Raw genomic sequence first — 144,179 nt, 5'->3', positions numbered from 1 at the left:
ACTTTTCATGAAATAAATAAATCATTTTTATTGATCATGTCAGTTTTACTTAGGTTTAAAATACTAAATGTTGATAGTGAAATTAGTTTCATGAAACCATATGTGAACGATACGCAAAGTATACATAATACTGAAACATATTAAAGTGTCATCCGCAGGACAGTGTGTTTATTCTTATTCAACCGACCTTCACCTCAGAAAAATTGCCAACAATGTTGAAGTATGATATCACTATATACCGACGACAGATTCTCATGAAATGGCGGCTTCGTGGATATGGGTGCCCACGACTTTGCGAGGGAACCTTTGTCCATAAATGTATGATGTAAGTAATCGGAAACATTCTGACTATCGGCGTATGGTTATTTGTTTCATTGTTTTACTTGAAAAAGTCAGAAATACAGATAATTGCCTATGTCGTTCTCCATGATTTTGCGTCTTGCATGGCGTCACGCTGCACAGAACTTTCTTATGAATATATCAAATTTCAGTATTGTATCTGTTTTTAATTTTCTAGGTCTTATAACTCATTCCGTGCATATTCTAAAAGTATTGAGCTCATGCATGCTACGAATAGACAAACTGATGTCCCAAAACTTGAGAAAATGCTGCCCAGTATAAAATCTGATTTTCGCTTTGTTTACTGTTCTAGCAAGCGCTGTGTTATGAGCACAACGCTCTCCGTTTTCCCACCCAATATGTTTCGTTTTTTTCTAGACACTTGGTTTTAGTGACAAAGACCATTTGTAAGTTGATTCTAAAATGTATGAGGAATTCAGCGATGCATTTGTCACAACTGAATATGAAATATACGTGATGTAATAGGCGTCATATGACCTAGCTAAGATACATCTAATAGCGTTCACTGACATGAACGCTGTTCATATCAGTGAACGTTATGTATCTTAGCTACATATGACCGTCCTTAGCGAAACTTGATTTTGTAAACACTATCCAATATGGCGGAAAGCTCACTTTAATTCGGCGTTCGTGTTCGTGTAGTTTCCAAAACATCCCAACCGATTCTAGATTTATCGGCGACCTTTTTAGAATTATTTAGACGTGTTTCTTCACAACAGACGAAATATTTGTTTTTGTTCCGAGGTTCCGCCGTGTTTACGTCGCGGAATTGTGGGAAAAATTTAGGGGAATCCCCGGATTTAATGAAAATATTTACATTAGAACGTCATTAGATAATGATACGCTAATAAGTGTTTGATACAACCGTTTTAAACGTTGCCATTAACTAATGATGCATTAAGGATTTAATGTATCATTAGGGTTTAATGTTGACAAAAGTTAATGAAGCAATGATACAACAAGATCCAGTTAGTAAAAGAGTTGAGTCTAACGCTAAACTTGTCTCCTTCATTCACCTTGTCAGGTCCCACACACCTCCATTGTGTCAAAGAAATAGTTCCGTCCAGTTCAAATGTTCGACGCAGAAATGACACTAGTAGCTACGTCTCGATGTTGGTCTTTCGTGTGTGTGTTTGTGTGTGCGTGCGTGCGTGCGTGTGTGTGCTTTTCTTCCGACCTTCCCCGGCTCGGTGTTTCTCGTACGCGGCGATGTGTTTAATTGCCGTTTCAAGTTCTAAAGTTAGGTTGTTCTGTTCATACTATAATACTGTGTCTGTATCTAATTAATTAACCGCGGTCTCATTCAAATACTTTTACCTACGTCTCGTTGCCGGACTTCTGTGTCGGAGTTTCCCGGGACAGGTGTTTGTTTGCCATTCGCGGCGATGTGTTTCACCAGTGCTTGGTTGTCTGTGTAGCTTCCCGGGGCTGGTGTTTTTCCTACGAGGCGATGTGTTTAACTAGTGGGCGGTTACCGACATCCTCGGGCGATTTCAACACATAGACATTAAATTCAGTGCCAGGATGCGGAAGGAAAACTTTGGTAGTGGATATATAAGATAACCCAACATTTTGAAGCATACTTTTCACTACATTTAAAAGATCAAATTGAATACCCAAACAAGTCGACACATTAGCCATTATATTATGCACTATATGAGGTAACTTATGTATTGATGTAATGACTTTATACCAGTAACTTATTATTCTTGTTTTAATCATTACTTCAATAGGATATCTACCGAGTTTCACATAAACCATAACATTTGGAGTAGATTGTCTTACCTTAAGTATATACTTACAAAATTTCAGATGCGTTCTTTCTAAAATAGTTGCATTTTCATACCCCCAAACTTCTGATCCATATAATAAAATTGGTAAAATGCATTGATCAAAACGTTTCAGCTGACAGTCAATTGGGATTTCAAGTTCCCTAATAGTTTTGAAAACAGAAAACATTGCACTTGTTGCTTGTTCTGCAAGTCTCTTAATTGGTTTAGCAAACTTACCATTGCCGTTAAATAGAATTCCCAGGAATAGATATTCTCGGACAACTTCAATTTCCTCATCAAAAAGTTTAAACCTATATTTGTTCTTTACATAGCCTTTTGAAAGGATTACAATTTTGGTTTTATCTAAGTTTACTTTAAGTTTCCACAATGTGCAATATGTTGAGAAATTATCAAAGCTTAATTGTAATTCTTCAGCACTTTCCGATAACAATAGTCCTAATAATTTTATATACATGTCAAGCTGTTCCTCAATAAAGCAATTTACAGTACAAAGTCCATTTACATTGTGTTCACATAAAATGGTTTCACGGTCATTAAGGTAGAGAGCAAATAACAAAGGAGATAAATTTTCACCCTGTCCAACGCCAATATTACAGTGGCAGAGTGGTGAAGCAGAATCACCATGTTTTACACAGGATTTAATTTGTTGATACATATTGTAAATTATCTTAAAACATTTACTGCTTATATTACTTTTAATCATTTTAATCCATAGACACTTTCTCCAAACAGTGTCAAAGGCCTGACTAAAATCTATGAAAGCACAATATATTTTTTTATTAAGACCTTTATATATAACGGTAAGAGATTTCAGTAAATAAACATGATCTATTGTAGAAAAAGCTTTACGGAAGCCGGCTTGTGCTTTATTTATAAGTTCAATGGAATCTGAAAAGTTTTGTAATCTCTCCGATAGTATAGAAGTGAAAACTTTGACCAAGCAGCTTACAATTGTTATACCTCTGTAACTATTAGGATTTGATGGACATCCTTTAGTCTTATAGATTGGTCTGATGTAACCGAGTGGCCAAGATTCAGGTAGACCTCCATAATCAAACACACAATTAAACAATCTAACATATACATGCATGAGAGTATCAAGCGTTGCTTTTATATAGTCATTGTGTACACCCAAAACCCCTACATCCCATAACCCCTACAGCCTAGTACCCCTACAATTAGTTAAAACAACACACGGCATTTACCTGTCAGGGATAATGAACTGACCCGAAGGTGTCCTCCCATTTGTGAGAACTCCCAGTTGTGAGACACATTAATTGATGGTTCAGTGCACATAGGTGGTGTTTCCACATCCCTACAATGAAAGTGGGATCAGCCGGGTTGTTGAAGAGTACCCACAGGAGTCATTGATGAGTAGATTAATGAAATAGATTATCAAAGATTCTATTTACACAGAAGAAATAGACTATTATGAAGTTTGAAAGTCATTTTGGTTTAAACATATTTTATTATTATTTATGAAAATGAATTGGGATTGGTGAGCAAGCATAACTGCTTATGTTAACACCGCTCCCACGCAACAAAAATACAAAATGAAATGGAGGATTTGACGTCATCGATATTGACTATTGCATAAATATATTTTAAGTATACATCAAATATAACTATTCTCTAAGTAGTCATAATTAGAGAGTTACAGTTGTGTGTGTCTAACAAGCTATTGTAGGAATATAATATAATATGAATAAATCATGAGAGTTAATTTAAGTATCTTCCTGAGAAAATTTAAAGCGTTGTGTCTTGATGATAATATAATCGTGGACAGATTCAACTATTTTCTGGTTTACACAAGGAGTACATTCTTTGTTTCCGTTCAAAATGGTATGCAGGTTATAACGGGTAGTGCCGGGTAAAAAGGATTTGGCATAAGAGGCAGTTCGACTGTAATTTAAACTTGTATTTCAGAGTTATTTCTTAAACTATATCTTGTAGTTTCGGAGACGGGTGTAAATCTGAGTAGGTAACTTAATTTCTCTTTCAAATGATCACGAAGTTACCTACACAAAGTGTATGTTAATCAAATTATCTTATAAAGTTTCATTAAGACTTCCACAAGATTCAGTTACATAGCAAATCAGTAATTAGCTAGGGTTAATCCATTCTATCAGACAGGGGAGTATGGTGTGTTTTCTTTGTTAATTACCTACTCCAATGTCTCATAACTGGGAGTCTCACAATTGGGAGTTCACACAAATGGGAGTAGACCGACCCGAAGGAGAGATTACAGGGTGGAGTATACAGTGTGAGCTCCATAGAGTATACAGATGTATACAGATGAGAAGATATTGAGATTGTGCTGTTGTTATTAGGGTTTAATAATTCATTTTGAATAATTGAGATGAATTAGATGTTGAACTAGTTGTTTTAGCTTCCTGATGTACATAGTGAATAGACAGACTTTGCAAATCGTAATAATATCAGTTGTAGTAGTGTTGAGATAGTAAACTGAGATAAATGATATGAGATGATTTTGGGTGGTATATACGACGGGCGTTCCAAAAGTAGTCAGCCTAACTATATTTGCGATGTCCAAGGTTTCAAAAGCTTCCATTTTATTTTGAAGAAATTATTAGCAAAGCCATACCCAAAACTGTCACATATCACAACACACTGGGGTATAGTTTTTCTTTAAAGAATTGCAAAAAATGACAAACGATCTGTCATTTGGTACCTCTTGGATAAAAACATGCCCTCAGATAATGGCATATAAAATATGTTCAATATAGTATTGGATGACAACCCGTCATAATCAACATTCAAAGATTTGAATTTTTGGATTTACATTTAGACGGGGACTGTTTTTCAAGGACACACATATTCTAATCTTTCAAAAACTGTGTCCAGATATTCAAGCTGGTATTGTTTATAATATATTGAGAGCTGACACTTGTCTGGTCATTCAGTATTTTGTTTGAATAGAGATGCACAATATAACCGGTTTACCGGAAATCTTGATGATTTTAGCAATTGTTGTAATGGTGGCGGGAATCATCGTGGTGAAAATTACATTTAACTGGATTGTTAAGTTCGGTTTGAAGTTGTTTTCTTAATTTTTGTTCAAGTGTTTCGCAATGTTTTGGTCTGAATGTTTACTCAATTATTACCAGTGATCTCTGACACGTCCTGACCAGGTCAATTTGCTGTCTAAAATCTCAGGGCTCTTTTTGAGAGTGGAGGAACTAGTTAAAACTAGTGTTGATATTAAATTGTTCTTTTCATTGTTTCATTTGTGCCAAATATTATTTACATTTTTACTTGTCACTGTACTTTTGTTGGAGCATTATATACCGTCACAGTGTCACTGCCATAACTTGCAGGTTTATTTACATGACAGGGTCATCCATAAGTAAATCTTTTGCCTATTACATATTCTTTAAACATTCTGAAATATCTGAGTGACAAATTTCATTAAATTTTCATTTAAAGTAAACATACAAAACTGGCTTTTATTAAAAATGTCACTACTGTTATTGTGTCACTACCATAACAATTAATGCAATGTTATATTGTAAAACTACATATTTAAATATACACGTACACAGTGTGCAAAATAGTTTCTAAATTTTGCTAGCCAATTCGGCTAGCTATGCCTGAAAGTTACTAGCCCACAAAATAATTCATTAGCCCGAAATTTGAATGAAGACACTGGTTTCATCATTATGCTGCTAATATGATGAACATTCTTTCAGGCCATAATCGTGCATGGTTTCAAAAGTGTATTTTAACTTAGCAAATCGGAGAGAGTTCGCAGATGATGCAGCAATTGTCAGCAAACTGACCGACACTGATTCTGAAGAACTGTATAAAGAGGACATTAACCATTTCACGACTTGGTGTGCAGAAAACCACTTACCCTTAAATGTCACAAAAACAAAGGAACTGATAATTGACTTTCGGATTAAGCCCACAGAAATGCTTCCAGTGATAATCAACGGTGAATGTGTTGAAACAGTGTCGGAGTATAAGTAAGTATCTGGGAACCTTCATTGACTCTGAGCTGAGCTGGAACGCTGAAGCCCTATACAAAAAGTGTCAACAACGTCTTCATCTCATGCGTAAACTGAGATCTTTAAATGTTAACCCATCTGTGATGTCATCTTTTTATGCAGCATTTGTTCAGAGTATTTTAACATTTTCCTTCAATTGTTGGTACGGGTCACTCTCAGTTCATCTCAAATCTAAAATAGACAAAATTGTTAACACTGCAAGTAAAATCGCTGGAGTCAGATGTGAATGTTTATCGTCAATATATGAGCGGCAAATCGTGAATCAAGCAGTCAAAATTATATCTGACCGTACTCACAACTTAAATTCAGAATACAACCTCCTCCCTTCAGGCCGCCGCTACAAAGTGCCAATTGTGAAAACTAAGAGACTAACATGCTATATTCCAAGTACCATATCTCTCTTAAACAAATGTGAAGATGAAGAATAATGACAATTATTATTAATATTCAACTTCTTTTATTCTGTGGAGGCGACGTTTCGACATAGGTGCTAATGTCGTTGTCAAGCAAGTGATACATGAGTAACAAATTGAAGCCAGGAAGCCAGTAGGGTGACATAAAAGGACTGAATTAGAGCTTAATCAACTGATAGGAAGCCAGGTGGATGTTTATACAATGGATGGGGTTGATGTACATAGTTGGAATGAAACAGGTAATGTACACAAGAAATATATTGATTACTTTATCAAGTGATGGTAGGCATTGGGAATGTAGTATCCTTCATCTCTGTTGAGGGCGGGTCCTATCTTCTTGATGTGTACTGCTTCCAAAAGTTTACGAATTTTGTAGTCTGACTGGGTTTTTTAACAATGGTTTTGGTCTTGTCCCATTTGATGGTGTGGTTAGGAAGGGCTTTGATGTGGTCGGAAATGGCTGATTTAGAATAATTTTACCTAACTGAAGCCTGGTGTTCCTTGATCCTGAGGGTGAGTGGCCTTGATGTTTCTCCAACACAGGAGTCACCGCAGTGACCCCTCAGGTGTGGTTTACCACACAGAATGTGACTGCGGTGACTCCTGTGTTGGAGAAACATCAAGGCCACTCACCCTCAGGATCAAATTCCTCAAAAGGCATTAAAGTATTATTCCATTCTATTCTATTTACAAAATGACAACATGAAGACTGTGGAGTGACTGTGGAGATTTAATGGCCCGACTGGACTTTAACTAGTCACGGGCTGGCGGGCCAGTGGCTATTTTGCAAACTGCATGTACATTAAATATACGTTAAGCCTGCATAATTTATGTTTTTGTATATTCAGAATACTATGAACGTAATCAACAACATTTCAAGGTAAAACAAGAAAACAAATTTTACAATTTTTGCCGACTTCAAATATGCACGAATTTATATTATATATATTTCAGATTTTTTAACTAACTGCTCTCTTCTCTACTAAAATATCTACACTGCTAAGTCAGGTGATATATCATTATTTGTTGTTTCAGTTTAGCACACTTCCTGGGCTATCATATTACCTAAAAGGGGTGATGAGGAGCTGTTGTTTTAGCAATGTGTGGTAGTATTGGGATGTGGACGTTCTGGGATGTGGAAGTTTTGGGATATAACCTTTAGGGAGGATACACCCTGCAAACCGACCAGTTTGTTTTCACACCCATCCAAAGGTCGACTTACGGGACCTCACCCTAACCAGGGTGCATACCCGCTTCGCCTACATTTCCTGCTAAATGTTTCCCATATGGCCCCAGGAGCAGACATATCAGAACGTCTGCTATCTATAACCACTGAACCGTGGAGTCCCACTGGTAGAGGCTAAGTTCCCAAGTGGGGGTGTCCCTTTTCCCAGCACTCCATTAATTCTTAGAACAACATACATTAAGCTAAAGAAGTTAAGTAGCTTTATGTGACTTTAAGATGAATTTAGAGCAGGATAATGTGGAAATATATAAGTACACAGTAGGGCTGGATATTGCCCTGATTCTAATGTTGCGATATATTACAATAATTCAAGAGATATTGCAATACATATTGTAATATATTGACTGGAAGGTTTCTGTCCAAGTGTGTACAACATAAATTCATAATAGCTCTCTGTGTGCGACATCATCATCCTAGTTGCTGTTACGCCATATGTCCGGGCTTCCTGTCCCCATTGTGTATGGGTGTATGCCAGTGGTGTACAGATAAATGATATAGAGCCTTAATGTGGAATGTGAAATGGTCACTCAGAGCCAGTAGCTCTACTTACAAGTCCAAATAAAAGATTGGTCAAGTTTTGAAGGGCATTTAGAAGTGGAATGCATAAGAAAAGCAAGATTTATGGATGTCAACTTTTTTATTGTGAATATTCATGACCTGATGGTGTGAGCAAGCATACACTGCTAAACGTTGTGTTATTCGCAACAATAAGTTCACATAAAAAAATCTTGCTTTTCGTAAAAGATAGGTCCATTTGAGGCCACTTAATTCCTACAAAACGTTACATATGAAACCATTCAAACCCCAAAACTTAAAGCATTTGGTAGAATATATATTTGGCACTTTTGCAGCCAACTATAAAGACACTTCCACTTGTAAAATGTTGCATGAAACAGAAAAGAGACAAAAGCATATCTGGCACTCTTAGAGCTCATTTGTTGCTATGGAAATCCAGGGCAGATAATTCAAAGGGAGCTAACTCTGGATGACCCAATATATTGCAGAATCTGAACTATATCGCGATAATCGTATCGCGAGATACTTCATCGGTATATACCGGTTTACCGGTAATATTGCACACCCCTATTCATGTGACCCCATTTATACATTTATACCTCTAAGTAACACTTTTAATGGACAGTTCATAGCGGGAGAGATCATCGCTAAAATCATGGAGAGCTTCTTAGACAATTGGAGGAAAGAAATATCAAGGCAAACAAGCACATCCAGTAATGGTGGCAATAAACTGCGTTTTATCGTACTTTTAAATAGTCTTTTACCGAAGAAACTTTCGTAATAGACAAATTACCCAGGAGTGATAGAAAAGCTATCGGAAGTTGCGATGTGGAGTTGCCACACTACGGATTGAAACAGGAAGATATACCAACACACCTATCACTGAGAGGACATGCTTTAACTGCACAGTTGAAGATGAAAGTAACGTTTTATTACACTGCCCTTTATATACATCTTATCGGTTAGACCTTTTAGACATTGTAATCATGTGTGCAATACTTTTAGCAATTTTATGGATGTACAGAAACTGGTTTTTATTATGTCAAGTCCCAATATTGTTAATTTTACTGCCAAAACGTGCAAACTGTTGCTTAAAAAAACATAATCTTTTATTGTTTAACAAATTTTCTCCCCATTAAATATCTACCTTTTATCATATTGTGCCTTTATTGTCTTTGCTATTTTTATATATTATGTATTTCAGGGTGTATATTTATGTTTGTTCTCAAAAGTTTACGATAGTCTCTCATAACCCTAAACAGGTGGCTCACTTTTATTTTGTATTATAGCTTGTTTATGTCCTGTATTTTACATGTGTAGTGAGACTTAATGAATAATCTGTCTGTCTGTCTGTGACTTTCTCAGTAACTGATGTTTATACTTTGGAAAATGTACGGAGAACATCCTGTATTCTGTATCTGTACTAGCATTCATTGCTGTTTGTACTTCGGATCATGATCACACGTATCAGATAAAGTGCTACCAAAACCTCATACAAAAACTGTCCAACATGCCACACCATGGCTACTATCCCTCACATACTGCTGGACTGTCAACGGTTTGAAACACCCAGACAGACAGTCCAAGATGAAACTGGGCTAGGTACACCCGAGCTCCAATATGCCCATACGAAATTGACAAGAATTTTCACTGGCCAAACCAGCCAGTCGGCAACGGGAGACAAATCCACCCAAGCCCTCAACTAATACTCATGACAAACTTGCTAAGATGGCTTGCAACAGACCACAGCCAGATATTCAATCAATTAAGCCCATTCCAAGAGATTCCTGGTTTGTCATTTCATCTTCAATAACTGCATCTTGGCAAAATAAATGGGACAATGAAACTACAGGTAGACACATATACTCTACTTGTCCTGTAGTAAACAAACATTTTACAATTCGTCGGCGTTGTCGCAGAGATGAAGTTGTTTTAACTCGGCTCAGGCTAGGACATTGTGGATTAAAGGCATATAGAAGTATACGCTCCCAAAAAAGAAACGCATCATGAAAATAGCAATTTCATGTAGCAATGAATTAAAACGTGATTCATTTTACAAAAGGTTTTGCTCTGTTTATGAGCCCTATGGTGTTTATGTTTTGAAACATCACAACAAAACGCACCATCCGTAAAATACCCGTATTTAACAGCATGATTTTCAATTTCGGCGTGTAGTGTCACAGAATACACAATTCAAATGTAATGCACGTGAAAGTTGGGGATCAGATAGTCTCAATGATGGGTATAAAAGGTTGATCGCTGTCTGTCGATTATTCACTGTATTTGGAAGATTGTTGACGAACGCAAAATGCCACGTCTAAGTGAAGCCAACCGTCATATCACCATTGGTTTGCTTGAAGCTGACCAGTCTTAACGCATGAATGTTCACCAAAGCACCATTTCACGGCTCTGGGAGAGATATCGCCGGCAGAATGCGGTAGCAGATGCCCCTCGTAGTGGGCGACCTCGAGCGACCACTGCAGCGCACGATCGCTACATCCGGGTACATCACCTGCGTCATCGAACAGCTACGGGGACTAGTACCGCTCGACAAATACCCGGATTGAGGAAGCTTTCTGCACAGACCGTCAGGAACAGATTTAGAGAGGCTGGCTTACGTGCCAGAAGACCTTATTTTGGCCCTGTGCCTCGACAACAACATCGTCGACATCGAGTTCAATGGTGCACAAACGTTCAGGCCTGGAACCTACCGAATTGGCGTAGAATCTGGTTCAGTGATGAATCACGATTTCTATTGGAACGACGCGATGGCAGAATGCGGGTACAGACGTCGACGTGAACGTTTCGCCAACGCTTGCGTTCTCCAGGTGGACAGATTCGGCCGGGGCAGTGTTATGATGTGGGGAGCGATCACCTGCCGTAGGAGAAGTGATTTGGTGATGATCCAGGGCAACCTGACAGCTCAACGGTACTGTGACGAAATCCTACGCCCACACCTCCTTCCTATCATTGATCGCAAGAGGGAGTTAATTCAACAGGACAATGCCAGGCCCCACACAGCACGTCACACTAGAGACCTCATCCAGAACCACAACATCAATGTGCTCCCCTGGCCCTCAAGATCACCGGACTTAAACCCGATCGAACATCTGTGGGATGCCCTGGACAGACGTGTGCGACGCCGAAACCCTCAGCCCCAGACACTTCAGCAACTCGCACAGGCACTACAGGTGGGCTGCGATTGGGCAACACGAGATTCTGAGACTTATTCGTCCGATGCCCATGCGATGCCGTGCAGTTCTGGATGCCCACGGTGGTCACACGACGTATTGACTTCAGCGCCACCACACGTCTCCATGTGACACTCAAACTGACTTTACTCGAATTGGTGACAAAGACGGATAAGTCTGCATTCCCAGTGTGCAATTTATATATATTTCATTGACTCATAAAGCCTACAAGATGTTTCAAAATAACCATAAAAATACAGTTAAAATTCTTATATGCGTTTCTTTTTTGGGAGAGTATATTTTAGAGAAAGACCTATCTCCTCTGTGTGAAAGCTGTAACTTACACTGCCCAGAAACACTTCAGCACTACCTCACTGAATGACCAGCCAATGAAAACCCACGTAAGGCAAACAACCGGCGAAGGCGACCTAAACAATCACTCAGTCGTGAATACAAGGCCAGTCGGATATATTGAGTTACTTATTATTTCAACTCACATAGATGTAGACAGCCGTCGTCATACAGTCAGGCGACTTTCTCAGTACATATGATTTTAGATGTAAGGATTTACTTCAGTCGTCGATTTTGGCAGAGAGCATTTTACGGAGGTATGTAGCTATACATGCCCATGTATATCACTCTCTGCTTGTGCGTGTTCACTGTGAGAAGGAGCGTGTATCTTAAAAGAGTCAGTCCTTCCAATCTTAGAAACACAGTACTGTGCGAAACACTCCATGCCTCCCAGAATATTACATGGTCGGTCTCCTGAAGGTAAAAAGCGGTGACAGTTATGTGGTGTCAAATACATATAGTGATGACACCAGGTGTAAAAAAGACCAAATGACAGGTAGAACCAACAGCAACTTACACAATTTGCACTGAAAACTTCTGAAGTGTACTACATGTATATTTGTTTGTTATTTCAGAAGAATCATGGGAACAAACAAAGGGTATAGCATTGTTATAGTCTCAACACTCATGGTCTGGACTGTAATGGAATACGTGGCTTCAAACTATTATACTCAATTGGACACGAATGATTTCATTGTACCAGCAAAAAACCAAGTAGACTTTAGCGAGTCAGCTGAGAGTCGTCGATGCCCGGATGTGACTACAGGCATGATGAAAGGGAGGTGGATGCCTCAGACTCTGACTGTACAGGAGAAAGTAACCATTGACACATTTCTGAAGTCAGCTCGAACTGAACAAGGTCTACCGAGGTCAATGCAGAGAAACGATGGAAAGTGTGGGAGTTTCTCTTATCCAAATCTGTTCTACTTTCGTGCACTGTGTAACCCGGAAGGTGCGACGCCATGTTGCTATGGCGATAGGTGTACAAATAAGATCCCGGATGACTGTAAATGTCCGAAGTGTTACGACCTTCGGAACGAGATTCATGCAGAGTATTCAACGTGGGAGCCTCAAGATTCCCGATGTCAGGTGAAGAACTTCACGGCTCAGCAGGCATGTGATCTTCTACAGGGTGTGACAATAGCTTTCGTTGGAGATTCATTAATGCGCCACCTGTACACAGCCATGTTGCTGGTGCTGTCCAACAATAGCTTTGATGGTGCCCTTAAAGCCGATACCCCGAAAGGTATGTATATGCTTGATAAACTGAACAGCATGGTTGTGCCGGCAGGCTATTGGCTTGAAGCTGCCTTCCTGCTCGTTGGTTTTCTAGATGCTACTTAAAGAATTTGGTTCGAATACCACATTCGTTTTCAACATGTCAGCACCGTAGCGACGCTAGTTTATTTTAAATGTCCAACCCTGATTATTTACCGATACAGTAAACTGATACAGTGATGCCAAACTCAAGATCATTGAAATATCCATGAATAGCTGAAGTAATCGTACACGTTATATATATACTGAGTCAAAAAAGAAACTTCACATTCTTTCTTCAGGGCACTATAAAAGAACAAGAGATGGTAAGATGGGTTAATTGTTATTATTTCATTGCTGAGATCTGTGTGATGTACTCGATACACTGACAGTGCCATAATCAGTTCCATTAGGCTACACCGCCGTTCCAAAACATGGGTATACAGAATGTCAAATCACAAGAATAAAAATTCGAAATTTCTCAGTTCAATATCGTGTATTGCCGCTCCGCGCATTCACCACTGCCAAACACCGTCTCCTCATCGACTGCCTGATGCTTGTGAACACGTGGTTGGGGATTCTGCGCCATTGCTCTTGCAAGGCAGCGCCAAGTTCCTGCAAATTCTGAGGTTGGTTCCTAAGACCACGAAGCCTTCTCCCAAGTGCATCCCAAACGTGCTCTATTGGATTAAGGTCAGGGGACCTCGATGGCCAGTCCATGACGTTGATTCCAGCGTTTTGAAGGAAATTTCTTGTCAACATCGCGGTATGCGGCCGAGCATTATCATGCTGGAACTGTAGACCTGGGCCATGAGTTCGAGTTCAGGGGTGAGCACCTGGTCGCGGTAAGCAGCAGCTGTGAGGTTTCCACGGATGACCAGAAGTCGGGAACGGTTGTTCCCACAGAAAGCACCCACACCATGCAACTTCCGCCCCCGAATCTGTCGACTTCCTGTACACAACATTGGGCATACCGTTCACGACGTCGTCTCCAGACTCTATGCCTGCCGTCCGCGAATCTGAGGGTAAACCTGGATTCATCGCTAAAGACGACTCGATTCCAGTCTCTCTGGGTCCATCGGAGGTGACGTTGGGCCCACAGCAGACGTTGACGTTGATGAAACGGCGTCAATATTGGCCCACGATATGGACGTCGAGAATGGAGATTGGCAGCCCGCAACCGATTTCGAATGTTGTGTGAGGACAGTCGACCTCTAAACATCTCAGCCCTGGTTCGTGTAGCCGGCAGAAATCTGTCACGTAGGTGACGTAGGACGATTTGACGGTCTTCTGCTCGTGACGTCACACGTGGACGACCCGACCTTGGGCGATCAGAAGTGGTGCCAGTTTGTTGTAGACGACCTCGCAAGTCATACACAGTAAGACGGCTGCATCCCATCTCATTGCGACGTCAATAACTGATCTTCCCGCTTGCAACATGCCAACGGCACGTTCACGTTGCACATTTGAAAATCGTGGCATTTCAAGTACCGTTAGAACTGTGGTTTAAAAGTGTTTTTTCAATTCTGGAGGCCAATGCAAACACGTGCATATGAAGAAAACTTCGATGCAAAGATCACGTGATCGACTGCACGTGCAAAACCTGATTTGGCACTAACGTTATTTGCACGACGAATGGATGGGTTTGAGTGGGTTTTGCTAACGTTTTTCTAGAGTCGAAAGATAGGGATCCCATTTCGGATACATAGATGTATCATCAGAGAAAAATTATTCATTATTTTTCACATTACAATTTCTGAAGTTTCTCTTTTGACTCAGTATATATAATTATATATATGGGATTCATTAAGAAGCACCCGTATTTTCTCAGACTGAGCAATTTAATGAACCGATGCATAAACTGTGTTTTTGTCCTTTTGAAAAGAAAGGGTCGAGGAGAAACATAGCCGAGATTACCATGACGTGATCTGATTTATTTGAAGAGTTGGAAATTACTGTATATTTCATGCGAAAACATTACGAATTTCACATTTCTTGCACAGACTTAACTGTCCGTACCATGAACACATCTTGTTCGCGGAATTGAACAATACTGTCGCACGTCCAAATACTGACTTTCCACCAGTATATTGTGTTACCTTCCTGTACAGGAACAATTGATTCCCATTTGTTGGGTCAATCTCCAGATTTGATACTGAGGAATCCTGTTCCATTCCTCACGCAAAGCTGCAGTCAATTCATTGAGAGTCGAAGGTAGGTCTTTCTGTCCAACACGGCGGCCTAAAATGGCCTTATGGGAATGAGATCTGGACTCATGGCTGACCATGGGATGGCCCCAAGATCATTCTGTAGCAAGAACTGTGTGACAGCACGTGCTCTGTGAGGGCTGGCATTGTCATCAATAAAGATGAGTGTTGAGGCTAGAGGATAGTTATGTGGGACAACAAGGGCCACTATTGTTACTGTTTGTCAGTGATTCATTCAGATTCAACTCCAATATAAACATGTGTTGACATGAACTGTTGTAAAATGAAACAAAACATGATTTAGGTGAACTACTTGAGCTTAAAATCTCATGTGACCTCCAATAACTAAGATTCTTCACTAGAATGTCATTATACAGTCCTGCAAATATATAAGACTTTGGCCTTTATCATAAATTGATAACATATGTCACATTATGAAACCGACCCCCAAAAAATATATATACACACCCCACCCCCCACCCCCAATAACAAAACAAACAAAAACCCAAACAAATATCTTATAAGTTGGTCATTTTTTGAAGGGCATTTAGAAGTGGAATGCATAAGAAAAGGAAGATTTATGGATGTCAACCTTTTTATTGTGAATATTCATGACCTGATGATGGGAGCAAGCATACACTACGAAACGTTGTGTTATTCACAACAATAAGTTCAAATCAATAAATCTTGCTTTTCGTAAAAGATTGGTCCATTTGAGGCCACTTAATTCCTCCAAGACGTCACATATGAAACCATTCAAACCCCAAGACTTAAAGCGTTTGGTAGAATATATATTTGGCACTTTTGCAGCCATCTATAAAGACACTTCCACTTGTAAAATGTTAAATGTAACAGAAAAGAGACAAAAGTATATCTGGCACTCTTAGAGCTCATTTTGTTGCTATGGAAATCAAGGGCAGATAATTCAAAGGGAGCTAAATCTGGATGACCCAATATATTGCAGAATCTGAACTATATCGCGATAATCGTATCGCGAGATACCTTACCGGTATATACCGATCTACCGGTAATATTGCACGGTCCTAGGGACAACGGCCGGCCCCTCAAGGATCTCCTGTTGATACCGAGGCCCACTAAGGTTACCGTGAATAGTAATAAGGTCCATCTTGCAACCCAAGGGAATGCATCCATATACTATGACTGACCCTCCCCTAGATGGAACCGACCTACGGGGAACCATAGTCTGTACTCCTTAGTCTCCAGACATGTGTACATCCACCATGTGCAATAAGAGACGACTCTCATAAGAAAAGCGAACCCACCGCCATGATGCAATGTTCCAGCGAACGATTTGATTACACCAGGCAAGTCGTGCTGCTTTGTGAGCCGGAGACAGTTTCACATGCTTGATGAGTCTTCTGGTCCCGTGTCCTGTTCCTTCCAGTAAATAACCCTCCCTGGTAACCATTGTTGACTTAACGATGTGCTTGAGCCCAATATATGGCGCCAAGTCTCAACAATGTTCCATCCTCTTATTGTTGGATAGGTCTTGGTAGATCTTTAACATCATTGGTAGTCATGCGTTTGTTCAAAAGTCTTGAAATGATGTCCAATTTGTCTGAGGGACGTTCCTGAATTTCCCATAAAAGTAATTTGCCACCTTGAAGCCGTGTCATAATAATGGTATTGAATATTCAGTCCAAATTGAAAGGAGGGGATACATGTTATCAGTAAACTTGGTTTCAACAATTTTGGGGTTAACATTTCACGTCCATTGAATAGCTCCACAAAAATATCATGCTGCACAAAATTGATAGACCATTTTGAAAAATGCTCTGTTACTTATTTCAAAGAGTTATAGGTCTATGAGTTCGCAGATGTTGGGTAATTGAGACAATTTTCCTTCCTAATGGATAAAGTGAGTGAGTGAGTATGGTTTTACACCGCTTTTAGCAATATCCACCAACATCACGGCGGGGGACACCAGAAATGGGCTTCACACATTGTACCCATGTGGGGAATCGAACGCGGGTCTTTAGCGTGACGAGCGGACGCTTTAACCACAAGGCTACCCCACCGCCCCTTTAGGTTTATGAATTCGGTGTTGCTTAAAGGTCAAATGCAACCAAAAATCAAACATAATTAAAACACAATCACTTATTCATGACATATAATATACATTGCTGATTATGAAAAAAACATATAAACAAAATTATAAGCGTACAATCTCAAATCAAAAGTGCAATAGTTTGTACTTGGGTTTCATAAATGAAGGTCAGACTGAAATATTCCCAGAGATATGAAATATATGCCCAATGTTAAAGATTAAAGTTGATTAGATACATTCAGATATAATATTATTGTTTTGAAACTCGATTTATAATTACATTTCGTGTAATTAACTCATGGGGGCGCACGTACAATCACCACAACAAGCCCGCAAGATCGTCAGATACACTCAGTTGGACCAGTGAGAGACGTTATGTCAACAAACGCACGTGCGTGTTTTTGAATCTCTCACCGTCAATCGCATGTTTCTTATGAAAACATTTCATAACATTTCATAAGTTTCCCATTAGACAGCACAATTCTGTTAGCTACGTTCTTAGTACTTTCAATCTGACGATATATAGTTTTCATGATTTTTTAAACAATAACATATAATGCCGATTTAATTACTCAGGATTATTTTTATCAAAGCGCCGCACCCATTACTCGCGTTCTGATTGGTTTGTCGTATTTTCGTACATAACAAGCATCGATAGTGGGACGAGTCTTCTTGGGGGTTACGGAAAGGGGCGAGTGGTGACGAATACTTCGTGTTGAAATTGTGCAGCAAAGGGACATCTGAGAGGCATCATTCCTCTAGGCAATGACCTTGTACTGAGCTGACCTTGGGATAAACAACTTTTCCCAGAGGTATTTTTGGATCAGGTGCATAGCAACCGAAAGAGAATGACATCATGGCATACCGATAGATCAACTGGTTTAATCCGGTTTGGGAATGAAAATATGTAAACCCCTTCATTTCGGATCATGCATCACTTCATCCCTGACTACACAGACGACATCCAGCTATACAACTCTCTCTTTCTCTCTGTTGGCTGTTTATCTTGAAGATGGAAGCCGTTCACCGTGATATTCTGAGGAAGAATCACTCCGGCCTAGTGCAAGCTATAAAGCACGTAGAAGAGGTGGTGGACAAACTGATGCAGTTTAAAGTCCTTACCATCTTCATGAAGGCACAGATTATCGAAAAACCACAAACCTCCTTTGACCGTGTCAGAGCTTTATTAGATACCCTTCCCCGGCGCGGACCCTAAGCTTATACCCTCTTCCGTAAAGCTTTGGAGGAATGCGGAGAGATACAAGCCATGACATTGCTGGGACTAGAGACAGACAAGACAGAGTATCCTCATGGTCATGATGATCTAGGTGGGTACTTATGTATGGACAGTATCCCTCTCAGACCTAGAACACAGTTCCAAGAACGGCTGAATTCCTTTCAGTCTTGGCCTGTGCAGATGAAACAGAGTCCTAGTCAAATGGCCCAGGCAGGATTTGTGTACTTAATCAGAGGGGACGCTTGCAAGTGTGTTCAATGTGGTGTTGTTCTCAAGAACTGGGACGTAGAGGATGATCCTTGGGTCGAACATGAAAAATGGTCTCCAAACTGTCCGTATTTGGCCCTGGTAGGAGTACCTCAGAAAGAGGTGGTCCGCTGGGGTAGCCATGTGGATTTACATGTGTAAGAGTGTGATGTTCATTGTACAATACTGTGTGTATTTGTGACTATTTGAGAATAAATCAATATTGGTTGTCATTGGTTGATGTGGTGTATAAAAGTCCTAACAAAAGGTAGGTGAAGGGAGAGCAGAGTGGCACAGTAGAAGCGCACTGGGCTCGTAACCCAGAGGACCGTGGATCGAAACCACTCTCTGCTAACAACATGTTTTTAGGAGTTAGAATTAGGGCTAGCAGACATCTATATAAAGGACAGAAACGGTGATTTAGCTTCATTTAGCCGTGGACCCGTGATAGTGACACTTCATCTGAAACCTCTGTGTGAGAGTCAGTATTCAACTGGAACAAGAAAATGAACAGGAGATACTGGAGACCCTAAGAAATGGACCAAATATTACTATTTGCAGGCTAAAGGCTATCCCAATCCCTTTACTAACCTGGATGATTATGTGATCTATTACGAGAAGCAAAGGGTCAAGATGGACCTACCCCCTTCTACAGACACGTTTGCACTCACTTCTCCAACCCAACAAGTCGTTCAACAGGCCAAAGCACGTATTCAGATGCAGGGGAACGAACTGAAGCCAAAATAATGACTTCCTCCCAGAGTCGCACAAAGAAACGGAAGACGACTTTTTAGATAAAAGCAGCTAGTAGACAGGTTCGCTGCCATTTAGACTCGCACCACCATGCAGTCAGCAACGTGTCCCGTGTGCTATCAGACTTTTTCCACAAAGGATGCCATGCTTAGACATTTCAGGAATCAACACAGACGAGCAACTGTTTTGACTCAACTTGTTGGTTGATCTAAAACCACAAACACCTCCCCATTTGCGACTTTGTCCCAATTCATTCAGATTAAAAGGAGACCTCCAAGCTAGGACCATTCAGTCCTAGTTACACTTTCGGCGTGAGCAGACGTGTGAAGAAGACCTCCCAACCATGCCATCTTGTGATGACTGTGGACTCATGTTTCAAGACGTGCATGATTTGCAAAAACACAGAAGAAACTGGTGTCCTGCAAGTTAAAGTTAAAAGGAAGTCCAAGGAATCCCCCAAGTTAAAAGGAAGTTGCAGGAAGACGACAACTTCTCTCCTGTGAAGGCACCACGTACACTGTCAGATTGTGACTATTGTGGTCAAGTGTTTAGCAATAACCACAACTTACAAAGACATTTACACGATAAACAATGTCCTGAAATGGAAAATGATGATGATGATGATGATGAATCATTAAACGATGTCACACAAAACAACAGGGAAAAAAAGATGGCTGATTGCGAAGAGCAAGGTATAAGACAAATGTATTCACGTACACGTGAGCTGAATAAAGACGTTTTGGATGAGAAACGACTGCTGTACATGAAAAGAGGTTTAAACGAAGACATGATTCAAGCCAAACTGAACAAATTCATCTGGAGCACGTTTAAAGAGACGTATGCCCGATTTATTACTTATCTGTAGCATATGGAGTGTGGTCCAAAGACACAAGGAATACTGAAACAAGTAGGAGACACAAATAATCTGTATCATGACGTGTTTTCCAATATGTACCAATATAAGTCTTGGGTCGAAGGCTTGAATGAAGATGATTATGCAGACATAACATCTGATGAAGAGAGTGAAGGACAGGACGATGGGGAGGGGCAATAAGACTATCCACAACAGATGTAAAGTAGACTTCTGAGAGTGCTCCTATCACGCAGTTCTACTCGTTTGAAACGGAGCTAATAAAAATATGAAATCAGTTTATCTTGTTTTTTTGTCATGTATACCTCTTTAGGATAGGAAAACCACATTAACTTGGTGCGCATAGTGGCAGCAAGATGAACCCCGGGGAGTTGAGAATGGTAATATGACTGAGATTGACATCCAAGGGAAAATTTACCAGCGCTTTGAGCATGCGAGATGGACTATAGCGTTATATACTAGCCACATAAAGAAACTGTGCATTGTCAAAATATTATCCCAGTTGATAATTACGATAACAATGTCAAAGGTACATATAAACTTTAATGGAGGGATCATGAGACCATAACAAGTCGGGAGAATTTCAATTGAAAAGTCAATCACATTGACGTCACGAGTCCACAAGCGGGACAGGGGTCAAACGACCATGTCACAAGCTCAATAACGGGTATGTCCACCATCGGCATTGAGAACAGCAGTGCATCGACGGCGCATAGAGCCTATTAAACGTGCAAGGAAGGCTTGTGGGATGTCACGCCAGATTCTCTCAAGTTCTGTTGCAAGGTCAAGGACGTTATCTGGCGGATGAGGAAGACGGCGTAGACGTCGATCCATCTCGTCCCAAACATGCTCTATCGGGGAGAGATCCGGTGAATTTGCAAGTCAACGTTGTGGTGTTGTAAGAAATCCATAGCAACCCTTGCCGTATGAGGGCGGGCATTGCCCTGTTGGAATGTTAACCCAGGGCCATGACGTTGCAGAAAAGGAATTGCCACAGGTCGAAGAATCTGATCCCTGTAGCCCACACCAGTTAAGTTGCCCTGAACAATCACCAAAGGAGTTCTTTGGCGTGCTGTTATTCCACCCCAACTCATCACGGAACCACCACCAAAGCGATTCCTCTCCAAGACACAGGCCTGTGCATAATGTTCTCCCACGCGTCTAAAGGCACGTTGACGTCCATCACTAAGGGAAATGTTAAACCTGGACTCATCTGTAAATACAACATTTCTCCACCAAAACAAGGGTCTGCGGACATGATTCGGCGAGCTTGTCGATGACGTTGTGTCAGGATAGGCCGTATGGCGGGACGCCGTTGTCTGATCCCGTGATGACGTAAACGTTGTCGAACTGTGTTGGGGTGGATACGGTGAGGTCCTGGGATGATTCGGGCAGTCATCACTGCAGTCTGAAACCTGTGGCGATGATGGGTCACACTTATCCATCTGTCCTGTCTTGGCGTTGTTACACGTGGATGTCCAGAACGTGGCCGATCGATGACGTCATTTGTGTTCTGGTAACGTCTCACCAGTGCAGAAATGGTGTTCCGGTGGCAGTGGAAATGTGCAGCCACTTGTCGTTGAGACATTCCCCCACGGACCATCCCAATGGCCTCATGACGTTGTGCAGACGTGAGCCTTAGCATGCTATGCGTTTCAATAGCCGTTTAATGTTTTGAACGATCGCAAGGGCAGGGGTTGAGCTTTCCAAAGTGTGGCATTGTGTGGCATTCATTTGCTCTGTTTCTCTTTCCCGGAATGCGCGTGCAACAACGTATTGCACGTCTCAAGGACGAACCCACTGACGTCACGGAACGTGGCACGTGCATGCACGTTGGATACATGTCACTAATCTCTGAGTTAAATCCTTATGTGTCTACACAGGTTTGATAAATTTAGATTTTAAATTTTTGTATGCACAGTTTCTTTATGTTCCTAGTATATAAGTACCCATATAATAATAATAAACACCTATGCGTTGTCATTCATACATTTATGATTACTCTTTCATGCTAACACCATACAATTACACCCCATTCTTGATGGAATGTTAGATGAATTCCATGAAAGTTGCATTTCTAAATAGATTGGGAAGCGCACGTCCTATCTCCATGACGAGAACGCAAATTTCTACAGTCAAAGCTGACACGCCCTAGCTAGTGTTCATTCTAACGAGCATGTAGCGTTTTATTTATGGATAATTTTGGTTTTAAAATACACCAAGTATTGACATATCGTGATGCATTCATTCAATACAAAATCATACTATTTAGTTTGAGAGTAGGGAGTAATTCATGGGCTGATCATCACATTAACATAGGTTGTTTACACTTGCGAGAAATCTCCAGACTAACTGGCGACAGAAACTTGACACGCCCTCCCCCTGCCCCCGCCACAGCATAGGCCCACACACGCACATGTGGATCACCAGATCGCGTCTCTGCTTGCACTGTAAGAGAGCGCTTTGCACGACACAATCCCAAATATAATATATGTTATATTTACATGGAAATTACGGAAGCCTATTAGGGCCACTGATATTTTTTTATTATCTTGAAAATTCAAGATATTAAGTTGAAAATTCAAGATGCTATCTTGAAAATTCAAGATATTAAGTTGAAAATTCAAGAAATTAAGTTGAAAATTCAAGATACTATCTTGAAAATTCAAGATACTATCTTGAAAATTCAAGATATTTAGTTGAAAATTCAAGATACTATCTTGAAAATTCAAGATATTAAGTTGAAAATTCAAGATATTAAGTTGAAAATTCAAGATACTATCTTGAAAATTCAAGATATGAACTATAAACTTCAACTATAGCTGTTCAGTATTACAGTTCAAGCGATCGGAGGGAAACAGAAGGTATGGAGCGGGAGAGATATATTTCCATATATTTCTCACTTGGATTATCAAACAAGGAAATTCCTTACCTACTTGCTCAAGACCACGGGATTGTCTTTAGTATTTGGACGCTTAAACGCATAACATCTAAGCTGAAATTATATAGAGTGAGTGAGTGAGTTTAGTTTTACGCCGCTTTTAGCAATATTCCAGCAATATCACGGCGGGGACACCAGAAATGGGCTTAACACATTGTACCCATGTGGGGAATCGAACCCGGGTCTTCGACGTGACGAGCGAACGCTTTAACCACTAGGCTACCCCACCGCCCGAAATTATATAGAAGGAAAGAACATTCAGATATACTCGATGTTGCTCTCTTTCTGTTGAGAGCGAGCGAAACCTCCACTGGAAAGGGACAAGGTTACAGATGGTTTCACAGAAAGTGTCAAGAAGAAGGTTTAGTTGTATCAAAGGAGACAGTAAGAATAATATTGTGTTTGATTGACCCTGAGGGTGTGAAGCGGCGTAGCAGATGTCGACTCAAGCGCCGTGTCTACAATTCTGCTGGCCCCAATGCGGTGTGGCACATGGATGGATATGACAAGCTTAAACCCTTTGGAATTTGTATCCATGGATGCATAGATGGATTTTCAAGAAACATTTTGTGGCTGGAAGCATGGAACACAAACAATGATCCAAAGGTAATCGCAGGGTTTTTTGTGGAGACTGTAAAGAGATTGCACGGATGTCCAGAACGGATACGCTCTGATGCTGGAACAGAAAACAGATCGGTAGAACAGATGCAATATCTGCTACGGGATGAACATATCGACAGATACTCTGGAAAACATAGCTTCTTGTACGGATCTAGTGTAACCAATCAACGCATTGAGTCGTGGTGGGGGATTCTCAGGAAACAGTGGATACAACATTGGATGGATCTGTTTAACCATTTGAAAGAGGACGGCTACTACACAGGAGACTTCGTTGACAAGAATCTAGTTCAGTTTTGCTTCCTAGAAGTAATACAGGCAAGTATTTTGACACTTTACAATTCAGTTACATAAATAATCTAAACAACTGAATGCATATGGTAATGAAAGGTTAAGATTGTACACAGTTTGTTTGATTTGTTGCTTTATAAGTTCATACAAAAAGAATTCCGAGCAAGAATGCTACACTTTTGAAAATGTTTAAACTTTGATGTCAAACATGCTCAAATTTTCAAGCATGATTAGTAAATTTGTAATTGTTTTTCTATCCTCCAGAATGAAATAAACAGAGTGGCACAAACATGGAATTTTCACAGTATCCGGGCAAGTAAGACCAATCCAGGTCCCAATGGAAAACCAACTGTGATGTTCTCACTCCCCCGTTTATATGGCGCCGAAGATCACCTGAAATCTGTCAATGGAGAGGCCCTCACACACTGTGAAGGAGAGTGTTCTATGCGAGGTGAACAATGCTGTGATCCTACTGTACATGACATATGCACCCTTATCATGGAGGAAATGCAGTGCCCGTTTCCAGAGGAGAGGGAAGATCTAAGTGATCTGTATCTGGCACTGAGGAGAGAAATTAGAAGCGAACTATTTTAGCTTTTACTGTTCATGTGATTATAAACAGAAAATAAATCCTCAATTTTCAAAAAAATTTACTTGTTCTGTTTTGTTGTGAAATGCAAGTAGTATGAAAATTACAGGCATATCTGATGCAGTGACTGATCCCCTCATTTTAACAAGACTTCTGCTGTATAATCACCTATGTATGTTTAGCATGTCATCTTGATTTCCTCAGATATGAAACACTTTTTCATCAATACTGAAATAGGTCATCTTGCCGAAATAACTAACATTACATATTTATATCTTTATATACTGTGATAAGATGATGAGCAGTTACTTAATCCCACTGGCCTCATGTACCCACTGGATATTTTGCTTGTAAATCACATTCTGTCAATCACCTGATGAAGAGGCAGGAAGTAGCCCAGAAACGCTGTGTTGTAAACATTAAAGATGTTGTAAATCCACACCATATGTTGTGTTACCTTTCAACTTCTTAATGCTCATCAATTAACATTACCAATTTTCATTGAAAAATGACAGTAGAATTTATACTTACCTTTTCAGACTTTAACATCTCAAGGGAAGCATCAGGAACCCCCCTATTCCGCAGAAACTCCTCCATGTTTACTCAGAATCAGTGTCTGTGAGAGTGAGCTTGCGGTGAAGTGTCGAATTTTCAAGATGTCATCTTGAATTTTCAAGATATCATCTTCAATTTTCAAGATAGTATCTTGAATTTTCAACTTAGTATCTTGAAATTTCAACTTAATATCTTGAATTTTCAACTTAATATCTTGAATTTTCAAGATAGTATCTTGAATTTTCAAGATAGTATCTTGAATTTTCAACTTAATATCTTGAATTTTCAACTTAGTATCTTGAATTTTCAACTTAATATCTTGAATTTTCAACTTAATATCTTGAATTTTCAACTTAATATCTTGAATTTTCAACTTAGTTTCTTGAATTTTTCAACTTAATATCTTGATGACGTCATTTGGGACTATACCCGCTCTGTTCTCCAAGGTCATTGTCCCCTGTGAAATGAGGTCAGCCAGGTGTTCGATGAGGTCATTTTCTTTTATAACCCCCACCCCCCAACCCCTTACAACAATCCACGAGAAAGCATTAAATGCCTTGCACTAGAGTACATGCTATGTGAAAGAAATCTTGACTCATACCTGGACATATGATGGACAATATGTATATATGTTTGTCAAGATCTGAATTAACATATACTCTCCAAAAAAAGAAACGCATCATGAAAATAGCAATTTCATGCAGCAATGAATTAAAACGTGATTCATTTTACAAAAGGTTTTGCTCTGTTTACGAGTCCTATGGTGTTTATGTTTTGCCCATTTCTGGTGTCCCCCGCCGTGATGTTGCTGGAATATTGTTAAAAGCGGCGTAAAATCAAAACTCAGTCAGTCACCATCCGTAAAATACCCGTATTTAACAGCATGATTTTCAATTTCGGCGTGTAGTGTCACAGAATACACAATTCACATGCAATGCACGTGAAAGTTGGGGATCAGATAGTCTCAATGATGGGTATAAAAGGTTGATCGCTGTCTGTCGATTATTCACTGTACTTGGAAGATTGTTGACGAATGCAAAATGCCACGTCTAAGTGAAGCCAACCGTCATATCGCCATTGGTTTGCTTGAAGCTGGCCAGTCTCAATGTGCAGTTGCCCGACGCATGAATGTTCACCAAAGCACCATTTCACGGCTCTGGGAGAGATATCGCCGGCAGAATGCGGTAGCAGATGCCCCTCGTAGTGGGCGACCTCGAGCGACCACTGCGGCGCACGATCGCTACATCCGGGTACATCACCTGCGTCATCGAACAGCTACGGTGACCAGTACCGCTCGACAAATACCCGGATTGAGGAGGCTTTCTCCACAGACCGTCAGGAACAGGTTGAGAGAGGCTGGTTTACGTGCCAGAAGACCTTATTTTGGCCCTGTGAGCTTGGACAACAACATCGTCGACATCGAGTTCAATGGTGCACCAACGTTCAGCCTGGAACCTACCGAATTGGCGTAGAATCTGGTTCAGTGATGAATCACGATATCTATTTGAACGACGCGATGGAAGAATGCGGGTACAGACGTCGACGTGAAGGTTTCGCCAACGCTTGCGTTCCCCAGGTGGACAGATTCAAAAAGTGTTATGATGTGGGGAGCGATCACCTGCCGTAGGAGAAGTGATTTGGTGATGATCCAGGGCAACCTGACAGCTCAACGGTACTGTGACGAAATCCTACGCCCACACCTCCTTCCAATCATTGATCGCCAGAGGGAGTTGTTTTAACAGGACAATGCCAGGCCCCACACAGCACGTCACACTAGAGACTTCCTCCTGAACCACAACATCAATGTGCTCCCCTGGACCTCAAGATCACCGGACTTAAACCCGATCGAACATCTGTGGGATGCCCTGGACAGACGGGTGCGACGCCGTAACCGTCAGCCCAAGACACTTCAGCAACTCGCACAGGCACTACTGGCAGAGTGGGCTACGATTGGGCAACACGAGATTCTGAAACTTATTCGTTCGATGCCCAGGCGATGCCGTGCAGTTCTGGATGCCCACGGTGGTCACACGAGGTATTGACTTCAGCGCCACCACACGTCTCCATGTGACACTCAAACTGACTTTCCTCGAGTTGGTGCCAAAGACGGATAAGTCTGCATTCCCAGTGTGCAATTTCGCTATATTTCATTGACTCATAAATCCTACAAGATGTTTCAAAATAAACATAAAAATACAGTTGAAATGCCTATATGCGTTTCTTTTTTAGGAGAGTATATTTGTGAATGCAAATAAATATGGAATCTTCATATTTGTTTTGTCAATTATAAGCAACAGTGATCATCCACTGATCAATAATGATCACTGAGCAGTGATTCTCTATCTATACCAAGTACCGGTAGTCACCTACTCACAACCAACACCTCACCTAACGCGTTAATTAATAGTAGCAGTTAATCCAGTTACAGGGGAGTGAGTACAGCTAACAGAACAGCCAGGCGAGGGGATAGAGGAACTAGTTAGTATCTTGTAACAATAGGGTCTAGAGGGGTGGAGTCATCTGAGACTTCAAGTACCAACCACAACTCACCAGATCTCCTTCCTCCACTGTCCAGCTTCTCTCAAACAAGTGAGATGGAGATCAGGAATCTTATTTCACAGTGTCCAAACAAAAGCTGCAGTCTGCACCCGTTACCTACGGGGCTGCTTAAGGACTGCATGGACGAGCTGGTCCCTGTGATCACCCATTTAGTTAATCCTTAATCAATCCTCTCTTCAATCAACTGTTCCTGGAGCATTCAAAAAGGCCCTTGTCTAGCCTTTATTGACAAAAGCACTACTTGATGCTGAGTATCTTTAAAACTATAGTTTGGCATCAAATGCATGTGGACCCGGTTTTTTGTAAATATCTCTTCATCCAATGATCCAATCGATCTCAAACTGTGCAAGTGGATGTTTTGTCAGACAACCTAATCACATTGTAAATCACCGATTTTATGCATTTGTATTAAAGAATCTGTCTATGCAACTGTCAACAAAACAAACAGCAGAACGCAGACGGCTTGCAGAGGGAGGGAGCCAATGACCTGTAACAGCGGCAGTGTTGGGTCATAAAGGTAAATGCACGTGCAGTTCATGATAGTTACCTGTGCACTGCACAGTGATAGACCGTTTGGATAATTCACATTGACTACTTCTAGCTGTCATCATGAAAGCTTATTCAGATGATGCTAAATGTTTAATTAGAAATGTGTTGAATTTTTTGGAAAAAGAGAGCAAACGTAGCAAACCGTGTTTGGATGAAGAGATATTTACAAAAAACAGGGTCCACATGCATTTCATGCCAAACTATATAGACCTGTCTCTAACCTGTCGTTTGTTTCGAAAGTCCTTGAGCGTGTAGTTGCTTCACAACTGAACCAGCATTTGATCAGGTCAGGCAACGCTGAAGTTCACCAGTCAGCCTACAGGAAAGGCAATAGTACTGAGACTGCCCTTGTTCGCGTTCAGAACGATATCCTACAGGCAGTCGACAAGGATGGTGCAGCAGTGTTGGTACTCCTGGATTTAAGCGCTGCTTAGGACCAATACGTTTTACAATTTACACCTCCCCACTTGGTGATGTTGCCCATTCACACCATTTCACCTTCCATCTATATGCTGACGAAACATAGTTATACCTGTCCTTCAAGCCCACCGACAATGACTCAACCAATGGTGCATTTTCAAGAATGATTGCCGGTATCGAAGATATCAAATCTTGGATGACAAGAAACTTTATAAAACTGAATGAGGAAAAAACCGAATTGCTGGTAATAACTTCAAAATTCAACAGACCTAAACTGTCACTTCCTGAGTTCAAAGTGTCAACCAGTATCATCGACCCTAGCCAGGAAGCCAGGAATCTCGATATCATATTCGACTCGACACTCAGCGCCGAGTCTCATGTCAGCAAAGTCTGTCAGCGAGCCTATATGAACATCAGGAACATCATTCGCATCCGTCAGTTCATCAACTTCCAAACTTCCTCCATGATTGTGCAAGCCTGTGTTATGTCTCATCATGACTACTGCAATTCACTTCTTTATGGCCTCCCAAATCGTCTCATCAACAAACTCCAAAAAGTCCATAATTCCGCTGCACGATTAATCAAGATAACTAGAATATCAGACCACATCACCCCTGTAGTGAAGAATCCACATTGGCTTAAGATTGTAGACAGAATCAAGTTCAAAACACTGACTCTATCTTTCCGTGGATACCACTCTGAGGCACCTCCCTATCTCAGCGAACTTATTCACAAATATAAACCTGTAAGATCCTTTGCGATCCGATAGCCAACTCCTACTGACAGTTCCCTCCGCCCGAACATCATTTGGAAATAGAAGCTTCCAAATTGTAGCTCCACAAGTCTGGAATTCTCTCCCTTTTGAATGACGATCTTCTCAGAACATAGAAACATTCAAATCACACCTGAAAACCTACGTCTTCACCTCATGTTACGCCTGAACTGCAATCTCCCCGTGTACATAAACTCACTGTTGTACATCTTCCCCAGGACAATTCATAACCCAAAAGCGTTTTTGAGCAGTTTAACCTAACTGGAAATAAGCGCTATATAAATATATATTTATTATTACTTACCACCATATTGGGATGCTGGTAACGTGATTGTGTGTAACATTTCAATGATTTGACTTAAATAGTCTTCCGGAGACTCTGTCCCCATTACACATTCGTCACCACTCGCCCCTTTCCGTAACCTCCAAGAAGACTCGTCGTCACCACTCGCCCCTTTCCGTAATTCGGCTTGTCCCGGAATAACACGAGTTGGTCACGAATGTATCGATGCGTGTTATGTGCGAAAATACGACCAACCAGTCAGAACGCGCGTAATGGCTGCGGTTCTTTGATTAAAATAATCCCGATTACTTAAATCGTATATGGCATTATGTTATTGTTTAAAAAATCATGAAAAAGATATATCGTCATATTGAAAATACTAAGAACGTAGCTAACAGAATTGTGCTGTCTAATGTGAAGTTTTTTATAAGAATCATGCGATTGGCGGTGAGAGATTCAAATACACGCACATGCATTTGTTGACATAACGGCTGTCACTGGTCCAACTGAGTGTATTTCTGACGATCTTGCGGGCTTGTTGTGGTGATTGTACGTGCGCTTCCAACAGTTAGGAAATGAAATTATATATCGCTACGCGTTTCAAAACAATAATATTATATCTGTAGGTATCTAATCAACTTTAATCTTTAACATCGGGCATATATTTCAGATCTCTGGGAGTATTTGAGTCTGACCTTTTTTTGTCATTCATATATTTTTCAGCGAATTCATTTAAAATTCCACTTGGGGTATGACAGCAAGGTTACACGTATGTTCAGTTTGAGAAATATTTTAAAGGCATTTTTTGAGTTTCTGTTTTGGGATTTAATGTAGCTGGGTTTTTTTATAAATTTTATTTGCATTTTCAATAAACCAAATCCTATTTATGATTATTAAACCCTTTTCAGAAATATAATTGGAAATATAATGTGAACATCTGGTATTAGTTACGTCAGAATATGTCCTTAAACGTCTGTTTTACCTTCTTTTAGTTGTATCATGGAGGTTTAATTCTTTAAAATAAATAAGCAAAAACAAAAACAGCAATACAATGTATGAGTACTTCGGTGATATTAAGTACCATTGGAATCAAACAGGAATAGAGTTATCGTTCCTGTTTGAAGTAGTTGATGTTCCCACGCCAATATGAAATCCTTCCAGAGGGGCACGAGTCGCTATTCGGCTTGTCCCGGAATAACACGAGTTGTTCACAAATGCCCATTGCAAAGCAGGACGGACGAACACCGTTCCTCTATCCCCCGGTATATGGGTGTATTTTCTGACAGTGCTTAATCATTTAAAAATTGCATTTTTTTAACATCCAGTTTGTAAATGTATGAGTTCTCTTGCTTTCGGAGTCAAGAATTATGTTTTCCAAGCTCTTTCCGTTTGAATCGGTTGAATTGTGGGTTTTTTTTACATCTAAACATTTATACATTTTCCACTCAAAAGGTTTCTGTAGTGACGCTAATTAATACAGTGAAAAATTACTTGTAAAGTTGATTTTTATTGACGTAATAACAAACTTTCAATCGTCCGTAAGAACTTATGAGCACGAATGTGTCAGACAAATATTGATTATCTTAAATAAGGCAGACGAAAATAATAATCCTTACAGCTGTATATTGTACAACTTGTGGAAATTTAATCTTTTTGTCATTTCACGTCGGCTCCAATTCATACATTTGCGTCGATACCTAAATTTCTCCGGATATTTCTTAGAGTTGAGACGAAATCGCTTGGGAAATTATTATTATTATACGCCATGTGACGCGACCCTACACCCAAAGATAGCCCTCTTTAACTTCTTGGTAAAATTGACTCAAGCTTGATCATCTTTCAATGTCGTATATGTGAGTTAGAACTGGTCATCTGCAACCCAAGCTTGTCGTAAGATAGGACTAACGGGATCGGGTGGGCAGGCTCGCTGACTTAGTTGACATATGTCATCGGTTCCCAATAATGAAAATGTTGAATTCCTTGTATTTCTGAAAAAAAACTACTGGCAAACAGAATAACAAACTTATGAATACCATTCCAAATATGCTTCGAAAACACTTCTTGAACGTACAGACAAGGATTGACAAATCCCAGTAACCCCAATGGTATGGCTTGGTTGTTGTTTAACGCCGCACTCAGCAATATTCCGGTCTGTAAATAATCGAGTCTGGACCAGTGATCAACAGCCAAGCCTCACCACCCGATCCCGTTAGCCGCCTCTTAAGACAGGCTTGGGATGCTGAAGACCAATTCTAACCCGGATCTTCACGAGTAGTAACCCCAAAGGCATGCGAATACGGGATGTCCATCGGCATACGCCAAGCGAATCTTGTTGCGTCACATGTGGCATTGTCAGCGCTTCTAAGAGCTTTGATTCCTAATTTATTGTTGCTCTCAACGTGTAGCGATAACAATCTCATGGTAAAATATAAATGGTGCAAGTTTATGTGTAGTTTTGCATATCTTTGTTACAATATGAAACATTGAGAAATATGATACGTTGATTACGCCGTCGGATTTTGTTGTCAGGGACACACTCCGTTAATGCCCAAACTAACGGGATCGGCGAAGACTCTCTTATTTGGTTGACACATGTCATTCATCGACCCAGTTTCGTAGAGATCGATGATCATGTCAATCACTGGATTGTCTGGTCCAGACTCGATTAGTTACAGACCGCCCTCGTGTACCGGGAATATTGCTGACAACGGCGTTAAACAACAAATAAACAATTAAGTAACCTGACTTGAACAGTTCCGTTAAATAATTTATTCTGATTGTATTGCAGACATCCATGACCAGTGCACGGGTATGTTCACGTTCACGGAAAAGGCATGCAGAGCAAACATCAAGAGACAAGCATCATTCTGCGACGGAAGAGTGACTGTGAAAATATTGGAGCACTATCGTCTTGCTTCTGCGGCAGACTTTCATAAGGATTGTCGTTTGTTTCTTAACAAAAGTAAAACGATTGTCCTAGTTGGCATTGGAGTCCACGATTCTTTTAATGCCGAAAGAGTGTTTACTGAGTACATATATCCCGTTATAGACATGATAAAAAAGAACAATGCGTCATGGCCAAAGTTGATCTGGTCTTCCAATCACAAATTTGGTATCCTGAAATCTCCAAGGGATCCAAAACAAGACAACAGCCAAGTAGCAGCCTTCAACAAACGCATGTCTGCGGCGTTAGGGAAATATCATATACCCATATTTGACACTTTTAATTTAACTTCCGGTGTGATGAGCACGGACGGGGCTCATTTTGGAATTGGTGTAAATTCGATGAAAGTACAGATGCTTCTAAACTATTTGTTGGAACTGAAATCAAAACTATATTGGTAAAGCCACTCTGTAGTAGTTTTATGTATTCCAACGTAAAAAGTACGTGTGTTTCATATAATGTGGTTTGATGATCACTTCATTAAAAATAACAACAATCTTTAGCATTCGTCTGATCTGTGTTCTATGATAGTACAGTCATTGACAAAACCAATACCTTGTAACAGGAGACGGGGATACAAGATGATGAAATAATCTGAACATTATTGGTCACAGAATACGCCAGCGAGATCCTCCAGTACAAACTCTTGATGCACTGGAACAAGTTCTCCATCAAGAATGGAACGCTATATCGCAACGTGAAAATCAAAGTCCAGTACAGTGAATGAAGGGGAGGGTCTGGGATGTTATTGCAGTTGGCGAAGGTTACACTAGATATTGACATTGTGCTAGGTTATTGAGACTTATGTGAATGTCTTGAGGATTGTACGCCATTATCTTGAAACTGACCTCACTTGTTAACGTTATAAATACTACAAAATGACATATTTTGTTTTGCCATTTTCACCCTTCTGAATAAACTACAGCTGTTCGTTCTTTTTGCCACCTGTGACGCAACAAGATTCGCTTGGCATATGCTGATATAGACCGTTTATCCTCTGAACTGAACTGAACATTTTTCACTTAGGCTGCAGACTGCAGCATAAGAAGTACATAAATAATATTTACATTTATATACAGCATAAAAAGTATATACAAACGGTATGATAGGTGCAAAGTACATCGAGCTAGTTACATATTAAGTTATTGAAATTATTTCATAAATAAAGCCATAATTATTTTAATTTAATTTTAAATATTCCTTGAGGGTAAGTTTATGGAGATAGTAAGTAGAATTGAGGTGTGGAGTTTCTTTACTATGGTTAAAGGAAACATATTGACACTATGAAAATATAGGGGTGTTACATTTTTTCCACGTACATACTAGTATCTACATATAGGAACTAATTCCACTCTGTTATTCCCCCCCGAGTAAACAGCGCCTTGTATGTGGGAATGTGAGAATAATCATAATCAGTGTTACAAGTGTCAACATGCCTGCCGACTGCCAGTTGTAAGTATTCTCGATTTGAGCAATGTAACATGCAACCTTCAAGGGAATCTGGGGCGGTTGAGTTTCCCAGTAATTAAAGCGTTTGCTCGTTTCCCTCATGGGTACAATGTACCAATAGTGAGTGAGTGAGAATAACAAACTTATGAATACGATTCCAAATATGCTTCGAAAACACTTCTTGAACGTACAGACAAGGATTGACAAATCCCAGTAACCCCAATGGTATGGCTTGGTTGTTGTTTAACGCCGCACTCAGCAATATTCCGATCTGTAAATAATCGAGTCTGGACCAGCAGTGAACAACAGCCAAGCCTGGCCACCCGATCCCGTTAGCCGCCTCTTAAGACAGGCTTGGGTTGCCGAAGATCTTCACGGGTAGTAACCCCAAAGGCATGCGAATACGGGATGTCTATTTGGGGTCTCCTCACTGTGCAGGCACCTTTTGTTCACAATTCCTGAAGCACCCAGGCGTATTAAACGACCAAACAAAGGGATTACTGGGGGACCGTATCAGTATTTTCTGTCTGGCAGAAAAATAACATACAGGCAATAGTGATACAAAGTTAAATAAGACTTTAATTCTTTAACACAGTAACACACTCAACAGTGGAACAGAATTGAGTCAAACTTTTACTTTTAACACAGTAAACACTTAAACAGGGTAACAGGTCAACAATGGAAGAAATAAGCACTAGATTACGAATAGCACTGCATGGACAACCTTTCATGATAGTGCTGAATTACAATTAAAGTCCAACTAAAAGTGACATGCAATCGGCAAATTCCATTGGAGTTTTCGCACCATTTCCGAGTATAATTTTCTGCCGCACCGGGGCCGTAGCACCGTGTAGGATCTGAAGCATTGTTGTCTCAGTGTGGCTCTGCTCTCTTCGGATAAGGTCAATGAATCTATGTATGTTGGGTGATTCTGGCCAAGTTTGCTTAGTCTTGCATGCCATCCTTCGACATGATTTGTGGTCCTGGCACCCACATAGTGGAAGTGGTTACACACCTGTCTACCAGGACCCTCAATCCACAGCAGCGTCACATAGTCCGCAAACTGGTTTACACTTGGGTCATTCAGATAATTCACAGTGTTCACAGCACTGAGCCACACATAAACCTCATCTGCAAGCCACATTCCTTAACATTTCTCCAGATAGCCTGCCTGAAGTGGAATAAACAGCCTTTCAGCTGACATCGAAACACGTTTTGGATGGCGGGTCAAAGTCTGTAAAAACAAATGCAGGGTGAAGATGTATATTCACCTCTGATGACTTCTCCTTAATAATGCTGAAGAATCTATGGTAGGTGGCCTGTTTCTTGTCTGGAAAGTCCATAAATCAGAGGGAACATCTTGTGTTGACCATGGCATGGATCGTGTAGAGCTGATGGTACATACTTGGGCTTACACTGAAGGTGCCGTCGTAATAGAAGGTGTTGGCTCTGGAAAGGTGTTGGAGGTTGGAGGTTGTGGTGAAGATGGTCATCTTGTCGTCAGCATGAAGGATGAAGTTTTCACCGGACAAGGTCTGAGTGTAGTTGTCGGGAATGTTGACGTCTGATCGCCGTCTGGGAAGAGGTGGCAGTTCTTTGGCTCGTGATCTGTAGAGGCTGGCCTGGGCGCTGTAGAATGTCTGACCAACAGCAGCAACATCTGGTTTCTCAGAAATGAGACCTAAAATTAGATATCAAAGCATAGTTATAAACTTGTCTTGAAAATCTCGCTTGTATTTTTATCAATATCCATGCAAATAAGCAAATGCCATTTTGACCTTTTATTACAACTGAGTATGTTACTTTCTTTAAATTGTTTACTGTGTTAAAAGTAAAGGTTTGATTCAATTCTGTCTTGAAAATCCCGCTTGTATTCTTATCAATATCCATATCCATGCAAATAAGCAAATGCTGTAGATGTAAAACTTGTCACTTACGTTGAAGACCGTCTTGGTACAGGGCAGACATGGGTCTGGTGTCAGACTTGATCATATGCTTCAAATTTGTCCACTGTGATCTTGCTATGGTTTGCCGGACGGTTATGGGTGTTTCGATATTTCGTAATAAGATCATGGGCAGTGTTTATGGTTGCGGGACAGCCTGCCTTGCAACATCTCCAATGCACACTGGTGTTGCGTCTCTTCCGTATTCTGAACTCATAACCTTGATAGACAAGGTTACAATCACCTTGCCTATTAGGAATGAACTCTAGATTTACTTGTACATTAGCCATGGTCATGAATGATAGTGACTAAGCATTTTCCTGCATTATATTTAGCTGTGAACAAGATGAATTTTATTCAGTGACATTATTTGAACATGGTTAATTGGTGAGTTGATATCAGTCTGACAATCTATCAGCTTGGAATCTGTCCCTTGGCCATGGGTTAAGTTCAGCTAAATCATGGGACGACCCCCTTTCCTTTAAACAACATCACTTATCCTAATCCTCTGCAAGCTGCCTGCAACAATTGAAACCTACTCCAAAGCAACCACTTATAGCATTTTCAAAAATCCATCTCTCAACTTTGAACCATACCTAAATATTCTGAATTACAATAACTTGTTAAAATTTCGAACTTCAAATCATTTTCTTCCAATCGAGACAGGTAGATGGCGACGAATCCCAGTAAATGATAGAAGGTGCACTATGTGTAACCTAAATGATAGTGGTGACGAATTTCATTATTTATTTATATATCCCAAATTAGAATTAGAAAGAAAAAAATATATCCAGAAGTATTGTTATATTCGACCAAATATGTATAAAATGAATATCCTATTTAACACCAAGAAACTAGGAACTTTAAGAAAATTTTCAATATTTTTGTAAAATAATTATGGCTTTATTTATGAAATAATTTCAAAAACTTAATATGTAACTAGCTCGATGTACATTGCACCTATCATACCATTTGTATAAACTTTTTATGTTGTATATAAATGTAAATATTATTTATGTACCTCTTATGCTGCAGTTTGCAATCTGAGTGAAAAAATGTTCAGTTCAGTTCAGAGGATAAACCGTCTATATCAGCATATGCGAAGGGAATCTTGTTGCGTCACAGGTGGCAAAAAGAACGAACAGCTATAGTTTATTCAGAAGGGTGAAAATGGCAAAACAAAATATGTCATTTTGTAGTATTTATAACGTTAACAACTCTTATTTGTTGTTTATTCCTGATGTTCGTGATATATGATTCTCTTTCCAGTGAAAACTTGAATGAATGGTAGTGGGTAAGGAAACTTGATCTGTTTGTTTCATGATGCCAGTTTTGGAGTGATATATCTTTGAGGCGCTGTTTTAAACATGATAAGAAATTCTTTACATCTCCGACATCCTGTGCGATCCATACATGTGATAATCCTATCTTGAACAATGTTTCTCTAATATCAGAAGTCCAGTTTCTTTTTCCTACATCATCGAGTGATTTAAGCATTCCGTAACACTGGTGTTCATGGCAATCGGTTGTCATTCGTAGGAATTTTATCCAGTACTTGATGGCCTTTACTTGTGTTGATATATACATCAAATGTCGTCCAGTACCGCCAAGAATTGCCTTGTTTGAAGCAAATTTTCCAACTTTGAGAAGGTGTTTAAAGTAGTTTGTCTGAACTTTTTCAATTGAAGCTGAATACTTGCATCCCCACACTTCTGCTCCATAGAGGAGTATTGGTAAAACTTTGGTGTCGAATATCGTACATGCAGTTGAAAACGTTATTTCTTTATTTTTCTGTAGGAATCTGTTTATTGCAAGGCATGCCTTACTAGCTTGCTGTGCGAGGAGTGTCACATGCTTTTGTCCATACCAGCCGTGATGAGAAGATAAGTCCAAGGTATTTGTAGTAGGTGACGGTTTCGACAGGCAGTCCTTTATAAGTCCATTTTTCATTCTGTGCTAGTTTTCCACCATTTCTAAAAAACTATAATCTTGGATTTATTAAAACTCAGTTGTAATCCTGATTCTGAGCAGTAGGATTCCAGTATGTTAAGCTGTCTCTGTAAGCCGATGATGGTAAACGAAAATAAGACAACGTCATCCGCAAAAAGTAGGAGCATCAAGTCTTCAATATCTTGGGTGACGAATATTCCACTTGTACATGATCTATACATGGCTGTTACAAGTTCATTTATATATAATATAAATAACACTGGGCTGAGAATGCAGCCTTGTCGAACCCCTGCAGATGTTGAGAATATTTCAGTTGCGTTTCCTTGCACCATCACACACGCTTTGATCGATGAATACATGTTCTCAAGAAGATTAATGAGTTTTCCATGGCATACTTTTAGAAGCAGAAGAGTTAACATTCTTTTCCTGTCCACAAGATCGAAGGCCTTTCGGAAGTCTATAAAACAACAATAAAATCTACCCTTTGATTCACAGAGATATTTTGAGCATAGTGATTGAAGCGTGAATAGGTGATCTGCTGTAGAATATCCGGGACAGAATCCATCTTGACTTGATATAAGTTCGTTTGTTTCAACCCATCTTCTTAACCTTTTTTCGATAATATCAGTAAATATTTTACCCATAACGTTGAGAAGTGAGATACCCCAATAGTTGTTTGGATCCTTTGGGTCTCATTGTTCCATTCTTCTGGGAAAGTCCCACTGTCAAGTACTTTATTGAAAAGCATTTTCGGATATTTGAGGAAAAAATCACTAGTCATTTTGAACAGTTCTGGGGGTATACCATCTTGACCGGAAATTTAATCTTTTATCATTTCACGTCGGCTCTAATTCAAACATTTGCGTCGATACCCTAAACTTCTCTGGATAGTCCTTGGAGTTGAGACGAAATGTTAGTTATATAATGCAGGTGGTATCGGTTGGAAAATTATTCTTCCGCCATGTGAAGCGTCAACCAAGGATAGCCCTCTTTAAACTCTTGGTAAAAATGACTAGTCAAGTTAGATCATCTTTCAATGTCGTATACCAGTGAAGATGTGAGTGCCACTGTTGAGTCTATACTGTTGAATAATTGTTTTGATATAACAGAAATATTAATTAGGCTCGTTAAGATCTAGCCCAGAGTAAACATCCAAGCATCCAGTAAATGTATCACCAAGATTAGTGCCAGTTGAATTAGGATTAGCAGGATTACGTACTCTCCTCTGTCTGGGTATTTCATTGATTGTTGTAGGACAGACCCCATTCCGTATTACTAACGCTAACGAATTGTAATCTTTTTATTATTTCAATTCTAGATAAATAGCTAGGGAATCCAATTGTTAGTCAGTAGGGTTTAGACTCCCAACACACGTTAGCTCTAGCCCTCAGCCCAGAGGGTTGTACCAACTCTCTGTGGCCACCCCATGTTATTCTGTTCTTGTAAATAACATTGTGATTAGCTTTTTGTGACTTCCGACTGTTTGCTGAGTTAATTCCCCACAAGCAGACCAACACGCCAGTTAGAAAGGGGTTTCACCAGGAACATCTGTGCCCGCTTCATATTCAGGCTCATATACAGGTTGCACGAACAAATCACTTTTTGTCATGGTTCTATTCACAGAGTCTTTGATATCTACATGGAACTGTCGTAGATATTGGAAAAGATCATTTCCATCAGGCAGGATGGCTTGCCCCACCTTCTCTTCAACATAGGGGAAGTAGGGGGATCGTCATCGTCGTCAGTACTGGACACAGGCTGGACATCTGGACACATCTAGAAAGAGAATCAGCCGCCACCATTTGGGATACTGGCTTATACTCTATTTCAAAGTCAAACTGCTTCAAGATGGCTAAAAATCTCTCATAAATAGCACCCTTCATCTTCTTTTGAAACAAAGGCTTGAGGGCTTGGTGATCACATATAACAGCAGCATGTCTACCTCACAAATAGGATGCACAATCAAGCACACTAGTCACCATCCCTAACAAGTCTAATTTGGTTGGTCCATAAGTACTTTTATAGCTAAAATACATGGAATTATCATGAAACGGCCCTCAATTATCAGAAATTTGCGGGCCGCTGCAAATGATATTGGACCGCTCAACCTTAACGACGGGCCACTATCAGTTCTGTTGTAAAGTGACGTCATAGTGGGTGCGTCGGTTCATTCGACTTTGGCTTTGGACTGGCAGATATTCTGGGGCAATCAAGTCAAAGCAACCCGAATTCCCGCTTTAAATAGCAGTAATATTGGCTTTCTTGCTGGTACTAACCTTAACAATTGCACTATTAACGTTGTTGTTGGACCAAAACCGAACACTGACAACTGACGTGTCTGACATAGTTTGACTTACTGCAAGCCATGGTCTTGTCAAAGGCCAAGGTCGAATATCGTCACGTTCTGTTGTGACGTCACTTGAATTGTTCGATGACGTAATTGTATTCGGTCAGTCAACCCCGTCAGAAGTTGGTTTTGAGTAAACTTACAGTCAAATTCCTTCATTGTTTCCTTTTTCTTTTCAACACAAATTCCATGTATTTTAGCAATAATAGCGTTAATGCTATTTTTGAGGGCATTATCATTTGCAGAAGCCCTCGGTCTTTTTCAACTGCCCTCCTTCGTCGGGCAGTTAATGGAAGACCTCGGGCTTCTGCTAATGATAATGCCCTCAAAAATAGCATTACCCTTATATTCGACATTGGCTTTGGACTGGCATATATTCTGGGTCAAACAAGTCAAAGCAAACCGAATTCCCGCTTTAAATAGCGGTAATATTGGCTTTCTTGCTGGTTCTAACCTTAACAATTGCATTATTAACGTTGTTGTTGGAACAAAACCGAACACTGACATAGTTTGACATGTTGCCGGCTATGGTCATGTCAAAGGCCAAGGTCGAATATCGTCACTTTCTGTTGTGACGTCACTTGAATTGTTCGATGACGTAATTGCATTCGGTCAGTCAACCCCGTCAGAAGTTGGTTTTGAGTAAACTTACAGTCATATTTCTTCATTGTTATCTTTTTCTTTTCAACACAAATTCCATGTATTTAAGTAATAATATCGGTAATGCTATTTTTGAGGGCATTATCATTTGCAGAAGCCCTCGGTCTTTTGCCCTCGTCGGGCAGTTAATGGAAGACCTCGGGCTTCTGCAAATGATAATGCCCTAAAAAATAGCATTACCGTTATAAGATAAGTGGAGAGCGACTTTGAACTAAATCGCACCACTCTCGCTTTCTGTCTGTGGGGAGTATCTGGTGGAAAGGTACCTTGATGCATTTGGTATAGCATGTAGCCTATGCTGGTGAGTGTACCAGTGGCTGTGTGATACGATCAAATGAAGTTTGCTGTTCATCAAGCCACAGAAACTTGGCTCCTTTCTTCAGTAGTTTGTTGAGAGAGCTTGCATGGGCACTGTAGTCAGGGATAAACTTTCTAAACCAGTTGAACAGTCCTAACACTCTCCATAGTTCGTGTACATTTGTTGGAACTGGACAATCCTTCACTACTTTAACTCTGTCTTGATACACTGATACCTTCTTCTGACACTTCATGTCCAAGATAGATACAGTTTTGAGCAGCGAAAACACATTTTGATGGACCTAATGTAAGACTAGCTTCACGGAACCTGTTAAACACCTCACGGAGATCTTTTAAATGTTCAGAAAAACTGTCAGAGAAAATCATTACATGATCAAGGTAGCAGAGCACAGAGTGAAATGTCAGTCCTTTCAGAACCTTGTCCACGAGAAGCTGAAAGTTATTTGGTGCAGTAGATAATCCCATTGGAAGTCTCAAAAACTTGAGTACCAAAGCAGGTACTGAAAGTTGTGTACTTCAGCTGATATCGGCGTTTGGAAAAATCCAGATGACAAGTCCACAGTCGTTATGTATCGTGGTATCCCACTGAGAAGGATTCTGTTAGTTCCTGTAAATCCGGAATAGTATATCTGAATTCTTGAGACTGTGAGTTACGGTGACGAAAATCACAACAGAAACGAAATAAAGATAGATTTGCTTCTTTACTCCTCGGCTTAAGTCCCACCTTTGATGTATTTCTCTTAGTCGCAAGCACAATCGGACTGACAATGGGTAGATCCTCACCTTCATCGACGAGAGGTATGATACCTTGTCTAAGTAGATGTTTGATAGGCATTTAGAAGTTGGTAGGGTAATACAAGACACTTGATATGGACACTTAGTCAAGAATCCTGACCATACCATCAACTGGCAACACACAGAAATCTTAGCCGTGAACATTAACAATTGGCGTAAACGAAAATTAATGGAAGCTATCCACATCAAACGGTCTAAACCTGAGCTGAACAGGGTCATTTACTCTATGTAAACATGTTGTACAAACATTATGCATCCCAATCCCTATTTCAACTTGTAATTCTATCACTCACTCCATCTATTGTCAACTCTAAAACATGTTGTACAAACATTATGCATACCCTATTTTAACTTAATTCTCTCACTAATCTATTGTAAAAACAACTCTGTGGCTTCCTGTACATACTATATATACCTCTGTAACTATTGACTGTCATTCACCTGATGAAGGGGCAAGTATTAGCCCAGAAACGTCGTGTGTAAATAATAAAGAAGTTTCACATCCATATCAAGTGTGTTGTCTAAGTAGTTCATCGAGTTGGTGACGTAATACTTCCTGCTTATCCGGAGTACGGCTTCTGCTGTTTTGATAAATAGTTGTCTTTTAGACGTATCTAATATTCAGCTACATTTGTCTTACCAAGGGTTGGATTCTCTTCCGTCACAAACATGTTCTTGTACTCATATAAACACCCATGCAGCTCAGACCTCTCAGCTTCACTTAGATTGTCAGATATCTTAAAGTAAGATAGAAATGAGGTTTTCTCATCACAAGAATTCACATCAACTGGCTTGGTATGAGTCTGGTAGGTAGGCACTTTGGTATGGTATCCTGGAAGGGACATTGTCGCGTTGTCGCATTGTCGCGTTGTCGCCCTCTCAAATACAAGCAAAATTAAACAAAACGCGACACGCGACATCGCGACAATGCGACAAATGGGCGAAATGTCGCGTTGTCGCGTGTCGCGTTTTGGTTTATTTTGCCTCACTTTACTTGTTTTTGACAACGCGACAACGCGACATAGCGACAATGTCCCCTCTAGGATTCCATACTTTGGATGTAGACACAGAAACAAGGGCACGTTCTAGTTTGGCTTCACACTCACTGCCAGATAGAATAATACTTGAATGCCTTTTCAGGAGTTTGTGTTACATCAGCAGAGCTACTGACACATTAGAGAGATACCAAACATATTTACATAAATTCTTTGATTTAGGCATCTTCACATTTGTTAAGAGAGATATGGTACTTGGAATAAAGGATGTACGGGCTCTCTTAGTTTTCACAAATGGAACTTTGAATACACAAGAGAGATCATAGGAATCATCTAACACAGTAAATCTAGCCAGCAACGAACAACAACTTATGGTTGCATCTTCACCAGTAGGGTTAAGGATTTTGACAGGCACTCTCCTATCAAAGGGCATACAATAATGGATTTACAAACAGTGAGACCCCTATTGAGCAAAGACTTTGTGGTTTCACAAATATCATGCACCAAATAATACATGATCTGGTAGTTTACCTTGAATCACAATTTCAGAGTTTGTTTTGATAAGGAAAGATTTTCTGCTCCATATTCTGGCACATTTCCTCTTTACTCTACACTCGCAAAGTCTAACACAACTCCATGGCTCTTTATATACTTAGTACCAAGGACAAGAGGTGCTATAATGTGCTATAATGCTATGATTGCCCTGTAAAGTTTGGATTTTCAGTTTAACTGTACCCAAAACTGGTACTTCTTGCTTATCAGCAAGAGCAATTGATGTAAATTTAGTAGGGATTATCATCCCTTCACAAGAGTCAGGTACAGAATCATAGCAGTGTTTTGATACAACATTTGTAGAGCTACCTGAATCTAATAGGGCAGCCACCTTAAGGGAATCAAAGCTAACTGACATGTACAGAAACTGTTTACATTGAAAATTGTCCTCATCAGTATATGTCTGAAACGGTAGTAAAATGTGACTTTGTGTGCTGGCTGTTCTGACAGCACACTCCATACACGAAATCAGGCCTGGGACCCCCTTCCCCAGAAAAGTTACAATCTGTTGATGTCCTTCACCCTTGCACTTGTTTTGTTACGCTGCATACTGATTGATTCCAAGGCTCTGGCCGCTTAACTTCTAGATCCGAGTGATATAACTCTATCGTATCGGTTTCCCCGCGTGCCTGTGTCCGGGAAAACATTTCCCCCTCAGGAATGAGTATGGGATTAGCACCTAGATCCACGTCCAAATACTTGCTGTGAAAGGGTTGCATAGGCTTCAAAATCTACCAAATGTCTTTCTGAATCTTCAGATGATTTCACGTTTATTCTTCTGACTTACATAGGAGATTCTTCATGAGTACAACAACCGAGTTTATCGGTATGTCAAGCCTTTTTGAACCCGTGAAGATCCGGGTTAGAATTGGTCTGTAGCCCATGCTTGTCGTCAGAGACGACTAACGGGACCAGGTTGTTAGGCTCGCTGACTTGATTGACACATGTCATTGTATCCCAGTTGAGTAGGTCGATCCTCATGGTGTTGATCACTGGATTGTCTGATCATAACTCGATTATTTACAGACCGCCGCTATAGAGCTGGAATATTGTTCTGTCCTAAACTAACTCTGAGCTTAACGTGGTGTCTGAGATCGATATTGATTCTAACCATACATCAGTTTGTGTGAAAACATCTTACTTTAGAGTGATGTTTTGAAACTAGTCAAGGTTTTCAAGAATATACATTCGGGAAATAAAGTAAACTGGGGTTGAAAGTCGCATTCAAACATAATACACTTATATATATCTTGGGCAAGTGAGTTTGTTCAAAACTGCCTCTGTTCACCCAGCAGAAAATGGGTACCCGGTGACTTCTAACCTTCTAGCGCCTCACATGCACCTTGGGTTATCCAGGGTGATAATGCCCACCATGTTGTATGCGCTTAGAGCATGTCCCACAGATTAAAATGAAAAATGCATCAGGGAGGATTTGAGTGCTCCTAGCACAGTCAGGCGGGTATGGCTCTTTATCAGCTCAGGGCCCTTGCCCCCTCTACACGCAGTCCAGACAGCGAATGGGACTTCTTCCAGGAAACGCTGTCAAGTCGAACCCACCAAGAACTTTCCGGAGAATATGAAGACTCCCCAACACTGCAGCCTTCTGCATTACCTTGTGTCAGAAGGGCTGTGCTCCCGGTGGAGAACCCGGGCACTCTCCTGATCTGCGGCAAGAGGTCAGGAGGTACCAAACCGAGGGCACCGAGAACAATGGGGAGCCTGACGACAGTGTACTTGGTATGCAAGCGAGACATTTAAAAGGCGAGGTCCGCATATGTAGCATGCTTTTCCCAATCTTGCCAATCACATTGCTGTCAAAAGGGACAGAAATTTAATGATATGAGTTAATTCATTGGCTTTATCAAAGAGAACGAAATCAGGTTTGTTGGCATCATGACAAATGTCAAAACGTGAACAATATCAAAACGTGTGGACGATACATTGCGTAGATCGATGCTCATGATATCAGTCAGCTGCCATCAAATATTTAGAAGTGAGGTGAGGTGAGGTGAGGTGAGGTGAGGTGAGGTGAGGTGAGGTGAAATTGGGTTTAACGTCGTACTTGAGAATATTTCGCTCATATGACGACGTGCATGCGTGTGTATGTGTATGTGCGGCTGCTTGTACTAGCCCAGACTTAAGCTGGTTTTATAGTGCTAGCCCACTGAGATACCATGCCGCAGTGAAGCATGAATACCCCACTCAGACACATTATACTGACTCCGAGCCGACCAGTCCTTGTTGTATCCATTAATGCTGAGCGCCAGGCAGGGACCAACAAGTACCATATTTCAACGTCTTTTGGTATGACGCGGTCGGGGATCGAACCCGCGACCTTCCGCTCTCCTGGCGGACGCTCTAACCACTACACCACGGAGGCGGTCAAATAATTAGATATTGTGTTCCACACACACACATATTGATAAAATGCTCGCTTCACATTTTAGGAGTAGTAATTATTCTATCTCCCTCCACCATCCCCATTTCCTACAGGACATAAAAGCCGTCGATTAGCCAATACATGGCGACATGTGAGCATTGACTTCTGTGGCTAAGGAGAGTGAGCAGCCTTCTGTTCATCATTACACACGTGGACGACGCGGAGAAGAGTCTCCCTCTGTGTGTTGCACAAGACCGACTGCTCACATATATACGGTAAGATATTCTCATCATGTAATACTAAACACACGTTTGTAGCATTGAAATAGTATTTGATATTGATCCTTTACTGAAAATTGTTATATCGAACTGTTCTTTTCAGGTGAGAAATACACTCAACATTTCAGGTACAAATGGTACAAGTTGTTCCATAAAATAAATTTAATCGCCACCTGTAATTAATAATAAATAATGTTTTTGTTTTTTTGCTTTAAGGTTTCCCAGCCTGTGCAGGTTTATCCCATCAGTAAATGTTTTGGAAATGAGTATTCGTAACCAAACATCTTTCATTCATTTCGAGAATTGGGTTTGGATGTAGGACTCTCGTAACGTTAAGGTACATCAGAACTTGTAGGGTGAAACTTAAGCAGAATTTATCAGACAGTTAATCACCAAAGTTTGGTGAGTGAGTGAGTGAAAATTTAGAGTCACATCGGCAGTATTTCAGCCATATCGTGACTAGAAACGTTTTGCATACACAATAAGTACATGTTGTTATAAAATCCAGTCATCAGGGCGCTGTAAAATAATAAGATTATCACACACGTTGTTCAAAACTAGTATGTAACCATAAAAATGTGTCATCACATTACAACAATATAAAAAACAAGTAGGTGTAGACGATAGTTGGTTTTATTTGATGTAATTTATTTATGCCGACTTAGGTGTCCCACTTTTGCATTAGATGACGCATGCAACATGTGAGTACAGTTTTGTAATCGAAGAGATGAGTTGAGAATTGGTGCCACAGATTTTTGACGAGAATCCGCAAATTGTGTTACCAGAAATTCCAACGGAGGTCGAGGTGGTGTTGACCAGTACCATGATCGTTATAATATTCAAGTCACGATATGGTTAAAATATTGCCACCGCCTCCGTGGTGTAGTGGTTAGAGCGTCCGCCAGGAGAGCGGAAGGTCGCGGGTTCGATCCCCGACCGCGTCATACCAATAGACGTTAAAATATGGTACTTGTTGGTCCCTGCCTGGCGCTCGGCATTAATGGGTACAACAAGGACTGGTCGGTTCGGAGTCAGTATAATGTGTCTGAGTGGGGTATTCATGCTTCACTGCGGCATGGTATCTCAGTGGGCTAGCACTATAAAACCAGCTTCAGTCTGGGCTAGTACAAGCAGCCGCATATACACATACACCATGCACGTCGTCATATGAGCGAAATATTCTCAAGCACGACGTTAAACCCAATTTCACCTTACCTAAAATACTGCCTGATGTGACTATAAACGTAAACTCACTCACTACAATTCAAGGATTTCAATTAAAAGTAGATGTTTAAAAGACATTATTTGAAGCCTGAAGGCACGAAAGTGAGTTTGGTTGTTTCAATCTACGAATCTTAGTCGAAATCAATGCCGCACCTTACAAACGTGATATGGTTTCAACAATAACTGACAAATCGAGATTGACAACTATAATGACTTTGTGATCAATATTATTTCTACATTTTTCAGAAAATATCATTCATGGATGAATAATCAGCAGATCCAAAATCAAAGGCATCGGTAACGACCTCCTCAAGAAAGGCGCCCATACCGCCAGCAATGACGTTGTTCGAGAAGCTTCTACTGATGTTTTTATTGTGCAGCCAAACGTGCATTGTGCTGCTGCTTCTATTGAAGGATATATCTCCAGCTGCGAAACCAGTGAAACGAGCTATTAATGCTGAAGACAGATGTCACTGCAATGTGACAGATTGCGGTGACGCGACCGTTCAACACCAACAAATCAGCAGAAAAAGCAAGCACCACACACGGTCGCAATATATTGACGAACGGGACATCCACGTTATTCTGGGCAATGAATCAATTTGTAACAACGTTGCATATATACATGCGGCCTTTGTCGTTAAGAGCGCCGTTGGCAATTACCACAAACGACAACTAATTCGACAAATATTTCGACGTGATCCTAACTACAAGAAGTACACCGTTCGTCTTCTTTTTCTGTTAGGACAACCAAAGGAAATGAAATTACAGGCTGCAATTAACGAAGAATTCAGGCAATATGGAGACATTGTCCAAGGTATGTTTCTGGACACGTATCACAACTTGACATACAAGGTAGTGATGGGAATGAAATGGATCAGTCAGAATTGCAGGAACGTCAAATACGTTGTCAAAATGGACGACGACGTTTACGTTGACCTTCACAACTTCTTCACATCCATCTACAACCCGTTCAGAACTTCAGATCGTACAATCATATGCAGAGCAGTGCCTCGAGGTCACGTACACGTGAACAGGCGCGGGAAGTGGGGGGTACACAAAAATGATCTCCGGTATTACAAAAAGTTTCCCGTTAGTTACTGTAGTGGTTTCGCTGTCGTAATACCCGGTCCAATGATACCAGTCTTGTTCAAGGCCACGCTGACAGTCCCGTTCTTCTGGATAGATGACCTATACTTGTTCGGAACGGTGCGTGAGGTGATACGAATGTCAGTGCTGCATGACATTACGCGGAAGACATATTTTGAGTATAATCCCAGCACGAAATGTCTGCTACGACCAAAATGTCAGCTTGTTTTTTGCAGTATTGAGCTATAGGTGGATGGCCCGGGTGTGGCGAGAAAGTCAGAAGTATCTCCCTCATAAACATTGACAGAAGGACATCTCTCATACACTGACAGAAGTATCTCCCTCATAAATATTGACAGAAGTATCTCCCTCATAAACATTGGGCGAGTGAGTGAGTTAATATTTATAGCTACGTTGGCATTATTTCAGCCACAGGGGCGGTAGGGTAGCCTAGTGGTTGAAGCGTTCGCTCGTCATGCCGAAGACCCAGGTTCGATTCCCAACATGGGTACAATGTGTGAAGCCCATTTCTGGGGTCCACCGTCGTGATGCTGCTGGAATATTTCTTAAGGCGGATAAAACTAAACTCACTCACTCACTATTTCAGTCATATTGTGACTAGAACAGGTCATAATTCATTCCCGTGATTAAAATAAGACATATATGAATACATATTTGGAGACTATACAACCTGTCAACAAAGGAAAATAAAAGTGGCCACAAGTCTGTTGGCAAAACATGTTACGTTGGCGATGTCTGTTTCTGATTTCTTGATTGTGGCCAGTGTTAGGGATAAATGTGGCCTCATCAATGCCAAGGAGGAAAAGAAAGAAGCCGGGAAGGAGATATATTTTAGCTCAATGTTAGCACCAGAAATTAATGGTGGTATTGTCATTCCTTAAGGCGGAATAAGACAGAAAAAGTATTATACAGATCCTCACAAAGAGAATAGAAACCACAGTCGCATGCAGGTTTCAATGATTCCAACGCTCTGGCCAGCCCTTTAACTTCTAGCTTTAGCTCTGCGATCTTAGCAGTCGGTGTTGGCGTGTTGTTAACTGCATTGACAAAGGGGTAATGTTCAACATTTCCGTCTCGGTACCTAATATACTTCTCCCATCTTTGCAGAAGTTAGAGCATTTAGCAAAGACACTGGATTGCCTGCTAACTGAGGGGGTAGCCCCTCAATAAACGTGATGAAGAGGTCTCTGTCGCTTTTCCTCAGGCGTTGCCCCCGGTTCACCAGATCCGAGTGATATAACTCTATCGTATCGGTTCCCCCGCGCACCTGTCTCCGGGAAAACATTTCCCCCTCAGGAATGAGTATGGGATTAGCACCTAGATCCATGTCCAAATACTTGTGAGCAAAGGTTGGTGAACCTGGTGGTACCACGCACGATGTTGTGGTGATATAGACAGATACCACGTAAGAGCCGGACCCTCTCAATGTGATTGGAACGCGGCTATTTTCCGCTCTTCATTTATTCGTCCTTGGAGCTGTGAAAGGGTTGCATAGGCTTCAAAATCTACCAAATGTCTTTCTGAATCTTCAGATGATTTCACGTTTATTCTTCTGACTTACATAGGAGATTCTTCATGAGTACAACAACCGAGTTTTATTATTCGGTATGTCAAGCCTTTTTTAACCCGCGAAGATCCGGGTTAGAATTGGTCTGTAGCCCATGCTTGTCGTCAGAGACGACTAACGGGACCAGGTGGTTAGGCTCGCTGACTTGATTGACACATGTCATTGTATCCCAGTTGAGTAGGTCGATCCTCATGGTGTTGATCACTGGATTGTCTGATCATAACTCGATTATTTACAGACCGCCGCTATATAGCTGGAATATTGCTCTGTCCTAAACTAACTCTGAGCTTAACGTGGTGTCTGAGATCGATATTGATTCTAACCATACATCAGTTTGTGTGAAAACATCTTACTTTAGAGTGATGTTTTGAAACTAGTCAAGGTTTTCAAGAATATACATTCAGGAAATAAAGTAAACTGGGGTTGAAAGTCGCATTCAAACATCATACACTTATATATATCTTGGGCAAGTGAGTTTGTTCAAAACTGCCTCTGTTCACCCAGCAGAAAATGGGTACCCGGTGACTTCTAACCTTCTAGCGCCTCACACACAACTTGGATAATCCAGGGTAATAATGCCCATCAGGTTGTATGCGCTTAGAGCATGTTCCACAGATTAAAATGAAAAATGCATCAGGGAGGATTTGAGTGCTCCTAGCGCAGTCAGGCCCTTGCCCCCTCTACACGCAGTCCAGACAGCGAATGGGACTTCTTCCAGGAAACGCTGTCAAGTCGAACCCAACAAGAACTTTCCGGAGAATATGAAGGCTCCCCAACACTGCAGCCTTCTGCATTCCCCCCGAGTGTCAGAAGGGCCATACTTCCGGTTGAGAACCCGGGCACTCTCCTGATCTGCGCCAAGAGGTCAGGAGGTACCAAACCGAGGGCACCGAGAACAATGGGGAGCCTGACGACAGTGTACTTGGTATGCAAGCGAGACATTTAAAAGGCGAGGTCCGCATATGTATCATGCTTTTCCCAATCTTGCCAATCACATTGCTGTCAAAAGGGACAGAAATTTAATTATATGAGTTAATTCATTGGCTTTATCAAAGAGAACGAAATCAGGTTTGTTGGCATCATGACAAATGTCAAAACGTGAACAATATCAAAACGTGTGGACAATACATTGCGTAGATCGATGCTCATGATATCAATCAGCTGACACACACACACACACACACACACACACACACACACACACATTGATAAAATGCTCGCTTCAAATTTTAGGTGTAGTAATTATTCTATCTCCTTCAACGATCCCCATTTCCTACAGGACATAATAGCCGGCGATTAGCCAATAGACCGATCCAGTCCCGGCCTGCTGATTGGCCAAAATTGACGCATGCGCCAGTTTTGATTGATAGACTGGATCATTCGTCACCACTCGCCCCTTTCCGTAACCTCCAAGAAGCTATTCGGCTTGTCCCGGAATAACACGAGTTGGTCACGAATGAGACTGGATCGGTCTATACATGGCGACATGTGAGCATTGACTTCTGTGGCTAAGGAGAGTGAGCAGCCTTCTGTTCATCATTACACACGAGGACGACGCGGAGAAGAGTCTCCCTCTGTGTGTTGCACAAGACCGACTGCTCACATATATACGGTAAGATATTCTCATCATGTAATACTAAACACACGTTTGTAGCATTGAAATAGTATTTGATACTGATCCTTTACTGAAAATTGTTATATCGAACTTTTCTTTTCAGGTGAGAAATACACTCAACATTTCGGGTACAAATGGTACAAGTTGTTCCATAAAATAAATTTAATCGCCACCTGTAATTAATAATAAATAATGTTTTTGTTTTTTTGCTTTAAGGTTTCCCAGCCTGTGCAGGTTTATCCCATCAGTAAATGTTTTGGAAATGAGTATTCGTAACCAAACAACTTTCATTCATTTCGAGAATTGGGTTTGGATGTAGGACTCTCGTAACGTTAAGGTACATCAGAACTTGTAGGGTGAAACTTAAGCAGAATTTATCAGACAGTTAATCACCAAAGTTTGGTGAGTGAGTGAGTGAAAATTTAGAGTCACATCGGCAGTATTTCAGCCATATCGTGACTAGAAACGTTTTGCATACATATTAAGTACATGTTGTTATAAAATCCAGTCATCAGGGCGCTGTAAAATAATAAGATTATCACACACGTTGTTCAAAACTAGTATGTAACCATAAAATGTGTCATCACATTACAACCATATAAAAAACAAGTAGGTGTAGCCGATAGTTGGTTTTATTTGATGTAATTTATTTATGCCGACTTAGGTGTCCCACTTTTGCATTAGATGACGCATGCAACATGTGAGTACAGTTTTGTAATCGAAGAGATGAGTTGAGAATTGGTGCCACAGATTTTTGACTGCTGGAGAATCCGCAAATTGTGTTACCAGAAATTCCAACAGAGGTCGACGTGGTGTTGACCAGTACCATGATCGTTATAATATTCAAGTCACGATATGGTTAAAATATTGCCACCGCCTCCGTGGTGTAGTGGTTAGAGCGTCCGCCAGGAGAGCGGAAGGTCGCGGGTTCGATCCCCGACCGCGTCATACCAATAGACGTTAAAATATGGTACTTGTTGGTCCCTGCCTGGCGCTCGGCATTAATGGGTACAACAAGGACTGGTCGGTTCGGAGTCAGTATAATGTGTCTGTGTGGGGTATTCATGCTTCACTGCGGCACGGTGTCTCAGTGGGCTAGCACTATAAAACCAGCTTCAGTCTGGGCCAGTACAAGCAGCCGCACATACACACCCATGTACGTCGTCATATGAGCGAAATATTCTCAAGCAGGACGTTAAACTCAATTTCACCTCACCTAAAATACAATTAAAAGTAGATGTTTAAAAGACATTATTTGAAGCCTGAAGGCACGAAAGTGAGTTTGGTTGTTTCAATCTACGAATCTTAGTCGAAATCAATGCCGCACCTTACAAACGTGATATGGTTTCAACAATAACTGACAAATCGAGATTTACAATTATAATGACTTTGTGATCAATATTATTTCTACATTTTTCAGAAAATATCATTCATGGATGAATAATCAGCAGATCCAAAATCAAAGGCATCGGTAACGACCTCCTCAAGAAAGGCGCCCATACCGCCAGCAATGGCGTTGTTCGAGAAGCTTCTACTGATGTTTTTATTGTGCAGCCAAACGTGCATTGTGCTGCTGCTTCTATTGAAGGATATATCTCCAGCTGCGAAACCAGTGAAACGAGCAATTAATGCTGAAGACAGATGTCACTGCAATGTGACAGATTGCGGTGACGCGACCGTTCAACACCAACAAATCAGCAGAAAAAGCAAGCACCACACACGGTCGCAATATATTGACGAACGGGACATCCACGTTATTCTGGGCAATAAATCAATTTGTAACAACGTTGCATATATACATGCGGCCTTTGTCGTTAAGAGCGCCGTTGGCAATTACCACAAACGACAACTAATTCGACAAATATTTCGACGTGATCCTAACTACAAGAAGTACACCGTTCGTCTTCTTTTTCTGTTAGGACAACCAAAGGAAATGAAATTACAGGCTGCAATTAACGAAGAATTCAGGCAATATGGAGACATTGTCCAAGGCATGTTTCTGGACACGTATCACAACTTGACATACAAGGTGGTGATGGGAATGAAATGGATCAGTCAGAATTGCAGGAACGTCAAATACGTTGTCAAAATGGACGACGACGTTTACGTTGACCTTCACAACTTCTTCACATCCATCTACAACCCGTTCAGAACTTCAGATCGTACAATCATATGCAGAGTAATGCCTCGAGGTCTCGTATACGTCAAAAGGCGCGGGAAGTGGGGGGTACACAAATATGATCTCCGGTATTACAAACAGTTTCCCGTTAGTTACTGTAGTGGTTTTGCTGTCGTAATACCCGGTCCAATGATACCAGTCTTGTTCAAGGCCACGCTGACAGTCCCGTTCTTCTGGATAGATGACCTATACTTGTTCGGAACGGTGCGTGAGGTGATACGAAAGTCAGTGCTGCATGACATTACGCGGAAGAAATATTTTGAGTATGATCCCAGCACGAAATGTCTTCAACAACCAAAATGTCAGCTTGTTTTTGCAGTATTGACCTATGAGTGGATGGTCCGGGTGTGGCGAGAAACATTGACAGAAGTATCTCCCTCATAAACATTGACAGAAGGATCTCCCTCATAAACATTGACAGAAGTATCTCCCTCATAAACATTGACAGAAGTATCTCCCTCATAAACATTGACAGAAGGATCTCCCTCATAAACATTGACAGAAGGATCTCCCTCATAAACATTGACAGAAGGATCTCCCTCATAAACATTGACAGAAGTATCTCCCTCATAAACATTGACAGAAGTATCTCCCTCATAAACATTGACAGAAGTATCTCCCTCATAAACATTGACAGAAGGATATCTCCTCATAAACATTGACAGAAGGATCTCCCTCATAAACATTGACAGAAGGATCTCCCTCATAAACATTCTCCCTCATAAACATTGACAGAAGTATCTCCCTCATAAACATTGACAGAAGGATCTCCCTCATAAACATTGACAGAAGGATCTCCCTCATAAACATTGACAGAAGGATCTCCCTCATAAACATTGACAGAAGGATCTCCCTCATTAACATTGACAGAAGGATCTCCTCATAAACATTGACAGAAGGATCTCCCTCATGACAGAAAACATTGACAGAAGTATCTCCCTCATAAACATTGACAGAAGTATCTCCCTCATAAACATTGACAGAAGGATCTCCCTCATAAACATTGACAGAAGGATCTCCTCATAAACATTGACAGAAGTATCTCCCTCATAAACATTGACAGAAGTATCTCCCTCATAAACATTGACAGAAGACAGAAGGAAGTATCTCCCTCATAAACATTGACAGAAGTATCTCCCTCATAAACATTGACAGAAGGATCTCCCTCATAAACATTGACAGAAGTATCTCCCTCATAAACATTGACAGAAGATCTCCCTCATAAACCTGACAGAAGGATCTCCCTCATAAACATTGACAGAAGGATCTCCCTCATAAACATTGACAGAAGTATCTCCCCTCATAAACATTGACGATCTCCCTCATTAACATTGACAGGATCTCCCTCATAAACATTGACAGAAGTATCTCCCTCATAAAACATTGAGAAGGATCTCCCTCATAAACATTGACAGAAGGATCTCCCTCATTAACATTGACAGAAGGATCTCCCTCATAAACATTGACAGAAGGATCTCCCTCATAAACATTGACAGAAGGATCTCCCTCATAAACATTGACAGAAGGATCTCCCTCATAAACATTGACAGAAGGATCTCTCATAAACTCATAAACATTGACAGAAGGATCTCCCTCATAAACATTGACAGAATTATCTCCCTCATAAACATTGACAGAAGGATCTCCCCATAAACATTGACATAAACATTGACAGAAGTATCTCCCTCATAAACATTGACAGAAGGATCTCCCTCATAAACATTGACAGATCTTCCTCATAAACAAGGATCTCCTCATAAACATTGACAGAAGTATCTCCCTCATAAACATTGACAGAAGGATCTCCCTCATAAACATTGACAGAAGTATCTCCCTCATAAACATTGACAGAAGGATCTCCCTCATAAACATTGACAGAAGTATCTCCCTCATAAACATTGGGCGAGTGAGTAAGTTAATATTTATAGCTACGTTGGCATTATTTCAGCCATAGGGGCGGTAGGGTAGCCTAGTGGTTGAAGCGTTCGCTCGTCATGCCGAAGACCCAGGTTCGATTCCCAACATGGGTACAATGTGTGAAGCCCATTTCTGGGGTCCACCGTCGTGATGCTGCTGGAATATTTCTAAAAGCGGATAAAACTAAACTCACTCACTCACTATTCCAGTCATATTGTGACTAGAACAGGTCATAATTCATTCCCGTGATTAAAATAAGACATATATGAATACATATTTGGAGACTATACAACCTGTCAACAAAGGAAAATAAAAGTGGCCACAAGTCTGTTCGCAAAACATGTTACGTTGCCGATGTCTGTTTCTGATTTCTTGATTGTGGCCAGTGTTAGGGATAAATGTGGTCTCATCAATGCCAAGGAGGAAAAGAAAGAAGCCGGGAAGGAGTTATATTTTTAGCTCAATGCTAGCACCAGAAATTAATGGTGGTATTGTCATTCCTTAAGGCGGAGACATACAGATCCTCACAAATAGAAAGAAAACGCAGGGTTGGGCTTATTAGAATATAGTTTTGTGAGATACCGCAAAGATAATTTTGACACGGCGATGTTTTAAAGATGGTTCATCGGCCTGGACGTAAAGAATATCAACAAAGTACGTTGGAAAGAATCCAAGACAAAGTCCTAGACCTTGGTGGTGGACAGAATGAAGTAGTTTAAGGTTGCTTTTACAGGCTCCATCATACACGATGGAACCGTAATCAAGTTTTCAGGAAACCAATGTCCATATAAGTGTAGGAGGGTAGTTTAATCTCCTCCCCACTTTGGATTAGAAACGACGTTCAACAAGTCAAGTGCATTCAGACAGACAGACAGACAGACAGACAGACATATTGATTTGTATATGTGGCCCTGAGGCCAATAGTATATGTGTACAATAATAACAGTGCATTTATGCACAACCTGTAAATACGCGAGTTATAGGAACATCAATAAATCCATAAACACCCATTCACAATTTACATTTTTTCTCTCAACATAAGTATGTGGTACAACACAAGGGCTACCTTAAACAAGTCAATATTTTCTGTGCGAAGTAGCATACAGAATTTTTGTCTCGACGGTTGGTTATAGAAAAAATAAGGCAAATATGTTTCTCTTATTTCTAAATATTTTTAGAGTGCATTCAAGCATTTAGCATTAAGGTATTTAATATGTGGCACAAAGGTTAAAGGGACCCAAGAATAAGGCCCAAGAACTTAGCCTCTTCCACAACTTTGATGGGGTGCCATTTAGAGTTAGTTCTGGGTCTTTATGCGGTTTATATTTCCGGCAGAAATGTACACAATTAGATTAGCCGCTTTCAAATAACCATTTGTGAATCTTATTGGGCCAGATTTGTAACTACCTCTCTACTGTATGCAAATATTTACTACGACGAGAGACATTAAAATCATCAAAGAAAACTGATCCATCAACTAAATCAGTTAAAACCTTTGAAAGACTATTTATTTTAGTACTAAATAATGTGACAGACAAAATACTGCCTTGTGGAACACCCTGATCCTGATTATAATGGTCAGACAGGGATGAAACCATTCGGTCTTGAAAATGCCAGTCTGTTAAAATGTGGCATAAACTGAGGTAAACGACCTCTCCAACCCAAATCATGAAAATCCTTTAAAATGCTGTGTTTCAAAGTAGCATTGTAGGTTTTCTCAAGATCAAAGAAAATTGAGACTACTTGTTGTTTAGATACTATAGCATTTTTAACAAAGGATTCCAGTCGGACTAAATGATCAATAATACTTCTTTTACGGAGTCAGTTAGTAGGAGAGTTTGGTAGCAATATTCCAGCTATATGGCGGTGGTCTGTAAATAGTCGAGTCTGGATTTTACGAACACCACATAGCATATTTGTAATTACGTCATTGGTTTTCAGATACCATGTTAATCTTTTCTTTACCATTTGGTCCATGGTTTTACAGACAGAACTTGTTAAGATATTGGTCAGATAGAAGGATCAGTATGATCCCGACCATGCTTTGGCATATGGACTACAATGGCATTATGCCACGAAGGTGGAAAATTCCCTGAAGTCCATATTTGATCAAATATGATGTATCATGAGCGTGAGGTGAGGTGAGGTGAAATTGGGTTTATCGTCGTGCTTGAGAATATTTCGCTCATATGACGACGTGCATGCGTGTGTATGTGTATGTGCGGCTGCTTGTACTAGCCCAGACTGAAGCTGGTTTTATAGCCCACTGAGGTACTATGCCGCATCGTCGTGCTTGAGAATATTTCGCTCATATGACGACGTGCATGCGTGTGTATGTGTATGTGCGGCTGCTTGTACTAGCCCAGACTGAAGCTGTTTTATAGTGCTAGCCCACTGAGATACTATGCCGCAGTGAAGCATGAATACCCCACTCAGACACATTATACTGACTCTGAGCCGACCAGTCCTTGTTGTACCCATTAATGCCGAGCGCCAGGCAGGTACCAACAAGTACCATATTTTAAGGTCTTTTGGTATGACGCGGTCGGGGATCGAACCCGCGACCTTCCGCTCTCCTGGCGGACGCTCTAACCACTACACCACGGAGGCGGTTGCGTGACCAGGGGTGGCATGTAGTTCATGTAGTGGAAATAATTCATTGTAGAGTTCACTGTCTGAGTTGAAATATATTCTTTTCTTCTCCTGTTGTTTCTGATATATTTGAAATTCGTTCTTGTTTGAAGTAGTTCTTATGCCCTATAGATAAACCATAAGCCGAGGTATGGCTACATGTTATATTTAGGATTACACTTAGTGTGCTCTCAATTTGGTGGAGTGTGGGTTCGAACCCCGGGTGGGACTCAACACCTAGAATCAGTACTCTATTAAGAAAGTGTAATTAAAAATACACCATGTTGCATTTGACCACTTTCCAAATGTCCTTGTATTTTCATAACTTTCCCTCCCTTGCCAATTTACACTTGTCAGAGTGGTACATAGCCTGAACTATCACTTGTCTGTCTTCCATCTTTGTTGAAGCTTTGTTTCAGTGGGTAGATCACTGTCTTCGTGTGCTGGTGATTTGGTGCATCACTCTGAGAGACTCAACCCCAAAAGTACTAGAAAGTGTAATGTATTATGAAAGTGTCATCTCAAATACAAGCTATGTTACACTTGACAACTTTGTAAAGTTGTGTATTCATAAAATGCTATTGATTCTTAAAGTTATTACAGCAAGCAAATGAGTCCCTGCACAATGAAAACGTACCATTTATTCAACATGACATCATTATTCACAAGTCACACAGAAACAGTTTCTCACATGTCAACAAGAGTTCATTATATAAATATTACACATGTACACATATGAACTTTGTAAGCTTGCCCAGAAATTGAGAAATCCAAGAAATTGAAATCTTTAACACATACAAAAAAAATCCCGCTTGTTTATCACTTTGATTGGAAATATGTAAATTGTTTAGAATTTCCAATTTACTGTAGTTACAGTTTACTGTTAATGTAAGCCAAATATTTCAACTTTTAAATACTGTTATTAGAACCTGTTCAAAATTTATCTCAACTCCAGACCCCACTCTATTTGTTAAAAGCATTAAATGCGACACCTACTTAAAATAGTGAACATTTTGAGGAAATCCCAAATTTTAATTCTGCCGCAAAATTAAAGAAGCAAAAAGACAAAATAGAAAGATAAAAAAGTCTGGCCACTTTTACACAAATAATAACCATCCAGTATATATATTCTGGAATATCGACATGATCTGTCCACTTCAATGCAGCTGGTTGAAAGAATAATATCAAATCCTGCAATGTTGGCTAAACTCACTGCCTGTTTGAAAGCAGACATTTTTCTGATAATCTCCAGGGTATACCTTACGATAAATTTGACTATACCCTGGATGCATCCATGGCTTGACCTGATGATTTTATTTCCTCCCTTGGCTGGCTTTTTATCAGGTGTCTATGCTGGGAAGTTTCAGATCTGTCAATTTGTCTGTATGACTTCCCCAAAAGCTGAGTGGCACTGCGAACAAACCTTCGTGACTGCGAAGGCTATCTTTGTTGACATTGGCAAGCTCGGTTGTAACTTCGGTTTAGCTGATTGGCTGATGCGGAGCCAGCCAAGGGAGGTAATAAAATTATCGGGCCAAGCTGTGGATGCATCCAGGGTATAGTGGAGATTGATCGTAACATATACCCTGGAGATTATTGAGGATGACAGGATCAGTGTCCCTGCAGAAACACAAGTCACATCAATAGTACCAACAATTTCACTAACATAGTCACTCTATTTCACAGATGCTTCTTTAAGTGTCTGTCATTTTTATGATAGGTTTCAAAATGAGCAAGTCTCCACTGTTGGTTTGTTTGTTGTTCAACACCACTCTCAGCAATATTCCAGCCATATGGTTGCAGTCTGCAAATAATCGAGTCTGGAACAGACAATCCAATGATCAACAGCATGAGCTTCAATCTATGCAATCTGGATACAATGACATGTGTCAGCCAAGTCAGCGAGCCTGACCACTCGATCCCGTTAGTCACCTCTTACGACAAGCAAGGGATGCTGAAGACCAATTCTAACCAGGATCTTCATGGGTCTTTCCACTGTTGGGTTGCCTCTTAATCTCGCTGTAACATATACTCTCACAACCTTGATAAAGTGATCTTAGCAGCATACAGTACATCTACATACATGTGATGAAGCAGCTATTGTGTTAGCACTGTCAGTCCATCCAATATACATCCGAAAAACTATTCTTACTGACAACTGTTTACTGTGAGTGATTATGGTTTACTAACTGCATTATTTTCAGTGCATTGTACCCATGTTCGATGGTCTTCAACGAGCGGACGAGTATGGTTTAACACTGCTGCTTCTTGCATGTTGTCGATTGTCGGAGGAAAGGATGAAGTGATGCAGGTCTTAAATGTTTACTGCTTTGGGCTACGAAGTAGCACATCAACACTCTAAAATAGTTTCTCAATTCAAAGTTGAAAAAGCAACCAGATTTGAGTAAGTGAGTGAGTGAGTGAGTTTAGTTTAACTCCGCTTTTAACAATATTCCAGCAATATCATCGCACGGTACACCGGAAATGGGCTTCACAAATTGTATCCATGTGGGGAATTGAACCTGTGTCTTCGGCACGACGAGCGAACGCTTTAACCACTAGGCTACCCCACTGCCCCCAGTCAGAAAGGGAAATTTTAGATTTAAAAATGTATTTAAACTTGTTATATGTTGGAATATATTGCAGTTTCAAAGTGGCAGTTACCATTTATTTAATAACATCTCATGACAATAGAACAGTTTTGAAAAATAAACATTGATCAAAACTCTTAGAGCCATGGTCCAAGACCTGCCAGGCTTTAAAGTTGACGTTCTGGAACTGGCTTTCAAAAATGAGCCAATTGGAGGGAATCCAACAATTTGTTCCTTTTCCCAATTAGTAGGCTGTACATGATGCTTGCTCTGTCACCTTCCAAACATAAGAGGGCGGTGAGGTAGTCTAGTGGTTAAAGCGTTGGCTCGTCACGCCGAAGACCAAGGTTCGAATCCCCACATGGGTACAATGAGTGAAGCCCATTTCTGGTGTCCCCCGCCGTGATATTGCTGGAATATTGCTAAAAGCGGCGTAAAACCAACCTCAGTCAGTCAGTCCAAACATAATAGGACTGTACATCAATAAATTAACTACAGTCAAACACTGTTGTGGCCATCTTGGATGTGTCGAACTTAATGTTCAACTCCGACGCTACCATGCTTGACTGTACATGTGAAAACACTTGCTAAAACACAACTTTACTTCTGCCGTTTGTATATCTTCTTGGCAAAGTCCCTGAAAACTTCCTCGGGCAGATTTCCTGCACATTTTCCTATAAGAACACTGAGGTCATTGTAACTGCTCTCCTCATAGTCCGTGTACACTTTCTGGAGATTCAGTTCTCTAAACACTTCCTTCACCTTCTTCACCTTCTCAGGATCATGTTGCCCGTAGTTTTCCTGGAAACACAAACTCAGTGTCAGTCATTTCTGTTTACATTAACGATAAGTCCAATGGAGATAGCAATGCCACTTCACCAAAGTCAAAACAGCAGATTTATCCCCGATCATGTTCTTGAGACAATAACAGATTGTAATCAAAATGTCAAGAATATTTGTTTCAATTTGGCAAGTACCTTGATGAAGCCTATTGCAAGTTATAAACTCAATTTTGAAAAGGTAGTGATGCTATTTGTCCAGCAAAGTAGACACCACTTGGAATCATATAAGATTTGAAACAAAGTGCCTTTGTCAGGCAAATCGGAAAGTAAAACTGTGATACAAAAGAATGTTTCAATTTTATAAACTTTCTGGAATTTAAACATTTAATTTCAACCTAGGAATTTTTACCGTGCTTGGAAGCAGACGTGGGGCTAAATATCAGCCTCTAAGCACATCGGAATATATCCTGGGATTGTCTCCCTTTAACATCTTTAAGGAAGTTGAAACCCATGGACACATTTCAGTGAGTGAGTGAGTATGGTTTTATTCCCCTTTAGCAATATTCCAGCAACATCAAGGGCGGGGACACCAGAAATGGGCTTCACACATTGTACCCATGTTAAACTACAAATGAACAAACCCACATGATCCAGATGGCATAATACTGAGAACACATATGACTTGCATAAAACAGCATACATGTATGCATTTGTGTTTGCAACACTCCGTGAGTCAGTGAGTTAAGTTTTACGCTGCTTTTAGCAATATTCCAGCAATAACACCAGAAATGGGCTTCACACATTGTACCCATGTGGGGAATCCAACCCAGGTCTTCGGTGTACACACATTTCAGTGTAATCAACATAATTAATAACTTGAAAAAATGACAGGAATAGCCATCATATTTTCCCAGCTATTGTATTATTCCACAATGTTGATTTACAGGAAACAGTCTCATAGACAGGAGGACTTCAGACATTTTTTCAACGAAAATGAAATAGTCAAGAGCTAAGACAACTGTGAGGCCTAATAGGCCCGAATAATGAATCAGTAAGATTAAATATATATTGAGAAGCTCCTTACCTCTAACAGTTTCCTTTGGCTGTCATTGGCCCTGTTGAGAGCTTGAACCACCAACCAACCACATTTGTTATCTTCTATATCGGTACCGATCTTCCCTATCACCTCTGGGTCACCATAACAGTCCAGGAAATCATCCTGTAAAATTATCAGGAGCCAAATTATTTCAGGAACGGAGTAATTCTAACTACTGGTCTGATGGTGTAGGCCAATGACCAGAGTTGTGTCCCTTTGCTGCCAGGATCCGCTGATCATGTGGTAAATTGTATTTGAAATAAGGAGGGGGGAGGGTACCTCAGGGACTTCTTGTAACAGTTAGTCCCAGAAAAACAGTCATCCTACGTAAAATATATACTGAGTCAAAAAAGAAACTTCACATTCTTTCTTCAGGGCACTATAAAAGAACAAGAGATGGTAAGATGGTTAAATTGTTATTATTTCATTGCTGAGATCTGTGTGATGTACTCGATACACTGACAGTGCCATAATCAGTTCCATTAGGCTACACCGCCGTTCCAAAACATGGGTATACAGAATGTCAAGTCACAAGAATAAAAATGCGAAATTTCTCAGTTCAATATCGTGTATGGCCGCCCCGCGCATTCACCACTGCCAAACACCGTCTCCTCATCGACTGCCTGATGCTTGTGAACACGTGGTTGGGGATTCTGCGCCATTGCTCTTGCAAGGCAGCGCCAAGTTCCTGCAAATTCTGAGGTTGGTTCCTAAGACCACGAAGCCTTCTCCCAAGTGCATCCCAAACGTGCTCTATTGGATTAAGGTCAGGGGACCTCGATGGCCAGTCCATGACATTGATTCCAGCGTTTTGAAAGAAATGTCGTGTCAACATCGCGGTATGCGGCCGAGCATTATCATGCTGGAACTGTAGACCTGGGCCATGAGCCGCCATGAAAGGAACGAGTTCAGGGGTGAGCACCTGGTTGCGGTAAGCAGCAGCTGTGAGGTTTCCACGGATGACCAGAAGTCGGGAACGGTTGTTCCCACAGAAAGCACCCCACACCATGCAACTTCCGCCCCGAATCTGTCGACTTCCTGTACACAACATTGGGCATACCGTTCGCGGCGTCGTCTCCAGACTCTATGCCTGCCGTCCAGCGAATCTGAGGGTAAACCTGGATTCATCGCTAAAGACGACTTCGATTCCAGTCTCTCTGGGTCCATCGGAGGTGACGTTGGGCCCACAGCAGATGTTGGCGTTGATGAAAGCGGCGTCAATATTGGCCCGCGATATGGACGTCGAGAATGGAGATTGGCAGCCCCATAACCCGATTTCGAATGGTCTGTGAGGACAGTCGACCTCTAAACATCTCAGCCCTGGTTCGTGTAGCGGCAGAAATCTGTCACGTAGGTGACGTAGGACAATTTGACGGTCTTCTGCTCGACGCCACACTGCGTGGGCGAACCGACCTTAGGCGATCAGAAGTGGTGCCAGTTTGTTGTAGGCGACCTCGCAAGTCATACACAGGACGACGGCTGCATCCCATTGCTCTTGCGACGTCAATAACTGATCTTCCCGCTTGCAACATGCCAATGTAGCACGTTCACGTTGCACATTTGACAATCGTGGCATTTCAAGTACCGTTAGAACTGTGGTTTAAAAGTGTTTTTTCAATTCTTGAGGCCAATGCAAACATGTGCATATGAATAAAACTTCGATGCGAAGATCACATGATCGACTGCACGTGCAAAACCTGATTTGGCACTAACGTTATTTGCACGACGAATGGATGGGTTTGAGTGGGTTTTGCTAACGTTTTTCTAGAGTCGAAAGATAGGGATCCCATTTCGGATACATAGATGTATCATCAGAGAAAAATTATTCATTATTTTTCAAATTACATTTTGTGAAGTTTCTTTTTTGACTCAGTATATATCAACGAAGCATAAAAATATGAAAACCAAAGAGCTTATGCAGTCTGGACTTGCCCAATCATTCAAGACTTCAGTTCTACATTTTATTCAATAAAGTCTGAGATACAGACTAAGGTACTTGTGGTATTATTTTTCAATGTAGGGCCCTTAAATATTTATACATTTAATAACAATTTGGTTCCATAAATGATGTCTTGACACCAAAGCCTATTTTGTCCAGTAAGTCAGGATTTTCATGAGAGATCCTCCCAGAGGTATTTGGCTGTTGGGACTTCCTAAATCTTGAAGTTTTAATTGTTGGGTATAAGATAAGGACCCTTTTACTTTTACTGGAGAAGAAACATAGATCAAGTGAGTGAGTGAGTTTACTTTTACACCACACTCAGCCATATTCCAGCTATATGGCAGTGGTCTGTAAACAATCGGGACCAGATAATCTAGTGATCAACAGCATGAGCATCGTTCTATACAATTGGGATACAATGACATTTGTCAACCAAGTCAATGAGCCTGACCACCCGATCCCATTACTCGCCTCTTACGACAAGCATGGGTTACTGAAGATCAATACAAACCCGGATCTTCACGGGTCACATATATCGAGGTAAAAGACCAGAAAGGATGAGAATGATGGATCAGTGTAAAACACAGAATGACATATCAAAGTAACGTTTATCTTAACGAAAATGAATCAACAGAGTTGGTTTAAACAAACAGCAAGGGTCATAACTCCTGCAGGCTCATTCAAAATCCTGAAAAAACACTAAACAATTTACAAGTTATCCAAAGTCCAAGACAAGAAATTTGCAGCTGTTCAGACCACAGTGGCGACATAGTTTCTAGTGGCCAGAAAGGCTTCACCTACGTCTCTGAACAAGTATTGTGACATACCTGAACTTGGAAGAAGTGGCCCATCTGTAGCAGGATCGTCTTGGCATTGGCGTGAGATGCCTCGTCAGAAATCCCTGCCTGGAATAATAACGTCATTCATTTCAGATGTCAAGTGGGTGGTTTTGGTAGGCTTGTGTGTGCAAGCATGAGTGAGTTAGATCTTATACTGTGTTGAGCAACATAAGCATGTCAGTCATATCACTATGAGTCCGATTCCTGATGAAAGCTGAGGTAGTGTAAGCCGTAGATGCTTACCGCTTTGGGGAAACCAATAAGAACACAGTCAGGATGAATAACAGAAAATCTGGATACCTTAGACGTCTAAATTGTTGAGTGTGTCTGAGGAGAGTATTTCCGTTATAATGTGACATATCGGAAAGCCAGAATTGACACACACAGACATTTACCGCTGTGATGAAATCCAGGTTTATCATGCTTAAAGATCATTGATCACACTCAGCAGATCCTGGCACAACCAAGGAATTCAACTCTTCAACACCCCAAATATTTACAGATCACTGTCATCAGATCCTGGCACGACCAAGAAATTCAATTCTCCAAACCACAAAAATATTTTACCAGGCTTATGGTGAATTTTCCACATCAAATTTGACTCCTTTACCAACATTTCAGAAATGTTGACAGATACACTATCCTATGAATCCTTACCATATACATAGCTAATGCGACAGGCAAGTAGAAGGAGTAGAAAGCGGTCTTGTACTTGACAATGGCACTGTATCTGTCAAGCGTGTATCCTTTGAAGTCCACAGTGCCCTCTGGTGGTGCTGTTGTCAGATCCAAGCACTGGCCAATCACCGTCTGCATGGTTGTCTGCAGTTAAACAATCTCATGAACGCCGTGTAGGGTGACCATCAAAGGATATATAATAATTTGCAATTCAATACGACAAATACGACGTAATCTATTCCAGCTGCAGCATGATTATGTTTACCTGTCATGCATTGTGGTTTAGTTCGGTTTGTTGTTTCACGCTGCAATATTCCAGCTATTTGGCTGCAGTCTGTAAATAATTGAGTCTGGACAAATACAATTCAGTGATCAACAACATTAGCATCGATCTACGCAATTGGGATACGATGACATGTATCAACCAAGTCAGCGAGCCTGACCACTTCATCCCATTACTTGATCGCCTCTTACGACAAGCATGTCATGCATTGTGTCAAACCAGTGGCTGATGTCAGAAGCATCCTAAGCCACCGTTATACCATGACAACCAAATCACCAAGCCTCACCCTTCGATTTCATGACAAACCCTGTCATGGAATTGCATTGGCGTTACATGAAGAATCAAACAGTTAAAAATTAATTCATACTTACCCTTGTTACTGGTTCTATAAAGCAGTAATAACAAATCCTAAAAATATCACTGACTGATAACAAAACATAAAGTACAATACCAAATTAATCATTTTCAGTTCACATGCTTTAATTCGAACCCTGTCAAAATATGAACTGACAATCGAGACATTTATTTTTAGACTGTTGATATGAATATGTTTTCATGAATGAGCTCATAATACCGGTAATATAATAGTTATTGTGCAGAGCATAATGCCAGGACCATCAGCCTGCTATGGAGTGTATATTATACATCTGGAGCCACTTACATCATGGAACAGCTCCAGGATACTGGTGTAGTATGGAAGATGGCGGAAATGTTTCTTCAGGATCTGGTAGAGGGCGGCCTCCAGATAGAAAGAGTCATTGACAGCTATTGTACCCACATTCTCCTGACAACAAACAATGGTCATGATATGTAGGTGAGGTGAAATTGGGTTTAACGTCGTACTTGAGAATATTTAGCTCATATGACGACGTGCATGCGTGTGTATGTGTATGTGCGGCTGCTTGTACTAGCCCAGACTGAAGCTGGTTTTATAGTGCTAGCCCACTGAGATACCATGCCCGCAGTGAAGCATGAATACCCCACTCAGACACATTATACTGACTCTGAGCCGACCAGTCCTTGTTGTACCCATTAATGCCGAGCGCCAGGCAGGGACCAACAAGTACCATATTTTAACGTCTTTTGGTATGACGCGGTTGGGGATCGAACCTGCGACCTTCCGCTCTCCGGGCGGACGCTCTAACCACTACACCACGGAGGCGGTCCATGATATGTAGGGAGGGGCAGAGTTCTTCATAATTTGCCAGTTTGAGTAGAATATGCAAAATAATCACAATTAACCAAAATATTTTGAGATGTTTTGCTGACAGTCACACTTGAAAAATGGCAAAAGAGAAACAATATATCACAGAAAAAATAACAAAATACATGTAGCACTAAAATTACATAATCAAAATAAACAAAAATAATAAAAAACATAAAAATAAGTGAGTGGTTGAATGAATGAAAAATATGGATGAATGAACGAACAAACAAACAAACAAACAAAAAATTACTGATTAACTCACCCTCTTGTACCAACATGGCTTTCCCCTCCGTGTCACAGACTTGTCCATCAAATCATCAGCCACTAGGAAGAAGGCTTGCAACTAGAAACATAGAACAAATATACATGTCACAGTTCCTCAGTTAGGCTTTCAACGTGTTAAGTTACATATTGTGTTTAAACCATGCAATCTCTAACTGCACCCACAACCATCAGTACAGACATCATCATGCCCAGCCAAGACACACAACTTTCAGTGTGACATGAAAATTATTGTCTATCTACCAGTCCTGCTGACTGTGTCATTGGGTATCTATGTAAGACAATGTCTACTTGTCTGAAGCATTACCAGACCTTGTAACACTAGTGGTAAACTGTGCATAGTATGATTCTCTGGTTGTTTCGCAATAGTGATTGAGTGAATTTGGTTTCACATCGCTTTTAGCAATATTCAACTTCAAGCAATATCACGGCGAGGGACACCAGAAATGCATTTGCACCTGTCTGGCATGCTTGACAACGGTACAAGAATCACGAATAAAAAGAAGTTGTTATCCATAAAGTTTGTTCTATATTGCACTTCCCAACTTCTAAAATTCCACTCAAAGAAGTTACCACAAATGAGCTTCACACATTGTACCCATGTGGGGAATTGAACCCGGGTCTTCGGCATGATGAGCGAACGCTTTAACCACTAGGCTACCCCACCACCCCTGTTTCCCAATAAACACCTACAGGTTAGATTTTCCTGCATTGGCACCTGTCTGGCCATTCTCTTCCCACAGAGGTTACTTGTCATATCTGCCTACAAACCTCTGTTCTAATACGGCCTTTTCATGGTGCGCGTGTTCAGGTTTCGTGATTGATTGCAATCAGATTTAGTTGTGCAATCAGCGACGTTGTTTCAAAATTGATCATTCGCAAGGCCTCGGGAATTTCCGTATGCTTCGGGAAAACTAGAACCTCTTCACCTGCTCGATGCGCAAACGTTTCTTCTAGACAGAACTCAGTCATGTAATGGCGGATCGATGGCGTCTCCATTTTTGTATTTGTGGCATGCTTGTATTAGTCAGGTTGGAGCTAAGTCGATGTAACACGTGTTCTGATTGGATAGAAAGAAGGGAGATAATTCGTGTTGCGATTTTTGGCCGATAGGGGATTTTACGAGAACCGGGAAATATGGCCGTATTAGAACAGAGGTTCGTAGGAAGATATGACAAGTAACCTCTGTGGGAAGAGAATGCTGTCTGGCATGGATCTGTTAAATATCCCATTCTTCAGCCTGTGTATAAAATCACCCCAAAGAACATTGAATTAGTGAATAAAATAATGGATTTGTTAAGCCATATGAGAGGATCAACTAATTCCACTAAACTCAGTTAAAATAAAATTTCACAAAATATAACACTGGCATTATGAAAACACTTTGTCTAAAATAGTTTCCAGCTGATTGTGTCCTCTTCGCAAAAGCACCACCATGTATATTGTAACTAAATGAGTATTTACCCATTCCACGCACCAACCCAAGATCCTCGCTCGCTTCAGATCTTCCTGAGAAGCATCAGGAACAAAACTCTGGTAGGACATAGCCACAGACATCCCTCTGTTCTTCTTCCCAAACGGAACATTGTACTCAGACACCTGGTCAAAAAGTATAATAAAAAATTAATGATCTTTAATTTTGGATCCACAATAAAAGTTATGGATTCCCCAAACTCTATCTTCCTTAAGCTTTTACTTATCCAATGAGGAAGAAAATCTTTCCAATATGTTCAAGTGTTTATATTCAAATGAAACCAAAATGAAGAATAATTTTCGTGACACCTATTAAATGACTGGACTGTAAATAACATTCACATTAATAACCTTTTTATTTAAAAAATATATTCAAATACAGGGCTCCAGATAATTTTTCATGATCAGGAGTATGTACTTCTTATTTATTCAATATAGGAGTACTGGAAAACCTTAAGAGTACATTTAGAGTACTGAATGGAAATTAATGGCGTATCAGTAATCTTGTGTTTTGTTTCATATATGCACCACAACATTGCTACTCTTGTGTAAACCGGTCAATAAACAATAAAACAATACTTTTTTCAGATAAATACGCCTGAAAATGATTCTAAGACCGTACACCATTGCTGTGGTGCGTATCTGCTACGCTTTCTAAATTATTTCCTACCGTATCTTGCATATTTTTTATCCGTACATACGCCGATACGACCCTTATCTGGAGCCCTGCAAATATTTCAGTGAATAGTATTGAATACCTGTGGTATTGTTTAAAGACATAATGATGAATCAGTACCTCTTTGAACCATTTCATTGCGTCAGATATTTCTGCATCCTTCAGACCAATCTTTGTCAGACCATCCACCAGATCAGGAAATATGCTGTCAAACTCCTCAAGCTCGCTCATGCTTCGTGACTTCTTGCTGGCAATGCACTGATCGTCACCCATTGCTCACAAACAAAGATTCCTGTTAAATAGAAACATCACAGTTACCATGGTTACTTCACATGTGAGATTTAATTTGATGAAAATGCTCATAAACTGTGAATTGATATCAATACATCCTCTCTCCCACATGTAACAAAATGACAAAGGTAATATTTTCTAATAACAGCTGTCACTGTTGACAAGGAAAAGATTCATTCAATTACAACAGCATGAATTTCATCAGATATTAATTTGACCATCTGGTTACAAATTTTGACCAGCAAGCACTGAATCAATACAATTGTTCTCCTATAAATACAACTGAACAGCAAATGCTTCTGACAGTTCCCCCTGCAGTTGGGCATCGAAAACACAACAAGTGTGACAGCTTGCTAGAACAACTAGGGCTAATGACCCCCAAAAAAAAGTCATCCATTTTATGTGTATTCAGTCTGTGACTTTAGCCACAGGTCTGAAGCTTGTAATAAGTAAAGTTCTGTTTGGCCCAATAATAGTTCATATGTTAACTTTGAAACAGACAATATATTATGCTAAGAGTCACGTTTGGACTAGCAGACATAGTTTTGCCCTGGCTGAGGGCGAAACATGACACTGATGTTTAGAATCTTATATGGTACATTCTGATGTATGTCTCTACACATGAAATAAAAAAAATAGCATATTAAAAAGGATAGCCCTTTCTAAATCAGGATATAAAAATTATACCATTTATGATTACAATTTGTGATTAACCTTTAATCAGACAGAAACAGACTGTCACTATTTTTTCACTCAGAAATACATGAATATTTCAAGTCATGGCCTGTTATTCTGGCATATCTAGATATGTATCACCACAAAATGATTTGAAATGCTTATCTTCTTGTATCCTTCCATAACTGCACCCCTAAGGATGATTTTACACGATATTCAGAGTATTTTTATTCAACAAAACATGACTAGCCTAGACAGACTTCCCATCACATATATTTTGTTTATTTGGTTTGTTGCTTAATGCCACACTCAGCAATATCCCAGCTATATGGCAGTCAGTAAATAATCAAGTCTGGAACAGACATGTATGATAACACCACTGAGAGTATTGGTCAGTATACATTTTGACTCTGAAGCTACTGGTATGCACTACTAAATGTTCATATGCACTGAGGGGAGCGAAACACTTATCCTCCTGAAATAAACCAGACTGACTACTTGCTATGACATACAACTGATCTGGTAATAGCAGAAAACTGTGAAGGGAATCTCTGACTAAATATATGCTTAATATCTTATATCCAGGATTATATACAGAGTACAAATGTGGTATCAGTATGGATAATAATGGTAAAACTTATAAAAATATGCATGATCTAGATGCATAACATTGTACATGCATTGAAGGAAAATTATATTGTTCAAGAATTGACTTTTTGACCAAGTTGACTTCAAAACGTTTAGTGTTTATCATGTTTATAAAGGTATAGAAATACAATGTGCAAACTGTGTATAGTAGGTCCACGTAAGAACACAGAAATACACTGATGTCCATATAAGAACATATGTCCTCAACATCATATTATCATTAACAGAAAGAAACTCTAAACATGGCAAAGGCAAAATACACTGTTCAGCATAATAATGCAAGACAGACAGACACACACCCCCACCCCCCATTCTTTCATGCTCAGGGGCAGTGGGGTAGCCTAATGGTTAAAGCGCCCGCTTGTAGCAATGAAGACCCGGGTGCAATTCCCCACATGGGTACAATGTGTGCAAGGCTGTACTATGTGGCAATTTCAGATTACCACAGTTTCTGAAAATGAAGAAAGTCTCTGGGCTTTCATTTCAGAGACTGGATGTGAGTCTAATACCATATCTCTTATCTTTCACCTTTAGTGACCTTGTTTTAGCATTGAATGCACAGATGTCACCATGAATCTTGAAGACCCTCAAAGTGATGGTACTTCAGACACCCCATCTATGGCAGATAGGCATCTTTCTGTTAATGCATATACCATTTGTTATTACTATAACATTTTTAAGTACCAGTATATATGTAAACAGAAACCTATCCTTGTTGAAAGAGGCAACTAAATAAACAAGGTAATCAGCCGCTCTGACTGGGTTCAGTGCATGTCACTGTATCCCAACTGCGCGTTTCGATACGCATGATTTCACTTACTGATCACGTCTGCTCCAGAATATCCCCATCTGCACCTCTCCCCAAACAATCCCAAAGGCAAAAATCTTGGGATCGTGAAGAAAGCTATGATGACCTTGTATACGCACCCTCCCCCCAAATCGGATAATAGATCAAGCTAAACTAAGGTTTGTCCCGTTAGTGAGGCGTGGTCGGGCCAGCAAGTGATGCCTTGGCCACCCCCGTCCGCTCAAACGCACTTTCAAGTGAATAACAAACAACGTCATTTAGCGTACATGGAAGTTTATGGCTAGTCGCGCAGGTCGGACGATATTTAATTATTGCACAAGTCCTCACATTCACTCAGTCAAAATCTTATAATAATTGTGATCTCTAAAAAGTTTAACAGTTTAAGTTTTAGTTCGATATGATGATTGACTCGATCAGTATTGATCAACAACTGCAGCGATAGGCTCAATCACATTCAGTCATTGCTCTTCACCCGGAACACCTGAATAACATCAGATCAATTCTTATTTTACAATGACAATCAATACATGAACTGGCCATAATAATAACGCATATGTTTTCTACCTTACCTTTACACAAGCCGGTCGATTACTGCACAGTCGGAATCTGTGTATCAATTTTACTATCACTTCCTTCACATGTGTCTTCACACACCTTGTGTTACGGGGCCTCTGATTGGTTGAGGGCATGCCGTGCGAGCTCTAAAAATAGATTGCTAATCATGTGCTTGTCGGGATGTCAACAAACGGATCTCGCCTGTGTGACCGAGACTGCCGACCAAACCTGGACCAATGAAATCACAGACCTCTCAAGTCAGCTGTTGCTCTTTCTGTTTTAGATGTTATCACCCGATTATAAACCTCAGAAAGCACACACGAGTATCTCTAAACTATATTATTTGGGACTGTTCGTTTAATACAATAGAGAGATTTGGTAATAAATGGTCAGTCCTTATTTGAAGGAGTTCCCCAAATCATTACTCTATTTAAACACATTTGCGGGCACAAAATAGAAAGCATGGGCGTTATGAGACCAGATCCTCTGTGAGCACTGGAAATACAAATTATAGTTTTAAGCACTGCATATATTTTGATGAGGAAACTTTCAAATAATGCTTTCAGTGTCGCATCGCATCAATATGGCCAAAATACATTGTATATTTACGTCTGTCAACTCGCCTTTAGTGCGTATTCCAGTATATATGATCAAGTACATGTACAATAAAAACAAATAATTAGCCATCTTTACTCATTTTTTCATTAAAAATGTAAATCTAGCTGTGCCTAAATGTAAGTTTGTATTAGATTACAGTCCTTACATACCTCTGTGAAAACAAACAGGTAAGAGAGTACCTTATTTTTTAGATGTTTGAAAAAAACGCATCTGCAAGTCTTTGGAAAATGTTTGGAGACATTCTGGTCTGTCCTCTTTTTTTAAGTTGTGAGTTTTAAATAACCATTTTATTTAAACGGATATGTAACCATTCACATAACGATTTCAAAACGATTCCCTTGTTTTTTTTAAAATAAAAAATACAATCCTAATAGTAGCCCTTATCTTTCGAAAACACGCATGAGCATGACAGTAGCTCATGTGATCTAATCATTCCCTGGTACACCTGGCCAACGCTTTTATCTACAGGTGAACATGTGCAATACACATTTCGTTTGAGATTCAACTGACAGACTGAGTATGGTTTTACGCCTTTTATTTAGCAATATCCCAGCAATATCACTGCGGGGAACAGCAGAAATTCACGAATTGTACCATGTGGGCTTTGAGATTCAAGGACAAACTGAATCCTCACGCTGGACTCTCGACAGTGGAAGTATTCAATGTGTTCGTTCCCTAACTCTGAACTCACCAGGGGCGGTGGGCATAGGCGCTTGACTCTGATATGTTTATAAGTATGACCTATATATATAAGATATAAGATCTTATAGATATAGGTCATACTTATAAACATATCAGAGTCAAGCGCCTATGGTACACATTTACTCGCGTATTTCTGTATAGATTTCATTAAACGAGGATATCAATCCATCTATGTGTTTTTGGTTTACGTTTACATTTTCATTTAAAAATGCATTTCTATGTTAGAAACGGATTCTTAGAAACTGTTGCATTATACAAGTCGAATCGCGAGTTCATCAGTCAAAATGGATAAGCTAAAAATGATTGTGCAGTCGAAGGGAGCTAACCCTCAACAGCAACCTTCACACTCATTGACCTACATAGGGTCAAGGTCGTATGTCAAAACAGCGGTCATGGCTGCAGATACGGCGAAAGTTGTCGTGCCTCAGATAGAAAACTTGTTTTCCAGCGATGGGTATCTGAGAGATTTTGAAAAGGAAATACGACGAAGGTAGGCCGGTAGTATGCACTAGTTGTCATCGCTGACAAGACTCTTTGCTGTGTGCTAAATGGCAACATGGCAACTCTCTGCCTTACCGGTGTGGTTTTCATGTGTTCGTGCACGGTGTGACCATGCGCGTCACACGATGCATACATATTCTGTGAGGATATATATGTAGACTTATATCTACTGTAATTTAGATGTCAGAGGCTGGAAAATAACGTCTTTATTGAAAGCTAATTTTTGTTTTGTCGTCATGATATGGAAATATTTTTACGAAGACTGGAAATATTTATTTCCTTACCCCGTTTGCATCCGTGAAGGTCCAGGTTAGAATTGATCTTCAGTAACTCGTGCTTGTCGTAAGAGGCGACTAACTGGATTAGGTGGTCAAGCTCGCAGACTTGATTGACACATGTCATTGTATCCCAATTGCATAGATCGATGCTCATGCTGTTGATCACTGGATTGTCTGGTCCAGACTCGATTATTTACAGAATGCCGCCATATAGCTGGAATATAGCTGCTGAGTGCGGTGTAAAACTCAGCTCACTCACTCACTCACTATTACGGACGCGTCGTTCTACCGGCAACATTACAGTGTGGTTTATAGTGGTGGTCCGATTAATTGAAATAATCGAAGATTGGTCGCAGTGACTAAACGACCAAGCAATCGATCATGTTTTCTCATAATCGAACACAAACAATTCTGGAACACTTGTTTTCATTAACAGTATTTTTCACTAGGTTGGTTTTGTGTGTTACATTTCATAAGCACTACAAGCTCGTTCCAAGTCATGATTGAATTTATCTTAAAGACTCTAAGAAATTTATGTTCCTAACATACTAGTCATCCTTTAAAGATGTGAAATTTTGCCCCAACATTTAGCTCCCCAAGAACTACATTTGTTTATTGCACAGAGTGACGCTCGATGTAGATTCTACACTGTTATCAAGCTAAAACCAAATGATGAGAAGTATATATGCTGTGAGTATGTTTTGACAATCAGCAGATTGACATTAACAACAACATGTAATTGAATAACAACTGGTACATTATTGGGAGAGGCCAGATGGGGACTAAGAACAACAAATGGAATGGTGATGAACCCAATAAACCGGGAAAGATTGGGGATTCAGTTGTACCAACAAGCTGATAGGGTGCTTTGATAGAGTCTATAGTTTGATTAGTTCTTCATTGGTCTGTCGCTTTCATGTGACTGCAAAATTTGGTTTTGTTGCAATTATTTGATTTTGTGTTAGTGAGCAACCATTGGTCTCAAGTGAAATCAAACAGACTATGAGTTGGTGGGTTACTGGTTGAGGCTCATGAAGACATGTTGTAGGTGGTTCCGGCCATGTTCTAGGTCATGGCTGCTGAGCAATGTTCTTAGCGCAGCTTGGTCAGGGTTGAGATGATGCCAAACTTAGTTTTAGGGGGCTGGTTTGACAAATTCAAATCTTATCCACTAAGAATCAGGACGGCACAAAAAGAAAACTTTTGGAAGCCATCAAAAATCAGCCACAAACCTTTGATCAATAGAGACCAAGGATACTACATACCATTGGGATATGAAGAACTAATCAAACTATAGACTCTATCAAATCACCCTATCAGGTTGTTACAACCTAACACCCCACCCTCCCTTGTTAATTGGTTTCATCACTAGATCCATTTGTTGTTCTTAGTCCCCAACTGGTCAGCCTCTCAATTACGCTTTATTTGACAAAAACATACTATGTACATGTATATATACTTCTCATCATTTGTTGTAGTCACTTTTAGCTTGATAACGTGTAAGAATCTACATCGTAAACGCCGCTTCATACAATAAACAAAAAGTTGTTATCCATAGAGTTGTATGTTTCATTTTTGACTGACCAACTTCTAGAATGCTGTTCAAACAATGTTTTATTTGGATATGATGTAACTACTATAACTGTGACACATATATCTGATATGATGATGTTTAGCAATTATTGGTTGTAAAGATGAATAATAGAGAGAGTTGTATATGGAAACAGGAGTGTAACTGACAAACACATAATGTTAATAAAGTAAACACAATAAATTTAAATAATTTAAAATGAAATGAGATTTATCAAAGTGGTTAAAACAGGCTAACTACAGAAAAGAGTCAATTAAATCTTTTATCTACTCAATCAATTGCCTTTCAGTAACGGTATGTGTCAGTTTCTTTAGCCTAAATGATGATTTTAATTAATTATTTCACAATATATTCTAATTCAGTATCACAGAAATAACAAAGCATATTTACCAGTTGAAGGCCTCCAGAAATGTAGTGTCGCCTGCTCTTTGAATATCAGGTAAAGCTATCAATGATGACAAGTTTGGTATTCAATTTGGAGAAAACAATGCTGTAATATTCACTGCATCATAGTTAAAATTTTTTTCCTTATTTTTTTGTGCATTAAAAAATTTCATAAATGATGCTAACCAATTATTTTCTATGATTGATCGGTTGTAATGAACCAATCATCAATTATGAGATTTTAACCAATTCCCAACACTAGTGGTTTAACGAAGTTATAATGAAAACATATATGTGGAAGCTGCAGGAAAGGTCATCAAATGGAGAATGCGTTCTCTCTATTATTTACAGACCGCTGCCATATAGCTGCCATGCTAAGCACAGACCGGACTATTACTTTAAAGGACATGCTCAAGTTTTGTATTTAACCAAATTTGAAAACAGTTTTTGACTATTTATTATGTTTACATGTGTAATTGTTCATTAGCTTTTCTTTCTTAAAACTTGACATATTTCACAACAATTCATTCTCTGCTTTTTCAGATATGGCTGTTTCAAGGACATAGTGAATCGGATAGATGAAAATGAAGATTCTCTGGAGAAATTCTCACGGGCATATCAGAATTATGGCATTCACCGAAGGGAAGATAACTCCATCATTATGCTTGAATGGGCTCCAGCAGCAGAGGCGATTTATCTACGCGGAGACTTCAGTCAGTTTACACACATCATTCTCAGTATTTTGGAAGTTTAAAGATTCACCTACCTCATTATTTAATAGGGGTAGGGGTAGAGTAGAGATTAAAGTATTCTCTCATCGCACCAAAGATCAGGGTTCACTTGGGTACAATGAGTAAAGACCATTTGAGATGTCCCTGCCATGATATTTCTGGAATGTTGCTAAAAGTGGCGTAAAATAAAAATGCATTCACTCTTGATGTGATACATATTAGTGTAAAAGTGTCGCTGTTCGATATGTAACTCAATACTGGATATTGTACCAATGTAATATGTACTGTTCACTGGCTTTGAACTTTTCCATGTTCCCTGATCTATATGTGACAAGATATAACTGCTGTCTCACAGTCTGTGTTTAACTCAAATCATTAGGAAATTTGTGTGCTGGCGATAAGGTGCCTGACTCTGAGAGTGTGGGTTCGAATCCCGGCTGGAATTCAACCCAACATGAGTACTAGAATCTGTACTCTGTTGAGAAAGTGTAATCCCAAATATAACACATTACATTTGACCACATTCTAAATGGCATTGTGCATTCATAACTATATGAAGCTTGCACCTGGTGTATGTAGACATTGAAATTCTGTTGACTCAACTGAACCTAGTTGCATTGAAAATGGTGCCTATTAACTACAGACAAACTCACTTGAAATGGAATCAATTGTACAACTGATATAAACCCTCCTCTTCTCATCTTTGTCATAAGAATGATGTGAATTTATACCCAGTGTCTGCAATAATTTTAATTTTTAGAATAAAATGTGAATAGTTAATCATGTTTTGCAATGCACGAAGCCACATTGAAATATAATTCTAAATTTTTGTATAATTCTTTTCCTGCATTTACAATACAGATGTATCCTGTGGTAACATTTTGGCTTACTTTGACATAATGTTTCGAAGTCGCACGCTTCGGGGTGGACTTGAAGGGCACTTCTTTCAGGAACCAAGGTCTCCAACATTACTTGTGGCCAAATCTGGCCTGCATAAAGAAACTCTGCTGCTGTCATTGCATGATATAATCTCAGATTGAATGTTGTCACATAGGGCAAAATGAGTTCAATTTGCTTGTCATAATCAGTATTTCATTAATAAACTAGAAAGTACAGGTTCAACACAAGCCTTGTGTGCTAGCCAAGTGGTCACAAAGCCTACAGTGTGCGAAAATTTACTCTGGTCCTGTGGTCCCTGGCTAGTAAAAATTCACCAGGATAACTTTGCAGTGGTCCTGGTGGCCAGTGAATTTTGTATTGATAGCTAAGTAAATCTACGAATGTTATTTTGGACCAGTGAAGTACAGACAGGACCACTAATTATTGTCCACTCACTGGTCCTGTGGTCTAGTGGGAAATTTTGAAAGGTTTCTTTCCCTGGTCAAAGGGGGTGGTGGGGTAGCCTAGTGGTTAAAGCGTTCGCTCGTCACGCCGAAGGCCGGGTTCGATTCCCCACATGGGTACAATGTGTGAAGCCCATTTCTGGTGTCCCCTGCCGTGATATTGCTGGAATATTGCTAAAAGCGGCGTAAAACCAAACTCACTCACTCACTCCTCCCTGGTCAAAGGTATAATCCTGTAAACTGTCATAAGTATATGTGCACAGATTCATGAAGTACCCACAATTTGATGATGTCATGCCCAAGGACCAATGACAAGTTATTCATAACAGTGGGAATTGTAATGTATGGTACATAAAGTGGAATCATTTTAATGACTTTAAAGATACATTTTATGAATAATCTTTCTACGTAAGTCATCATTGGGTGCATGCAGAAATAAATAAGAAGTTGCAATTTTCAATGTCAGGTTGCATGAGTGCATGTTGTGTATGGTTAATGTGAGTGCATGGAACCAGGGGTGGAAATAACTTTAAAATTGCTAGTGTACTCGGTACAGTGGGACATGTAAACTCACTTGCCCTGATATTTTTCCACTATAAAGGCCGATTTTCTTTTTGATTTTTTTAAATAAACAACATAATTAACATTGGCAAGTCAACTGGACACCGGTACAGCATGATATGCAAATTTGCTTGCCCAACAGAAAAAGCACTGCACTGGGGCGATGTGATGGGTTATTTCAACCCCTGGGAACCTTTGGCTCTGGGTTCAAATCCTAGTTTGTCATGATTATTCGTTCAGGTTTGTCAGTACCATATTCTTTCATGGGATTTAGTTTGTGAAAGTAACATCAGAATTGCTTCTGGGTTCTCCTTTGACATCCGGCTGACATGTTATGATATGACTGAATACATTTTAAATGCAGCATTAAGCTCAACTCCCTGTAAAGTTGTTATGACTAATGACTCTCCTTGACAATGTTTTGTTATGTCCTGTAAGTATATATGATATGTTTACATATCTTGTGTTGGTTTGCAAAAAGATGTATGAAAGAACTAGCTAGTTACCTGGTGATATCTGTGATCACTGGTTTGTCTGGTCCAGACTGGAATGTATTTGGAGTGCCCTCCAGTAGCTGTATTGTTGCTGAAGGGGGCGTCAAACGTTATTCACTCTCAGGCTTGTTCAGAGAATAACCAATGACCAACAAGGAATTATGGCTGATCAGTCTTGAGAGAATAAATTAAGCCTTTATTAGGAACTTTCAGCATTAGTAATGAGGGATAGCGATTCAGTGATTCCAAGTTGCAGAAATATTTTTCTATTTTCCATGCTCTTTTTTGTGAGAAAATGAACAAATTTGTGGGTTTCTGGGACTCAGATGAAGACATGGCTTCATCATTTTACTGTCTTAAACAATTGATTGTCATCTTCAAGTATTGTGACACTGTGTTTCAGTGTTGAGTTATTCAGGGCCTCTTTACAAACAATAAGAACAATGGAACAATTGTTATGATGCCTCTATTTACAAACAATAAGAACAATGGAACAATTGTTATGATGTGTGGAGATAAGGAGACATAAACCAGCAATGAAGCTGATCAAGGTGTATACCTGCCAAGTCGTGGGACCTCTTGATTAACTTTTGATGGACTTTAGATAGTCTACTATTCTTTTGGAAAGCCTGCTATCAAGTAACTTTTGTGTAATTAGCAGTTGTTGTGTATTGACAATTCAACTTTCAACTCTATTATTTAGCATGAATTTTTCATCATTATGTAATTAACTCTTCAAACTTATACAGTACTCTCCCTAGTGTACTGTGATGTCACTGCATTGTGACGTCATAACTCAGTTAATAAGTGACGCCATAGTCCTAACTGCCAGTTCATCTGATGAAGGGACCTGGAATGGTCTCAAAAGCATGAGTGAGAGAAATTAAAAAGAAGTTTAATCCATAAAGATATCTTGGACATCATTGTACAACTTCTAAATACCACTGAAAGACATCAATCGTTATGATGTTCAGTGAGAATAGCTGAAAGGTATATCCCTTATATCCTTCCCCTCGAAGGTAATAACTATATATATATGTATGTGTAATCACCAGTTAATAATGACTGATACCACATTCATCTTTGTGAGATGAGGGACATTAGGGGAGCCTAGTGAGTAAAGCATTTGCTCTTCATGCCGAGGTCTGGGTTCGATTCCCCACTTGGGTACGATGTGTGAAGCCCATTACTGGTGTCAGTTGCTGTGATGTTGCTGGAAGTTTGCTAAAAGCGGCGTAAAACCATACTTACTCACTCACTCAGTCGGTGTGATATTGCTGGATATTGGTAACAGTGGCATAAACCTCACTCACTCACTTTGCCAGGTGAACATTTTCTGCTGAAGACAGATTCCGATGTCACGTTGTACAGGAGACACACAAATCATGCTGATATTGGATAAAAAACATAATCATGTTAACACTGCAGATGACTGGAAGATTGAGGAGAAATTCTCCTTCAAGAAGTTGGACTTTGGCAAATGGGAGCTGCAGATTCCTCCCAACCCGGACGGATCCTGTCCCATCAAACACCTCTCCAGACTGAAGGTAAGCAGGTTGTCACTGAATTCCTCCCAGTAGTTGGAGCATAATCAGTGTGTGAAATAGTCTCCAAATATTACTAGCCAGTCGGGCTAGCTATGCCTGAAAGTTACTAGCCCACAAGATAATTCACTAGCCCAAAATTTGAATGTAGACAGGGGTTTCATCATTAAGCTGCTAATATGATGAACATTTTTATCAGGCCATAATCTTGCATGATTTTAAAGTGTATTGTAACTTAAGTTGGAGAGAGTGATGTATTTACAAAATGCTCCCATGAAAATTCACAGTCACTGGCCCAACTGGATTTTTACTAGCCACTAGTGTTGGGAATTGGTTTAAATCTCATAATTGATGATTGGTTCATTACAACTGATCAGTCATCGAAAATAATTGGTTAGCGTCATTTATTAAATTTTTCTGGTTATGTTTGTTAATGCACAAAAAATAAAGAAAAAACATGTAGTTCTTTTGTTTTTTTGCAAATTGCACAAAATGCATTTGCAAATTTCACATCTTTAAAGGATGACTAGTATGTTAGGAACATGAACTTCATGGAGTCTTTAAAATAAATTCAGTCATGAATTGGAAGAGCTTGTAGTGCTAATGAAATGTAACAGACAAAACCAACCTTGTGAAAAATATCGTGATTGCAAACAAGTGTTCCAAAATTGTTTGTGTTCGATTATGAGAAAACATGATCGATTGATTGGTCGTTTTGTCATTGCGACCAATCTTCGATTATTTCAATTAATCGGACCACCACTAGTAGCGACAGGCTAGCGGGCCAGTGGCTATTTGGCACACACTGGGCATAATATGGCCACAGTCTTCTGTTCATACCCTATAAAGATCTGGGCAAGATTAGGTGCTCATCAACATCTTTGTCGTAAGAGGCTACTACCATGATTGGGCGGTCAGGTCCGCTGACATGGTTGATGCATGTGATTGTAGATTGCTGTTTATGCCAACAGTTCTGGGATTGTCAGGATTATTTACTGACCACATTCATATTGCTGAAATATTGCTGAGCACTGTGTTAAACAACAAACGAATCCTGTACACTTTGGCAATGACTAGAGGCCTCTTTTAATTCATTGTAAAACTGAGGTCTGCTGTCATTGTCTGCCAAGAAAATGTAATATTTATATGGTCTTTAAATGGTATTTAGAAGTGATACAGATAAGGAACAGATTTTATGGATGTCAACTTCTATATTAAGAGGAACACAACGTTTCGGAGTATATCCAGGGCTTCAGATAGGGCAGTATCGGCGTATGTACAGATACAAAATATGCACGATACGGTAGCAAATAATTTAGAAAACATAGCAGGTACGCACCACAGCAATTGTGAACGGTCTTAGAATCATTTACAGACGTATTTCTCTGAAAAAAAATATTGGTTTATTGTTTATTGATTTGTTTACACAAGAGTATCAATGTTGTGGTACATTTATGAAACGAAACACGTAATTGCTGATACGCCATTAAATTCCACTCAGTACTTTAAATGTACTCTTAAGGTTTTCCAGTACTCCTGTAGTGAAAAAATATGGAGTACGTACTCCTGATGTTGAAAAATTATCTGGAGCACTGATATCCTTACTGTATCCTTACTTCGATGAAAGAACTCTCTTCCTTTATCTTTTTATGTTAGATATGTTTTCTACATACATAATATGACATGATCTGTAGTCAACACTGAGCAGTATTTTTCCATATGAATTTATTATGAACATGTTTTATAAGCTTTCAGAGTTGAAACTAAGCTTTATAAAAGTACATCATGCAGATCACATGGTTCTCCATATATGGTATGCAGTGTATCCATTGCCAGCTGTTCGCTTCTAGTTGGGCATTAGGACTAAGACTGGTGAAGTTGTGGACAGAATCTGCCCGTGGGCGACGCGGGTTGACCGACCAAAGGACGTGGCCATCTACGAACATGTGTTCTGGGACCCCCCTGAGTCTGAGGTAGGTGTGTCGTGGGATCTAAGAGGCAACTAACGGGATTGGGTGGTCAGGCTCGCTGACTTGGTCGACACGTCATCGTATCCTGTAGATCGTATTGTGTAGATTGATGCTCATGCTGTTGATCACTGGAGTGTCTGGTCCAGACTCGATTATTTACAGACTGCCGCCATATAGCTGGAATATTGCTGAGTGCGGCGTTAGCCAACCAATCAACCAACCAACCAATCGCAAGTGAGGAGTATAGATTTACTTTTACCCTCTTAGTTAGAGCTGTGTACTCGTTGAGAGGTGTGTAAAGATTTCAGCTGGCATACAGAGATAAATATTCTGCTTCTCCTTTTTGTTACTTTCAGTTCTTGAAAAACTAATGTATTTTCAGATTTATGTACCAAAACATCCTCGACCGTTCAAACCAGACCGTCTCCGTATCTATGAGTCACATGTCGGAATTGCATCATGGGAAGGCAAAGTGGCGACATACAAGGAATTTTCACAGAATGTCATCCCAAGAATCGCTGACTTAGGTAACTGCACTTTCAATGACTGAAATTAAATCCTGCCACTGTATTGTAAAGTCTTCTCCATGCATGCCTTAGACAAGTAACCGCCTCCGTGGTGTAGTGGTTAGAGCGTCCGCCCGGAGAGCGGAAGGTCACGGGTTCGATCCCCGGCTTTGTCATACCAAAAGACATTAAAATATGGTACTTGTTGGTCCCTGTCTGGTGCTCGGCATTAATGGGTACATCAAGGACTGATCGGCTCGGAGTCAGTATACTGTGTCTGAGTGGGGTATTCATGCTTCACTGTGGCATGGTATCTCAGTGAGCTAGAACTATAAAACCAGCTTAAGTCTGGGCTAGTACAAGCAGCCGCACATACACATACACACGCATGCATGTCGTCAAATGAGCGAAATTTTCTTAAGCACGACGTTAAACCCAATTTCACCTCACCTCACCTTAGACAAGTGCAATATTTGAGGACCGTCCTTCCTTGTTTTAGAATGTAGCTGAAAGTAGGACAAAGCCAATCCTTTATCACCCAGCGTTCTCTTTCTGTTCAATATCCTGGACCTTTTCACCACCATTGCTTCACTATCCAATGTTTGTTGTAGAGGGACAGTGGGGTAGCCTAGTGGTTAAAGTGTCGCTCATCACGCTGAAGACCTGTTTGATTCCCCACTTGGTAACAATATGTGAAGCCCACATCTGGCTCTGGTCACAACATTGGTGGAATATTGCTAAAAGCGGCATAGTAAATTTCTAAGACTTATGTCACTGTTTTAACTCAGATCGTCCAGTTGTTATACCCTGATCACGTGTTGAATGTGTACTCCCTCCGACAGGTTACAACGCTATCCAGCTGATGGCGGTCATGGAGCATGCCTACTATGCAAGTTTCGGCTACCAAGTCACAAGCTTCTTTGCCGCCTCGAGGTGAGTCATACTGCATGTGTTACATTTTGGTGTTCACTATCAAGTATGTCTAATGATCGTTATCCCAAACAATGTTATAATTATATACTTAGACTAGATTCTGTGGTAGGATTACTTGGGTTTCAAAAATACGTAAACTCTTAAATGAGTATGGAATTGGTTATGTTTGGCGTTCCCAAGACATCGGAAATATGTCATTATTTTTATCATTATTTCAGCAGAGGTTAGTTGGTTGTTCAAAACAAAATATCAGTAGCAGTATCATGAATTCATCCAGTCTTGTATATTTTAAAAGTATTATATCATCTTTGCCGCTTGATAATCACATTTTAAGAATTAATGTAAGAGACTTAAGAAGATATTTATGTTTGTTAAGATTCAATGCATTACCATTACGGTGTAATATTAGATGGAAGGAAACCATGAACACAGATGTAATTTGTAATAGTAATAGAAATGAAGATGAAGTCCACTTCCTATTTGAATGTGATAACTATGTAACACTACGAACAACTTATTTACCTCTATGAAATAAGTTAACAAATGCTTGTAAATTCATTAAGTTAATGACTTCTAATGACATGGGGGGCGTTGGGGTAGCCTAATGGTTAAAGCATTGGCTCGTCACGCCGAAGACCCGGTGTAGCAGCCCAGAATAACCCCCCACCAGATTATACCCCGGGGTAAACTATAGGCTAGCCCAGTTTATACCCCGGGGGTATATTCTGGACCAGGCAAAAGTATACCCCTCCAGCCCAGACTATACCCCTAAAAAATTATGTTGACAATTCACTCAATACGAGTGTGTGACTCGGGCAATGGTTTTGGTGTCATTTAAAGGAATTTGTAGGTGCATTTCATTTACATTACTGCATAATACAAAATTTATTAAGTTTTTGTTGAGTGCCTCTCTGCAATATGATATTTTCGACTTTGCGTAACCCAGCCATGCTGATATATCAAGGTTAGTAGTTAGTTATTTGCTTTATTCAGCGTAGCACACACAACTAAGGTATTTCGGCAACGGGGGTAGTACAACATGAACAGATTAACTACGGGCACACTCTACTCATCAATCTAATTAGAGCTGTACCATTATGGAGGTGGGTGTTGTCTTAATTAATACCCTACTCCACTGTCTAACAACTGGCTGTCTAACTAATGGGAGGTAACCGGTGTGAGAAGGGGCTGGTGTGAGTAGGGGCTGGTATTTATTTATTAATATGAACAAGTGACTCTGGAGACTGATCTCGGTGTCATGTAAAGGTATTTAAAAGTGCATTTCATGTTAAAATGTGACATTTATATTTACAGTGCAGTTGGTCAGTCAATGCAATGGCTGATGTACCCTGCCAGCTTCAGCTTGAAAACTCACACTGATTATGCTTTGTATCTGGACAATGTATCAGACCATTTCACTGTTGTAACCATTGTTTAATTGTGTGAGAAGTACAATAAAATTATAGTAGTATCCTTAATCACTTGTTTTCTGTAGGGGTATAATCTGGGCTAGGGGGGTATACTATGGCCTAGTTCAGAATATACCCCAGGGTATAAACTAGGCTAGCCCAGATTATACCTGGGGTATAGTCTGGGCTAGCCCAGTTTAACCCCGGGTATAGTCTGGGACGGGTATACTCTGGCCTGTTACACCGGGTTTGAATCCCCACATGGGTACAATGTGTGAAGCCCATTTCTGGTGTGCCCTGCCGTGATGTTGCTGGAATATTGCTAAAAGCGTAAAACCAAACTCAGTCAGTCAGTCTTATGACATGGTACTTTTATTGAATTTTATTTATCAAATCGTCTCTTAAATGTCGATCTTCTGTATATTGACAACACAAACGTCTGCCTATTGCCATTATGCACACTATCATTTATCTTGCTTTTTGTACATGGACCAATGGCCTACAAACTGAAATAAACTTTAACTGCATCCTTACTGTCAAAGGGACATCACCCTCCACCTAATTTGGGAAACAAGTCTGTCAGAGCTGTCTTTGAACATAGTTATGGTTTTATGTGAGTGAGAGAGTGAGTTGGGTTTTTAACGCTTTTAGCAATATTCCAGCAATATCACGGCTGGGGACACCAGAAATGGGCTTCACACATTGTGCCCATGTGGGGATTCGAACCCGGGTCTTGGTTTTATGAGAAAAATGACCTTGTTATAGGAACAGAGGCTTTAACCATTAGGCTACCCCACCGCCCCTATGGTTTTATGTAGAAAAATGTACCTTGTTATAGGTAAATTTTGACAGAGGCATTTAGAAGAAGGCCAGGGTTAGATTGGTCTTAAGCAACCAATGCTTGTTGTAAGAGGCAACTAATAGGATCAGGTGGTCAGGACGCTGACTTGATTGATACATCATTGTATCCCAGTTGTGTAGTCGATGCTCGTGATGTTGATCACTGGATTGTCTGGTCCAGACTCGATTATTTACAGACCTCCACCAATCTGGAATATTGCTGAGTACAGTGTTAAACACAAACAAATAAATAAGACTCCTGTGAACATCTGAGCTGGGATTGGTCTTCAGCAAACCATGCTTGCTGCCAGAGTTGACTAACAGGATTATCCCCCACCGTGATATTATATATGGAATAGTGCTAAAGTGGCGTTACTCACTAACGCGATCAGGTAGTGCATGTCATGGTGTCCCAGTCACATGATTCCGATGATTACAAAGTAGGAAGGCGTTTCCTATTCTCGCGGTACTTACGGATATTGGCTGAAAAAATAACGTGTTTACCGCGAGAATAGGAAACCCGCGAGAATAGGAGACGGACCTATATATGTTACTGAAATATTACAAATATTAAACAACAGTATGAACGACTGAATCAGTTGACAGATATCAATTTGCTTTTCAGTCGGTATGGGTCTCCGGAAGATCTGAAGGAGCTGGTTGATGTCGCCCACTCCCGCGGCATTGTGGTATTGCTCGACGTCGTACACAGCCATGCTTCAAAGAATGTTGTAGATGGATTGAATCAGTTTGATGGCTCTAATTCATGCTACTTCCACGATGGTGGCCGTGGCACTCATGATCTCTGGGACTCGAGGCTCTTCAACTACACAGAGTGAGTTCACATTTCGGGTCGGCCTCCATGTGGTAGTGGGGAGCATGTTGCCGGGAGACCTAGGGGTGGAAATAACTTTAAAATTGCTAGTGTACTCCGGTACAGTGGCACATTTAAAATCACTTGACCTGATAATTTTCCCACTATACCGTCCGTTTTCTTGTTGATTTTTTAAATAAACAACATAATTAACATTGGAAAGTCAACTGGACACCGGTACAGTGTGATATACAAATTTGCTTGCCCGACAGAAAAAAACACTGGACTCGGACGTCGGGCAATGGGTTATTTCCACCCCTGAGACCAGGGTTCTATGCCATGGGCCTGTGCTTGTTGTTACCCTGGCTGGTGCACACCATCATAGGGTGTGAGTGAGTTTAGTTTTACGCCACCTTAACCAATATTCCAGAATGGACTTCACACATGATGTGGGGAATTGAACCCGGGTCGTCAGCATGACTAGCGAACGCTTTAACCACTAGGCTAGCTCACTGCACCCACACCATTATGGAATTAAACTAGTCAGTATACTGTGTCTGACTGGGGCAGTGGGGTAGTCTGATGGTTAATGCGTCAGCTCATCATGCTGAAGACCTGGGTTCAAGTCCCAATATGGGTACAAGCCCATATGTGTGAAGCCCATTTCTGGTGTTCCCTGCAATATTGCTGGAATATTGCTAAAAGCAGCGTAAAACCATACTCACTCACTGTGTCTGATTAGAATACCTATGTGAAAATGTGGCAAGGTATCACTGTGGCCAAGCCCTAGAAAACCAGTACTAGTTTATACTAGTACAACTAGCTACACACACATGCACATGATTGACACAGTGTTAAACCCAGTTTCACTCCATCTCTTGTTGCAGGGAGTGATTATTTGAATGTAAATAGTTTGAAATTACATAAATAGTATGGTTTAAGAAAGGACCTACAGTTGTGTATAAATATATTTAGTGAAAGAAGAGTGTAGGTGGATCTTTGTCTAAGGCTCTGCAACCCTGTACAGAGTTATGTCCCTTAGTCATGATAGGAAAAACCAAAAGACGTTAAAATATGGTACTTGTTGGTCCCTGCCTGGCGCTCAGCATTAATGGGTACAACAAGGACTGGTCGGCTCGGAGTCAGTATAATGTGTCTTAGTGGGGTATTCATGCTTCACTGCGGCATGGTATCTCAGTGGGCTAGCACTATAAAACCAGCTTAAGTTTTGGCTAGTACAAGCAGCCGCACATACACATACACACGCATGCACGTCGTCATATGAGCGAAATATTCTCAAGCATGACGTTAAATCCAATTTCACCTCACCTCACCTCACCTCACCTCACCTCACCTCACCTCACCTCACCTCACCTCAGATCGCCTCCGTGGTGTAGTGGTTAGAGCGTCCGCCCGGAGAGCGGAAGGTCGCGGGTTCGATCCCCGACCGCATCATACCAAAAGACGTTAAAATAAGGTACTTGTTGGTCCCTGCCTGGCGCTCGGCATTAATGGGTACAACAAGGACTGGTCGGCTCGGAGTCAGTATAATGTGTCTGAGTGGGGTATTCATGCTTCACTGTGGCATGGTATCTCAGTGGGCTAGCACTATAAAACCAGCTTCAGTCTGGGCTAGTACAAGCAGCCGCACATACACATACACACGCATGCACGTCGTCATATGAGCGAAATATTCTTAAGTACGACGTTAAACCCAATTTCACCTCACCTCACCTCACCTCACATCACCTCACCTCATGATAGGAAAATGAGACTTCGGTTTGAATCCTTGTTATGATTTTGGGTTTGTCAGGTTCGCATCTGCGCTTCTTTGTTTCATCAAAGTGAGAAATGTCTGAGACCTACATCACTTTGTCTTTTTGCTCACATGTAGCTGACAAGCCTTGATATCAGTGTGTGAAACTGCCACTGGCCCGCTAGCCCGTGGCTAGTAAAAATCCAGGCGGGCCAGTAAATCTCCATAGTCAGTGGCCCGATTGGCGAGTGAACTTTCATGGGGTAATTTTGTAAATATATCACATTAGCAGCTTAGTGATGAAACCGGTGTCTACATTCAAATTTCGGCCCAGTGAATTATTTTGTTGGCTAGTAACTTTCAGGCATAGCTAGCCCGACTGGCTGGCAAAATTTGGAAACTATTTTGCACATTGCTTGATATCACTAAAAACTGTTGAAAGTGAACTACTCATTAGAAACTGTTACGGCCCAAGGAAGGAGATGTGGATTGGTTCTGAGCTTTTTATGATTTTAATACAAACACTTACTCATGAGCATATATATTTACAAGTACAAATCAATCAGTATTCAAAGTATTGATATCCCACAAACCATTTTAATATTAAGTTCATCATAACTGCCTTTAGTCATCTTAAACATGTTAAAACTAAAGATTTCATGCTTGTATTTATTTCCAGGTGGGAGGTTCTACGATTCTTACTGTCTAATCTAAGGTGGTGGATTGAGAAGTACGGTTTCGATGGGTTCCGATTTGATGGTGTCACGTCCATGTTGTACCACACGCATGGGATGGGTAAGGCAGTCTGCTTCAGCGTGTGAGTGAGTGAGTGAGTGAATTCATCAGCATACACCCAGTCTCATCTCAACTAGCAAGAAGTGTGAAAGCTTTAACATTTGTTAAGATATGACCTATTTTTAAACATATCTGAGTGAGTGAGTGAGCAAATTTAATGCTGTTATTAATAGTCCAGTTACACAACTGCAGTCAGTAAGTACCGGTAATCAAGTCTGGGATACCCCAAGCCAGTTTCTAATCTCACACACAGTTTTATTGGCAGGGTCCAGATACAGATTGGTCGGACATTGTAACCATCTGATCCATATTTTTTAACGGTCTCGGAGCAAATCTTTCGAACAGTGTTATCAAGGTTTTTCCTTCTATATTTTCTGGAATGATTTTGACCGTCTCCGTGGTGTAGTGGTTAGAGCGTCCGCCCGGAGAGTGGAAGGTCGCGGGTTCGATCCCCGACCGCGTCATACCAAAAAGACGTTAAAATATGGTACTTGTTGGTCCCTGCCTGGCGTTCGGCATTAATGGGTACAACAAGGACTAGTCGGCTCGAAGTCAGTATAATGTGTCTGAGTGGGGTATTCATGCTTCACTGCGGCATGGTATCTCAGTGGGCTAGCACTATTAAACCAGCTTCAGTCTGGTATAGTACAAGCAGCCGCACATACCCATACACATGCATGCACGTCGTCATATGAGCGAAATATTCTCAAGTACGCCGTAAAACCCAATTTCACGTCACCTCACCTGGAATGATTTTATTATTTATGTACAGGGCATGGATTTAGTGGCCATTACACCGAGTATTTTGGTTTGAACACGGACACAGAGTCCCTCGTGTACCTGATGCTGGCCAACTATATGTTACATTCTCTCTACCCATTCATCATAACAGTAGCTGAGGTAAGATGTATCATTGTAGTAGACCTACCCAGGGGTGGAAATAACCCATTGCCCGACGTCCGAGTCCAGTGTTTTTTTCTGTCGGGCTAGCAAATTTGTATATCACACTGTACTGGTGTCCAGTTGACTTTCCAATGTTAATTTTGTTGTTTATTTAAAAAAGTCAACAAGAAAACGTCCGGTATAGTGGAAAAGTTATCAGGGCAAGTGATTTTACATGTGCCACTGTTCCGGAGTACACTAGCAATTTTAAAGTTATTTCCACCCCTGCTACCAAAGAAAGCTTTCCCAGTGTGCAGAAAAATGCAGAAAAGTCCACATTTATCGTGGAACATAATACCTCGCTACTGAAACAGTAAAAACGGTAACAAAAGACTATGAAACTGCAACATTTTTATATCAACGAACTATGACTTCTACTGTGCATGTGTGTTAAGATCCATGCTTGTCTGCATGCATGCTACTTTCAAATTTCCAAGCAACCGTGAATCACCTCGCGTAGAAAAAGTATTGAATATGTCGAAATAATTGCTGTCAATCATTACGAATGGAAGGTAAACTAAACAAGTGTGCACACAAGTATGGTGATGATACATGCCAGGTAACACAACGTAAATACTTTGAAAAGGGATTGTAACTTTGTCCAAGCTGGAAAATGTCAACATGCGGGCGAGACTTCCTCTTCCATGTGCACATGTGCAAAATCAAAGTTGCAGGGTCTTCGTTTTCTGATCCAGTTTTAGCGATTTAAAGTTGCCGTTTTTACTGTTTCAGTAGCGAGGTATTTTGTTTATGTTGCTATTTCCACGATTAAAGTTGACTATTCAGCGTTTTTCTGCACAGAGGGAAAGTTTTCTTTGGTAGGCCTGTGAGTGGGATATTGCTGTTAATTGTAGCTGATGTGATGTATAGCCTTTGTCCAATTGTAGCTTTAGTGAGATACGGAATTTAATAGTAGAGTTATGTCCCTTGGAACGCTCTTAACGAATTTGAAACCAGTTCAGTTCCATCGACAACATCACGTGCGACAATTTTTGATGTACAGAGCAATTGTTTACATTCTGAATATGGCAAGTGATCTCTGTTTGGAAGCTGTGTGTCTCTAAGTTTCAATTATTGATTTCAGGCAAGTCGATAATAAGTCTTTTATTACATCAATAGGAAGCTAAGTGAGTGCATATGCCCCGATATGTATAATATAGGCCAAAATATTGTGGAAAATGTGTGACATTGTGCCTTTAAAGATGATAATGTATTTATTCAAGATGTGATGCGTGTCCACAGGAAGTGTCGGGGATGCCAGCCCTATGCCGTCCAGTGGAGGAGGGGGGAAGGGGATTTGACTACCGACTGGCCATGGCTCTTCCAGACATGTGGATTAAGGTAACACTTACATACAGTTTGTATTGTATACGTACAGTGTGTATTGTATACATAATATGTGTATTATATACGTACAGTGTGTATTGTATACATACAGTGTGTATTGTATACGTACAGTGTGTATTGTATACATAAAATGTGTATTATATACGTACAGTGTGTATTGTATACATAAAATGTGTATTGTATATGTACAGTATGTATGGTATACATACAGTGTGTATTGTATACATACAGTGTGTTTTATTTATATTCAGTGTCTATTGTCTATGTACAGTGCATATTGTGTGTGTACAATATGTATTCTATAGTGAAAACTCCAGACAGAATAGGTTCCTGTTACCCCATCCTTGTCTCCGTGTGATAACTCCAGATAGAATAGGTTCCTGTTGCCCCATCCTTGTCTCCGTGTGATAACTCCAGATAGAACAGGTTCCTGTTGCCCCATCCTTGTCTCCGTGTGATAACTCCAGATAGAATAGGTTCCTGTTACCCCATCCTTGTCTCCGTGTGATAACTCCAGATAGAATAGGTCCCTGTTACCCCATCCTTGTCTCCGCGGTGATAACTCCGATAGAATAGGTGATAACTCCAGATAGAATAGGTCCCTGTTACCCCATCCTTGTCTCCGTGTGATAACTCCAGATAGAATAGGTCCCTGTTACCCCATCCTTGTCTCCGTGTGGTGATATAGGTTCCTACCCCATCCTTGTCTCCGTGGATAGAATAGGTCCCAGTTACCCCATCCTTGTCTCCAGATAGAATAGGTGTGATAACTCCAGATAGAATAGGTCCCTGTTACCCCATCCTTGTCTCCGTGTGATAACTCCAGATAGAATAGGTCCCAGTTACCCCATCCTTGTCTCCGTGTGATAACTCCAGATAGAATAGGTTCCTGTTGCCCCATCCTTGTCTCCGTGTGATAACTCCAGATAGAATAGGTTCCTGTTACCCCATCCTTGTCTCCGTGTGATAACTCCAGATAGAATAGGTTCCTGTTACCCCATCCTGGTGATAACTCCAGATAGAATAGGTGATAACTCCCCGGTGATAACTCCAGATAGAACAGGTCCCTGTTACCCCATCCTTGTCTCCGTGTGATAACTCCCGATAGAATAGGTCCCTGTTACCCCATCCTTGTCTCCGTGTGATAACTCCAGATAGAATAGGTTCCTGTTACCCCATCCTAGTCTCCATCACCAGTGATGTGAAATATCTTGATTTCTTTGAGATAATTTTAGCATTTTTGCACCAATATACTTCTCTGAGATTTATGAGGATAAGTCGATATTCAGTTAATGATTATCAATCTCTGTGAACTTGAGAACTAGTCTCTGATATGTTGTTATTGTTACCAGCTTGTTAAAACTTACAGGGATTAATCACTGGGGCTTGTATAGCTGAATAGGTCAGGTCCAGGTCCAACACTCGTTCACTGATAGCCATTGACATATAACTAAGTATGTAGGTGTTGGACCTAGGATGTATGATTTTCAGCAATACAAGCCCCTGTGGAATTAATGGTACTGTTACTCTTTTTCTCACATACCTACCCTTTTGTCCCTCGACTGAGTACTCCAAAGCTTAATTTCAGGGTTTGCATCTCTGCAATAATCTGGCGTGTTTGTTTCAGTGTTTGAAAGAAAGCAGTGATGAAAATTGGAACTTGGGCGATATATCGCATACACTGGTGAACCGGCGTTACGGGGAGAAGTGCATCGCGTACGCAGAGAGTCATGACCAGGCGCTGGTGGGGGACAAGTCCCTGGCATTCTGGCTGATGGACAAAGAGATGTATACACACATGTCAACGATTTCAGAGCCGAGCGGTATCATTGACAGGGGAATAGCATTACACAAGATGATACGACTTATCTCAATTGGACTGGGTGGAGAAGGGTATTTGAATTTCATAGGTGAGTGTGAAACTGTATGAGGGTTCCCATGAGTTTAGAAACCGACTGATTGAGCGAGTGAGTGAGTGAGTGAGTTGTATATTGCTGCAAGTGAAATTAATGCTGGGCTCATCATTATAATGTTAGTTTCGTTAAGTAGCATTTTGAAGCTGGTACGATAAACAGGAACACTTGTTATGGTTAGACAAATTCTTCATTGCAATAGATGCAGCATTTCGTTCAATATTTTGCTTGATAACAGTGTAAGGATCTACAGTCCGTTTGAGTCAGAAACGGACCGATGAATTGCAAATTTTATCATTGTACAAAATTGCCACATAAATATAAATAGTACACATGTTTATCGTTTACTAATACCCAACAGCTTTCTTATATTTGAAAATTTTCCGGACTCCACCCAAAAGTTCTTTAAGAAACTATCATGAAAATTTTGACACAGTTCACTATTTGTTACGAGGGAGGAGTGCAGAGAAAGGGACAGCCAGGTGTGCGAGAAAGGATGGAGACGGCACAGCACAGGCTAATGAATCAATAACTTGGTGGGCACTTGTGCACGTGCTTCTCTAACACCTGGCTGTCCCTTTCTCTGCACTCCTCCCTCATAAATTTTCATGATAGTTTCTTAAAGAACTTTTTGGGTGGAGTCCGGAAATTTTCAAATATAAGAAAGCTGTTGGGTATTAGTAAATGATAAACATGTGTACTATTTATATTTATGTGGCAATTTTGTACAATGATAAAATTTGCAATTCATCGGTCCGTTTCTGACTCAAACGGACTGTACACCGAAACGTCACATCTATTGCAGTATAGAAGTTGTCTATCCATAAAAGGCGTTCCTCCTCATATATGTTAGTGTTTGGACATTTAAAATTTTGACCTACCCTTGCACTTGGAGGATGCTTGATGCTGAAACTGCCATCTTCCATGTAGAATAACTGACTATGTATCATTCCCTTGTGTTCAGGTAACGAGTGGGGTCATCCAGAGTGGCTGGACTTCCCCCGTATTGGCAACAACGAGAGCTACCACTACTGCCGTAGGCAGTGGAACCTGGTGGATGACAAGAATCTGAAGTATCAGTTCCTCAACAACTTCGACCGTGACATGATCCACCTGGAACAGAAGTATGGTTGGCTCAGTCATTCTCAGGTGACTGATGGCAATGGTTGACTAATAGTGGTGCTTGACAAGTAGTGATGCTTGACTGGTAGTGATGTTTGACAAGTAGTGATGCTTGACTGATAGTGATGTTTGACAAGTAGTGATGCTTGACTAATAGTGATGAGTGAGTGAGTAAGTGAGTGAGTTGAGTTTTACGCCGCACTCAGCAATATTCCAGCTATATGGCGCCGGTCTGTACTTAAAGCTCAAATCGGAGAGTCCTTGATGGGTGACCGTGTTTGGCAGTCTGACCAGAGTTTGTTCAAAATTGCCTCTGTTCACCCAGCAGGAAAATGGATGAAAAACAGACTATAATGAGGCAGCTTGGGTTATCCGGGTAATAAATGGCCTTGATTGTTGCATACCTAGTGTGGAGTTTGGCGCTATATAAATGGACACATTATTATTAATCGAGTCTGGACCAGACAATCCAGTGATGAACAGTATGAGCATCGATCTGCCCAGTTGGGAACCGATGACATGTGTCAACCAAGTCAGCAGCCTGACCACCTGATCCCGTTAGTTGCCTCTTACGACAAGCATGGGTTACTGAAGGCCAATATTCTAACCCGGACCTTCACAGGTCTGATAGTGATGATTGAAAAGTAGTAATGCTTTACTGATAGTGATGTTTGACAAGTGAATTGAGTCAGTGATAGTGATGTTTGACTGATAGTGAGGTTTGAAAAGTGGTGATGCTTAACTGATAATTATGTTTGACTGATAGTAATGCTTAACTGATAGTGATGTTTCATGAGTAGTGACATTTGACAAGTAGTGATGTTTGACTGATAGTGATGTTTGACGTAGTGATGATTGACAAGCAGTGATGTTGTTTGACAGGTAGTGATGTTTGACTGGGTAGTGATGTTTGATGGACTGATAGTGATGTTTGACTGATAGTGATGTTTGATGTGAGTGTTTGACAGGTAGTGATGTTTGATCAACAGCATGATAGATCTCTGCAATTGGGAACCGATGACATGTGTCAACCAAGTCAACTGGCCTGACCACCCGATCCCGTTAGTCACCTCTTACGACAAGCATGGGTTACTGAAGATCAATATTCTAACGCGGACCTTCACGGGTCTGTTTGACAAGTAGTGATGCCTGACTGATAGTGATGTTTGACAAGTAGTGATGCTTGACTGATAGTGATGTTTGACAAGTAGTGATGCTTGGTAGTCATGTTGCTTGTAGTGATTTACTGATAGTGATTGTTTGACAGGTAGTGATGTTTGACGGATAGTGATGTTTGACAGGATAGTGATTGTTTGACAGGTAGTGATGCTTGACTGATAGTGATGTTTGACAGGTAGTCATGCTTGACTGATAGTGATGTTTGACAGGTAGTGATGCTTGGCTGATAGTGATGTTTTACAGGTAGTCATTCTTGGCTGATAGTGATGTTTTACAGGTAGTTACGCTTGACTGATAGTGATGTTTGACAAGTAGTTATGCTTGACTGATAGTGATGTTTGACAGGTAGTGATGCTTGACTGATAGTGATGTTTGACAAGTGAGTGAGTGATAGTGATGTTTGACAAGTGATGGATGGATAGTGATGTTTGTCAGGTAGTGATGCTTGACTGATAGTGATGTTTGACTGATAGTGATGTTTGACTGATAGTGATGTTTGACAAGTAGTGATGCTATTAGTGATGCTAGATTAATGATGACGCTTGCTTGACTGATGGATGGTGATGCTTGACTGATAGTAATAATTGACTGATGACTGACTTATGGTGATGTTTGACAAACAGTGATGCTTGTCTAATAGTGATGCTGGGATAATGGTCATGTTTTATATTGATGTTTGACAAATAGAGATGCTTGACTGATGGATGGTGATGCTTGACCAATGGTAATATGTGACTGATGTTGATGTTTGACTTATGGGGATCCGTGACTGATATCCTTGTTTGATTCTGCTCTTTGACTAGTAGTGATCTTCACTGCTGGTTGAATACATTTGAATATGATATAATAGCACACAGCTGTATTCCAGATAAATAGGGTAGTTAAAGCGTTCGCTCGTCACGCCGAAGACCCGGGTTCTATTCCCCACATGGTCACAATGTGTGAAGCCCATTTCTGGTGTCCCCCACCGTGATATTGCTGGAATATTGCTAAAGCTGCATAAAACCCAGCTCACTCACTCACTCTCTATATGATGACCAGATAACTGAAAGTTCTGTTGCCACACTGTTCATACTTGCCACACCAAGATATGAGTGATTGATTTGTCTTTCAGAACTATGTAAGCTGCAAGCATGAAGGTGACAAGGTGATAGTGTTCGACAGGGCAGATCGCCTCGTCTTCATCTTCAACTTCCATCCTGACAAGAGCTACACGGACTACAAGATTGGAGTTGGACTTCCAGGAAAATATCCTTGATTATTTTGTGATATAGTTTTGTGTTTGCTGTTTAACACTACATGATGGTGGTCTTGAAATAATCAGAGGCAGTGGGGTAGCCTAGTGGTTAAAGCGTTCGCTCATCATGCCGAAGACCCGGTTCGGTTCCTCACATGTGTACAATTTCTGAAGCCCATTTCTGGTGTCCCCAGCCATGATATTGCTGGAATATTGCTAAAAGCAGCGTAAAACTAAACTTCACTCCCTCACAAATAATCAAGCCTGGACCACACCATCCTGTGATTGACATCATGAGCATCAAGCTCAGTACTTGGGACGCAGTGACATGCATCAACCAAGTCAATATGTCTAACCAACCCTATCTTGTCAGGGGTGGAAATAACCCATTGCCCGACGCCCGAGTCCAGTGTGTTTTTCTGTCGGGCAAGCAAATTTGTATATCACACTGTACCAGTGTCCAGTTGATATTCCAATGTTAATTATGTTGTTTATTTAAAAAATCAACAAGAAAACATCCGGTATAGTGGAAAGATTATCAGGGCAAGTGATTTTCCATGTGCCACTGTACTGGAGTACACTATCAATTTTAAAGTTGTTTCCACTCCTGCACGTTAGTTGCTTCATACAACAAGTATTATTTGCTAAAGGCCAATTCTAACCTGGATCTTGACAAATGTCCTTAGTGTAGTGATGTGATTGTTTCAGTCCCAGTTGCATGGGCAGCCATATTGGAAATCTCCATTTCATCAATTACTCAGCCATTTTTGTATTTATTATGTCAAAGTTTGATAAGCTTGTTTAATTTAGCCAACATGCTGTGAAATGTCTGATAAGCAAAGGCTGCTATTGTGTCTTTTGCTAATTTACCTTTGTGTGAAATGTCATATAATGCAGTTTAATCTGGAAAACGTCATACCCATGTGAGCTGAGGATAGTCCCAAAATTTGTCATGGATGGATGGATGGGTGGGTGGGTGGGGATGGATGGATGGGTGGTTGGGTGAGTGGATGGATGGAATTTGGGTGGATGGATGGATTGATGGGTGGGGGGATGCCAATCTCCCAATGCGTGTTTGCTGGAGAGTATTTTACTCAACACTGTTAATCAACATATTGTCTGCCATTGTTTGACCTTGACCTTAGTCACATACAGAATAGTGCTGGACTCTGATGCTGAACAGTATGGTGGCCACAAGCGTCTTGACCACAACATTGAGTTCTTCACCAAGGACGAACCATGGAATGAACGCCCTCATCACACCTATGTAAGTAGTCTGAGACTGCCAGTCACCTTGTTAGATGCATTTGATAGAGGTTATCTTGTAAAGGGTATCAAAAATACTTGTCTATAAAGATAAGTCTGTGCCCAAACCTTTTTGTGTGTATTGGCACTAGCTTGTCTGTTGACATTTATTATAGCTTTTAAAGTTGATTTGTGAGCAATTCTGAACTGTGCTTAACTGGTACGTTTGCCAGGGTGTGGTTTGTCGCTATTGGCATTATTCGCAGAATTAAGATAACTGGTCTTTTAGAAGCTTAGGAAGATTTAAGACAGCTAACACTGACTTGCTAAGAGATATGGGCGGTGGGGTAGCCTAGTGGTTAAAGCGTTGGCTCATCACGCCGAAGCCCCGGGTTCGAACACATGGGTACAATGTGTGAAGCCCACTGCGCCATGATGTTGCTGGAATATTGCTAAAAGCGGCGTGAAACCAAACTCAGTCAGTGCTAAGAGCTAAGGGTCTAGTCATTGGGACTGGGGTGATTGGTCTTAAACCTGTGTCAATTTTTCACATCCTTTCCACCCCCTGCCATGCTCATTTCTAATCAAAGCCCATAAATTACAGGCTGCAGTATATATTTCAAGTGTTATTTTTATATGTACTATTTTATTTGTCCAACTTTCAAGGTGTACATCCCATCTCGAGTGGCCATTGTCCTGGCAAAGGTGGACTAGCGTCAAACTGCGTAGTCAAGAGGCGAATGTGCCTGCACAGGGTGAAGGTCACATTCAGGTGGCACATAATGCTGGCAGAGGCTGACGTAAAGCTGTGTTCCCAGCTAGGACTGTGTATGTATTTGTTATAGTGCAGGGTTTGCATTTATTTCCATGTTACTATAAGACTTAAGAAAACCTTGTATTTGTTAATATTGCTAAGTACACAGTCGCTGTAAAGGTGGGGCAGTGGGCTAGCCTAGTGGTTAAAGTGTTGGCTTGCCACACCGAACACCTGGGTTCGATTTTCCACATGGGCACAATGTGTAGCCCATTTCTGGTGTCCTCCATCGTGATATTGCTAAAAGCAGGGTAAAACCCAACCCAACTTACTCACTCACTCACTCACTGTAAAGGGCTTGCAGAGAGTATCAAGAACCATGCACATCAATGTGTAGAGTTTTACAAGCCACAACACAACTTCCAATATTAATCCACTGCACAATGCTTCTGTCGGTGCTCTTGAATGCAAAATGTAGAAAGCATTGTGTATGTCGGCTTATTTGTCCAAAGTGTTGAAACAACAAAGGTATTCATGGGTGAGTTTATGAAAGATCGTTTTGTGTTTGACAAGTTCTTAAGAAGTGCTTGAATATAGTCTGCCATGACTTCCAGTTAGGGCATGGTGAAAAATATACACCACTTCAGATATACATAGGTACCTGGCCCTTATATTTATGAAACAGGGCCCCGTTTCACAAAGCTCTCGTAAGCCTAAGATTTCCTCGTAGCATTCGTACCTCCTATGTTACAGTATAGGAGATTCGAATGCTACGAGAAAAGTTATGAGATCTTAGGCTTACGAGAGCTTTGTGAAACGAGGCCCAGGGCTGTGATATTGACAGCTGGTTGTCTGTGTATGAAACATTTGTAGGTGATCTGAATATTCCCTGTGAGTTTCTGGAACAAATGTCGAACTGTCTGGAGTATATTTGACAGTGTTTGTTATGTATAATGATATATATGAGTTGCAAAGTGTACTGTTGCTTTGTGAAGAAAATGAAGCTGAAAAGTCATCATGTTGTTTATTGTATTTAGCCATCTGGCTGATATCCCAGCAAATGGATCTGTTGTCACGTTCTGCTACTTGGAGGATAGAATATCCTGGTGTTGTTCCGATGATCGAAAAAAATCGAAAATCGATCGAAAGAAGGATAAAAAATGATTATCGATTGTGAAAAAATATTTTTGATTAATCGGAATTTTGTTGTTTTTGTATAACACCCTTGAATTAAGTATACTTACCATTTAATTTGATGAATATTCACGGAATACAAGGTATGCATCGCCATGACTTCAGGTAAAACTGACAGTCTACCAAACCACGATTTTAACCGTTGTTATTGTTTTATTACAACTCCAGTGTCTCTTGCATGCATGCATTTCATTGCATGACAGTATTAGTTATAAGAAAACATTAATAGAAAAAATCTGGGGGAAAACCCTTGAAATTGGTGATTACATTAAAAATGTATATATTTCGACTATAATCGATAATCGTTCACCACAATCCTCTGATAATCGATAGTGGATTTGGTTTCCGATTCCCAACACTAGAATATCCTTATCCTTGGATTGCGTGGATATAATAATAAGAGTACTTTTCTAGCGCCTGATCCACATCACAGAGGGACATGCTCTAAGCGCATGCAAGTCACGCTTACATTATTATGCCCTATAACCCAAGCTGCCTGTGAGGCGCTAGAAGGTTATAGTCACATAACTTATCCCATCGGGTACCCATTTTCTGCTGGGTGAACAGAGACAGTTTTGAACCACATGTATCACATAAGCTTTGTTGTGGGACAGGACTGAAGTCCTAGAAACTCTCAGGAGTCAAGCTGCCAAACACCGTCACCCATCCAAGGACTCTCCGCACCCAACTGTTGCTTAACTTCAACTGATTTGTTACCTGAACTCTATGCACAGGGCCACATGGGACCACAGTATGACGATTTATACTTTTCTCACAATATTTATCACTGGATTGTCTGGCCCAGACGTCTGTTTCAGGTGACTGTGGTAAAACTGGAACATTGCTGAGTGTTGTATTCGACTCCCCACGTGGGTACAATGTGTGAAGCCCATTTCTGGTGTTATTGCTGGAATATTGCTAAAAGCAGCGTAAAACTTAACTCACTCACGGAGTGTTGCAAACACAAATGCATACATGTATGCTGTTTTATGCAAGTCATGTGTTCTCAGTATTATGCCATCTGCGGTCATGTGGGTTTGTTCATTTGTAGTTTGTTCGATCCCGACCGCGTCATACCAAAAGACGTTAAAATATGGCACTTGTTGGTCCCTGCCTGGCGCTCGGCATTAATCGGTACAACAAGGACTGGTCGGCTCGGAGTCAGTATACTGTGTCTGAGTGGGGTATTGATGCTTCACTGCGGCATGGTATCTCAGTGGGCTAGCACTATAAAACCAGCTTCAGTCTGGGCTAGTACAAGCAGCCGCACATACACATACACATGCATGCACGTCGTCATATGAGCGAAATATTCTCCAGCGCGACGTTAAACCCAATTTCACCTCACCTCATTTGTAGTTTAACACTGCACTCAGCAGCATTCCAGCTATACTGCAGTGGTTTGTCATCAATATGATGACATGTGTCAACCAAGGCATCCAGCCGTCCACCCGATCCCGTTAGTCACCTCTTACGACAAGCATGGGTTACTGAAGACCAATTCTAACCAGGATCTTTGTGGGTCTGCAGTAATGTGATACAATAAATATAGTCCTGTCACTTCAAGTAACAATTGGGGTTTCCTCCCAAATCAAGCTAAATTCCCAGCCTAAACTGCAATAAAGCAGCGTTCAATGCTCCCTACCTCCCTCAACACCGTCAGTGTGGAACAGATACAGGTGATTGTGTTCAGAGTGTCACGCAGGAAGCAAGCAACGGCATGTACCAGATCGGATCAGATTATGTAGATCTATCATATAGGGTAGTCGAATAACAGGTATATCGGATCATGCGGGAAGAACGGATTATGTCGGGAAACGGATCATATTGGGAGAAGGATCGTACTGGAACATGTACTGTGTCAGACATGAACAAATAGTCCTCATCGTGTTGTAGTCAACTTTATTAACTCCCTGATCATATGAAATCACTCAACCTTATTTAGAAAAAACAACGGTATTTTATAGGGCTGTACCGAATCCATAATGAGATGAATAGGATACATATGGCGATTATTGGGTGACTAAATAAGAATATTGGGTAAGGAATACTATACCATATCAAGTCAGCAGTAGATTATTATTCATTATATTCAGTGATACAATATATACACAAAAAACTTAATTAAGCACCCCCTGTATTTTTGCAATGATAGGTTTTCAACAGGTACGAGGGGCGGTGGGGTAGCCTAATGGGTACAATGTGTGAAGCCCATTTCTGGTGTCCCCCGCCGTGATGTTGCTGGAATATTGCTAAAAGCGGCGTAAAACCAAACTCAGTCAGTCAGTCAGTTCAACAGGTACGTAACTCTTGGTGACTACAATGGAAAAACGAGTTTTTCTGACCCGTATTGATCCTTTGACTCATAAAAAACGACAAAATCAGTTGAATCCATGTTGATTTTATGATGATAATTGCTCATTTTAAAAAACCCACTGATTTTCATACAAAACCATGTCTGTACAAGTATGGCCCAGGAATGTTAAATGTTGAATTTATTGGTGAATGTGAACATTCAAAATGTCATTTTGCGTGTCTTACACGATTCAAGGTCAATACCGAGTGTAACCTCCATGTAATGGTATGACAGCCAGCAGTCTCCTCATACTCCTGTCAGCCTCCTGATCCACTTTGAAGGGGCAGTCTACGCCATTCCTCGTGTAAAACAGCTTCCAATTGGGCCATGTTCTGTACAGGAGGATCCCTTTCTTGCACACGAAGACCAATCATGTCCCAGATATGCTCCAAAGGGTTAAGAGCGGGGCTCATTCAATCGTGAGATATATAGCAGGGGGTGCTTAACTAAGATCTTTGTGTATATAAATTATTTCCTTGACCAAATTAAGGAATGGTCAAATAAAATAAATATATTATATTCCTGCCTGCTTGGATGTATTCCATCTTGCATGTCTTGCTATGATAAGTAACACCCAAAGTCAAGTAAACACTCCTTTTTGTAAAATTCATGACTATTCGATTCAGGTTATAGCAAATAATGAATTGAATTAATGAAGGATACAGCTAGATTCTCCGCGAAAAGGTTTTCCACACAGATTAATACGTACTGCGCGTCTCTTCTTAACCAGTTCGTGACCAGTTATGTCATTCCGAATAGTTACGGAAAGGGGCGAGTGGTGACGGCAGATTCAAACACTGGTTTCGCCCTCGGGGGATTGTCCCCGATCTTGTCCCAGCAGCCTCTTCGCCAAGAACAACTCTCTTTGGACTTTCTCTGAAGGACACCAAGTAGCTTCGGGAGTAAGTGACGTGCGTAGCCGCTATAAACAGATATGTCAATATTTATGTTAAGAAAATCGCAAACTCAATCTTAGGCGGTGTCATATATTAAAGGGGAAGTGTACACGAGAAAATCACATATTTTCTTATGTGAACCAACATGGAATGTTTTAATTACTTAATATCAATGTTTGAAAATATACACTCATTTTTCTTACAATGAAAGTATAACCCGCACTATTAGTGCTGAAATGTTATGCCATTATGAGGCCTCTGTTTGCCGAGCTAAAACAGGCCAGAGTTAGCGCCCCTTGATTATGGCGTACATAAAGTTGATTTAGACTGGTCCCCTGTCTAGTCCCAAAGCGTTTTTCAGTGATTCTGTCAGTTCTTTACAAGTAATTCGGACAGGTGTCTCCTCAGCTAGACAAGACTTGATCAATATTATACTCGACCTTTTAATGAATTAAGTAAAGATCTTTAAGATATTGAATTTTCATGGATACCTGCTCATGTTGGAATATTTGGAAATGAAAAAGCTGATCAGTTGGCAAAAGCTGCATAAGATTTTGATGTCTCAGAACAGGATGAGACAATATTGCCATCTCCTGCAGAATTATGCACCGTCGGTAAGATCCATGCTCAAACGAAATGGCATCAGAGATGGACCTCATCCTTAAAAGGACGCCATCTTTATGGCATCGAGCCTTTTGTAGCTAAAGCAAAATTATCCAGAAGCATTCGTAGAGAAGAGGTTCTTTTAACCAGACTTCGTCTTGGGCATTGTGGTCTTGGTGCATATCTAAACATTATTAATAATGATATTCCTGCAAATTTGCACAGTGTGTAATCCGCTAGATGATGTGGCTCATTTTTTACTGCATTACCAAAAATATCTAACTCGGCGTAAGGCGATGGTGGAATCTTTGACATCGCTTAATATTGACATCTCATTGACTGGACTGTTGTGTTCAAGTAATATCACTCGCAATGATGTTCAGAATGTCATTCTTGCTTATATTAAAGCGTGTGGCAGCTTAACTACTTTACAAAATGTAGAAACTTCGCAAACCTTTATGATGGGCAAGGTGTAAATGGGCCCAGTTGCCCGAACACATATTAAACTTTCAATTATCTATCTATCTATCCCAAAGCGAAAGACGAAAATACTGACATTAATCACGTGACAAAAAGTATGTAAAAGTACGAAAGAACAGTTAGAACTGAAAATGTAAGCAGCAAGATAGAAATGATCGTGTGTATTTTCATTCATAACCTCACCTTAATGAAAATATTAATTATGTAGAAAATGTCAAAATGGCGTGTTCGCCGACACAAGTACGCAGGACACTTTCGTTGTTTCAAGCAACGTATATGCATAAATGTGACATCTAAGTAGTCCGACACATTCTGACAGTCTCCTGGTTGTTATTTTTTTTTGTTTTCATTGTGATCAAGGGAAATAGTCAGAAATGAGGAGAAGTATGTCATCGTCGTGTGTGAGTTTGCGTCAGTCATGGCGTCACGCTTACGGAAACTGTAATATATTGTGTCGAATCTTGGAAATAATTGGAATACACCAATTTTTATTTAACTATCCCTTGCTACGATGCTATTTTCTTCCCATGTATGTTCTAAAACTTATGAGCAAGTGTATGTAACGAGTAGACGAACGGATCTCTCACAGTATGAGAAAACGATACACAGTGTAAATCTAAGATGGGGTTTGTTTACATTTCAAACGAGTGGTCCTTTCCCAGCGCGACATCTGATATATTTAGCTAAATTTCACTGGGACACTTGCATGTTTTTGGAGACAAAGACCATTTGTCATTTTATTTTGAACTGTATGAGGAATTCAAGGATTCGTGTAAGGAAGATGGTCTTGAATTATAATTGTGATGTAATGGGCAAAACATAACCGACATACGTGTGACGTTATTTTATAAACTCTCTGGCTGGTTCGTGTTTACGTATTTTCCAAAACATTCTCGGCGATTCTCGGTTCATCGACGATGTTTCAACGAGCATTGGTGATTCCATCAAACAACAGATACCGGTGATCAAAATGATACAGGGTTTCTTTTTTTAAAAAAAAATTAAAAATAATTATCCCAGTAAAATTCGACATTTAAAGTAAGACATACTATAAATTACGCAAAACGCAATGAATGGTAATTTAGAATTTGTCAAAACTGGCGAGATTACGATGTATGTAATTTTCAGTAGATATGACCTACAATGAGCGGATGACATCATAGAAAAACGAATTTTAACAGAATATAAAACTGCGAATTGCATTTTTCTTCGTGATGTGTTTGGATATGGTTTCGACATCAAAGTGAAGGTTGAAGAGGAGGGACATATACTGTACGATTTATGTAGGAATTAAGTACCAAACGTAAAATGCGGGCACATTCACTGATAGATGCAGTGCATATACATTATACGATGGTACTTCTAGCAGTCTAAGTAAACATAGGCTCAATATATATTATTCAGTATAGCAGCGTAACGAATAATACTGAGCCTAAGTTTACTTACACTGGTAATTCTACTTACCCTGGATGGCTTTAGGCATTAAACGCCTTTTGGTTTGGGTCCGTGTCAGTACTCTGGTTATAACTGAACTTTATTTACACCCCGACCGCGTTCTGCGGCATTAGAGGTACACGTTTATATCATAATGTACAACTTAAATACACATGTGAAACATAAAGTGGTCATATATACATACCACTTGGTTGCAAGAATAAACTGTCTGTACATACATTTAACCAGTTAAATAAACAATGTTACACTCTTTCATTATTGGTTATCTTTTCTGGGGGCGTTGCTTAAAATGAGACATTATTATATAGCAAAATATTGCTAATTTCCTAATTGTTCCCAGTTTGTTAGAGTGAAAAAGCTGGTTAATTTTGTGCATATTCGGATTTCTACAGAAATAGCTGTAACTTATTTCATTTCTTGGGCCAAATAAACCCAAAGTGAAATCTCCAATATCATTTAATTGCATTACAGAGAGTACATATTCTTTCATATGGGGGAGTTTTGATCCATCATCCTGTATCAATTGGTAGATAATGGTTTGAAGTTCTGAAATTAAGTAACGCCCTCCGATTATTATTATGTAAAAAATTCAGATAGGTTTCATATTTCAATTCAGAATTTAAAAAAATATAAATAGCGCCTCTTGAAGATTTTTCTGTGTTTGATATCCAGGTCTGTAGATGATTTCTTTCAGTCTATTTACAACAAGTGCTTTAAGACTATTTTTATTAGGACATGCCTGTGTAGCCAAAATTTAACTCATTCCAATTTTGTCAAAAGTGTCCTTAATACAGGTGCCCCAGTATGGGCTATCGTACTGGGGCATCAGTCAGGTCAAGCGTACTCTCGCACGAAACGAGTTTACTTGTTGTTACTATGGCTGACGCTACTTTTTGTTACTATGGCTGGCACTCGGCAGTAAAAACAGGAAACAAGGTTTTGTCGGGTTGGATCAGAGTCATTTACCCGTTATGTTAAAACTATGGTGTCTCAGTACCCTAGCAGTGTAAAACTGGACATCAACCAGGATAACCGTACGCACGCGCACGCACGCACACACACACAAGACGATGGCACTTATTGTTACCCAGGTTTGTGCTAAATCACGGACTTTTCAGATTGGATCGGATGTATGGTGTCCCAGTGTGCAAGAAGTATGAAACCGTCATCAGTCAGGACTAGCGCGAACGCACGCATGCACACACAAAGTTCAACAAGTTTGATGTTAAACCCAATTTCACCTCACCTACGTCCAATGAAAGTCTAAAATATATATATACCTGTTCAGACCTACTCCACAAACTCGCTGTTCATGAACACTGACAGTGAACAGTCGTAGCACTTAGATCACTATGTAAAGTCGGTTTCTCAATGCATGTTAATGCTTTAACCTATTTTGCGTTGAAAGAGCTGAGTGGTGGTATTCTCACTAGGAAGTATTTATTTTTGTCGAAACTGACATCTTTGTCACAAACCTGTAGTAACGTTCCATTAGCCTCACTCAATGCCTTTATTGCCATGACAACAAAGGGGATGACGGGAATGGCTGTCAGGAACCAACCAATGGTAGTGGCATAATCCGGGTACTTGTACTTCCCATAGGTCGGCGGCTTATACATCGTGAGGATGAATATGAAGGCTGTCTACGAAGAGAGCATAAATGTATGTAGAATTCTGAGTAAATATTTCAGATGTCATCAACAAGAAAGTCAAGCGTTTCTCGAGAGATCGTTTTTTTCTTCAGAAAACCTCAAACCGAGTCTGATGTCATATCGTGCAGAATGTATCGAATACTCGCCAGCAGTCAGTGCTGGACTTAAGATGTCGACAAAATATACACAGACTTCTTATTTATAATGATTAATTTATTATTCCAAATTATTTGATTAAATATATCTTCATCAATGTTAACAGTTTCTCTCCAATCCTTTAACATACATCTATAAAATGATGATACAGCAATATGCAATTTTCTTAGGTCATAATTACATTTTATATATTTAGAAGCACTCATGTTAGATTTTACAATTATAATTGGTAAATATTTGAGTTTTTAAATTTGGATTTAAAATACTCTATATAAAAGTCTCACTAAACCAATATCAAAGTTTCTATGAAGCTTTTCATTATAGACTTGTAATATGCTCTGGAATTATATATAGGTAAAGTTTGTGTATGTTGAAGCACTCATGATAGATTTACAATAGAAAATCTAATTGGTAAAAGTTTAAGGCTATAAACCAGTAGTCCCTGACCACGTGGACTTGTATGGTTTATGTAAAACCGTGGTTACCGAGGCTGAATAAAAAAAACATAAACAAAAAACCATTTGAAACATATACACAATATTTATAAAAAAAGAAATAAAAAAAAAAGTTGTCGACAAAATGGGGACCCGGTGGTTATTGTGACCTGGCTCGCGGTGTGTCATCACACGACGACGGCGACAATGATACCCGTACTGTTCACCGTTGTCTGTGATGTAGTTGGTACACAGGTACCTGACCTACACTATCTAAAAGATAAACTTTATAGTCCCGCAAGGGAAATTTGTTTTGCATTCAAAGAGCCAATACAAGCATATAACAACAAATAATTTAAAGTATATATACACAATGCCAAGCTAATCAGATTATAATGTTGAATTATAACATTATCAAAGTTCATGATATAACATTTCACTATTACAATTTTGAAGGAAGATTTAGAAGTTTTATGCTGTATGGGACAAATGATTTTGAAGTTATATTGGTTTTGTAATACATGATTTTGAAACGGCGGCCAGAAGGCAGAAGTTTATAACATTCATTTAAAAAGCGTGATGGATCCAATTGAATGGCCAGAGCTTTCTTCTTAACTTTTGACTCATATTGCAAAGGTAGAGGTTCGAAATTGAAGCCGCAAATTTTGCTTGATATGTTTACAATTTTGTCAAGTTTGTTTTTCTGTGTAAGAGGAAGATTGCCATACCAGGCATGAAAGCAGAAAGTTAAAATACTAGTTATGAATGTTTTGGTAGAATAATTTTAAGATATTAGTGTCTACATTAAATGATCGCAATATTCGCAGAAAGAAGAGCTTCTGTTGTGCTTTCCTATGTACACGATGTGAATTTGATTTCCATGAAAGTTTATTATCAATGATAGTACCCAGATATTTATACTCTTTTACTGTTTCTACTTCCTGTCCATCAATACAAACAGGTTTCAGTTTGTTTTTTCCGCTTCGGAAGTCAATTATCATTTCCTTTGGGTTTTTTTATGTTCAGGGAGAGGAAATTGTTTTTGCACTGATGACGTAAATGCATCAATATTTTTCCTATACTCTAACCCTGATTGACGAATAAACCCAACCAAAGCGGCATCATCAGCAAATTTGAAATTCAAACAGGTGGATAAATGAGATATACAGTCATTTGTATAGAGTGTTAAGAGGACAGGGGACAGGACACAGCCTTGAGGAGCACCGGTACTCACAAGATGAACGTCAGAAAGTGTTGAATTGACCCGAACACGTTGAGGTCGGTTAGTTAAGAAGGCCTCTACCCAATTGATTATGTTACTATTTACTTTCATGTTGACTAATTTCCTTATCATCAAATGTGGCTGGATTGTGTTGAAAGCAGAGGAGAAGTCCGCAAAGAGGATTCTTACATAAGAGTTTGAATTCTCTAGATGAGTATAGATCTTATGTAACAGCAGGGAGACTATATAACGGTTGTAGATTATCCCTGGTAACAGTGAAATGAGTGCATCTTCCACCCCGCTCCTGGCCCTGTAAGCAAATTGTAAAGGGTCCATTTGATGTCCAGTATTTTGCTTAATTAAGTTCAAGATAATTCTCTCAAAGCATTTCATGATTATTGGAGTAAGAGCCACTGGGCGGTAGTCATTAATTATCGAAGGTTTTGACTTTTTGGGAACGGGGATTATATGCGAGGTTTTCCATATTGTTGGTATATAATGGGCGTCGACAGACATCTGAAACATCACTCTGTATATCCCGCACAACGGTTCACAACATTCTTGTAGTGCAATGCCAGGTATTCCGTCGGGGCCGATTGATTTCCGAATATTAATCTTCCTAAATGTTAGCATCACATCAAGGTCGGTGATTACTAAATTATCATCTTCTGGTAGGCTTTGAATGAAGGCATTTCTTGTCTGAGAGAAGTTATGTACATCAAATCTTGAGTAGAACTGATTGAGATCTCTCGCAAATAAGACATGTTTTGAGTGTTCAGGACTTTACATTTACTGTCGTTGCCAATCATGGTTTTAATTCCATTCCACGCTGCTTTCAAGTTATTACTTTGAAATTCCTTTTCTATTTTCTTTTGGTAATCAAGTTTACATTTTTTAGTCACACGTTTGATATCTCGTTGTATTTCTTTCACTCGAGTTCTGTCTCTTGCGCAGAAAACACGCTTCTTGTCATTGAGAAGTCCTTTCAATTCAATGCTAATCCAAGGTTTGTTGTTAGGGAAAGGTTTTATGGTTTTTGAAGGAATAATATCATCGATACAGAACTTGATATAATCTGTTACAACGTCGTTCAGCTCATCCAGATCAGTCGATGATTCGCGGAAGTTATCCCACACTGTACAGTCAAAGCAACCTTTCAGTTGATTAATAGATTCTTTTGTCCAGATTTAAACAGATTTTACTGTTGGTTTTTGTGATTTGATAGTTTGTCTATACTGGGGAACGAGATAAACAACGTTATGATCTGACTGACCAAGTAGCGGCTTCACATACGATTTAAAGGCCTCTTTTATGTTATCGTAGCACAGATCTAAGGTTTTTATTTTTCCGCGTCTCACAAGTGACATATTGGTGATAATGAGGCAGTACTTTATTTAACACACAGCCGTTGAAGTCCCCAAGAATCAGTTTTGGTGCAACAGGTGAAAGGGCATCGAGCTTACTGATGTGAGCAGACAGTATTTCCGCCGCTCTGTTTGTATTTGCCTTCGGATGGATATAGACAGTCGATATAAATATCTGACCAAAATCTCTTGGCAAATACTTGGGTCTCACCGATATGGATAAGAGTTCTATATCCTCCGTGCACGCAGTATCTCTTACAACATAATTACTGCACCATCTTTCATTGATATATATGCACACTCCGCCTCCGACAAAGCACTATTGTAGGTAGAGGAGGGCGAGTTTTCCTTACTCGTACACGTTGTGTAACCTCCCCCCCCCCCTTTTTTTTTACCTCTTTTCCGCTTTTTAGCATCATTCCTGGAACATTCCTTTGCTAAATCAAGTGGCGTACTGTAATCCGATGAGAAAGTGTTGAAACGCAAGAGCTGATCGCGTTCATACCGTAGAGAGAGATGCTGAGGAACTGGATGTCCACCATCTTGAATAACGTCCAACGGACTTGTAGCGGTCGCGCAGTAGAGCTGATGGAATAGGATGATTCCTGTTAACGTTACCGCTAACCCACTGCTCATCGCTTTCTTCATTATGATGAATACAACATTTGCGCACTAATCTTCACAACTTCAGAAATATAAACTCAATTTAACAACAAAACTCAAGAATAAATGACAGAGCTCTTTGAATACGTGTCGCCACGGCGCAGCGCCACCTATACACATATCACCTATGTCTCACCAGCAGTAGGGCGGGAGTGATGAAACACCACGTGATCTGGAAAACAATGGCGGCTTCCGTCCTATCATCATCTCGATGTCAGCACAAAATTTTCGTATGCCTGCATTAAAAAAAGAAAAAGAAAACCATTCACATCTTCAATATAACAACAGTTTATGGTTATTAAACATACGACTATAATAACAGAAAGCATTAATCAGCCGTGAAAATACATGGTTATTGAAGCGGAACTCATTGTTCGCTTCTGACTAATTGTTTAAACAAATGGTGAGTTTACCATAGATCCAGGCAATGACTGTGCACTCAAGGAATGCCGCCATCAGCAGGAAGATGAAGGAGAGGTACCAGTCTACCAACTGAAACATGTACATTCCTCCCTGAAACACACAGGAAGGAGATAAAGGGAAAATATACCAATAGGAAGATAAAGGAAACATGCAGGAGATACATACAGGAAGGAAGATAAAGATGATATATACAGGTAGGAAGATAAAGATGATATATACAGGTAGGAAGATAAAGGTGATATATACAGGTAGGAAGATAAAGGAGAGACATACAGATAGGAAGATATAAAGGTGATATGTACAGGTAGGAAGATATAAAGGTGGTGTATACAGGAAGATAAAGGTGATATGTACAGGTAGGAAGATATAAAGGTGATATATATATAGGTAGGAAGATATAAAGGTGATATGTACAGGTAGGAAGATATAAAGGTGGTGTATACAGGAAGATAAAGGTGATATGTACAGGTAGGAAGATATAAAGGTGATATATATATAGGTAGGAAGATATAAAGGTGATATGTACAGGTAGGAAGATATAAAGGTGGTGTATACAGGAAGATAAAGGTGATATGTACAGGTAGGAAGATATAAAGGTGATATATATATAGGTAGGAAGATATAAAGGTGATATGTACAGGTAGGAAGATAAAGGTGATATGTACAGGTAGGAAGATATAAAGGTGATATATATATATACAGGTAGGAAGATATAAAGGTGATAAAGGTGATATGTACAGGTAGGAAGATGATAAAGGTGATATATATAGGTAGGAAGATAAAGGTGATATGTAGATAAAGGTGGTACAGGTAGGAAGATATAAAGGTGATATATATATAGGTAGGAAGATATAAAGGTGATATGTATATAAAAGGTAGGAAGATAAAGGTGATATGTACAGGTAGGAAGATACAAAGGTGATATATATATAGGTAGGAAGATATAAAGGTGATATGTACAGGTAGGAAGATAAAGGTGATATATACAGGTAGGAAGATAAAGGTGATATGTACAGGTAGGAAGATAAAGGTGATATATATATAGGAAAGGTAGTGATGTATACAGGAAGATAAAAGGTGATATGTACAGGTAGGAAGATAAAAGGTGATATATACAGGAGGAGAAGATAAAAGGTGATATGTACAGGTAGGAAGATATAAAGAAGATATAAAGATATATGTACAGGTAGGAAGATATAGGGGCATTGATATATATAGGTAGGAAGATATAAAGGTGATATGTACAGGTAGGCAAGATATAAGGTGGTGTATACAGGAGAGATAAAAAAGGTGATATGTACAGGTAGGAAGATATAAAGGTGATATATATACAGGTAGGAAGATATAAAGGTGATATGTACAGGTAGGAAGATATAAGGTTGTGTATACAGGAAGATAAAAAGGTGATATGTACAGGTAGGAAGATATAAAAGGTGATATATATAAGGTAGGAAGATATAAAGGTGATAATATGTACAGGTAGGAAGATAAAAGGTGATATGTACAGGTAGGAAGATATAAAAGGTGATATATATATAGGTAGGAAGATATAAAAGGTGATATGTACAGGTAGGAAGATAAAAGGTGATATGTACAGGTAGGAAGATATAAAGGTGATATATATATATACAGGTAGGGAGATAAAAGGAAACTTGAACAGGAAATAAGATAAAAGGTGATATGTAGAGGAATTACGAAGGGATAAAGGTGATATATACATGTAGGAAGATGAAGGTGATATGTAGAGGAAAAAAAGATAAAGGTGATATATACAGGTAGGAAGATAAAGGTGATATATACAGGTAGGAAGATAAAGGTGATATGTACAGATAGAAAGATAAAGGTGATATGTACAGGTAGGAAGATAAAGGTGATATGTACAGGTAGGAAGATAAAGGTGGTATGTACAGGTAGGAAGATAAAGGTGATATGTACAGATAGAAAGATAAAGGTGGTATGTACAGGTAGGAAGATAAAGGTGATATGTAGAGGTAGGAAGATAAGGTGATATGTAGAGGTAGGAAGATAAAGGTGATATGTAGAGGTAGGAAGATGAAGGTGATATGTACAGGTAGGATATAAAGGTGATATGTACAGGTAGGAAGATAAAGGTGATATATACAGGTAGGAAGATATAAAGGTGATATATACAGGTAGGGAAGATAAAAGGTGATATATACAGGTAGGAAGATAAAGGTGATATATACAGGTAGGAAGATAAAAGGTGATATATACAGGTAGGAAGATAAAGGTGATATGTACAGGCCAGGATATATAAAGGTGATATGTACAGGTAGGAAGATAAAAGGTGATATGTACAGGTAGGAGAGATAAAGGTCATATATACAGGTAGGAAGATAAAGGTGATATATGTACAGGTAGGAAGATAAAAATTGATATGTACAGGTAGGATATATAAAAGGTGATATGTACAGGTAGGAAAGATAAGGTGATATGTACAGGTAGGAAGATAAAGTGATATGTACAAGGTATAAATGTATGTACAGGTAGGAAGATAAAAGGTGGTATGTACAGGTAGTGATAAAGAATTAATATGTAGGTATTATGTACAGGTATGCAGGCAGAGATAAAGGTGATATGTACAGGTAGGTAAAGGATATGGGTAGAAAAGGTGATATGTACAGGTAGGAAGATAAAAAGGTGATATAACCTGGTGAGGAAAATAAAGGTGGTGATATATATACAGGTGGGAAGATAAAGGTGATATATTTTTGGGTAGGAAGATAAAGGTGATATGTACAGGTAGGAGAGAAGATAAAGGTGATATATATATGTAGCACGGTTGCAGAAGATAAAGGGTGTGACTTGTACAGAAATAAGATAAAAGGGTGATATGTACAGGTGGGAGGATATAAAGGTGATATGTACAGGTAGGAGAGGAGAAAGGTGATATGTACAAGGTTGGGAGAGATAAAGGTGATATATATACAGGTAGGAAAGATAAAGGTGATATATACAGGTAGGAAGATAAAGGTGATATGTACAGGTAGGAAGATAAAGGTGATATGTACAGGTAGGATATAAAGGTGATATGTACAGGTAGGATATAAAGGTGATATGTACAGGTAGGAAGATAAAGGTGATATGTACAGGTAGGATATAAAGGTGATATGTACAGGTAGGAAGATAAAAGGTGATATATGTGATAGGTAGGAAGATATAAAGGTGATATATATATAGGTAGGAAGATATAAAGGTGATATGTACAGGTAGGAAGATATAAAGGTGGTGTATACAGGAAGATAAAGGTGATATGTACAGGTAGGAAGATATAAAGGTGATATATATATAGGTAGGAAGATATAAAGGTGATATGTACAGGTAGGAAGATAAAGGTGATATGTACAGGTAGGAAGATATAAAGGTGATATATATATAGGTAGGAAGATATAAAGGTGATATGTACAGGTAGGAAGATAAAGGTGATATGTACAGGTAGGAAGATATAAAGGTGATATATATATACAGGTAGGGAGATAAAGGAAACTTGAACAGGAAATAAGATAAAGGTGATATGTAGAGGTACGAGGATAAAGGTGATATATACATGTAGGAAGATGAAGGTGATATGTAGGGTAAAAAAGATAAAGGTGATATATACAGGTAGGAAGATAAAAGGTGATATATACAGGTAGGAAGATAAAAGGTGATATGTACAGATAGAAAGATAAAGGTGATATGTACAGGTAGGAAGATAAAGGTGATATGTACAGGTAGGAAGATAAAGGTGGTATGTACAGGTAGGAAGATAAAGGTGATATGTACAGATAGAAAGATAAAGGTGGTATGTACAGGTAGGAAGATAAAGGTGATATGTAGAGGTAGGAAGATAAGGTGATATGTAGAGGTAGGAAGATAAAGGTGATATGTAGAGGTAGGAAGATGAAGGTGATATGTACAGGTAGGATATAAAGGTGATATGTACAGGTAGGAAGATAAAGGTGATATATACAGGTAGGAAGATAAAGGTGATATGTACAGGTAGGAAGATAAAGGTGATATATACAGGTAGGAAGATAAAGGTGATATGTACAGGTAGGAAGATATAAAGGTGGTGTATACAGGAAGATAAAGGTGATATGTACAGGTAGGAAGATATAAAGGTGATATATATATAGGTAGGAAGATATAAAGGTGATATGTACAGGTAGGAAGATAAAGGTGATATGTACAGGTAGGAAGATATAAAGGTGATATATATATAGGTAGGAAGATATAAAGGTGATATGTACAGGTAGGAAGATAAAGGTGATATGTACAGGTAGGAAGATATAAAGGTGATATATATATACAGGTAGGGAGATAAAGGAAACTTGAACAGGAAATAAGATAAAGGTGATATGTAGAGGTACGAGGATAAAGGTGATATATACATGTAGGAAGATGAAGGTGATATGTAGAGGAAAAAAAGATAAAGGTGATATATACAGGTAGGAAGATAAAGGTGATATATACAGGTAGGAAGATAAAGGTGATATGTACAGATAGAAAGATAAAGGTGATATGTACAGGTAGGAAGATAAAGGTGATATGTACAGGTAGGAAGATAAAGGTGGTATGTACAGGTAGGAAGATAAAGGTGATATGTACAGATAGAAAGATAAAGGTGGTATGTACAGGTAGGAAGATAAAGGTGATATGTAGAGGTAGGAAGATAAGGTGATATGTAGAGGTAGGAAGATAAAGGTGATATGTAGAGGTAGGAAGATGAAGGTGATATGTACAGGTAGGATATAAAGGTGATATGTACAGGTAGGAAGATAAAGGTGATATATACAGGTAGGAAGATAAAAGGTGATATGTACAGGTAGGAAGATAAAGGTGATATATATATACAGGTAGGAAGATATAAAGGTGATATGTACAGGTAGGAAGATAAAGGTGATATGTACAGGTAGGAAGATAAAGGTGATATGTACAGGTAGGATATAAAGGTGATATGTACAGGTAGGAAGATAAAGGTGATATGTACAGGTAGGAAGATAAAGGTGATATATACAGGTAGGAAGATAAAGGTGATATGTACAGGTAGGAAGATAAAAGTGATATGTACAGGTAGGATATAAAGGTGATATGTACAGGTAGGAAGATAAAGGTGATATGTACAGGTAGGAAGATAAAAGTGATATGTACAGGTAGGATATAAAGGTGATATGTACAGGTAGGAAGATAAAGGTGATATGTACAGGTAAGTGATAAAGGTGATATGTACAGGTAGGATATAAAGGTGATATGTACAGGTAGGAAGATAAAGGTGATATATACAGGTAGGAAAATAAAGGTGATATATACAGGTAGGAAGATACAGGTGATATGTACAGGTAGGAAGATAAAGGTGATATATACAGGTAGGAAGATATAAAGGTGATATATGTACAGGTAGGAAGATAAAAGGTGATATGTACAGGTAGGAAGATAAAGGTGATATGTACAGGTAGGAAGATAAAAGGTGATATATGTATAGGTAGGAAGATAAAAGGTGATATATACAGGTAGGAAGATAAAGGTGATATGTACAGGTAGGAAGATAAAAGTGATATGTACAGGTAGGATATAAAGGTGATATGTACAGGTAGGAAGATAAAGGTGATATGTACAGGTAGGAAGATAAAAGTGATATGTACAGGTAGGATATAAAGGTGATATGTACAGGTAGGAAGATAAAGGTGATATGTACAGGTAAGTGATAAAGGTGATATGTACAGGTAGGATATAAAGGTGATATGTACAGGTAGGAAGATAAAGGTGATATATACAGGTAGGAAAATAAAGGTGATATATACAGGTAGGAAGATAAAGGTGATATGTACAGGTAGGAAGATAAAGGTGATATATACAGGTAGGAAGATAAAGGTGATATGTACAGGTAGGAAGATAAAGGTGATATGTACAGGTAGGAAGATAAAGGTGATATGTACAGGTAGGATATAAAGGTGATATGTACAGGTAGGAAGATAAAGGTGATATGTACAGGTAGGAAGATAAAGGTCATATATACAGGTAGGAAGATAAAGGTTATATATAGGTAGGAAGATAAAGGTGATATGTACAGGTAGGAAGATAAAGGTGATATGTACAGGTAGGATATAAAGGTGATATGTACAGGTAGGATATAAAGGTGATATGTACAGGTAGGAAGATAAAGGTGATATGTACAGGTAGGAAGATAAAGGTGATATATACAGGTAGGAAGATAAAGGAGACATGAACAGGTAGGAAGATAAAGGGAACATATATACAGGTTGGAAGATAAAGGAAACCTGTATACAGGTATTAAGATAAACGTTAAGGGGTAGGACGACAAAGGAAATAGGTAGATATGTAGAGAGACTGAGAAAACATACAGGTTGGAAAGTAGGGTGAACATTTACAAGTACAGTCTGTACGAAGATAAGGACACATGGGAGGTACGGGAAGCTGCAAATTGGTTGAAATCACAAGATGATATTTTTCACACTAGCTTCCAACTGTGTCGCTGCTTGTGTTACCTGTGTTGTAAAGATGAGTCCGGTGAGGTATGACAGACAGCAATAAGCGAGTGTGACAGCAAGGCGATGCCTCATGAAAGTTGGGTAGTGGTCCACCATAGCGGAGATACACGTCTCTACCATGGAGAACTGCAGGTACAATACATAGATTATCTCCCTTTGTGGACATCCATGATCAGTGGGTGAGTGAGTAAGTTGGGTTTAATGCCACTTCCGACAATAACCCAGTTATATGACCGCGTGCCAGCTTGATTGGGGGAAAAACAAGCGATGCTGGTCGGAGACGTTCACCATTTTGTTTATAGAACCCAAGAGCCGAGCACGGTACAGACAAACCTAGAAACATTGCCGGATTCAAACACACGATCATAGGTTCTAAACACTTCACTGCCAGGAGACTTTGTGTGCGTGCGTGCGTTCGTGCGCGTGGAGAAACTTTGTTATGTCTTATTAAATGTCCGATTTTATAGCAGATCGTGTTTAATATAACATATATGGATTCTGGCACCAGTGAGTGAGTGAGTTGGGTTTTACACAGCTTTTAGCAATATTCCAGCAATATCACGGCGGGAGACACCAGAAATTGGCTTCATGTGGGGAATCGAACCCGGGTCTTCGGCATGATGAGCGAACGCTTTAACCACTAGGCTACCCTACCGCCCCTATATATACTGACATCAGATGTACATACTATTGTATCTATGGCAACAAAGACAAGCATGGCGAAGAACAGGAAGCTCCATAGCCGGGGGACCGGAAGATGAGTGAGAACTTCTGGGTAGGTGACGTAGCCTAATCCGGGTCCTGGAGATAGATTTGGACATAAATGTTCCATGTTACGCATTAATTTGAGTGTTCTGTATATTACTCTGATTCCAACCCTTGTCACAAACCGACAAACCATCCGTCATGTCAAGTAATTCAGAATATCGGCGTGGCAGATTCCAAATCTTGTCGTGAGCATCAAATCTAACTTGCGAAAATGAACGCAATGGTCCGAATGTAGTATATAAATACCACCCTATACTGTGGAACTATGGATACTTTACGTTAATCAGCGCAATCGAGCCCACATTTAACTTTTTTAGAATCAAGTACAAAGTTTGCAGGAAAATATAACCAACGCGAACTGACAACGTTTTGAAGGAGTTTCAAGGTCAAATGACTACGCTACGTCTTGACGCTGCGACACGGAACATCGCCATTGAAAGAATCCACGCAGGAGATTACCAATCTTCTGTTGCCAGACGTCTGAATGTTAGTCTGAGCACGATATCACGATTTGCATCTCCTTACATCCAAACAGGTATAACGAATGACCGTCCCCGTACAGGCAGACCTAGAGTCGCCTGAACGTCGCAAAAAATCCAAAACGACTTTTTGTGATGTAACACGACATGCACGTGCATACTGACGGAATAAAACATCCTACGCAACACGTGACCAACATAGTAGTACTAAGAACACCAAAAATATGCCACTTTTGAGGCAAATGGAAAGAGACAATACTGTCGGAATGGCCCAGCTAGGAGCTAACCACACCGTCATTGTCAGAACCTTCAGCTGCACCCGAGCAACTGTCATCAGACTGATGCAACGACTAAGATAAACAGGCAATACGTCAGACAGGCCTTGGACAAAGCCCGGTGATGATCGCCACATCCGTACAATTCATCTGAGAAATCGTTTTATAACGGATACGTCAACGTCAGCGACGGCACTAGGACACCGTATCAGTCGGCATACAGTGTACTGGCGACTAAGAGAACATGGTATTCGAGCACGTCGATACCCGTGAAGTCCCGGGTTAGAATGTGCCTTAAGTAACCCATGCTTGTCGTAAGAGGCGACTAACGGGATCGGGTGGTCAGGCTCGCTGACTTGGTTGACACTTGTGATCAGTTCCCAATTGCGCAAATCGATGCTCATGCTGTTGATCACTGGATTGTCTGGTCCAGACTCGATTATTTACAGACCGCCGCCATATAGCTGAATTATTGCTGAGTGCGCCGTAAAACTAAACTCACCCACTCACTCATCATTCGATCAACATTTGATGGCATTTTGCAGGGAAAAAACGCCTTGCTGATTGGGTTAAAGTTCAGACTATGATGCCACGTGTCTTTCAGTGTCAGTCAAACGGTACTTTCGACTTTTCACCAACCCGTGCTTGTCGTAAGAGGCGACTAACGGAATCGGGCTGACACAAGTCATCGTATTCCAACTTCGTAGATCGATGCTCATGATGTCAATCACGGGCTTGTCTGGCCCAGACTCGATTATTAACAGACCGCCGTCATAATATTGCTGAGTGCGGCGTTAGGCGATAAGCAAAAACAAACACAACATATTTGTGTACCTGATGAGACAACCTCTAACACCGGAACCCCCGTCTCCTTGGACATGAACCCCAGGATGGAGAAGACCACTAGACCGCCAAACATGCTGGTCCCTTCGCTTACGAATGTCGCAATTATTGCGTCTCTGAAATCAGAATTATTCGTGATAAACCATACAAACAATGGACAGTATTCGTACACTTTACTTTAGTGACAGTGCTTTTCCATTCGTAGATCGATGCTCATGCTGTTGATCACTGGATTGTCTGGTCCAGACTGGATTATTTACAGACCGCCACCATGTAGCTGGAATACTGCTGAGTGCGGCGTTAAACAACCAACCAACCAACCAACCAAGTCATTCCATTCTGTTGAATATGAAGCTACATTGTGAGTGAGTGAGTAAGTCAAGGCACATCAGCATTGCTTCCATCTTCGTACGAGTAAAATGTGAGTTCCTCCCTGGCATGTTAGTGGTTACAATCTACTGTTGTTTGTGTTGTCGGAACCCGCTTGTTCAAGGGACGCACGTCCTCGTTTCCAGGACAGACAATACATTTTATTGAGCTACTTACGTCCCGTGGAACGACCAATTTTATATATCCCTTTAATATGATGCCAATGGTAGTCTACCTGTCACCATCATTCTTTATTATATACACTTATAAGGCCATAGGCCTCCAGTACATCATCTGAAATGTGTTACGAATACATTACCTGGTGACGGTCTAATTATAACCGTATTATGTAATATGTATTTTAACAATCACATGTCATTAATGAACGATACTTGTAACCATTTGAATTGTTATAGAAATATTCCTTAATATATTTTCTTTATAATATTAATATTACATTGTATTTAACCCGAGAAGATCCTGGTTAGAATTGTTCTTCACAGATACCCATCTGTTTCGGAAGAGGCGAATTACGGGATTGAATGATCAGCCTCGCTGACTTGGTTGACACAGGTCATCGTATTTCAATAGCGTAGATCGATGCTCATGATGTTGATCACTAGATTGTCCTGTCCAGACCTCCGCCATATAGCTGGAAATTTGCTGACTTCGGCCACCCGATTCCGTTCATTCGTGACCAACTCGTGTTATTCCGGGACAAGGTTGGAGGTTACGGAAAGGGGCGAGTGGTGAAGAATGGATTCCGTTAGGTGCATCTTCTCTATGGGTTGTTGAAGATCAATTCTAAACCGGATCTTCGAAGGTCACGTTAAATTGGACTTTGGTCATGAGAGTGAATGTCATTGGTAGATGCAACACAAACAAACTAAAAGTTGCAGAGAGCATACATTCTTCTGTGTTTACCAAAAGGGAGCCCTACAACTGAACGTTGTTACCTCAGGCAGTTGTTGTGGAAGTCGTTGTAGCTGGCCATGGTGATGAGGCCGCCCCAAGCAGGACCGAGGGAATAGAACACCTGTAAACACGCCTCCAGCCACACCTGAAACCATTAGTTTCAATCATCGAGGCATTGTGTTGTACACCGCCAAAGCTACTATCTCGATATTTTATTTAAATTCAGACCCTTTATAATCCTGATCACTGCTTCAGACAGAAATGAATATTCTTTTATCGATCCACGGATAACTCGAAATATATGCAGGTCTTAATTATCATTAATGTTCAAAAGAAATTAAAGACCACTGTATTGATTGACATTACCATAGTCTATCTGTCTTTTATAAGAATCGGGTATTCCTTCACTTGTCTGAGTAGTATATGTTTTCAGAACGTTTTATTGAACGTTAATGGCGGCGGGGTAGCCACATGGTTAGAACGTTCGCTCGTCATGTTGAATGGCACACACACCGTAGTATGTGTGAAGCCCATGAATTGTATTGCTTGCGATATTGCTAGAATATTGTTGAAAGCTACATAAAATCTCAACTCACTTACTCGCTGATATTAGTGAGTGTTGGCAGTGTATGAAATGAGCCAAAAACCAGCCAGACATCAGGGCTGGAAACTTAAAAATGTTACCAGCCCAAAATGGATTTAACCAGACCAAATATGGTGAATTAATTCAGATGTATGGAACATCTAAAAAATTTACCAGACCATAGGGCTAGCTGGCTGTAAATTTAGACCGTCCGTCAGAAATGTAGACCGACTCGGGCGGTCGGACGGCCTTATTTCATGCACTGGTGTTGGTGTATGATTTTATGCCGCTTTCAGCATTCTTCCAGTACACGACGGAATGACACCAGAAATGGGCTTCACACATTGTATCCATGCTTGGAATCGAACCCGGGTCCTCGGCGTGACGATTGAACGCTTTAACCATTAGGCTAACCTACCGCCACTTGTCAAGGAATAACACGGCGTAGTGACACCAGAAATGGGTTTCACATACTGCGGGCAGCTGAAGCCTGCACTGGATATAAAGTTTTCTAAGTTTTCTGAAATTAGGCAAAACTTGTTTTTGTATCTTTAGAGCTTTTCCTGATTTCTAGAAGGATTGTGTAGTGTACCTGTATATCCGTGAGCCGCGAAAAGTCCGGCGTGAGGTAGACGAGAACTCCCTCTTTGCCCCCGGGAAGCATGAGGCCCTGGACCAGTAGCGTCACCAGCAGTATGTAGGGTATCGTCGCCGTCACATACACCACCTGTACAGGTAATAAGGGTAACTAATTTGATTGTAGACGTCACGTACACCACCTGTAAACGTGACACTCACAATTACTGTGACCGTCACTATCACGTACACCACATACAAAAGTGACACTGATAATTGCTGTGGTTGTCATCGCCACGTACACCACCTGTACAGGTAATAACTAATTTGATTGTAGACGTCACGTCCTGTACCTGTGAGTGAATATAGTTTTATGCAAGACTCAGCAATATTCCAGCTAAATGTCGGCGGTCTGTAAATAATCGAGTCTGGACCAGACAATCCAGTGATCAACAGCATGAGCATCGGTCTGCACAATTGGGAACCGATGATAGGGGCGGATACAGCTTTTTGAGAAAGGGGGTGCACACTATTGAGAAAAGGGAGGGTGCACACTTCATTTCCACCCGAGTTTCAATGGTCATTTAATAAACTTTCAGGACAATAGGGGGGAGTGCGCACCCCTGCAAACACCCCCACCCCCTAGGATCCGCCTATGGATGACAAGTGTCAACCAAGTCAGCGAGCCTGACCACCCGATCACGTTAGTCGCCTCTTACGACAAGCATGGGTTACTGAAGATCGATTCTAACCCGGATCTTCACGGGTTAGACTTTTCACGATGTTTATTTAAGGTTACATTTGGCCTATGCATTTGTTGCATTCAAATATTCATATTGGCCTTCCACACATGGTAAATATTCGTCTCTTTCACATTGTGTATCGGTATCACAACAGAGTTTAAAGGATGTCACATTTGAAGAAATGTCACATTAAAATAATAAGGGAATTATAATCGTTTCGTGACCTTTCCGACGGAATGAATTCCCTTGATGACAGAGAGGAAGATGATGGACCATGCCGCCAGAAGACACAGGGCCAGATGCCACTGGATGTGGCCGACCTCCTCAAGGCCACGGGAAATACCCAGGGTGTTGTATCTGTAGGAAGGATGTAAGTGAGTCAGTAAGTAACACATTGTAAATGTATCAGATGGTGCATGTGCATGACAATCATTCTCAATAGAAGTGCACAATTACTACAAATTCACGTCGTCTCCATATACAATACATGTTCCAGTAAATGCTTGATTAAAGCGTTACAATATATGATTGATTTATTTTAAAATTGAAGTGGCAACATAATAATTAACTTTACTGTCACACTTTGCAGTCCATATTTGTGAGAAATGCCCCAGCTAAGAGAGAACTTGTCAAAATAGGAGTGCCCCCTACAGGAGATAGTATATCGACGGCGTTAGTGAGATGACATGCTGAGTTGTGGAATCGGAAACAAGTGTGAAATGACAGGGCAAGATCTATTTAGACAACTTTTAGGAAGTCATACTGTTAAGCATTTTCTTAAATTTCACTAAAAAATGAAATGTTCTATGTTTCATGTATTTTACGTTATGGACTAAAATTAAGCTGAAATTCAATTCTAACTGGCAGTGAACATCTGTATTATCGCGTAGTTAGTTTATTTAATTGTGGAATAAAAGAAAACCAAAACGTTTCATATCATATGGTGCCTTTAACAACTTTCTATATTTAGATATAACCTTATGGTTAAGGGTGTATTTTACGTTATGCCCTTTCTCGCAAAATGGAGAAAATAAACATGCGTCAAATCATACTATGGGTTGGTTAGGTGCTAATGATGCCAGCAAATGGAGAAATCTGCAAAATCATGCCAAGTATATCAGTTGGCTGCCAACGAACATCGTCATTGTATTTTACGTTATGTATATTACGTTATGTATATTACGTTATGTGTATTACGTTATGTGTATTACGTTATGTATATTACGTTATGTATATTACGTTATGTATATTACGTTATATATAAATTGTCGGCTATATACATTAAATCCAGAGGGATAAATTGTCAAAAAAGGTTGCAACATGCACAGGTGGGTTAGCGCACTCGACAATACGATAGTATGTCAAGTGATGAACGATGGTATAACGTAATACACACCAACCCCTTTTGTCTCGCAAGTTTATTAAATGACCATTGAAACTCGGGTGCAAATGAAGTGTGCTCCCCCTTCTCCTCAATAGTGTGCACCCTTCCTTTCTCAAAAAGCTGTATCCGCCCCTGTAATATGAATCTGTAAATATGAGGAAATCTTTAATGCTGTGTAAACGTTATATTCGGAATTTGCCCTAACCGACAATGAGTGTTATCGGTTTGAGGTTACTTAGGTGTAGTTTATGCTAAAAGACGAACATAAATGTTTTTCCACGAACATAAATGTTTTTCATAACGTAAAATTCAATAGTCATAACGTAATATGCAGTCAAACCTACATCAACCCTCATTATAGATATACTCTCCCCAAAAAGAAACGCATCATGAAAAAAAGCAATTTCATGTAGCAGTGAATTAAAACGTGATTCATTTCACAAAAGGTTTTGTTCTGTTTATGAGTCCTATGGTGTTTATGTTTTGAAACAACTCAACAAAACGCACCATCCGTAAAATACCCGTATTTAACAGCATGATTTTCAATTTCGGCGTGTAGTGTCACAGAATACACAATTCACATGCAATGCACGTGAAAGTTTGGGATCAGATAGTCTCAATGATGGGTATAAAAGGTTGATCGCTGTCTGTCGATTTTAACTGTATTTGGAATATTGTTGACGAACGCAAAATGCCACGTCTAAGTGAAGCCAACTGTCATATCACCATTGGTTTGCTTGAAGCTGGCCAGTCTCAATGTGCAGTTGCCCGACGCATGAATGTTCACCAAAGCACCATTTCACGGCTCTGGGAGAGATATCGCCGGCAGAATGCGGTAGCAGATGCCCCTCGTAGTGGGCGACCTCGAGCGACCACTGCGGCGCAGGATCGCTACATCCGGGTACATCACCTGCGTCATCGAACAGCTACGGCGACCAGTACCGCTCGACAAATACCCGGATTGAGGAGGCTTTCTGCACAGACCGTCAGGAACAGGTTGAGAGAGGCTGGTTTACGTGCCAGAAGACCTTATTTTGGCCCTGTGCTTCGACAACAACATCGTCGACATTGAGTTCAATGGTGCACCAACGTTCAGGCCTGGAACCTACCGAATTGGCGTAGAATCTGGTTCAGTGATGAATCACGATTTCTATTGGAACGACGCGATGGAAGAATGCGGGTGTACAGACGTCGACGTGAACGTTTCGCCATCGATTGCGTTCCCCAGGTGGACAGATTCGGCCGGGGAAGTGTTATGATGTGGGGGACAATCACCTGCCGTAGGAGAAGTGGTTTGGTGATGATCCAGGGCAACCTGACAGCTCAACGGTACTGTGACGAAATCCTACGCCCACACCTCCTTCCAATCATTGATCGCCAGAGGGAGTTGTTTCAACAGGACAATGCCAGGCCCCACACAGCACGTCACACTAGAGACTTCCTCCAGAACCACAACATCAATGTGCTCCCCTGGCCCTCAAAATCACCGGACTTAAACCCGATCGAACATCTGTGGGATGCCCTGGACAGACGGGTGCGTTGCCGTAACCCTCAACCCCAGACACTTCAGCAACTCGCACAGGCACTACAGGCAGAGTGGGCTGAGAGATTCTGAGACCTATTTGTTCGATGCCGAGGCGATGCCGTGCAGTTCTGGATGCCCACGGTGGTCACACGAGGTATTGACTTCAGCGCCACCACACGTCTCCATGTGACACTCAAACTGACTTTCCTCGAGTTGGTGCCAAAGACGGATAAGTCTGCATTCCCAGTGTGCAATTTCGCTATATTTCATTGACTCATAAAGCCTACAAGATGTTTCAAAATAAACATAAAAATACAGTTGAAATTCCTATATGCGTTTCTTTTTTGGGAGAGTATAAAAAAAATTCATAAATTACAATTTTGGGAAAACGATAATAAACCATTAGGTTTGAATTGGATGTTAAAAATTCATAAACGTAGTTAAAATATACGTGACCTTTGCACCATGGAACTTACAACCTCTTATTCCAACTTTCGATTTTTTTTTAAAATACCTATATGCAATTGTTCACTTACATTGAGAATGAGTGATGATATTCAGAAGTTAATTACAATATATTTCGAAAATTTTAAATGAAATGGACCTATGTATGGAGAAAGTAGGTGAGGCAGAGCGTAACACATTGTAAATGTAACAGATGGTGCAAAGTAAACATGTACATAATATTCAGCAGTTAATTACTATATATTTCAAAAATGTTAAGTGATTATTTCATTTGCAAACTAAACACCATTAATATTTGTCAGCACTGTTTATCCAACTGTTAACATACTTTTGAAATGCATATAAAATATATTTGCAATGCAAACATTATGTAGAAAATACGTGAAAATATATATCAACATTTGTACTTCTACCGGACACTTATGACGTATGACAATAAATTGACGTACAAAGAAAGTACACATCTGTTGTTTGGGGTTATTCTCTATAATATCCAACATAGATATTTTGAAAAGCGTTTTGATTGTGACTTACAAGCCACAAACATCGTTCGCGTTGCCAAAATACCACAGAGTAATTAACGTTGTTGTGGGGAAATATTTGACGTGTACTTTCTTTTGTAGGTCAGTTTATTTATATATTTTTCATTTAAGTTTGTACGTTATATGTGATGCGATATTATGTAGCAGGCACGCATAATAGAAAAAGATATGTGTCATTTTGAAAGCAGAAGTTAGGATCGTGAATATTTTGGGGAATATTTTTGTCGAGCGAAGACAGAACACACAATATCAAATATTAGAACAAACAACAAATATTAGAACACCTTCAGCTGCATATCTAAGACATGTATATATAATGAGTTCTTATTGATTAAAACATATTTCTGAATGAAACTACTGGCATAACGGCGTACTGAGTTATTTGGTTATAAATTGTGTTTTCAGATTTCATAAGGTTCGCTTGTATTTATGGGCTGTATTTATACTGGTGTGTTTGTAATTATCCCAGTGTCAATACAGAACCCTTAAATGATCTTACAAAACCGGGGCGGTGGGGTAGCCTAGTGGTTCAAGCGTTCGCTCGTCACGCCGAAGACCCGGGTTCGATTCCCCACATGGGTACAATGTGTGAAGCCCATTTCTGGTGTCCCCGCCGTGATATTGCTGGAATATTGCTAAAAACGGCGTAAAACTACACTCACTCTCACAAAGCGGAAAACATCTGAGACTTGTATCCCTCTGTCCTCTCTCATCCGGGGCGGTGGGGTAGCCTAGTGGGTAAAGTGTTCGCTCGTCACACCCTAGACACGGGTTCGATTTCCCTTCGAAACCTGTTTCTGGTTTTCACCTCCGTGATATTGCTGGAATATTGCAAAAAGCGGCGTAAAACTAAACTGACTCACTTCTCCGCGATGTAACGGAAATACTGAAATCAACCCCTCTTTTACCGATCATATCCTAATAAACGATGTAATGAGTGAGTGAGTAAGTGAGTTTGGTTTTACGCCGATTTTAGCATTATCCCAGCAATATCACGGCGGGGGACACCAGAAATGGGCTTCACACATTGTACCCATGTGGGAAATCGAACCCGGGTCTTCTGCGTGACGAGCGAACGCTTTAACCACTAAAGCTACCCCACCGCCCCTAAACGATGTAATGCTATTATATACTTACGTATTCGAACATTATAAGTTATAAACACACTACTGGATCATTCACGAGTATCTTACTGCCAAAATTCTTCAGCTGCTGTGTGAGAGAGCGTTGTATTCGACCAGAGGGTAGCACCATTGACGTCAGCATCTGCATTATCAATGTAGGAACACAACGTCGCAACGTCTACATCGGTGACATTGGCCTCGTTATCTGGACACGTAGTGTTGGAAAATGGGAAAACAGTATGGTTCTGTAGAACTCTCATGCTGGTTACACACAGGTCGGTGTTCCACCGGTTGCCGCATGTTGACCACGGTAGGGTGGGCGAGCAGGACCTCACCAGGTAATAGATGGACCAGGCCAGGACCGTGGTGAAATAGGCACATGTTAGGCCAGAGAGAAGAACCATTCCAATTCCAAGACCTTTTAAAACAGAATTAACATACAATAAGAGAAAAGCCCAAATAGAAGTTCTCTCAGCTGTCATACAGAGATTCAGTATACTGTAAATGTTTATGACGAGTGAGTGAGTGAGTTTAGTTTTACGCCGCTTTTAGCAATATTCCAGCAATATCACGGCGGGGGACACCAGGAATGGGCTTAACACATTGCACCCATGTGGGGATTCGAACCCGGGTGTTCGGCGTGACGAGCCAACGCTTTAACCACTGGGCTACCCCACCGCCCCTGTTTATGACGAACACGCTTATGACGAACTAACGGATATAACGAACCGTTTCCGTTTGTTTTGGGAGGGTGAGGGAAAGGGGCAGGTGGTCCCAAGGGTCCCAGGGGCCTGTTTATTTAAGCCGAAATACGTATAACAAACTATGGTCATTAAGAACTGAAACTGTTGGCCCCTACAGTTCCTTATGACAGTACTTAACTGTATTTTCAAAAAAAACGATTTGCGTGCGCGCGCGTGTGCGTGTGTGTTGTTGTTGTTTAACGCCGCACTGAGCACTATTCCAGATAACTAACGACTGTCCGTAAATGACGTCATCAGCATCGATCTACGCTCTTGAGATATGTAGAATTCAAGCCAGTGAGCCTAATCCTATTTCCAAATGGTCGAATCTTATTACAAGCCTGGACTGCTGAATATCGAATTACCTTAAGTTCTCATTTTAAGTGGGCGGTGGGTTAGCCTAGTGGTTAAAGGGTTCACTCATCACACCGAAGACCGAGTTCGATTTCCAATGTGAGAAGCCCATTCCCTTATCTCTGGAATATTGCTAAAAGCGGCATAAAATTAAAGTCACTCACTCTGATTCTAAGTTTATGAGGATTTCCCCACGAAGATATTTAGAGTAGAGACAAGAGAACCGTTATAAGTAACGCCGTTCACTTTCTATAGTCCAATGCATTTAAGAGAAGTGAGGTTAAAGACATAATTTTAACTGAGGGATTTGGTTTTTTTAGAAAACAGAAGTTAAGTGTGGAAACGTCTTAATAAGGGTGAGTGAGTGACTAAATGCGTATTGATGTACTGCGCTTTAAGCTTCATTCCGAATAATCCAGGCTTTGCACATTACCTTCAGCGTGACGACTAAGCTACCCCATCGCCCTCTTGTACAGTCGCCGTTGTACAACAAAGTTATTTTGTACAACAGCACCCTGGGCCCCGTTTCACAAAGCTCTCGTAGCGCTACGACTGTCGTAAGTCTATACTACAGGGCCTAGATTTTCGAAGCTCTCTTAGCGATAAGATGGTCGTAAGTGCCATACATTAACATTAACTGACGACTATCTTAGCGCTAAGAGAGCTTCGAAAATCTAGGTCCTGGGCCTCAATTTTCGAAGTTCTCTTAGCGCTAAGATGGTCGTAAGTGCCATACATTAACACTAACTTACGACTATCGTAGCGCTAAGAGAGCTTCGAAAAACTAGACCCTGGGCCTCAATTTTCGAAGTTCTCTTAGCGCTAAGATGGTCGTAAGTGCCATACATTAACATTAACTTACGACTATCTTAGCGCTAAGAGAGCTTCGAAAATCTAGGCCCAGCAGTATAGGAGGTACGACTGCAGGGCCTAGATTTCGAAGCTCTCTTAGCGCTAAGATAGTCGTAAGTTAATGTTAATGTATGGCACTAACGACTGTCTTAGCCCTAAGAGAGCTTCGAAAATCTAGGCCCTGGGCTTCAATGGTTAAGATGACTCACCTTTCATAAGGGGACACAATGCCCAGATGTGCAGAGCGCTCTTCCCCGAGAACTGGCCCAGACACACCTCCAGGAAGAAGAGAGGTAGGCCACAAAGTACCAGGAAAATAACGAAGGGGATCAGAAAGGCTCCTGCAAGTACATCGTACCAAATATAAAACGTGAACGTGTGTGGATAACTAGTCTCGGTAATCCACCGAATTATACCCCAGGAGCTGTGAAAGGTAAAATAGTGGTGAAACGTATGTGAGAGTATCCCTGAAAGTCAGTGATGGAGCCAGGTGTTTGTGAAAAGTGAGTGAGTGAGTTTAGTTTTACGCCGCTTGTAGCAATATTCCAGCAATATCACTGCAGGGGCCACCAGAAATGGGCTTCGCACTTTGTACTCATGTGGGGAATAGAACCCGGGTCTTCGGCGTGACGAGCGAACGCTTTAACCACTAGGCTACCCCACCGCTCCCTTCGTGAAAAGGGTAGGGAAGACCGGGGTCAATTGTAACACGTTTTACTTAACTTCTTGTAGTTCGATCCCAGACGACCGCTCACAAAGTTAATCGGTACTAACTAGTACATTGGCTTCTTGGCTTTAAACCTCAGTGTCGTTTCAAGTTCACTATCATGTGTTTACAAAGTTATTACGTATCAAATGCAATGACTACAAGTGTTACAATTGACCCCTAGCACGGGGCAATTGTAACAGGTGGATGGGGCAATTGTAACAAAGAAGGTTCAAATGTAACAATTTGTTTATTTTCCAAATAAAATCAAAATAAAATGTGGAAAGATGTTATCTTGATCAGTTGAGGTGGAAATGGATTAACAATAAACCTTTATCACCACCGACATTTAAAATGTTTTTCGTTTAAAATTCATGTATTGGTATGCCCAAAAAATAATACAAAGACTTACATCAAAAACTTTCACCCGAGGCTAAAACTATCAACATAACACTGAAAATGTTCTACTATGATAAACCTAGTAAAGAACTAACATAAAACCTTCATCATAATTTGCTTTATTATCATAACACAAGGGAAAATTACATGGGGGCAACTGTAACACAGTGTTACAATTGCCCCTGATGTCAGTAGCCATATTTCATGCTACCTTGGGCTAACAACCTGGGCTTCTCAAATATTTCTACTTCCAAATATGTCGTAATATCTAAATGTTACACTTGAAAAGTTAATTTCATACCAAACACCATTTACTGCATTAAGAACGGTTTAATACGTTTTGTGAAAAATTTACTTACCTATGTGAAAAATGATTTTTCGTCAACTGTATCTCGCTATAAGCGAGCAGATGAAAAACGCCTGGATGAGTACCGCAGGAAAGTAAAGGGAAATAACTCTACTATCTACACTATGCTTGAGCGAAAACTTTTAGAGTAATCGCCCTTGTTACAATTGACCCCGGTCTCCTCTACGTATGCCGTGCCACATCCATAACAACTCAGCAGTGTAAAGAAAAGCGCCTAAACCATTTCCACAAAGGACAAACTATTTGGTAGAGATGGCAGATACCTGTCGCTATATCGTGAGTGGGTTAATATTTCCCAAAATTACCTGCAGATTTGTGTTATGATCAACACGATCATTGTTGAAGACCAATTCTAACCCGGATTTTCACGGGTCTCCTATCAGTGAGAAACTGATTGTCCGATGCAATTTTGTATATTGACTTGTACCGTATGTTCTCATATTTTTTAGTTGAACAACTGACTTGTATTTACTTAATCATGACGGGTGCCACCTTGGTGAACATCTGGTATTATTCGAAATAAAACGTCAGTGCCAAAAATACCAAGTCAAGTCCAATCTAGTATCTAGGGCAAAGTAGCTGCGAAACATTACAGTTATAGACGATGACGCCAGGTTTTAGCAAAGAGAGTAAGCATTAACCCATAGCATCCGCCATTCACACAACTTGCAGTGAAAACGAAGTAATCCTACCGTGCTAAAGTAGCCTGTTAACAAACCATACAAACAGGTGATCTGTTATTGAGTGAGTGAGTATGGTTTTACGCAGCTATGATCGCGGCGCGGGACACCAAAACTTGCTTCACCCATTGTACCCATGTGGGCGTTACGAGCGGAAGCTATAACCACTGGGATACCCCACCGCCCCTCTGTTATTGAAAATAGTTGGGGATCTGGAACGGGGTTAGTCTCTTTTATTCGATGGTATGTTATGATAACAGATATCCCATGCTTCAGTGATTGAAACTGGTCGGCATGGCAGCAGGGAGGGAATCCCTGGGAGAGAAGATCGTGTACACGTGAATGAGTTTAGTTTTACGCCGCACTCTGCAATATTCCACCTATATGGCGGCGGTCTGTACATAATCGAGTCTAGACAAGACAATCCAGTAATCAACAGCATGAGCATTGATCTCCGCAACTGGGAACCGATGACATGTGTAATATGACAGGGCAGCGATATCGGGATGAGGTTCTCCAGCCAGACGTTTTACCGTTCATACGGCAACAGAACAATGTTGATGTGCTTCCCTGGCCAGCTAAATCACCGGACATGTCGCCTATTGAGCACGTTTGGGATGAAATGGAAAGACGCTTGCGACGCTCACCAAATCCGCCTGTAACGCTGTAGTAACTGCAACAACGTCTTCGTGAGATCTGGGACAAAATCCCACAACGATGTCATAGACGACTGATTAATTCCATGCGACGGAGATGTGTTGCCTGTATCAACTCTGCTGCTGGTCATACCCGGTATTATAGTGGGAGTTTTCATTTTACCCCCTAAGCATTCAGATTGGTGTTTTGCCCTATGAAATTGTCACTAATCCGAAATTAAGGTTGTCATTAGCAGGTGAAATGTGTGTTCTATGAAATAAAAGTGTTTACTGTGTTTGTATTAACTTCGTATTAACTGTGTTTTTCTACACCATTTTTAATAGCGTCACAAGAACTTTTGTTGCTGAATATACCGTACTTGGTTTAAAACAAAACAAAAAAATAATTTTCCTTGGATTAGAAGCCTGAATAATATATCACACAAGGTTTTGGGTTTCTCAAGCCTATCATTTTCAGTCACTGTAATGAAATTTACTAGTAATAAGGTTTGGAATTAACTGTCATAATAAATAAAATGGACCGATTTTTCAGTCAGTTTGTAAAATTGCAAAACTGTTTATATGTTTTGTAAATTGCCTAAGGGACATATTCAGTCTTTTACACAAATAGTGTGTAAAAACACCATGGTGAAGGACTATTGGTTTTACAGAAGAGTCCAGATTTCCCGAAGCTTGTGTCATGGACGGACTAGTTTGGGGGACAATTCCCCTTCTGATTGGAATAGATTCCGAAGTCTGCACCTGCCCTTGCGAGTACATCTCAAGTTGAGTCGACCAGCAACTCATTAAAGACTTGAGTAAATCAAGTCAATACAATGAAAAGACTCATTCATGAGGAACACAGCCGTATGTTTTTTATAGTCAATCCAGCACATGCAGTGGTTGCCACAATGCCACTATGTAACCTAGTCCATGAATTTGTCTTTATTAAATGTAACAGAAACTGTGTCCGTAAATATACCTTTTCTGTATCACATGTAACCCTGGTGTACTAAAAAGTGAAAGAAAAGTCAGCGAGCCTGACCACCCGATCGCGATAGTCGACTCTTACGGTAAACGTGGGTTACTGAAGATGAATTCTGACCCTGATTTCACTGGTCTCCAAGTTTAATGTTTCAGTGAGAAACGTATTGTCAGGTGCAATTCTGTATTTAGACTTGTTCCGTATGTTCTCATATCATTTAGTTGGACAACTGACTTGCATGTACGTAATTATGTCAGGTGCCACTGGCATGGTGGAGAGGGATCCGCCCACCTTTTGGTGAATAATCTTTACAAGTCGAGATGAACGTCAGTGCCAAAAATGCCCAGTCAGATGTCAAGTTCCATTTACTGTCAAGGGCAAATGTAAGTGCGAAACATTACAGTAATAGACGATGACGCCAGGTTTTAGCAAAGAGAGTAAGCATTGTGTCCTGCCCTAACCCATAGCATCCTCCACTCACACAACTTGCAATGAAAACGAAGTAATCCTGCCGTTCTACGGTAGCCTGTAAACAAGCCAGACAATCAAGCAATAGATGGAGGTAACAGAGTCCGATCTGGTATTGAGAATTATTGAGAATCTGGAAAGGCGTTAGTCGCCTTTTATAATTGCATTATAACAGATACAGCGCCGGACGCAGAAGGGTGTGTGCGGGTGGTGGTGTGGTCTGGTGTGGTGTGGTGTGGTGTGCGTGTGTGTGTGTGTGGTGCCACTCACCCTCACACCTCTTAGCAGAAATATTCTCTGGGAGAGAAGATTGTGTACAAAATGTGATGGTGATGATGATGATGATAATAATAATGATGATGGTGATGATAATAATGATAATGATAGTGATGATAATAATAATGATCATGATGATGATAATAATAATAATGATGATGGTGATGATAATAATAATGATGATGGTGGTGAAGATAATAATGATAATGGTAGTGATGATAATGATGATGATAATAATGATGATGATGATGGTGATGGTAATAATTAAGATGGTGGTGATGATAATGATGATGGTGATGATAATGATGATGACGATAACAATAATGATGATGGTGATAATAATAATAATGATGATGATGGTGATAATAATAATGATCATGATGATCATATGATGATCATGGCGAACCAATTCTTTTGCTGTGCCAGTCCTTTCCTATTCCTTTGGAGTAGTTGATTGGACAAAACAAGACATCCAGAGTCTTGACCGTCTGACCAGAAGGGTCATGTCTGATAACAGAGCCCACCACCCTCGTTCCTCTCTTAACCGTTTATATATGCCAATCAATTCTGGAGGTCGGGGTTTGATTAATGTGGAGGCTCTTCATGATAGAATTTTATTGTGTACTTTTGCACATATTTATCTATCGGATGATCCTCTGGTGATGCATGTGAAAACTCATGATGAAAGCAAGGAATTCCACAGCTATTTTAAGCGTGCCAAGGTTGTTGGACAGAATCTGAAATTTGAGGTTGATTTTGTTGATGGCGATGTACTGCTGGACGGTACAGTGATGGGAGTAAACCAGGTGAAGTCCTTCACCAAGTCCGCCCAGAGTCGGTCTTTTGTGGAGAAGCTTTCTGAGAAGCCATTGCATCGTTTGTACATGCAGTGTGTTGAACAGAACAGCAATCCCACCGACTCCTTCGCCTGGATGAAGTCGGCTGGTCTTAAATGTGAAACTGAGGGCTTCCTTTTTGCTGCTCAGAACCAGTCACTTCCCACTCGCAATCGCCTAAATGTGATTCTTAAAGAAAATATCAATATGAAATGTCGACTTTGCAATGAATTCACGGAGACTGTCCAACACCTTGTCAGTGGATGCCCTTCCTTGGCACAAACATCATATCTTAAACGACATGATGGCATGGCTCGTTGCTTTTAATACCGTCTCCGACATGCCTGTGGCTTTGACTCCGAGGTCCATCCATGGTACGACCCTGAACATGTCCAGGGCGTCATTGAAAATGATGCTTTCAAACTTCTGTGGAATAGGCCCATATACAGCCTCAGAAGAATTCCAGCCAACAAACCTGATCTTGTCCTTTTTGATAAAGCCAATGAATTTATTCATATCATAGAATTTTCTGTCCCTTTTGACACCAATGTGATTGGCAAGATTAAGGAAAAGCATGATAAATATGCAGACCTCGCCTTTGAAATGTCTCGCTTGCATACCAAGTACACTGTCGTCACGCTCCCCATTGTTCTCGGTGCCCTTGGTTTGGTACCTCCTGATCTCTTGGCGCAGATCAGGAGAGTGCCCGGGTTCTCCACCGGGAGTACAGCCCTTCTGACGCTCTGGGTAATGCAGAAGGCTGCAGTGTTGGGGAGCCTTCATATTCTCCGGAAAGTTCTTGGTGGGCTCGACTAGGCAGCGTTTCCTGGGAGAAGTCCCATTCGCTGTCTTGGCTGCGTGTAGAGGGGGCAAGGGCCCTGAGCTGATGATGAGCCTTACCAGCCTGACTGTGCCAGGATCACCCGAACCCTCTCTGCTGCATACTATCTTTAATCTGTAAAATAATAATAATGATGATCATGGCGATAATAATAATGATGATGGTGGTGATGATAATGATGATGGTGATGAAAATGATGATGACGATAACAATAATGATGATACTGGTGATAATAATAATGATGATGGTGATAATAATAATGATGATGATGATGATGATGATGGTGGTGGTGATAATAATAATAATGATGATGGTGAAAATAATAATGATGATACTGGTGATAATAATGATGATGATGGTGAAAATAATAATGATGATGATGATGATGATGATGGTGGTGATAATAATAATAATGATGATGGTGAAAATAATAATGATGATGGTGAAAATAATAATGATGATGATGATGATGATGATGGTGGTGATAATAATAATAATGATGATGGTGAAAATAATAATGATGATGATGATGATGATGATGGTGGTGATAATAATAATGATGATGGTGAAAATAATAATGATGATGATGATGATGATGATGGTGGTGATAATAATAATGATGATGATGGTGAAAATAATAATGATGATGGTGAAAATAATAATGATGATGATGATGATGATGATGGTGGTGATAATAATAATAATGATGATGGTGAAAATAATAATGATGATGGTGAAAATAATAATGATGATGATGGTGAAAATAATAATGATGATGGTGATGATGATGATGGTGGTGATAATAATAATGATGATGATGGTGAAAATAATAATGATGATGGTGAAAATAATAATGATGATGATGATGATGATGATGGTGGTGACAATAATAATGATGATGATGGTGATAATAATAGTAATGATGATGGTAACGTTAATGATGATGGTGATGATAATAATGATGACGATGGTGATGATAATAATGATGATGATGATGGTGGTGATAATAATAATAATGATGATGGTGAAAATAATAATGATGATGATGATGATGATGATGGTGGTGATAATAATAATGATGATGGTGAAAATAATAATGATGATGATGATGATGATGATGGTGGTGATAATAATAATGATGATGATGGTGAAAATAATAATGATGATGGTGAAAATAATAATGATGATGATGATGATGATGATGGTGGTGATAATAATAATAATGATGATGGTGAAAATAATAATGATGATGATGATGATGATGATGGTGATGATAATAATGATGACGATGGTGATGATAATAATGATGATGATGCTGATGATACTGATGATGATGATAAGAATAATGATGATGGTGATGATAATAGTAATGATGATGGTAACGTTAATGATGATGGTGATGATAATAATGATGACGATGGTGATGATAATAATAAAGATGATGATGGTGATGAGTGAGGGACTGAGTTCACTGCAATATTCCAGCAATATCACGGCAGGGGACACCAGAAATGGGCTTCACACATTGTACCCATGTAGGGATTCGAACCCGGGTCTTCGGCATGACGAGCGGACGCTTGAACCACTAGGCTACCCCACCGCCCCTGATAATAATTATGATGATGATGGTAATGATATACTTAGTTGCTAACCGATGATTATATACATAATTAAGATCATGTTACATTTTAAAATATATAAATAATTATGCAGTGTATACGTTTGTTAACTTTTTTTCAGTAGAACAGTGCACTTTAGACAGACACAGAACCTGGACTCCAGTTACACCACAGTCTGTGATCAAGGCTGTTTGGTAAGGCGTGCATATTCAGAAATGTAACAGCTGAAGAACTACGCACATGTTTAATTCATATTCTTTGTTTTCCATTTTTACCATTGTCCTAGTTCGCTAAATTGTGAGATATTTGTAAATTGACACTAGAGTTCAAGTATATACTAGAGTTCAAGTATATAATATGAATGAGTGATCAAACGATCGTATCGTTGGCAATATCTGGTATGATTTCAGGAACCGAAAAACTATCATGCATGCATTTTGTTGGTATTCTGGAATATTTAATCAATTTCGATTCTTTTTGGTTGCTGAAGTTATTAATAAAGGAAATAAAGGTAATAAATGTTCCCTGAACCAGAGGGTTTTGTACAATAGACCAATTATACATCACTTATATACTGAATCAAAAAAGAGCCTTCACAAAATGTAATTTGAAAAATAATGAATAATTTTTCTCTGATGATACATCTATGTATCCGAAATGGGATCCCTATCTTTCGACTCACGTGATCTTCGCATCGAAGTTTTCTTCATATGCACGTGTTTGCATTGGCCGCAAGAATTGACAAAAACACTTTTAAACCACAGTTCTAACGGTACTTGAAATGCCACGATTGTCAAATGTGCAACGTGAACGTGCCGTTGGCATGTTGCAAGCGGGAAGATCAGTTATTGACGTCGCAAGAGCAATGGGATGCAGCCGTCGTACTGTGTCTGACTTGCGAGGTCGTCTACAACAAACTGGCACCATTTCTGATCGCCCTAGGTCGGGTCGTCCACGTGTGACGTCACGAGCAGAAGACCATCAAATCGTCCTACGTCACCTACGTGACAGATTTCTGCCGGCTACACGAACCAGGGCTGAGATGTTTAGAGGTCGACTGTCCTCACAGACCATTCGAAATCGGTTGCGGGCTGCCAATCTCAATTCTCGACGTCCAAATCGTGGGCCAATATTGACGCCGTGTCATCAACGTCAACGTCTGCTGTGGGCCCAACGTCACCTCCGATGGACCCAGAGAGACTGGAATCGAGTCGTCTTTAGCGATGAATCCAGGTTTACCCTCAGATTCGCGGACGGCAGGCATAGAGTCTGGAGACGACGTCGTGAACGGTATGCCCAATGTTGTGTACAGGAAGTCGACAGATTCGGGGGCGGAAGTTGCATGGTGTGGGGTGCTTTCTGTGGGAACAACTGTTCCCGACTTCTGGTCATCCGTGGAAACCTCACAGCTGCTGCTTACCGCAACCAGGTGCTCACCCCTGAACTCGTTCCTTTCATGGCGGCTCATGGCCCAGGTCTACAGTTCCAGCATGATAATGTTCGGCCGCATACCAAATTTCCTTCAAAACGCTGGAATCAACGTCATGGACTGGCCATCGAGGTCCCCTGACCTTAATCCAATAGAGCACGTTTGGGATGCACTTGGGAGAAGGCTTCGTGGTCTTAGGAACCAACCTCAGAATTTGCAGGAACTTGGCGCTGCCTTGCAAGAGCAATGGCGCAGAATCCCCAACCACGTGTTCACAAGCATCAGGCAGTCGATGAGGAGACGGTGTTTGGCAGTGGTGAATGCGCGGGGCGGCCATACACGATATTGAACTTAGAAATTTCGCATTTTTATTCTTGTGACTTGACATTCTGTATACCCATGTTTTTGAACGGCGGTGTAGCCTAATGGAACTGATTATGGCACTGTCAGTGTATCGAGTACATCACACAGATCTCAGCAATGAAATAATAACAATTTAACCATCTTACCATCTCTTGTTCTTTTATAGTGCCCTGAAGAAAGAATGTGAAGTTTCTTTTTTGACTCAGTATATATATTAAGCCATTGTGACAATTAGGCCATTATGAAAAGCCAAAGATTTTCAATAATTGACAAACAGACCGGAAAATATATTCATTGATTTAAAGGTCACATGCAACGTAAAACACAACTTTGCAGATTCTGATACCTTTCGGTATGGACTTGCTAAAACAAATCATCTTATAAAGTTGCAAAATAACGCGATGAAAAAACCCGCGCGAAATCGGAGTTCAAACGATTCACTAATTTTCCCCCGACTTTTCGGGGGGAAACTGGTTTCAACAGCTGGGCTGCGCTCATAGCACGTGCAAAGTGAAATAGGTTCGCGCAACTTGGAAGCGGGCTGTCCGGTGAATACTCGGTGAAGGCTTTGGTGTAAGCTATTTTTCTAATGTTTTGTTGATATTTCACAGGCGCAAGCTTTTTATATGTTATGACAGTAAATTAACTGTTTATATAATTCATTTGTCTATTTCACCACACGTGAGTCACTTTCTCAGTTCGATACTTAAAAGCAATGTCATTATTTAGCGTTGACAGAATTTCTAACTGTGATATAGATATGTCGTTGTCACAGAGAAAACTCAATGTCTTGTTTTATTGACACCTGTGTGTCTGCCTGCCTGTCTGCTAATTACAATATTCAATACACAACTGCGATCACTGACCACATGCAATTTGAACTTAACACCTATCAGGCTATACACCATAAACAAAATGCATTGATTTATGGCCCGGGTTCGGTCTCTGTCGCATTATGTAATTACACAGACAGGCAGCTGTGATACTTGAACACATGACATGTTATGATGTCTGTTGATTGCAAAATGTTATACACAAAAAATGAGCATGTATTTACAAAACCCAACATTTCTATATATACACACACAATGAGCCGTGAGGGCATCTGCAAATGAACCAGCCGTTACACTTGAGTGCACACCCACCCGCTCTGACTGGGTTCGGTATCCCGGCTGCTTCGTTTCTTGGGAAGTAAACCCAAGTACACAATATTGCACTTTTGATTTGCGATTGTACGCTTATAATTTTGTTTATATGTTTTTTCATAACCAGCAATGTATATTATATGTCATGAATAAGTGATAATTGTGTTTTAATTATGT

The 144,179-nt window shown here is 40.2% G+C and overlaps 3 protein-coding genes across 5 annotated transcripts; 1 reads left to right on the top strand and 2 right to left on the bottom strand.

The window, feature by feature from the left end:
• Positions 1 to 61,276: 61,276 nt before the first annotated feature.
• LOC124282719 (farnesyl pyrophosphate synthase-like) lies at positions 61,277 to 73,912 on the bottom strand. Of its 3 annotated transcripts, none has more exons than XM_046718739.1 (9): positions 73,809 to 73,912; positions 70,938 to 71,109; positions 70,133 to 70,267; positions 68,649 to 68,729; positions 67,841 to 67,963; positions 66,876 to 67,040; positions 66,207 to 66,284; positions 63,426 to 63,560; positions 61,277 to 62,360 (listed from the first exon to the last, which is right to left on the bottom strand). In XM_046718739.1, the coding sequence occupies exons 2-9, from the start codon at positions 71,088 to 71,090 to the stop codon at positions 62,160 to 62,162; spliced, it is 1,071 nt and encodes a 356-aa protein (XP_046574695.1). In that variant the 5' UTR covers positions 71,091 to 71,109; positions 73,809 to 73,912; the 3' UTR covers positions 61,277 to 62,159. The 3 variants fall into 3 exon arrangements, with proteins under 3 accessions (XP_046574695.1, XP_046574693.1, XP_046574696.1); XM_046718737.1 differs by lacking the exon at positions 73,809 to 73,912 and adding an exon at positions 73,116 to 73,231; XM_046718740.1 differs by lacking the exon at positions 73,809 to 73,912 and adding an exon at positions 72,960 to 72,984.
• A 1,565-nt stretch (positions 73,913 to 75,477) lies between these two features.
• LOC124282718 (1,4-alpha-glucan-branching enzyme-like) lies at positions 75,478 to 102,318 on the top strand. The gene is made up of 15 exons (XM_046718736.1): positions 75,478 to 75,604; positions 78,412 to 78,581; positions 82,426 to 82,544; positions 84,392 to 84,514; positions 84,894 to 85,038; positions 85,860 to 85,950; positions 88,825 to 89,034; positions 91,449 to 91,564; positions 92,337 to 92,464; positions 93,749 to 93,847; positions 95,481 to 95,763; positions 96,731 to 96,915; positions 99,182 to 99,315; positions 100,454 to 100,571; positions 101,216 to 102,318. The coding sequence occupies exons 1-15, from the start codon at positions 75,507 to 75,509 to the stop codon at positions 101,261 to 101,263; spliced, it is 2,067 nt and encodes a 688-aa protein (XP_046574692.1). The 5' UTR covers positions 75,478 to 75,506; the 3' UTR covers positions 101,264 to 102,318.
• An 11,592-nt stretch (positions 102,319 to 113,910) lies between these two features.
• On the bottom strand, positions 113,911 to 135,999 carry LOC124282707 (sodium-dependent proline transporter-like). The gene is made up of 11 exons (XM_046718727.1): positions 135,939 to 135,999; positions 133,463 to 133,594; positions 131,374 to 131,722; positions 126,489 to 126,621; positions 125,538 to 125,672; positions 124,404 to 124,507; positions 123,070 to 123,194; positions 121,402 to 121,514; positions 120,711 to 120,839; positions 114,192 to 114,291; positions 113,911 to 114,014 (listed from the first exon to the last, which is right to left on the bottom strand). Exons 1-11 carry the CDS (start codon positions 135,997 to 135,999, stop codon positions 113,911 to 113,913), a joined length of 1,485 nt encoding a protein of 494 aa, XP_046574683.1.
• Between the last annotated feature and the right edge of the window lie 8,180 nt (positions 136,000 to 144,179).

This window comes from Haliotis rubra, unplaced genomic scaffold, assembly GCF_003918875.1.
Source record: "Haliotis rubra isolate DU_JTF1 unplaced genomic scaffold, ASM391887v1 Scf301, whole genome shotgun sequence".
NCBI lineage: Eukaryota > Metazoa > Mollusca > Gastropoda > Lepetellida > Haliotidae > Haliotis > Haliotis rubra.
The sequence above is the reverse complement of the archived record's forward strand: the minus strand, read 5'-3'. Positions and strand labels throughout refer to the sequence as shown.

What these genes read in the sequence shown, in the direction of transcription:
- LOC124282719 (XM_046718739.1), bottom strand. Translation starts at nt 71,090, where the DNA reads ATGGGTGACGATCAGTGCATTGCCAGCAAGAAGTCACGAAGCATGAGC. An exon ending in TCCTGGAGCTGTTCCATGAT is followed by an intron (nt 67,041 to 67,840) that starts GTAAGTGGCTCC and finishes GTTTAACTGCAG; the next exon opens with ACAACCATGCAGACGGTGAT. An exon ending in GCCAAAGGAAACTGTTAGAG is followed by an intron (nt 62,361 to 63,425) that starts GTAAGGAGCTTC and finishes TTGTGTTTCCAG; the next exon opens with GAAAACTACGGGCAACATGA.
- LOC124282718 (XM_046718736.1), top strand. Translation starts at nt 75,507, where the DNA reads ATGGCTGCAGATACGGCGAAAGTTGTCGTGCCTCAGATAGAAAACTTG. An exon ending in AGGGTATTTGAATTTCATAG is followed by an intron (nt 95,764 to 96,730) that starts GTGAGTGTGAAA and finishes CCTTGTGTTCAG; the next exon opens with GTAACGAGTGGGGTCATCCA. An exon ending in GGAGTTGGACTTCCAGGAAA is followed by an intron (nt 99,316 to 100,453) that starts ATATCCTTGATT and finishes GACCTTAGTCAC; the next exon opens with ATACAGAATAGTGCTGGACT.
- LOC124282707 (XM_046718727.1), bottom strand. Translation starts at nt 135,999, where the DNA reads ATGTCCGGTGATTTAGCTGGCCAGGGAAGCACATCAACATTGTTCTGT. An exon ending in GAATTCATTCCGTCGGAAAG is followed by an intron (nt 125,673 to 126,488) that starts GTCACGAAACGA and finishes TTACCTGTACAG; the next exon opens with GTGGTGTATGTGACGGCGAC. An exon ending in AGTCATTGCCTGGATCTATG is followed by an intron (nt 114,015 to 114,191) that starts GTAAACTCACCA and finishes TTTTTAATGCAG; the next exon opens with GCATACGAAAATTTTGTGCT.